The following is a 139,363-nucleotide window of genomic DNA, read 5'->3' as shown; positions in this document are numbered from 1 at the left end:
TCTGTGGAAAAGTGTGACATACCCACCTGAAAGTATGTGCCTGCAAACACCACTCTCCTTCCCAGATTGCTCAGATTATGTAAGAGCAAAACAAAAGCATTTTTTAGGATCAGGTGCTGACTTCAGTTCCACACACTTGTGATTTTTGTGTGAACAGAATTTCTGTCTGGAGCAGTTCCCCCAGGAGATTGTTCTGCAGCTCCTCTCAGCAGTCTGGAGCCTGCAGCAGAGGGGACACAGATCTCTTCAGCTCTCTCTTCAGGTGATCTGGGCTCTAGTGCCTATCTCAGCCCCATCAATCTGATACTGCATTTACTGAACCATCCAGAACTTGTCAGACAAAGCACTGTACAATTTCTGCTTCAGGGGAAGAAATGGTTCTGCGAGTAATGAAAACTTTCCCACTGCAAAGAGCGTAAGAGGCTTCAGAATTAAATTTCAGAATCAAAGATGCCAGAGAAGGCATTTTGTAGTTAGTAAATCACATTAGCATCTGATTCCTGATAGCACTTATATTATCCTCAGGAATGGGTTTAAATCAGTGGGGTAAATCCTTTCCACTCTTTTCTTAGGTCAGAGTTTGCTTTGTTCCTCATGTTTGTTCCTTACAGTGGCTGATGAGAACAGGGATGAATACTCAATTACCACTTTTGCATCCAGCTAAGAATGTTTCACCTCCACACCCTGTCCAGTGGCTCTTTGGAGCCACTGCCTCTGATTTCCTTAACAGAGTTACTTAAGTGCAGCTGCATAAATGCAGTTGTTACAGCTAAAAAACTTAGTTCAGTGAGCAACTGTTCTGGTATAGAGAATGCCTCCAACTGCATTGGGGCTGGTCTTTCTAGATGGTCTTAGTTGTGATGGTTTCCAGGGTCAGATTCCACCAGCCTCACCAAAGTAAGTCCTACTTGCATCCCAAGTCCACACAAGCATGGAAAAGAGCCCAATGTACAGCAGGGAAGGCCTCAGGCAATGTGAGACAGGTTTGGTGCACTGCCAAGGAGCTCACACACTTCACATCGTATGAAGGGTTATCCTTCTCGGCCCTGTGCTTTGAAATTGAGATTGAAGAACCAACAGAGGCAGACAGGAAGCTGGTTTTTGTGCTGATCCCTGTGGTTAGTACCAATTTGGCTCAGCTGCCCTGTGATCCTCCTTAAAGCCCAGATCAGCAGTGGTTAATAGTGCAAGAAGGGCAAACTCCTGTCTAATGCTCTGAGATCAGCTGGCACTTAAAATTGACCACACAGCTCTTAAAAAAAAAAAAAAAAAAGTTGATTTTTGAGTATTTGAAGCAAAGATAAATTTTAGTCTCAAACTTAAAATGGCACAGCCATCTAGGAAACCGATCAGTTTATTTTGTATAGTAGGACAGTGTTGCCTTGCTGTTGGTTTCATCTGGGAAAGCATTTTCTGTTTGCAGGGGTAGAAGGGAAGGTTTGGAGTCAAGTCTGGTGGTTCAGCTTGGATAAACAATTTCTAGGAATGTATTTTGGTAAATGAGGTGGTTCATCAGAGCCTGGGGTATTTCAACCCTGAGTTACTGGGTGAGGAAAAGAAATCTGTAACCTCTAAGTCATTTGTGTGATTCTTCTGTGGTGATAGAGAGTTTTCCTACTACATTGGGGAGGGTGGCTGAGTCAAAACCTGGGAAATGCTGTCTGGCTCTGCTTGGCAAGAAATCATGTGTATTAGGTGGACAATACAAGGTGCTGACCAGCAGCCTGAGTTCTTGATCCTACAAACCCACACAGAGATACTGCTCACAAAAGAGCCCTGCTGCCTTCTCCAGTATCCATATTTCTGTGTGAGGGGAGCATTTCACCAGTTTAAAAGCACAATTTTCATCACTGCCAAATATAAGTTCTGCATGTTGTAACTACACTGGGACAGCAGCTCTGCCCAGAGTACATGGTAAATTCCAGTGGTGTTGACAGCATCTCCCAATTCAGACTGTTGCACATTTGAATATCCTCAGTGACCTGAAGCTGTGTGTAGGAGTAACTCTTTGTTTCTTTCTAAATGTTGTCCTGATGCATGAGTCCATTTCTTGTATCTCTGACTCTCCAGAAGACCAAAGGGGTGATGAGTTTTGGACCACTGAGTTGCTTTAGCAATCCAAATAAAAACAAAGGTTGGGACCTCATTCGTATGAAGCGGATCCAGCCCTAGTTACCATGACACCATGACAATCAACTTGTTTACTGCTTCAAGGTACAGTCTAAACATTCTTGGCATGTCATTTGCATAGCAATATCCAGAATGCTTTGTGTCACTCTACTGTATTAGGGCTCTGCAAATGCATTGAAAGGTTTCTTTACATGTATGCTTAACTAAAGAGAAAGAAAGGAAGAGAAAGGAGAAGAGAGCTTCACTTTTGGTAGCATGTTTCATACAAAGTGTAATCTAAACTGTGTGCAAAATTAAACATAAGAGCTGGATACATGACCTCCATATGTTCTGGTGAAATAAAGAGGGGGGTAATTATTCAACAGAGGGTGGAAAACAACTGAGAATATCTGGGACTCATTTTGGCAGAGTATTTAAGCATTTGCTTAACTTTAAACAGGTGATTGACTGAAATTCAGGAAGGAAAAATATAAAGGCACGGAGAAGCGAGAAAAGTTAGATTAGTAGAAGAAGAGGGAATAACAAGAGGGAGCCAGTTTGGCTGTGTGAGCTGGCAGCACTGCAGAAGGGCCAGGATGGGTGTGCTGGCTGGGAATAGCTGGTGGGCTGGAAGGGTGCATGGAGAGCTGTGCCAGGACACCGTGTACACTGTACCACTGTGTGGCAGTGAGTGAGGCACCCAGGTATCAGCTGGCACAAACTGATGTGGTTCCTCTGCACTGAATGGAGCTCTGCTTGCTCACCACTGCTGACAACCTGAGTGCTGGCTTCAAAAGTTATGCAAGCAGGGCTGGGAGTGAAACAGAGCCCCAAAATGTCTCTGAAAGGATGGAGTCTGGGGAGAAGACAGAAACTGAGGCAAGAATTGTGATTGATGGTAGTGAATGGCCAAAAGCATGCAAAGCTAAAGCTGGAGTCAGACAGAGAGATGGGAATCTTACCAGTTAGTGCAGGCAGGAGTATGGGGGGGTAGTGGTGGGGAGGCTGAAGGCCTGGGAGGGGATGCAACAGCAGAACAGGCTTTTGATGTGCTGGTGCAGCTTCTATCTGGGTTATGACAGATTAAGTCAGCTCTGCAAGAGGCCAGGGTAGGACTCAGGTCACAGATGGCATCAGAACCATTTCACTGCAGTCACAGGCATCTAGGTAGGAGGCATGAGGTACAGCAGGTTTGACAATGGCAATAATCCAGCTGTCTTGTCTTCCCTCTGTGCCCATAGCACTTCTGGGCTCTGGACTGGACATACTCAAGAGAGCATCTTGATGGCCAGGAACTACGGACAGGAGTTTGCCACATAATCAGATTTCATTTATCTTCCCCCAAGGACAGTGTGGTGTCCTCCCAGTCCAGGCACTAAAGAGAACTCAGAGCTCACATGGTGCCATCAAAGATAAATATCTCTCGTGGATTCAGTGAATCGCCCAGAATCTGGTCAACTCAGAGATCAAAGCTGTTTTTTTCTAGAGGAAAGAATGAATGGAGAGGCATGTTAACATTTCTGTGTCTGCTATAATAAATGATCTGCAATCCTGTACACTGTTCATAGCTGAGACCATGGGAATAGACTCAGGAGACTACCCACATCAGCTGTGCTCAGCAGGATAGCCTTTACAGTCAGGCATCCCTGTGCTACCTACAGTAGAACCCCAGTGAAGAGACAGCTGTGGTCAGAAAGAGCCCTGGCTGGTGTGAAGGGCTGAATGAGACAACTCCCAGCTGTGTATTTGTGTCACTCCTCAGGTAACAGCCTCTGCCTGATTCAGTCCATGTATCTCCTTTGCACCACTTGGCTTGTAGAGGCCTTTCCTCCCCAGAGTTACTGCTCCCCAGTAACTTCCTCTGGGTTTATATCACACCAAGTACAAAATTGCTATCACTTTAAAGAAAACTTAAACAACATATGCACGTGTATTTCACCATTCTATGCTTAATGTTTTACTACATTATGCTTAATCCTTCTGCTCTGCCTTGCACACTACAAGCTACCAGAACTCCTGCATGTGTTGCAGGTCTATATGGATCATCTACTATTGTTTGGTTTTTAGCTGAGGCTTGACTGAGAAGGGGGCTCTTAAATAAAAAAGGTGTAATCCAAGGCACTGCAGACTTTTGTAGTGTGCCCTGGCCAGGATCAATCAAGTACAGGCAGTTATCCCTCCACATAGGATATTTAAATATTTGAAAATAAAATTAAATCCAAATGTATTTGCAGCCACAGCTACCACCTATTTTCTCCAACAATCTGGCTGTATCTGTCTTCTCTGCTTATGCTTTCAGGTGTAAATTCACTAGTCATTTGAGGTGCCTGGATGTATGTCTTGTGCAATTTCAGATGCACCAGGGTACCTGATATCTTCATCAGACTGGCACAAGGGACCTATCAGCTGCAGACCCCTCTGGAGCAGTGCCTGAAGCCAGTCCAGAGCAGATACTCCCACCCAAGATGTAACATATTAGTGCACACCTATGCTCAAGCATGGCAAGCACTGCCCATCCAGCAGCAAAGTGCATTAAATAATGTATTTGTAGTCTGTGACTGATGCTAATAGCTTTCACAGTTGGAAACCTGAGGAAAAGAATAGACACAGATCTGGCAGGAGTTACTATCTCCAAGGCTTCTTTTGGGTCCATCCTAACATTCTTTTGGTGTGTTTTCTCTTATTTGGCCTATATAGACTGGTAGCAAATATGTGATAAAAATGTACTCTTTTCTATTCTACTCTCTTCGTTCTTTTTTGGGAACAAGCCTAACAGAAAATGAAGGAAAGGGGAAATTAGAGAAGGTTGTAGCAGAATAAGAAAGGGGATATAGCAAACTTAAGAAGGAAGACTTTTTCCTGTTTCTGATAATTGCTACTCCTTTTTCTAGTTAGCTGGTTATTTGGTTTTATATATATATGCTAGAAATACATGGGTTATACTAAATAGAGTAGATAGAGTAGCTCCGTAGCAGTCAGCTGTCCAGCACCAAGCAGCCACTTCTGTAGAGCTACAGCCATATTAAACATCAGGCCCAGCCATTTGCTGCCATCATCAGTGACAGTATCCTAGGAGATGTCCTGATCTTTCATAATTGCATCCTGATAAATGAGTACTTTGTGTTCATAGCAAAAACACTTACAAAATTAATGTAATTGAGAGAGAGCTACTGTTGATGTACCTGTTTTCAAATCATTAGGAATATCATAAAAAACTATTTTATTTAGGATCTTTTTTAACACCCATCTGTATTTTAAAGTAATCACATTCAGAGACCAAATTATATTGTCATTAGAGAATCAAATTTCAGAGCTGCCCTCAGGAACCTAAGGATTAAAAATGAATCCTTGTTATCCCAGTAAATTAGTAGGTAAGATTCATTCTAAGCAAACAAGAGTGAAAGAAAAACACCAGATCAGATACCCACAATGTAATGTTATTCCAAAGCAGCAAGTCCAATTACCCCAAACACTATTCCAAATCCATGGGGCCAGCTCAGAGCTGGCACTGTGTAAATACATTAACTGCAGATAAACCGAATTATGGAATTCCTGAGTTAATAATACTAGTTTTGTGGTTAAGACAAACAACATTTAAAATTCCAATGCATGTTTTCAACTGTAAACCTATTTGATGCAGCCTTTATGCAGAACATAATGAGGCTGAGAGATAGAAATGAAAACCACATGAATGTAAAAAACAAATAATGCAAATTTATATTAAGCAGATGTAAGTACACAGGTAATTAATGTTGAAAACGTTCTTCATTCCAAACCTTTGGGTTTTTTTCCCAGGTATCCATACCATGAACATAGCATCATGTTCACATTTTGTGCATGTGAAAAGAGAGTGATTGCATATGTGATGGGATGGGGTGTAGGACACCAAAATTCAGCAACACCTGTGTGTGGAAAAGAGAGCCATCTTTTGTCCTCCTTCCCCTGCCAGGACAGCCACTTTTGCTCTGGGATACAGTTTTTACAGCCTTGATAGCATCCAAAGAGTCTCCTCTCTGCATGCTAGGGCAGAAGTAATTAATCTTCAAGACAGAAATATGATCAAAAAAGTATATGCTGGAAAATATTCAAACTCACTATGTGCATTTATAAATCTGCTTCTTGTTGGAATCAGAGGAGACTGGTCATTTTAGATGTTAAAATGCTTAAGTAACTTTCAAAAACCTGCTGCCAAAATGGCTAGAGATAGAAAGTTGAAAATTGGTATGTTATGACATTCGCTTTAGCAGAGGTGCCCACGCTCTTCCCACAGCAAAATGACTTTAATTTGCCCAACCTCAGAGTCCTTGAAAATGACACTCTGAGCATTTGCTGTAATGATTTCTCACTAAATTAGAAAAATGCCCAACTAAGGAGGGATTATCTCTGCATGTGGATGTGGCATAATGACTGTCAAGTGCACTGAGAGCCCCACTGGGCTTTGCAAGGTACACAGGGTCTGCATCAGAGGCCAGCGTGCATCAGAGAATATTAATACTGTCTTGTTGGGGCCATCCATTGTGATACTCCACTGCTGTTCAGACAAAATTATACCATATGAGGGAATTCTCTTTGCTACTTTACATATATGAGGTACATTTTAGAGCTGAGGATTAGTTCCAAATTGTCTGGCTGACAAACTCAGTCCATAAAGGATGCAGTCACGAGTGTGTCCACACTCTCTGTAATGTGTGCACTGACTGGGGCAGCATCACTACAGGATTGTTCCTTGCAGCCCACAGCTGCTGTGCCTGGGATGAGGATGATAGTGCACTTAATTCTGCATACCCATAAAGTTTACCAGCTGCTTGCTCGGATCCTACAAGCCTTGCTTCCTCAGGACAAAATGTGTTTGTCCACAAGGCAGTGTTTTTCTGCCAGGCATGCTGCTGACCAGGCTCCCCAGTGAGCAAGGAGCAAGGAGCAAGCTGTGCAGGCAGTGCCACTGCCTCATCATCCCTAGCTCAGTTGTGAGAAACTCTCCCTGTCTGCCTCTGCTCAGCCTCCAAACAGGAGTGTGAGGAGGCACATTTTGTACATCAGAGCTTGTGTCCTGGAGGAACAAAGACATGGTTGGAATGTGCTGGCAGACAGAGTACATCCTTGTCTTCAGTGCCACCACCACAATACCACTCCAGCAGCAGCACTCCAATGCTCAGTGCTGGTGTTCCTTGCATTTCCCTGCCAGCCAACTGGCTCATTCCCATGCTGCTGAACAGGCACAAGGAGCACACACACTCGCCTCTACGGGTGCCACCGACTTCAGTGCCAGTGCTCTGTAAGAGGATGCCAGACCCCTTGCTACACCTACATTAGGCTGTTTCTGCCTCCAGTTCCCAATGACTTGTCAAAACAAGCCTGGTAAATGTGAGCACAATGGGAGGTGAGTGCTGGAAAGTCTACAAGGCCCTGCTGTGCCAGTTAGGGTCCTCTGAGGGGTCTTTTCTGTTGAAACTGGTCCACTGGGGAAGGACTGGCACACAGGGTACATTATGGGGCCAAGCACCAGGCAAGACTGACTGACTCTTGTATTAAGGCCAGATTTTAGTCTCAAGCCTGCCAAATTCATCCTCAACAGTCAAGGGAAAAGGAGCCAGGAAGATGCTGCCCATGGGGTGCCCTAATTACTAGCTTGCCCTGCTGTCCCATCTAGCTGGGTGATGTGGGAAGCCAGCAGAGGAGACGTGAGAGGTCTAAGGGTCCCAGGAGTCAGTGGGTGAGGCAAGGCCACCAAGGACCTGAACATTTTGTCCATTTGCCTTCAATCTGGATAATGCTACCGAGTGTCACCAAATCCTTGCAGCTTCCAGACAGGGGAACACAAATGAGGCCAGTCACAGCAAGGGAGAGAGTACTGCCCTGTGCCTGTCCTGCGCTGTCATGTCTAATGGTCCCCCCACCTCACATCATCCTGAGTGTCCTGGGAGGTCCATAGTGTGCCATGGGCTGCAGGGTCACACTTGCCACTGACCCCTGGGGTGGAGCTGCAGGAACTGGTAGATCTCCCAGATCCACAGCTATACAAGGTGTCTTGGGAAGGCTGGAGGGTGACATATTTGTTTTATGGACAGGACTTGATGTTGTCCCAGCAGTGGCACTTATACCTGCTCTGCCTTTACCCTTGGTACCCAGGGATCTCAAACCCACATCTTCCCACACTGCATGTCTGTGGAGCAGCATTACCTTCTCCACGGGGATTTCCCATGAGGGACGACATCTCCCTGGCTCTTCCAGGTTTTGGATGTGGTCCGGGCAGTAGCCTAGGGCACCAAGCACATTCCCCGGATTGCAGGGCATGAAACCCGCCGTGCCAAGCGGCGCAGCTCTGCGTCCTGGCGGGGAGAGTCAGTCGAGGAACCGGCTGCCGGTGCAGGGACGGCCGCTGCACCCACTGAAGGTCGTGCCCGTGAGCCCGAACCGATCGGGACTCCCGGCGCAAGGGGCTTTTCCCGGCTGAGAGGGAGCTGCGGCCGAGCGCCGGGCTCTGGGGGTCCCGCACCCGAGGAGGTTGGTGCCAGTCTGGCCTCCCGCCACCGTTTGTGGCACCCCCGGGGCTGCGGGACCTCGCGGCTGCTTCCGACGGGGCTCCGTGCGAGCCGCCGGGACGCGCCACAGCGCGCAAAAAGCGGCGAAGCGCGGTAGGAGCGGGGCTGCAGGAGCCCGGTGCTCGTGATGGAGGGAGCCCAAACAGGGCCGGTCCCGGCCCCAGCCCCGGAGGGGTAGCGGGAGGCTGGGACAGTCCTTCCTGTCTTGGCGGGGACCGGGAGAGAGGAGCCGAGTCCCGCCGGCAGCCGGGTGTTTGTATTGACCTACAGCCGCAGGCGGCTTGCGGGATGGCAATGGGAGGTGTCCAGCCTAGCCTCTCCCCGATCTTTAGCTTCGCGGGGGAGGACCGAGAGAGCCCCCGGGACAGACCGTCGGGGTTCCCTGCACTTCAACTCGACATAGAGAAAAAAAGATTCCCCGACACCTGCGCTCGCCGGTGCCGAGCTGCGGCAGAGAGGATTGGAGAGCGGCGGTGCTCCCAGCGCACGCCCGAGAACGCCGAGTGGCTGCTTCGCTTTCTACGCGAAGAGAAGGGAATAAACCACCAACGAGATTTTATTGTAATCATAGTCATTATTATCATTGCCATCATCGTTTCTTTGCACATAAATAAATAAATAAATATCTCCCGCGGGGAGGGAGGGAGTGGGACGGAACGGTACAACCACGGTTGTGCGCCCGGCAGCGACGAAGTCAAAACAATTTTGTAAAGGAAAAAAAAAAAATTAAAAAAAAAATTAAAAAAAAAAAAAAAAAAAAAAAAAAAAAAAAACAGGGGAAAAAGAAAGGGAAAGATAATAACCTAAACAGCCTTCAACCCTCCCCGTCCGTCCGCTCGCTTTTGGGCACCTCCGAGTTACCAGAGGGAGCCCGGGGCAGCATCCCTCCAGGCGGGAGCAGCGCCCGTCGCCGCGCAGCATCCGCGCACTCCGCGCCCGTCTCGGTGCGCGGGGAATTCTGTGAGGAGCTTCCCGGGCTCGGGGCTGCGCCTGCGGGGATACAAGGGAGAGAGCACTACGGGGGGACGCTTGGGGTCCTAGGGAGGAGTTTATTTACAGCAGGGTGCCGGGACACCCTTCCCCATGGACCGGGGGTCTAGAAAGGCGAAAAAGTCCTTCGTAAATACACAAATTATACAAAACGGTATAAAATCCTTCGGCTGCATGTCAGCACCGGGGCAGGCAGGACTCCCTCCCCTGCTTTCGCCACAGTTCCTGCGGAGCCGGGGTGGGTGTGCGGCTGGTTAGGGGGTGACTGCGAGACCTCTGTCGTCCTTCCCCGAGGAGGACGGAGACATGCGCAAGTCCTCGTCGTCCTCCGAGCACTTAGTGGTGGAAAGGGACGAACATTTGCAGCTGTGGCCGCCCCCCCCGCCCCGGTGGGAGCTACTTTTGCCTTCTTTCTTGTGCTTGACCCGTCGGTTCTGGAACCAGATCTTCACCTGCTTCTCGGAGAGGTTCAGGTAGGTGGCGATCTCGATTCGCCGCAGTCGGGAGAGGTACATGTTGGAGGCGAACTCCCTCTCCAGCTCCAGGAGCTGCGTGCTGGTGAATGCGGTGCGCATCCGCTTGCTGCTGGGCAGCTGGCTGGACGTGCTGTCTGGGAACGGAGAGGAGAGCACCGTCAGCACCTGCCAGACCCTCCGCCGCCCGCCCCGCAGCGCCGGGCACTCGCCAGCCCCCGCTGAGCCCTCCTTGCCGCCCACCCTGCGGGGCCGCAGCTCTTCCTCGTCCCCGGGGGGCTGAGACTCAGCAAGCGGCTGCCAGGCTGGAGCCCGAGTCCACGGAGGTGCCTCTCCCCGTGAGCACAGCCTGGATCGAAGGCTCGGCGGGCAGCAGGGAGCCTTCCCCAGCCCACTACGGGCCACCGACAGGGAGAGGTGCCGGGACTCCCCGTCCAGCCTGCATGCGCTGGGCAGGCACCGCTCCCCAGGTGTCTGTGCTGGGTCCCCCGGGATCCCCATCCCCTCCGCGCAGCGCCCACCGCTGCCATGCCCGCATGCCCGCCCCGCTGCCCGCCCTGCCCGCCTTACCCACGGAGATGCAGTGGAACTGCCGGGGGTCCGGCAGAGGGTAGGCGCCCTGGTAGAGCGTCGGTGCGTGCCCGACGCTGACGGCGGAGACGGAGTGCTGCTGGCGGGCCAGGGGCGAGTGGCAGTACTGGGAGCCGAAGGGAGGGAAGGAAGCCTTGATGAGGGGGATCGCGGGCGGCGGCGGGTGCAGCTGGGAGGCGGTGACACAGAGCGGGCAGACGCAGAGCAGCCCTGCCTTGCGAGCGTGGCAGGCGCCGGCCGGCAGCGCGGGCAGCGGGTGCGAGGGGTGCACGGCGTAGGGGAAGAGCGGCGGCGGAGGGCTGCCCTCCCCCTTCTTCTCGCCCGCCTCCCGCAGCACCAGCGAGTCCACCAGGAAGGAGCGCGGCATCGCCCCGCGCAGCGCCCGCGCAGCGCCCGCGCAGCGCCGCTGGCCAGCCCGAGTGGTGCTGAACGGCGCCCGCCGCCCGCTTTAAATAGCGCCCGCGCCATGTGATGGCGGCGCCGGGCGCTCAATGGGCTTTCTGTGGCTCTTCTCTTGGCATTCACGCCGCACGCTCCCTCATTATTTCCCTTGTTAACTAAATGAACTGCATAATGTACTCTATTCTTGTCGACCCCACCCACGCCGTAGCAGGCGGCCTCTCCCCTCCTCTCCCTTTGGCGGGGTTATTTTCTCATTCTCTCGCGATTTAATATTCTTTTCTTTCTCTTTATCGCTCTCCTTCGCTTTCAGCCCAGCTTTCAGCCCGCTCCCACTTGTTTATTTTGCCGGCTGCATCCGCGGTATTCGCCGGCGCAGCTTCCCCTGCCAGCCCCCCGTGCCTTTCCCACCTGTGGCACCAGGTCGGCCCCCCGGTGCCGACGGCCTCTCTCTCTCCCCTCTCCTCCGGGATGTCTCGTCTCCACTGCCTCGCCCGCTGCCTTCCCCAGCCCCGCGTCTTTGTTCCCAGCCTGGGTCCGGGACCTGCCACATGCTGTCGCCGCCGTCGGGCGAAACCCTCGGCCGCAGATATGTGCCAGTCGGTGCTCCACGGGCAAGGACGTGCGCCTGGCCTCTGCGTGGGCGCCCGGGCACAGCCAAGGGGTGCGGAGAGCCACAAGCATCTCGGCTGCGCTGGTGCGGGTACAGAAAACCCGGCACGCCGATAGCGCTCCATGCCGGCGGCACCCGCGGAGGGAGAAGATGCGCTCGGCGCATTCCGCGTGTCTTTACACCTGGTCCCCGTGCCCGGTCCCAGCGGTAACACCTGCCACCGCACCTTGGCACCGTGGCACACAAGTGCGGTGGCCCTGGCCCCGGTCGCCACCAAACCGAGCTAGCCCGACCCCGCATCGCCGCGCACAAGCGCGCCGGAGAGTCCCCGCGGCTGCGGGAACGACAGGGAACGGGCTTATTTTTCCCGAGCGATGAGATTCAACTGAAACACTGCGGCGGTGTCTGGATGCGGTCGCACAGGGACCTGCCAAGTTCACGGCTGTCCCCAAAGCGAGCGCGCGTCCGTCGGTGCCAAGGCGCACCGGCGCTGCCCGCGCCGCGCTCCTCCGAGCTGCTCGGTTTACTCGGTGGATAAGAAATGCTAACAAATACCAAAAAAAATTATTTCGTGGGGATACTCACTCTACCCCGTTTCCCCCGTTCAATATATGGGTAATAAAAAGACAAACGCACCCGCCGATCTCTGTCATAACGTAGGGAGACTGCTCCCCACAGCAACCTCCCCTCCTGGAAACCAAACGGACTTTTTAAAAAGGGGGGTAAGAAAAGGGGGGAAAGGAATAAAAAGCATTGAAATGGGTGCACTCCGTGTCTCCGGGCTGCGCAGAGGTTATTTTGCCTGTGGCCAAATTTCTTACAGCAATCCACCGGAGTTTTACCGAGAGGCTACTAATGCCTGAGCCTAAAAATATACTGATGTGCACATATGAACGGCGAAAATCACAGAGCGAACAAAAACGAATGTTAATAAAAACTCAGTCCCACAATGATATAGAAAAGATTCCCAAGTGTCCTTTCCCTATAAGCCGGAATAGGGTTTGGATTTTTCTTTTTTATTTTGAAGGAAAAGGTATTTTAAAACATTTTCCGCCCGAGCCAGGTCCCGAGAAGGGGCATTTTTCCCTGCTGAGAAATGGTTCGCCACCGGGGGGTGGTGGATTCAGCCTTATTCCGAGGGATTCCCGCTGCCCAGGGGCTGAACCCCGGGGCTCCGAGCCGCAGGGAGGCAAAGGGTTAACAGCTTCTGAATGCACACCAAGCCCAAAGCTACTGGGAAAGAATATCCAAAAAAATAACCAGTTTTTTTTTCCAGCCGCTGGACCTTATTGAATGTCATTGAAGAAAGTTTTGAATGCCAGATAAAGAGAGGCGAATTAAAGTGTGTGACAGCAGAGGATAAGCAAACACAAAGAGAACTCTGTCACACTTTGGGCAAAATCCGTGGGCTTTTTACCAAGCCTCTTCGCTATGATTGAATTAAGTAATAGGAAAACATTTTCTTTCAGTTTAGAGCCATTAGACAAAAACTTCAAAGCGAATAACACTTTTTAATGTGCAGCTCAACAATGGAATCTGTTTTGTGCTGAAATGTTTAAATGGTTTGTTGTGCAACTGTGGGCTGAAATAACCTAGTCTGCAGCAAAATAGCATCCTTCAGGCCGTTTTATGAGGGCTAGAAACTAGCACAGACCTTTAATCCCAGCGCTTTAAATTAGCTCTCCTCCCCGTCTTTTTGCGTCCCCTTTTTCTGTTTTGGTTTTTGTTTTGTTTATTTAATAGAGGAAATTCTCCTCGTGTATTTGCTATCTCGAAGCGATCGCCGCTGAACGAAAAGGACTCCGAGAGAGGGGGAAAGAGATCCGCCGGCGGGGTGGGCGCTGCGGGCGGCTCGGGGGCGCGGGGGGAGCCTGTCGGGACAGGCTCCTGTCGGGACAGGGTCCCGGCGGCAGCGGGAAGTGCCCGCGCCCGGCTCCGCACGGAGAGAATCGCGGGGTGGTAGCTGCTGCCCTGCCCGAGCGGTCACAGCCCGGGGAAGGGGATGGGGAGAGGGAAGCAGCAGGGAGAGCATCAGCTGGGGAACCCCTAGTGAGGGGAACGCCAGGGACCGCTGAGGGGGATGAAGGGCAGAGAAAGCAGCGGCTCTGGCAGTGACTGAGCCGCCTCCCCCCCCTGCGGCTGGGTGACCTGCGACACGGCTGCTGCGAGGGGACAAGGTGTCACACTGCCGCTGCCTCGGCTGGAAGGAGCCCCCTCATCGTTTGGAGGGACGGCCGTCATCGCCTTTTGTGATGGGGCCGTCGCTCCCGGCGGTCTCGCCGTTTCTGCCCGAGGGTAGGAGGTGCCACGCACCATCAGTCCCTGAGGAAGGCACCGAGAGGTGCGCTAGTTCGGGAGCTGGGGGGAGCTGGGATGAAATCCCGCTGGAATGGGAAGGAACGGCTATTTCCAAGGAGACTATGTAGTCGGTAGCTCAGCAGTGCTGACGATTTATGAGTGACTGTAACATGCCCCAGCCTAGCCCGAGGAATTATTTTCTAATGGTAAATACCAAAATGTAAATCAAAGCCAGTACTGAGCCACAGGCACACACCATGTGAAGGATTGTCCAAAGAATGTGCTTACACTGGATAAACACAGCCAGGAGCAAGCCTGTGAGATGCCTGTGAATCCCTCCAATTAACTTGACCACTGAATGATCTGAGTTTGAGTGACCTGTACTAGTTTTTGGTTTACTTGGTTTATTTCTGGCCTCCAGTGATCCACAATACAAGGGATCCCAGAAACATAAGCTATGTTTATGTCTCATTTCAGTTTTTCCAAAACAAAGGCTTAACTACTGGAGGTTTTGTTGTATGTGGTTTTCTTCATCTCTTGTCTGTTCAATCAATTTTCAAATTTATAATTCTATAAATTTCGTAGCCTATCAGCAATGGTTTTAAAGGGGGCTTCAAAAAAAGAGAGACTATTTACCAGGACAAATATTGATAACACAAAGGGTAATGGTTTAAAATGGAAGTGGAGAGATTTAGATTATTTGTTAGGAAGAAATTCAGAGGGTAGAGAGGCATTGGAACAGGTTGTCCAGAGAAGCTGTGGATGGCCTGGAAGTGCTCAAAGCCAGGCTAGATGGGACCCTGAGAACCTGCACATGCTGAGGAGGGCTGGAATTAGATGATCTTTAGGGTCCCTTCAACCTGAAGTCATTCCATGTTCCTATGACCCAGCCCTGCCACATTTCCATGTGGTTTATCCAGTTTCATCTGTTTTCTATCACAAGCTATCCAGAAAATAGTTTCTCTTGCCAGTAAAACCTGTGCCACAGGACCAAATCAAAGCTGCTTGTTTCTGTGACCTTTATTTTCTCTTTCCACAGCAGATACCTGGGATGAGATTGGCCATTTAGATCTTCTTCAGTCCCATCAGTTCCTAACAGGGTTAGTTTATAAGGGAATCTGGTTCTCATCTTCTAAGAAGACAATTTGTTGCTCTGTTTTTCCTCCTTGATTTGATTTTTGACTGAGGAGGCTGTTTCAAAGAAGTAGCTGGACATAAACAATAAAAAAGTAACAAAAAAAGTGGGAATATGCAAAACCAAACAATTTAAAATAACCTTTTGCTTTTATGGTGAGACTGCATTTCAAATTGTTGGTGACCTTGTAGAACAAAAGTACTCAAAGGATGGAGAAGTGCTTGAGAGTAATGAAGACAAGGAATTGCAAAAGAGGAGTTGGATATTAGTTCTGCAGATGTTGTTAAAATACAAAATTATTAAAAATACCATCCTTCAACCTCAGAATCCACCCTATTTCCCAGCCCTTTTTTATTGCCATCTTCTCCTTTCTCCAAACTTCTCACCTTTACGTATTTCAAATCCTCTACAAACTGAAAGTTTTAGAGGTTGTCAGACTGCTCTTTGAGAACATCTAAGGGGAAATTCTGTCATTTTGTATGGTAAGAAACTATATTGTATCTGTTGTTTACATGATGCATATGAAGGGTTGTGAGTAAAGAGGGAGGTTTTCTTACCTGCCCAGGGTTTTCTGGCCACTGCTGGTGACATGGTGACAGAGCCTGAAAGTTGCAGAACTGGGTTCCTTTTTTGATGCTGATAAATACATGTTCCTCGAGAGTTTATCACACATGAGCATGAAATGATTATCTTAAATGTTTATTCAGCTAGTGTAAAGCAGACCTCACCAAGGTATGTTAATTCCTTTAAGTTGCCAGTCCTGGCAGTAGGCTGAGAAAAGGAACACTCTCAACTGACAAAATAATTTCCTTATTTTCATTGCATTTTTGAGGACTTTGAACACAGTATAGTATCCAGAACATATTAGGTTACATGTCTTTGTGTCTGCATATCTGGACATGAACTGATACATTTTATACACATATATATATATATATATATATATATATATATACATACATACATACATATCAAGTGTGTATGATGGGTGCTTACAGCCATACATAACCATACTGTAACAATTATATGAGAAATAATTTCCTGGAAACTGAACCATTTGTCAACCTCCTTATATTTGCATGCAAATCTCCCAGTTTACAGCAGATTATTTTTGAGAGACACATAACAATCACTGGCTAACAAAAATAATATCAGGGATATCCAAGCCAGCACATGACAAACATATGTGATGGCCCTGATTTTTTTTTTTTTTTTTTTTTTTTTGGTATTTCAAATGCAAGTAAAGCCTGTAAATTTCTTTTTCTGCTTGTTTGTTTTGGCAAGTATAGTGACCCAACACTTAACAAAGTTTGGATTTGTAGTTGTTATGGGCTGTTCTGGATTAGTAACAGGCCTGGGAAGCTTTCTACTCAAAATGGGAATGTCACAATTCTGACTTCACGCCCTTTTGCTGTTAGATCTTCGTCTTCTCTTTGGAGGGTGGTGTCAAAGACTCTTGTGTCCTAAGCCTCTGTGTACCTGGTGTGTAGAATCACAGCTGAGCAACTGCTGGGGATGTGCATGAGCAAACAGGCTCAAGGTTTCTCTTGAAGGAGCTCAATTTGTCTTTAGCCTCATGTGCCAGTCTCTCCCACCATGGGCTAAGGTGGTTCCTTCCATCGTGGTCCAGCAATACTGTCCACAACATCATCCCAAGCAGAGCAGTCTTATATTTTGGGAAGATAGCCCAAAGCTGGGCACTTTGATATGAAACAGATTATTCCAAAAGATGGGTCTTATGTCAGTGAAGTTCAATAGGAAGGCAGCAAGCTCCAAAACACAAGTTGGATTTTCCAGACTTGTGGAATCTCTCAGGCTTGTCAGACCCTTAAACTTCCACTCTTGCAGTTTGTGAGAAATACTTTAACATGAAATTATAAACTCATAGCTGTATAAATGCTGATCATCAGCCATTCAAAATATTCTTTCTCCCCTATAAGAAACAAAAGAACCTTGGCCAAATTTTATTCTTTATGTAGTTGTACTGTGGCTACGTAAACTCTCCCAGCGTGTCACCTGCCACTGCACCCAATTACAGACATGCAGGGAGTGCACTGCTTTAAGAGGAGGGAGTCTGCATAAGAGCTGCTCATTGTTGGCTGCCTTTGTAGTCAGTGGGAAGAAACATGTACCTGCACAGAAGGATTCATTTGACCTACTCCAGAAACCCTCGAAGTTAAAAAAAATAAAAATATCCCACCAGAAATACGTAGCAGTGCTATAAAGGATCCCTAAAGGCTGCCCCAAGTGCATGTGCCCAGGTGAAGCCCAGGGCTGCTGAGTCTCTGTGCTGCTCTGCCCCAGCTGTTGCCTTCTCTCATGGATGCAGGCTGAGACTCCTTGGAGCATGAACTCTCCAGAAGCTGTGGGGCTGCACAGCAGGAGCTGTGTGGAGCCCCTCTGCTCCCACTTTTGAATCACTGAATCTGACAATGAGTCATTGTTTTTCTGACACCTCTTGCAGCTTCTATAGGCGAGGTCAGAGCCTTTTAACTCTACTTCTGTCCCAGAGTATGGAAACTAATTAGAACCCTGTGTGGGTTTGGTGTTCCTGTCCCAGGAGACCAGACTGATCCATTAGATTTTAGGCAGCCATTCCCCTTTACTCTGCATCTCCTAACTTTTCCCTCCAGTTTTTCTGTTCACTCCTTCCTTGGATGCTGTCTTTACTTTTCCTTCTCTTCTTCAGAGTGTCTGTAATTTTTTCCATCACCATCTTCCCTTGTTGTCTCTCTTTTCTTCTCTTCAGCCAGATCAGTGTCTCAGTAAATGGAACAAGTCTTCTAACAGCTTTTTGTTCAGAAGTGTGAGAGAAAAAGTTTTGAGTCTGAATTCTTCCAGTTATCTCCTCCAAAAGATAAAACTAGAAGGGTTGATAGAGTCTTCTCCAAATTTTTCACATTGCCCAGATGCAGGGCTATGAAAAAAACCCCACAAAATCAAAAATCCAAACCAACAAAATCCCCTCACAGATGAGGAGACTCTGCTGTCTTGGTCTCAGGCACATAAAAAGAAGCAGTAGGTTAACCTCACCATAAAGAACAGGTGAGGGAAAAAGGAATGTGGCAATCAGGAAAAAGGAGGAGATAAATTCAGAAATTTCAGTAGATGTCAGGAGAATAATTGTTCTCAGTGGTGAATAAATATTTAGGTCAAATCTTCAGCACCAACTGAAAAAGCTCAGCAATTGCACAAATTGTCCATTCTCCTCAAGAGATTTTAACCAAACTTCCACTTGTTCTTGTGGGAGTCCAGGGTATCTCCCTGACTCCTTTGGGGATGCAGCTCGTTCTGCAGACCCCTGGTCACTGCAGTGTGGATCATCACAGGTTCTGTTGCATCTCTGTCACAGCTTGGAAATTCTGTTTGAGGGTTAAAGAATACTTTCAAGTGTGTTTGGATCATATTTCACCGGGTTATATGGGCTTGTTCAACCCAGGCAATGTGAGCAAAGCAGTACAAGTTCATTCCTTGTCACTTTAGTTGCCCCTTCAGTTGTGCTTGGAAGTGAGAAATGGGGGAAGTCATCTCTGCTGCAGCTCCCATGAGATGGGGGAAGGCAGCCAAGATGGGGAAGTGCACAAGGGGAACAGCTCTGCTGCCTCCAGTTCCAACAAATGGTTTTACTGTTTAAAATTATATGGTAAACATGAGGGAATAATGAAGAATTAAATAATATTTAAAATGTTGTGGTAAAAATGAGGGAATGATCAAGAGAAATTTTCCCTTAGTTGTGGGAAAAATGTCCCCAGCAGAGTCTCACAGAATAGCTCAGGAGAGAGAAGCACATATTTAATTAGAATTAAAAACTAAAGAAGGTCAACAACAAAAATACCCAGCCCATTCATTTAACATATTTTTAAAATTTAGAAAATGTTGCTGTTTATGATGCATACCCCATTTGCTTTTTATTTCTTGGATCAACATACCATACCTGCTCTGTCACTCTTCCCCTCTGTTGTTTCACATCCTCTCCTGGCCAGCTGGGCATGGTGGATGGCTCCTGACATTCAGCCACCTCTCAGCATCCTAACAGGACCAGTGCTGAGAGACTCTGGTCCCTCAGCACAGGCAAAAAACTGATACATCTGTGTTTCCTTGCCTCAAATTAAACCTTATTTCTTTAATATTTTTGCATCTTCAGGTTCCTGGTCAGATGTGTTTTGAAGTCAGTGGAAGAACTGCCCTTGCTTCCAATAGCTTTTGAATACCTATCACCTTGGAATACTTTCCAGGAGTTTGTTGTTGTCCCCTCTTCTAGGAATTTGCTTTGTGCTGCTCTTCACAGCAGTTGAGTAAAAACGTTCAGCAGTCTCTGATCCTCCTTCCATTTCGTGGTGTATCTTCACAGACCTCTATTTCCCATTCTGACATCAGGGAGCACAGCCCAGCCACTCTCTTCACACCCCAGAAGTGCCAACAGCAGCAGCAGAAGTGCTGAGCTGTGTTCAAACTTTAGGAAGCCTTCATGAGCAGATCCATCCTGTGTGATTAAACCCAAGGTAGGAGCTAACATCAGGCAATGCATCTTGCTTATTTTTGTGTTTATATTAGTGTTCCTACAAGGAGCAATATTTCAATTATCTTGAAACAACCCCCTGGCCATCTCCTCATATCACACTCAGGCTTGGTGGACTGAGTGGTTCAAGTACCTGTGAGTAGGGTGCAAAAGAACAAGAAGGGAAGCTTTTCCCAAGAGGGACATGAAATGGGTACAACCTGTAAACGTGGCCAGGAGAACCTGAACCAGCTACTGGGCTCCCAAGAAGCAGCAAAGCAGAGGCACAGTGGATACATTGGCTCCAAATCATGTTCAGAAGATGGCCCCTCATCTGAAAATGAATGTAGAAGAAGGTGTTGCAGACACTTCAGGCCACACACCTATTGTGCTGCATTGCTGCTGGGGTGGGTGCACCCATCCATGGGGACAATGACACTCCCTCTATAGCCACACCTTCCACCAGGCTGAGCCTGTGACTTTGTTTCTAAATTACTGAGTGGATGGAAAGCTGAGCTGCAATGGAAAAACAATACATCTAAAACCTAAATATTGTTTATTCTGCTCCTAATAACTATCTATGTTTTGACCACTTTGCTGAAAAAATAGCAAGGAGCTGGGTCTCTAAACCCTTCTTTCTCTCCTAGGACATCACTGACAGCCATGAATATGACTTGCACAATGCTCAAATCAGTCCTGGAACACAGCAAGCCACAATCAGTTGCCTGTCCCCATCTACCTGCACAGTTGTGTTTATCTCCCGGAAGGTCATTTTCATGAAGATTCACATTAAAAAAAGAGTGTGAAGCAGAGTACATGTAGCTCACAGCACTACTACATGCTTTGGCTTCTCCAGGAGGACAATTGCCCTGTAAAACGCAGAATTTCTGCCAGCACAGGAGGCTGATCCCAAAGAGAGAATAAGATGCCTGAGTCACATTTGTTAACACTTCATGTGTTAGAGAACTGTGTACCCAGAAGGAGAAAAGAACTAAAGAACAAGGGTGTTAGAGTCCAGAAACCACCACAGTCTCATTTTCACCCTCTGCAGTACAATATATCCACCTCACTGCACAGGCTTGATGAAAGCAGTGGTATTTTTAATCTTTGGTAGCACTAGGAGTAGGACAAAGCTCTGAATTTATAGGTTTTATATTGGCTGATATTTTACAGGTTTTTTATTAGTATCATTAGAATGGAATAAACTTGTGAGAGATAAGGACAGAAGTGCAATGCAAATGATTAATAAAATTAATAAAATGATAATTGTCTTTCTATGGCAGAAGATGAAAAACCAGACACAAACATATCCTTGAACTTCTTTTCTGCATATGTCTCAAAGGTTCCTTTGTCCACTTTCTAGATTGCTCATAGAAATGCCTTTCTCAAGCAGTGATTATTCATGGTTTCACAATGGACATGGAGGTCACTGTTGGAATCAAAAAATTAAAACTTCCAAATTTTTCTTTTGCCATTAACTTCTAATATGGAACAAAAAAAGTCTTTATTTCCTTCAATAATAGAAAAGGGTCAAAGGCTACACATTAAAATCCCCTCCATTAGGCACAGTCAATTGAATTTTGAAGTTGGGTGTTTTATTCTGGACTCTTGGTTGGGAACTAAATATAAGAAGAAGTCACATTTCCTGGAAAAAAAAAAAAAAAAAAGCCTGAGGACAAAGGGACCTGCTGATGAGTGTTCACACGACTCCAGGCTGTGGCAGCACTGCAGCCCAGGTTCTGACTCTCAGCTCTGAGGAGGCAGTGATGGATGATGGCCCAGTGTGAAGGCTGAGCAGTGATAAATGAGGCAGCCACGCTGAGCACACTCAGGGCAGCATGGTAGTTTTACAACACATCATAAAACAGCACTGGCTGCTGCTTTGATGGACAAAACTCATGGAGACTGGAGAGGAAATATCAGCTGTCTGTGACAAGCCAGTGGGAAGGTCTGGCTGGCAGCAGAATGCAAACAAGGGCACCTTTGCTGATGCTTCTGCTGGGAGAGCAAGAACAGCCATTCTGTAGGAAAAGACAGTTCATGCCTTTTCACTGTGGAGTGCCATCCATAGACAGGCTGTAGGTCAAGATTGCTGAGCAGCACAGGAGACAAAACCTCTGAGGTATTTTGAGTCTTGGTCTCAGGCACACAGGTATGGTGGGGCATTTGGGATCTTGCTCATGGATTTTGGAGAGAGACAGATGCCAAAACTTGGTGGTAAAATTTCAAAGAGGTCAACTGAGTGAGTTCATGATTTCATCAGTCCTTTGAGTGGCCTTTCCTCATTGAAGACAGATGACCTCAATCCTGGGAGAGAGGAGGATGGCCAGCTGATACATCTCCAGTCCTAGGGGACCTGTCTCTGTGACCTGCAGCTCTGCAAGAGCTCCAGCCAACCTCATTTCCCTAGGACCCCCTCCCAAAACTCAGCCACCAGTCAGAGTTACACTCTGCCCCTGAGCAGAGTTACCACACTGCAGTTTCACTACCCAAGGCTGAAAACTGTCCTGCACATGCCTGACTTTTCCAGACATGAGCGCCTGGTGTTAAGAGCATGTGTGACTCAGTCATGTCTGTGGACTCACTCTGATGCCTTGAGGAGGAGAAGCTGCTGGAGAATGGACTGGGCAAGGGTCAGGCAGGAGGGGATGGCTGGGAGGAGTGCACTGAGCCAGCTGTGTTGCCTTGGCAGGACTGGACATGTGGTGAAGATGTGAGGAGTGTTGGCCTGGCACAGGAGACAGCTTGGGAGTCTGGATCAGAGAGGGGGACTGTGAAGAAGCCTGTGACAGAAACATCACCACAGGTCTGTGAGAATGGCTGACAAGAGAGAGGCATGAAAAGAGAAAAAAATGGGGGGGGAAATGGCTGAAATAGGAATTGTGGTGCTAAGGACATAATGGAATGAGGATGGTCAGAAGGAGACAGATGAGAGCAGAAGACTATTAACATCTTACCACAGAACTTCTGCTCCTTCATTGTGCCTAGGAACACATAGATGGGTAAAGATGCCACAAGCTTTGAGCTTGGCTTGATACCCTGGGCTCTCCTGCACATCCTGCAGAGCATTCTCTGTGCAGAGCAAGGCAGAAAGAAGCACTTCAGACCCATGAACTGCTAAATTGCAATTCAGTGCAAATGCTGCCCTGCGGCTGCCAAAGCTGAATGTGGAGGAATAAGAAACCTGGATTCAGTCCCAGGCAGGGCATGTTTGGTCTGATGCAAACAAACATGTTTGTGTTGATGTGGACCTCAAGACACAGCAGGGAACAAAACCAGTCCCCAGACACGAGGACATTAGCCCACATGATTCAGACCAAGATGTAAGAAATGTCAGTGGGGTGTTTACAGTGGCAGCTTTGCAGGGCAATAGGACCTCAGCTACAGCTGCTGGCCACTGCCTGCACCCATCCTGCACCCATCCTGCACCCATCCTGTACAGCCTCTTGACCTGCTCCTCTGTTTAACTCTGCAGTGTCCCACAGCAAGCTGGGCATTTTTCCCCAGAATCCTCAAACATTGGCTTTGAGGTTTTCCTTTCTTTTTAACTTGTATTTGGAGAGGCATTATGGTCTTTTGTTGTATGATGCCTCTTGATCTGTGCTACTGCAGTGAAGTCTGGACCTGCAAACTCCTTTCTTTGTGTTCTGAAGAGTTAGTCCAATTTTCCTAACAAGACAGGTTCAGGATCCTGTTCAGGTTCAGAATAAGGATAGACATCACTTCTGACCCTCATCTCAAAGATAAGAATATAGACAGCTCCATTTCTCAGAGAATAATGTGTTTGTAATAATAAATCTCATCTTGTCTTCTTTGTTTCTGGTGTTTTCTACCCAATAGCAGCCACCTTTTCAAACTCTCCTCTGCAATTTGGACAACATGCAATATGGTGTTATGGCTGTTTCTTAGCCCAAGCTGAAAACTTCATATGACCCAGAACTGTACAATCAGGACTGAGAAAAAATAGAAATCAAGAGATATTCACTGTGTCTGCCAAACATGGTAAATTATAAAGCCCACTATTTTTTTACTGCTGCCCCAATTGCTGTGCTGATCTGGCAAAAAATAACCCAGGTGAGGACTTTCTGTTGCATTGCAGCCTCCCTACACTGGACTGTTTTCCTGACTCTGTGTCCCCAAGTCTTTCCCCTGCCTGCTCCTTTTCCTGTGGTCCCTCCTTCCTGTTACCTTGGGCACAAGATGTGTGTTTGTAACTACTCTGTTTTTCAGCTGCAGGAGAAGTCCAATCTCCAACTATCATTCAGACTGAATAAAGCTCACTTTTTTCTCCACTTCTCCCTGCTCTTGTCTAAAAAAAAAATAAAAGGAAAAAAAGGTTATATTTGGCTTTTGTTGCATAAACAAATGAATGACACATAAAAGAAAAAAAGCACAACTATCACTACTTTCACCTTCTCAAGTGAAGGAACCCCCAAATTCCTATATTCTATGGAATGTTAATTGAATATGGATGGAAACTACTGAAGACAATTTTCTATCATATAGACATTTTTGTCAAAACCAAAATGTGTCCAAGGCAAATAACAAGCAAGAAAGATTTTCATTTAGAACTTGCAGTTCTTTATCCTATTTTTATTATTCCTTAGTATGGAATAATGGATGTTGTAAAATATTCCATTTTGATAAGGTTAAAACATAATGATTTGACATTTTTATTCGTTATGATGTTACTGCAGCACATATGTTTTATCATTACCCAACATTTTATTAAAATGCTTTCTCTTTACTGGAGTTAAATGAATTGTTAAATGCAAAGGTGCTGAATTACCAAAGCAAAATCCTTTTGATGAAACTTTCCTAATAAAACACCAAAGTGTTTGAACTCATCTACTTTCACCAAGGTTGTGTGCACTGATGACACACTCACCAAGATTTTGGTTTTGATTTAATGATATTAATTCCTCATTGAATTTAATTGAAACAAGATGTGCATTTAAAGCAAACCAGGGTGTTCACGAGGCCTTTTCACTGGTTTGACTAAATGTGTTTAAACTCCTGATTTCAGAAGAGCCTTAGTTGTGTTCTGTCACTGAGGAGGCTGAGCTGATGTACAGAAAGGAGATGTTTCCAGGGTCTTGCAAGGCTGAAACATGAGTGGCTGAAACACATCATTCTGCCACTGCTCTGCCACATGTTCCTGTACTTGGCTTTCAAGTAGAAACCTGTATAGTAAAATCCTTGTTTATATGGTGCTGAACAAAGAGCCTGCTTGTACAGCACATCTGAGTGAGAATACTTTTGAGTGTTTTTCATCTATCCTGCAAACATTTACCTGGACTGACAGGACAGCCAAGCATTGAGGTGTTTGTTCAGTTGGTGTCTGCCACCTCACATGGAGTGGTGGAATAGGGGCAACAATCAACTAAGCCAGACTATCTAATAAAAGAATCAAAACTCTATGGAAAAATAATAGAACATTTCTGACTTCAGCAGGATTGTGAGAAAAGATCCAAAATGTTATTCTGATGTTCATAACAGTTTGTGGCTCAGTGGGAAGATAGCAATGTACTCTGAATTTTAAAAAGTTAATTATCCTGTCCAAGCATTGTGTGTTACTTTTGTAACTTTTGTTACTTTTGTACAAGTCTGACTGTATGAAGCAATGTGAACTCCTTAGGTGATGAGATGGAAAGTCTAGGCAGGAGCCATAGTAAATTACTGTTGAATTTCTTCTTCATGGAATAATCAGAGATCACCTTTCAATATTCTCTGCTCCATGTGGCTTTTGAATGGAGTAGAGATGATGCAAGATTTTTCCTTTTTTTCCTCACAGCCTGTGATGCCAGTCTGCCTTTTGCACTGACTTCACCTTTTAGCCCTGCACAGGTATATAAATCATTTGATGAGGCACTCACAGATCTGTAACCTCTTCTTCCAGCTCCATCCAAAGCATTGATGTCTGACTGACTCTCCTACATTTGCTCACCTGTATCTGCCTCGGTACAGAGGAAGCCAAAAAAGCTGGCTATCATAACAAAAAAAACATATCCCCTCCTTCCCAATTATAAAATATCTCATGAGACACTTGGCAGTTGTCTAGTGAAAATTCCACTGTTGGCTTTTCCCAATTCAGCTACCACAAGCAGAAATGATTAAAACTGTGGCTTTCCCTCTGGAGGTGCATTGGTGTCAGGGCTGGACTCTCCCTGATGCCTGTTCGTACTCTGGAGCTCTGTAAGAGAGCTTTTAGTCTTTACTCTGCCTTCCCTGTAGACTCAAACTGTGGGGAGAACATTGACATTTGGCCATTCCTTTCCAAAAACCTGTAGTAGCTTCTATTGCTTTCCATGCCTCCTGGAAACAGTTGATCTACCTTAGTTACAACCTGGGCCCCAGACTTTAGAGCAGAGAAGATGCTCTGCCCACCAGAGCTGTCCACCCTGGAGCTTTAGCAGCAGTGCCTGGGCTCTGTGACTGCTGTCCTTCAGCAGGGATGCTAGTTACAGCACTAAAGGGAAAGGTGAAAGGATCACAGTCATCACTATGCTCATTGCCACCAGGCTTTGGTTCCACTTTCTTTCATGCAGGGTTGTGACAAGACATGAAATACTGGGCAGATGGAAGGTGTATTTCTCTCCATTGTCCTGCTGTGACTCCCAGAGCACTCTAAATTGCTGAAGATGTTGCCTTCATGAATCTTACATTCTTCTCCTTGCTGATGGATGTGAGGATATGTATAATACTCCATTGTCTGCCATCCCAGATGATACAGGCACTTGCTCTCTACTGTACTTTGGCTGGTTTGTCTCTTCACATGTGAGTTTATTACACACTCTGTCACCACCAGGATGACACTTGTCTATACTTTCTAAATTTTAACTACAGAATTGTTAAAATGTTTGGGGCTCTTTTTTTTTTTTTTTTTTTTTTTTTTTTAATTGGAACTTGTGAATCTAGCATTTTTGGAGAAAGCTCAGATTGTTAAGGAATCAGCAGGACACATCACCAAGCTACAATAGGTTCACTTTCATGTGGATGCTGTAGCAGGCAAGCCTTCATGGAAAAACTCTGAATGTGAATTTAGCTAGTTTTGGATAAAGACGCCTTTCAGCGTCAATAAACACCATGAATGCAGCCACGGTAGAGTTACAACTTAATGAGATGAGGGGAAGTGCACAGGGTCAGGCCTCATCTCCCAGCCTCTGTCATGCTAATCAGCTGGGCAGCTTGCAGCTGAAAAACTGCTGGAATTTTTATTTGCATTTCATTTAGTTGGAAGGAAATTGACCCAGATGGTCCACAAAGGCAATAGAAGGCTGGCAAGCAGTCTAGTGCTGCACACTTTTCCGAGGGGCTGCACTTGTCCGCCCGTCCCTCTCGGAGCCCAAAACATAAAAGATTAAAACAGCGTAAGGGAATTGATTTCATGATTTTTAGATAATTTCCCTAAGATTTCAGAAAAGGCCTAAAACACCTAATTTAATCAGCCAGGAGCTCAATAGTAATTAAAGGGAAGAAAAGCTGAGATAATGAAAGAGGTGGTGGGGATTTTTGCTGTTGCTGGTGGGAACCTTTCTTAATTAGAAAAAGTCTAAAATCTAAATGATGTTAATGACGACAAGCATGAACATTTATTGCAAAGACACTGTATTCTTGGTCAGTTTCAATGATTGATTGCCAAATCTGATAAACTTCCTTAGAAGAAGCTAAAATAATTTGCTACGCGTTTGTCCAAGCTGAGTATTTCCATGCTCAAATGGAGCATGTTGGTGCTACTGTTATTTTATTCCTTTGGCCAAAGCTTAGATATTTGCACAACTGTTGCTTGATTCTACACCATCTGCTCATGGTTTCACCTATTTTGCCTTGAAAGCTTAGTTAAAACTCAGACAAAAATAAGGACACTTCAGATTCCACCTGTTTTTTCACTGAATTTTTGGAGATTACGTTTCAGAGCAAGTGCAGCAACCTCACAGACCTGGTGCCATATCAACTTAATTGGAAGACATAAAGCACAACAGTAATCACATCATATAAAGCATTTCCTAAGGGAAAACCTTCAGAGAGAAATTGTCATGACGTCCCAGGAGTGCATGAAGCTGGATCCCTTATCTTCTGGGGATCCTTTATCTTCTAGTGAAGGTACCACTGTACCAGAGAAGGTTCTGCCCTTTATCTTCCCCCTTCCCTGGAACAGGGGAGCAGACTGGTCTTGCATTTCTACCAGCATTACTCCAGGAGAAGCTTCTCTCTTTGTAGAAGGTTAGGTGGCCTCAGTGTGCAGAGTGCTGGCCCCTCTTGTCTGGATAGTTATTGATTATGAGTAAACAAGTCTTCCCAGAGCAAGTCCTGGGTACACCACCAAGGTGACCCAAACATACCACCTGGCTCCTGCTGAGACAGAGACCTGGTCTTTGTCTTCCAAGGAATCAGTGACAGCCACGAGTTGTCTCAAGGATTGTTCCTTCCCATCCTTGAGGCAGTCACACTTCAGCTATGATTTTATAAAGCTTGCACAAAGAACTTGCCCTCAGTCGTCTATGCAAAGCAGTTTGGGATAATTTCCATTTCCAGCACAATCAGCAGTCCTAACTGCTCCTAATGTCCCTGTTAATATTTCAGTAGCTAAGAAACAATGGAAGAATGATTGGAGGTCATCATCTCCTTTTCTTGATCCGGTAGTTATCCCTCTAGTAACCTAGGGTAATTTATAGGACAAATATTTATAAGAGAGGCAAGATTTACGTGGTTCTGAAGACCAAATAGCCAAGATGGAACACCTTGAAATCACACCTAAGAACCATAAGGAAGCATGCACAGCCACTGTCCACACTGAAGGTGGCTGAAAGAGTTTCAGACACTGCAACTCCTTAAATTATCTCTGAAGAGATCAGTACTTTCCATGTGGCTTCCAACACCCCAGCTTGCCCTCCACTGTAGAAGGGAAGGTTGCTGGCTTTTGGGAATGTCTCAGGGACTGAGCACACTGCATAGGGGTGGTGTTGACTTGCTTGGAAGAACTAGCTGGTTGACACTTTTATTTGCACACATCCTCCTATCCGCTTAGGATGCAGGAGGTAATAGGGACTTGGTGGAAAATGTGGAGGCCTGAAGTATTCAGATGATGTACATTAAACATGAAGCACATGAGAAGCTTCTTGAAAATGTTTAAAGCAGCTCTTCCCAATGAGGGCAGCAGTGGCTTCACGTCAGGGTGCTTCCCTGGAAGTAGCAGTGGGCTGAGTCACCAATGTCATGAAGTGAACCACTTAGGAAGACCAGGAGAGACATTCAACATCACTTGGACAAACTTAATCACAGATATGATTGCTTCTGTCTCTTTGGGAGCCTTCTCAGGGCAGATACAATTCAACTTTGCAACTGAATAGGGAGTCAGTGCTAGAACAGAATGGGGCAGGTGCTGGTGCACAAGCTACATTTTGACTGGTGCCTGAAATCCAGATGTAAAACCAAAATTGCCTTCTCTTCATATGGGCAAGGCAGAAGAAAAAAATTCTGAGGTAGAGGCAGAGCCTTTAAATTGTGACTGTACCACTGCTGACCCAGAGCTGTCTCATCTGCAGTGTGTGTGACATGCTCACCACCAAGCTGCCCATTTCATGTTCCAGTGCTGCATGAAACCAACTCTTGATGTCTGGGGTAGCTGTGGTGTGCCCATGGACTGAATTCATTGCACCACACATGAGGGCAGGGGCAGGCTGAGCCTCAGGAGTCACACTCATATGCCCTGAAGGATGCTTACAGAGAAGATGATGGACTGAGCTTGTTCTCTGTCCCACCTTGCTCAAGAAAGAGTTGCTCATGCTGAAAGAGTTTGGACGAGCACAGCAGAATTGGAAGCTAAAATATGATAGAGAAAAAAAAAAAAACCAACAAAAACAACCAAACCAAAAATCATCTATGAAAAACAGCAATTTCTTCAGAAATCATCCATTATGGTTAAAGAGACTTGCTATCACTTTGGCACATGTTTCAGCAGCTCTCCCTAAAAAGGGTTACCAGAAGAGAAGCCATAGCAGCTGGAGAAAATGGAAAGATTCATTTCAATTAAGCTAAAATAAAACTGAAAGCTGTCAGATAAACCAAACAAGTTCTGAGATTGATGAGCCCAGTTGTCTCTCACTGCATGACTCTGAATCCTGCTGGTTTCTATGTTTCAAGGCATTTCAGTATCCTTACCACATTTTCCTTAAAGACTGCAAAAGCAAATGTGTTGTTTATGCTGGAATCCTGAGAAAATAGGGAATGTTTACTCAAATGTCTTGCAGGGAGAGCTATGGGCTGAGCTGGACTCTGACTAACTCTCCCTCCCTGCTCAGCAGTGATTCATGCTGCACCAGGGCTCAGCCTGGGGCCTGCACACCTGTGAAGGTGCAGGCAAAATGGAGAGCCCAGTGAGGACAATAATAATGGCAGTAAGTCCAGAAAGGTGACAGACAATGGAAGAACTGGAGTTGCTCTTGTGTATGTCTGGGATTTTCTGATAATATTTTTCAAATATATCAAGACCTGCAGCAAAGGAGCAGAATGGTTTGTACTAAAAAAGTCCTTGAAAACCCTTCCAGCCTTATTTTTGTAACCTTTCAGAGTTTTTTGATGACTTCAGCTCTCTGGATATCTTTAGTTTTGCTCTGTAGAGTCACCTTATGTCACCTGTGTTGGGGTGTTTGCAAGGATTCATCCCTCTAAAAAATAGTGTCAAGCATGTGGGTACAACTCATCTAAATGCATTAGGTTTGCAAATTCTTGTCCCAAGTCTGAATTTGATTTTTTGAACCCAATAGAAAAGGTGTTATAGAATTGATAAAGGGAAATAATTTCAAAAAGGCAAAACGATTTTGACAGAAGAAAAATCACACTGCACAGCTCTGCAGTTTAACTTAATTCAACAGAAAGTTAATTCATTAGTAAAGTCACTCGAGCTTGACTAATAACAGTCTGAGCCAGGAAATGTAGTGATTTGAAGCTGCGTGCATAACTTGATGCATATGATGCCAGCTGCAGAAATTGCCATTTCAAACCTTGCTCTGGGTTGCCACAATGGGGACAAATAGCTCTCAGCTGCAGGTGAAGCCTACCAGACCTTTCTCCTCAATCTCTGTATAGTGCCAGTTCTTCTCTAAAAACAGCCATTAAATTATCGCCATTGTCTTGGGGGGATGGTGATTGATGCCTCTTCTTTTATGCTAACTCGGCTTGTCTCGCTGTAAGGCGCCTTGTCTTTGGCATGGGTGTTGGTGGCACATCATTAGGTTTGGTGTGCTCGCTCAGCTCGGCAAACAGGGCTGGGAGGAGGCGAGCAGAGCATTTAACACAACTCTCCTCAGCTCTCCAGGACAGGCTCCCACCTCCTGGGGCTCAGGCACAGCAGTTTGCCCGGAGAGCCTGGGAGGTTCTCGTGCTCTTGGCTCCTGCTCCGAGCTCTTGGCTCCTGCTTCCTCGGGTTATCTTAATTAAGCAAAGCAGCTAATAGTTAAAAAGGTTATTTATTGCAAAGCACGTCTTATTACAAAGCACATCAGTCTCAAATGGCAGGCAGACGAGCAATGGCAAAGCAGTGGCAATAAGAGAATGGCTAAAAGCCCTGGCCAAAGCCAATGGCTAAAAGCAACAACTCTCCCCAATACATACTCTTATATAGGATTTTTCCAACAAGCTAAGACACAAACTCGGACCACCACTCCTTAACCTATTAGAATTCTAGTTTCTTAGCACACCAGGTTACTATAGAACTACTCATACAATCTATCTTGTTCTATCTAAGAAATGCAAGCAATAATCTTACTATAGCTCTATTATGTCTGAGTCCTGTCTGCAACTGTAGGCCTGGAGCCTCTACTGAAGATATCAGTATGTTTCAACCTTCACTAGAACACTCACTGCTACTGTGGCATTTGAAACCTTTAAGTTTCTAAAAGCATTAGAACTCACCCTAAAACTCACTAACTTACTTCTATTTAAATATCTACTTTATGTGTGATAGGCTTAATACTTCAATCCATGCAAAGGCTTTAATTCAAGCCCTGCACCTTGATTCCTCCCTGAAGGATTCAGAGAATCCCCTAACTCACTGACTCCAACAAATGCCCTTCCAGCCCCGTTAATGTTGGTGGCAAGCCAAAATACTAGGGCTTTGTGCCCCTGTTGTGTCAATTAGTGTCACCCCAGCTGCTGCAGCTGGCCTGGGAGGATGCACACGGGAGAGTGGGGTCCCCCCATGGCAGCAGACACAAACCCAACCATTCCAGGTGTTCCCACTGGCATTCCAGGGCTGCTGCAGCCATGCTGAAAACATGAGCTCCTTCCATGTGTGCTGGTCTGCTGCATGGATGGCCTGGGCTTGTACACAGCTGGTGCTACTTGTGGAAGTACATATATACATACATACCTTCAGAGGAGAACCAAAAAGAGAAGGGACAACAAGGAGAAAGAGAAAGCTCTAAATGTCTATAAGGATAACAAGCCTGACCTGCAAGCCCCCAGCACACACAGAGATATTGGAGGCTATCCCTGTACAAAGGTAAGAGTGTTTGAAGTTACCTTCATTGTGTGAAAAATCTTTCTTTTAAGACTACAAATCTTGCAATAAAAGAGCCAGGTTTACATCTCTCTGGTCCCACGTGTAGCACCATCCTTCACCTCAGCGGTGCTGTGCTCCCTTTTCCTCCCTTGCAAGTTTTTTTGCAAATTTTGATTGCAAGTTCTTCAAGCAGGGAAAGTTTCTTGCAACATATGTGGATCAGCATAACATGCCTCTAGTGCTGACTGCAGTTTATCAGAATAAAATGAACCTTTACATGTTTTATTTTTTCCTTTCTGCTCCTCAAACAGCCATGGTTTGAATTAGCTGTCACCTTCACAGTTTGCAGGCTTCAGACTTCCAATTAAAGACAGCAAGTATTAAAATAAATAGAACACATCAAAATTGTTACTTAAATTGATAAAAAACCTCAGCCTATCAGTTACACATCCTACCTGGGGAGTGTGTGAGGTCTACCCATGTTCCTGCTCTTCACAGTTGCATGGCCTGAGCTCAGGGGTTGTTTCACAGGCTCATATCTTAAGCAGCCTGATCAGGAGGCAGCCTATGTGTGCTGCAGCCACCAGATCATCCAGCAGATATTGCATGGACAAAATCCTTCCCACTGTGAACCTTGTTTGAGCCAAAGACTACTACTGGAAAAATTACTATGATGTTCAGGATATAAAATTAACCTTTATATAGTGTGTAATGTAGTTTCCGTTTATTTTCTATTCCTTTTAATTTTCTTTTTAAGAAGAGGAGAGATTGAAAACCTCATTTCTCTCATGTGTTGACTATTGGGTGCAGCTCAGGTCTCTGCATCACAAGAAGGATGTAGTAAAGTCTGAAGACAGAAAAAAGCAATGAAAACGACTCTGGGATGAAGCAGCCAGTTTATATGGAGACATTAAAGAGGCTCCTTAGTTTAGAGGGGAGAGGGCTGAGGGGCTGTGCACAAAGTTCACTGAACCACAGAGGTGATTGGAAAGGCAAACTTGGGACTGCTGTTCAGTAAATCCATAATGCAAGTGCCAGAGGGAGCTCAGGAAACTTGGGGAGGTTGGTTTAAAACAGAGATCAGTGCATGGCTGGTAGCAAATATCTGGGAATTGCATCCATGGGAGGCTGCAAAGCTGAAGAGTATCAGCAGGTTCCCAACAGGATTAGACACATCTGTGAAGAGCAGGCTCTTCAGCTGGGATTCAGGATCTGTGCAGGTACCTCCCACTAACATCCCATCACCTCAGGGACTGGGGGCTTCCACAGCACGTGATAAAAATCCTGTGCTCTCCCTCAAGGCAGCTCCTACTGCCCACAACAGAGGAGGAGTAGATGGGTAGAGGATCTCTGCCCTGACCCACTGGGCTGTGTCTCATTCATCTTCTGCAGTTTTCTTCCCCAAAGGGCTCTTGCTCCCCTCAGAATCCAAAGAAAGCTCTCACTGCAAAGGGACCACCTTGGACTGGCAGGAAAGGGGAGCATGGCATGAACTAGAAGGTTCTCACATCTCTCAATGTGGTCCTGGAGTTACTTTAATTCTGCTCTGGTGGTCACAAACAATACTCCTTTAATAGAAACACTGTTTTAGAGTGACCCTTTTTACAGCCAACTCCAAACAGTGTTTTGCAAATGTTTTCCAAAATACAAAATAATCAGTCTTCTTTGGTGGCATTCAGCTCCTTCTTCATCTCATTCCTTTCCAGAGATGTGAGGGCAATATAGTTTGTTAGGATGTTCATGGACACAGAGTCTGGCAAACATGTTCCTCCATGAAGAGTCACAGTAGGAGGGATCATCTGGTAAATCTTCAAAGCTCCAGGAATTGCCCAATTGGACATTGGAAAATAGTGTCTCTAAGTTACCAGTCATGACCCAGTCACAAAACATAAAAAAAAATCTTGGAAATGTGCAAAGCAATAGACAAGGAATCTGCAGGCAATCCAGAGACTGCCCAGTGCTGAGCAGAACACTGGGGGAATAATTAAAGCAAACAAAATCCTTCTACAGATAATTTTGGAAACAAGAAAATGTCAAATAAACCAGCTCTGTTCAGGACTCCTGTTCTAGATTTTGGAATCTTGATTTTGTACAAAATCAGAATAATAGAAAATAATGGCTCAAAGGGATGTTTTAGATTTTGTTTGGTGGGTTTATTCCTTAAGTTTGCAATTGCTTCTTTGGAAAGAACATTATGCCTTTGGAAGATTTCTGGGAACTACAAAATTTAATCAAAAGTTATAGAAATCTTCCTTCATGCCTCAATTTTTCCAGTTAGACTTTCTGTAAGATGTTGTCCTGCCATTAGCCAACACCAAAGACTTTCCATGTATTGTTTCTGCTTCTTCCTTTAATCTTTGAGATAATGAGGTGCATAAAACCATAATTCTGTGAACCTAGAAATAGAAGCAGAGCCTACATTTTTACAGACCTACTGCTACATGATGGGGATTTAACCTGCTCCTGGACTTTCTTTTGAACACTTAAACTCATCAGCAATCCCCATATGAGCTGAGTGTTTACTGAGTTCATTCATTTTAGGGATTAGGCACCACCCCCCTCAGTCTTTAAGATCAGGGACCCTCTTGGTTAGGAGCCCTAATCCCCAGCCCATGGGGCTGGTCCCTGTCTGTGAGAGCCCTGGAAAATCAGGTTTCTCCACCAGGTTATCCTGGTTTACCTCGATTTGATTATGGGGACTCCTGCCTTGTCATCTCTGTTCCTCTGTTCTGCTTTGAGTTCCCAGGGATAAGCCTGCAGTCACATAACTAATACCTCTAGGCAGCTGAATCTCACTCCTAGTCATGAGAACAATTTGTTTCTGGAAGGTTATGCTGCCAAATACTTGGATCTTGCATGATAACTTTTATTGACATTGTAAAACTGCAGATCTTCTTAAGGCAAGTTGTTTTTGAAGATCTGTGTGGCCTGTCATTTGACTAAAGTTTACTCTCATGTTTGTAATTTATTTTTATTTCACTCCACTCTTGCCATTGTAAATAAGCCATGAACCTCTGCCAGGCAAGCAAGGTGACCAGTCCAATCCAGACTCACACAATGGCATCCCAGGGGAAGGACAGGGACCTTGTGTCTGCCCTCAACCCCATCCCCAGGGGCAGGACCTGCCCCTCTGGCCAGGCTGGACTGCCCCTGCTGCTTCACAGTCAGTCTGCCCCTTCTCAAACCCTCACCACCAGCTGGGTCAGCCACATGCAGAAACATCTCTGGGTCCTTCTGACTAGGGCTGAGTGAAACCCCCAGGTTTCCAGCTGTTTGATGCCTGAATCCATGTGGAGACTAAACTGAGACTTACACCTATGCTTGCTCTCTAAAGGCCTTAGGTTTTATGCTGTGTTTCCAGGCAGACTTAACACTTGTTTGATGTCAAAATTTGATCTCCAAACACAGAAGAAGGTTTATTTCCTGATACAGTAAAAGCTGCTCACTTCTTTTTCCCCAATAGTGCAGTTGACCCTGAGCATGGCAAGAGTCTGTGCAAAGCAACAAATCTCATCCCTGCCTGTCTGTGTGCTAAAGAGATTTAAATATTATTTATCTACCCGTGAACTTTGCTATGCCCTGTTGAAAGGATGACTTGGGGCAAGAAAAAATGGCCAGTGGGACTGTCTGCAAGCTTCAACTTTTTTTGTCCTCATTTAAGAGAGGGAAAGCTCTGATGAATTCCATCAAAGCTCTTGAAAAAACTGGACAAAACTGCCACTCCAGCTATAGCCCACACTTCAAATGGCCGTGAGATGGCCTTTTCTGTATGTTACATAGTTCAAGGAGGCAGTGAAGTGCTCAGTGGAAGATTTTGTATGGGAACCTTAACTTCCCATTCCATTTGACTTTTGGTCTTTAAAATACAGGTCAAATCAATGAATTTAATGAAGGCCGTGGAACACAAAGGCTTTGCCTTGCATTTTGACCTAGATAAAGGAGAGTCAGTCCAGGTCAAAAGGCTTTAGCAGCACTTTAAGTGGTTAGTACACAAATGTGACAGAGTGTTTAGACTCTTGGAGTCTTGCAAGACCCAGTGACAAGCCGTTAAAAGTATTTGAAATAGCTGCTTGAATGAACTTTGATAAGGTACTGCTATTGTCTTCCATTGTCTCTTTCTTTTCATACCAAAACACCCCCAAAAGAACAAGAGTCAATGAATGTATAATGCAGTCCCACTTTTACTGGATTTGGGGCTTCTTTTGGCCCTTTGGACTTTTTTTTGTGAACGGTTTATGCCATTTTCATTCATTTCCTCACATTAAGCCTTTCTCAGAAGCCAGTGATTAATGTGACTTGTCAGTAAGAGCTTTTAAAGTGCAATGATACTTTCAGAAGCTATAACATGTCACTCGAATCTAAGATTAAGAACAAATTAAGAATAAATTTACTCTCAGTGGACCTTCTTGAGAGATGGAGCTACAGCATGTGAAGGTGTTGGTGGCACTTTCCAGCTCCTACCTCACAGATCCAGACATCTGAAGCAAAGCTAGCTCAGAGCAGCCGACCTGCATGTTAAATTCTGGCTTCATACTTCTCCCCTCACTGGGATTAAACAACTTGGTGAGACCATCAGGTACTTAACACACATTCACACACTCTATGCAGGCATCTAAATTAGGTGTTTGAAATCAGCTTGTCGATAAAGGCAAGTTTTTATCATCAAAAATAAGTATATTTTAATGGTGGAAAGTGTACTGTCAGAAAGCACAGGATCTGCCAGATCTGCCAGAAAGCAAATCTCCATTTAAATATGTAATTATTCTTCATTACCAGAAAGCATTTGTCCAAGGAAAACTGGTAAAATGTGTAACAGTTCATTATGCAGGACCAAATTTGCCTAGAAAGACCAAAATCCTAGTTAATTTGTGCAAAGCAGAAAGGTTCAGTTTTGTTTTGCTTTTCAATTTTGTTGTAAAAAGTCTGCTTCTTGAAAGCTTTCCAGGCCAGAGATCAGGTTCCCCCTTTATAATGGGAGCTATTAATGCCTGAAATGGGCCACTCTAAAGAACCACATGTCCGTTTCACATGGTTTGATAGCTCCAAGATTTTGCTCACTGTGCTTTTGGGACTTTTCTCAGTATTCTCTATAGTGAGATTTTTATTGTATTTTACTCTTTTGTCTGGTTTTTGTGTTAGAAATTTTTCCCTTATTCATTGACCAGCAACTTTCTGTCACCCATCTTTGACTTTTCTTCTTACATCTGCATTAAAGCTGTCATTTACTTATGCTTTTTCCCCTCTCTCCATATTTGGCAGCAAAAGCCTTCATCAGCTTTTATCCCTTTTTGTTCACATTATGACATAACCTGCACAAAGTGGCACAGCTCCCCAATTCTTGTATATAAAATTTGCAACATTTTTTGAGACGGGTCAATGCCCATTTTTGGGATCCTTTTCTTTATCTGAGTACCGTGTTAAAACTTTTTGCAGATGTGAGCTATTCAGGAGCAGCCTGCGGCTGCATGCAGAGATGGGGAAAAGAAGAAAAGGCCTTCCTATTTTGTGATTGCCATAGTAACTCAAACATTGCCAGGGTGTTTGTCAGTTTGGTAGGGCACAGCCAGGGAATTTTATTTCCTGTGCAATCAAGCCCTCTACTGGAGATCATGGCTTGTATGACACAGGGTTACAGAGAGGACAGTGGGCTTGTTAGGCCTGGGATTAAGCATTTCACTTTAAAATAATACCCATTTGTATCCATTTTGTTCAACATAACAACAGCTGCTGGCCTTGGGATGACAGGCTTGCCTTTTTAACCAAAGTCTCATATGACATTTATGAATGAGACAGACTCCTTTCATTTTCACTTTGAATTCACACTGATTATTTTTGGGTTTTTGGTTTTTTCTCTTTTTAACCATGTGGTCATAGTCAACATCGTTCCTGCAATTACATTTGTGGTTTATGAGAGGGCAAAATCTAGCTTTATTCAGGGTGTCAAATTGTCACTTTCATTTGGGGTAAACAGGTTAAAAAAGAAAGAAGTGAAGAAAGCATTTTATGTCAGCATAGTGGAAGCTTTTTATTAAACCAATGATAGAGATGAAGAAGATTTTCTTCAGATCTGTACAGGAACCACAGACTTCAGGCAGAAAATGTTTCTGTCTCTTTTCTGGCTCAGCAGAAGGACTTGCTGCTCCAAGAATTTCCCACGTTTCCAGACTGTGACAGGCACCACTACTCCTTGCATACTGTGCCATGCATGTACCCACCCCTGCTTCCCTTTTTCCACAGCTGCTGCTATTCCAAAGCATCCCAGCTTTCACCTGACCATGGCTTAACTGAGAGGCTTCAACTCCACCGACCTCACCTCCCAGCCACCTTCTGCAATGGATTCCAGGACAGGAGACGGATGCACTGGTGCAGACATGGACAGGAAAACAGCAGCTTTTGGAGAGGCTCCTTCAGTGCCTTGATTTCAAAGGGAGCTCCATTTTCTGCTCCTTCATGGTCATGCTTTCTGCTGACCTCAGGGCTCTAGGGAAAGGACTGACCCACCTGAGAAATTCTGATGAAGCTGGGAGACACCCTTTGTCCCTCATTCTCCCAAAAAGGCTTGTTGTGTTGGTTTGCATTTGTAACACATAGCAAGTTAAAAAATGAGGACCTCATTGATCCTGGCAGCAAGTTTTCCACCCAGAGAAGGCAGAGGAGCTCTGCAGCTGAAGGTCTCGTGGTCTTTGGCCCCGGTGATCCTTCACACTGCTGTCAGGTCCACACAGGATAGTCCCATTTCAGGCAGCAATGGCACTCCTGCCTGGGGCAATGCAAAGGAGCAAGGAAAGGCTGAATCACGGTTGCCCTGAAGCCTTCAAGGAACTCAGGACAGGGACACAAGTTTTTTGTTTCCAGCAGCTCATCTCCTGACTTATCTGCTCCTGAAGGAGGGCTCTGAAAGACTCACAAAGTTATCTTGACACATCTCTCCAACCCAGGACCCTGCATTCACTGATGATTTAAATATCAGCCAAACTACTTGTAATCTGGCACACTAGGGAAGCTGCAAGGGAAGCCTCCCTTCTATAAAGCCAGAGGTGAAATTTGACTTTTCTTTTCCTTGACATATTCCCTAGACAATACAGTGATGTTTCTCCCCCACTGAAGCTATTTATGAGCTTCCCTGGCCCAGGACAGCAGCATGAACAGTTTGGTGCAGGTGACCTTCAGCAGCTGCCTGCAGAAACAGCAAGATGGGGTGGGAGAAGGGACAGTGCTCTTGGTGACACCAGTGAGCTCAGCATCAATCCTGCCTGAAGGAGAGAAGCTCCCTTACACTATATCAGATCATTAAAAAAGCTCTCACCCTCCTCCCTTCCGTCCCTCCCCTTTTCCCTCTCTCCCCCTCTCTCTCCCTCCCCCATAGTCAGGTTCAAATTTTTCATTCCTGAATCATAAGAGAGGTTACAAACTAGGTAAGCCCTCAAAGCTTCCTTCAGTGCTGGTGACTGAGGGAACAAAGAGGAAAACCACTGACGACATCAGAGGGGCTACAGTGTGATTTAGACAGATGAAGTACTTGCTTGAGCTGATGTAGAATGAAAAACAAAGAAAATAATGTACATTAAGATGATGGAGTGATCTTCTTAAGCCACTATTTTTCATGAACTACTGCTTTCAGACTGGTTTAATATTCAGCTATTCCCCTGAAGCAAACAGGATTGTAGCCCATTGCTACTTCTTTAGATATGCTTAAAAACCTGGATCCAGATCACACAGCCACAGTATCTTAGAAGCCTGAACATGCACATGACCCATTAACCCATGGAAGATACTCCTCAAGGCCAGTTTCCTCTGTATCACCCCGCTCCAGTTTCTGCACTGAGGTGGCAAAGCCCATGTGGGGGCTCCTGAGGAGGCTGCCCAACACGTGCCCCTCTCCTATGTGCTACCCAGCTGGTGGGTGGGCTGGTGGAGGTGCAGCCCATGACCTGCCCTCTTAGTGCCCAGGGCTGCACACACCAGTACTGTAGCCACTTGTAACTAATAACAGCACACACAATAAGGCGGGAACCTCTGGAAATACCACCTCTTTGACTGAGAGCAAGATCTGTCTATACTACAACCCCAATTCTGCCCCGAGACCAGTCCAGTGATCTAGAAAAGGCTCATAAGCATATATTCCTTCCCAGAGGAAGACTTCCTTCATTAACACAAAGCTGTCTACATTCTGTGCTCTTGTGGCCTCTATTCTGCTAATAAATCAAGCTTCCCATTTAATCTCTTTCTTCCTTCAAGCCAAAGAAACAATCCCATTGAGAAAGCCACCACTAGTAAAACAAACAAACAAACAAACAAACAAACAGCATAGTTGATGATCATAGTACTCTTCAAGTATTTTTCTATTTCCACTACCAGGAATTCTTCTTGTCCCATCAGAGTAGGTAAAAAGTGTTAGGGAGTTGATATGCTTTCACAGTGTCCCTTATCTAGGACAGTGAAATCAATCTCACTGTTACCAGTAAGCAGTTGAACCAGTAACAAATCATCAAGGTGATGCTTGGAGATTCTCATGACTCCTTGGAGATATTCGGAAGTCTTCTGGACATAGTCCTGGTCAATGAGCTTTAGGTGGCCCTGCTTGAGCAGGTGGTTTGGACCAGGTGACTCCCATAGATGCCTTCCAACTTCAGCTCCTCTGTGATGCTAGGTTGAATGCTGAGTGTTATAACAATGCTAAAAACTCTTTATGATATTGATAAACTAATGTAAACAGTCTTCAGAAAGGAAAGGTAGTAAAATTCATCAAAGGATATTGAACTGTAAGGACAAAAGAGACTACAAAACAGCTTAACTTCAAACTTGCACCAGCATAAATTCACAGTAACTCTTTGGTTTATGGATTTTCACAAATGTAGAAAAGAAATCCAGACCAAGTTGCATAGTTCTGAAATAAGTTGTCTTAAGGGGAAGTACAGAAATGCATGGAAAGCCGTTGACGTAGAAAACTTTGCTTAGAAGCTACTGGTGACCCCTGAAATAGAGAGATAATATGCCCTTTGTTTGAATCCCCAAATTAACTCCCCAAATTTATTCTCCCAAATATATTTACATAAAATACCTACTCAATTCCAGAACTAAATGACAGGAAAAACTTACTGAAATAACACAACACATGGTGTAATCTGGTTCTAGGGAGAGCACTGATGTGTCTCAGAGCTTGTTTGGAAGGTGTGCACTTCAGTACAGTTGTCACATTAAGGTTGTCATGTAACAGCTAGAATACACTTCTGAACAGGGAAAATCAGTAACTGCTATTGTAGCTCAGGTATTTTGAACTTAGCAGAGCTTAGAAGCTACTTCCATGTTTTTATCCTTTGCAGAGAGAAGCTTGCTGTGGGATTTGACTAAACCTCAGTACAGTTCTTCATTGTTATTGCTTCACCAGATACTTTGATGTGATATAAGCACAGTGAAAGCCAACCAAAACCTGCAGCCTACTCCTCCTCAGCAAGGTACATGGTGTACAGCTCTGTTGCTGCTGCTGATGGAAAAGGATGCACAGGACAGATGTCTGTTGGCACAGGAGAGAGGAAGAGAGCCTGTGCTAGCCATGGCACGGCTGTAGTTGGCTCTGGCCCTGGAAGGGTTAAATGCTTTGTGGTGAGGTAGGACAAACTTCACTTAAACTCAATTCTGTGGCCAGACCGATTGTTTTGACACCTGCACTATGTGAGGGATGGCATGGTCTCCTTTGTGGTGCATAATGACACATCTTCATTATTGTTCTAATACTCTGGAAAAAAAAAAAAAAATCCCTAATCTTTCTGTGGTGCCAGTGACTGTAACAATGCCGGGACGTTTTATTTTCCTCCTTGCTCTCTCTTTCCCTTAACCCGCTATTGTTGCCATAGCCACGATGGTGCAGTACTGCTGGTTCGGGGAAGTTTCTGTACTGTACCGCCCTGAGCTTATTGTTTAAATCTGTATTATTCAACTGTTCTGAAGATTTACATTTTTAATGGCTCATTTATGTAATCCCATAAATAAAGTAGCAGAAAAGCATCCCACACAAATGAGTGAATTGGGGTTTGAAAAAAGCTGCTGAAGCAGGTCACCCAGGGTCTCAGCTGCGGGGCCTTGATTGGTATCAGCGATATAACCACTGTGGCAATGGACTTAAGACCACCCAGTCAGCCCCAAAATGGTGCATTACCAGGGAATAGTGGAATAGTGCTATAGTTCAATCTCCCCTATTTAACAGGGAGCAGAGTTCTGCTGCAAAAACCATTTCAGCCTCAGACTCATTTACCTTATAGCTTTGACAGCTGCACCTCTCCCGCCTTAAAGTTTAGATGATTAGCTTTTCTCTCCTTGCAGCTGATGGTGATAGGGGTTTTTTTTCTTAGCCAGTATATTCCTGAAGGCTGATAAATTCCCTCTGAAGAGCCTGTGAATTCAAGCACCTGTCTGAAGAATTTGTTTTACAAACTGAGCGCTGAGATGGAGATACATTCTAACAAATCTAAGCTTCTGCCCTGTGCTCCCCTTGCTGGCTCCCTCCCCGCACACAAATCCTTCATCAACTGTAAACCCTCTGAGCAGGGCAAGTCTATTTTCTTAGTCGTGCAAATGAAAAGACGGGGAAGATACTTTATTTCCAGTCAGTCCTCATCCTTCAAAGTTGATTTTTGGTTGTTAACTCAGAGAACAACCTCAGGGCGCTGCACATTTGGGGTACTGTGCCTTAGGGCATCCACTGCAGCTCCCAAAGCATCCTGCTCTCCAGGACAGGTACCAGCAGCCAGCTGCATGGCTGACACCTCACACCCTTATGCTACTCAGCTGAGTCAGGAGGAGAAACCCACCTAATCCCAGGCTTGTGACCCTGGCACAGCTTTGGATGCACCAGCTTTGCCTGGGGTGCCCCGTTTAAGGTACTGCAGCCAGACAGATGTGAAGCAGCATTGCTGGGGCTGAAGGATGAACTGATGGAACTGCAGAGAGCTGGTCCTCAGCACATGCCCTCATCACTGGGACAGCCTGGGCTTCAGGGAGCTCAGTCACAGCACAACTGGGGAGCTGGGGCAGCGGGACAAGCCTGACAAATGGACATAGTACCGGCACTACTCCTCACTCCAGGAGCTCTTCTGGGGATCACAGCTGCACAGCACATTTGGAGGGCAGTTTGCTCTCCTATCTCTTATTCCAGGTGGACACCCCTGCAGCTGCAGCAGGGAAGTTTGGCAGAGGCTCGAGCTGAGACCCTGCCATGTTGAGCACCTACCCCTAGGGCCTGGCACTGGCCACCCCCAAATGGTGCTGACAGCTAACAGTGGGCACCATCCTTCCCCTGGCAGCCAGGCCGGTCCTCAGCACGCTGCTCCCACACATTCCCTCCTCCAGGAGAGCTGTGGGAGTGCACGGCTGTGAAGACAATGCCATCCATCCTCCCGGCTCTTCCCAAGGCGTTCAGGACAAGTGCCAGCCGAGGCACTGGCTGGAGGACAGACAAGCACCACACTGAGCTGCAGTGATGTGACCCTGCATCCAGCACCCCATCTGCAATACCTGGTCTGCTGTCACTGAGGCACACCAACGCTCCCCTCCACACACACAGGTATCTCAAATGCAAAGAACAAGGTGCTTCCCCTAATTCCAAAGCACAGCAGCTCTTCACAGAGGTGTAAGCCTGCAGGAAGCTCTGCTGGCAGATAAACTGCAGCGATCCACAGGCGAGGGCCAACAGACAATAGCCCTTCCTCAGTTTACCTGCTGGATCTTGTTCTGCCCGGCTGCATGGAGCAGAGTCAAAGGAAGCTGCTCGGAGGCAGGGAGCAGGCAGCAAAACAAAGGCAGGGAGAATACCAGCCAGCCCAAAGGAACAGTGGGGAAGCTGGTAATTGGGCCATGTGTGTTTGGCTTTCGCCAGGCTAGCAGGTTTGTTTTTCCCAGGCTGGAGCCTAGACTGAAAGAGACACGAAATTATTAAAGAACTCAACCTAGAAAGGAGAAAAATAAAAGGAAAAAATGTTAGCAGCAACAGCTGGAGGTGAATCTCAAGTAATGGGAGTGCGGTGGGGGCTCACTGTTCCTTTCCAAGGGCATAGATGCCTGGGAAATTATTTTCAATGGGCAAAGAAAAATGAAGTTTAGATAAAATTCATTCCAGTTGACTTTTACTGCTAGTTTAACTCACTTCTTAGCTGGGAGCTTACTGGGCAGGATGCAATAGGTCCTGCTACAGAAAGGTAGAGCTGTGCCTTCCTGGTCCCTTCCTTGTTGCAAGAAGCTTCCTGCAGAGATCCAAGTCTAAATGAGACCTGTTGAAGAGACAGATGCAGAGCCACCCCCAGGGAATTCCCCCACAGTGGGGCTGATCCTTCAGTCCTTTTGCTAGGCAGAGAAAGCAAGGAGCTGTACATACCTGCAGGCCTGTAGGGCTTCTGGCAGGCAGGGCGTGTGCAGGAGCTCAGAGCAGCACAACCTCCCTGATTCACAGCAGCTGAGGGGCAGCTGAGAACCAGCTACTCCCCTAGGAGCCTGTGCTTTCTCACAGAGATTTATTTAACTACACTGTCTCAGGTGCTTGGCAAGAAGGATGTCTTTCCAGTAGCTATGCCCCACACAGCATCTTGCTGCAGTCCTCAGGGAGCGGGGTGGAGAGCCAGAGCATGGGAAACTTCACCTGCCTCTCCTTGAGGCACCCCTCAACTTGGTAAATGGACACTAGGAGAGAAAGAAGGGGGTAACACTCAAAGTTTTCTAGCCAAAACATATTCTGCTCTCCAGAGACTTAGCAAGTGCGCTCTCTGCATGGAGGGGTTCAGAGAGGTACTGACCATGCAGCACTGCCTGCAGGAGCAAGGGTAGGTAGAGAAAACCGTATTTAAATATAACATACAGAATCAAGACAAGCTCATGTAGGACCTTGGTTTTCCTTCATGTGTTATACTCCTTTCTTAATATTATTATTATTTAACTTAAACAATAGTTCATTACCAGCAACTGTCAGTTGTTGCTGGTCCTGATGGATTAGTTGTTCGCTGGCATTTTTCTTTGAGAAATTTTAAATGATTAGCATTAGGCAAACTTTCATCCCTTGTGTGGTGCTTTAAAAGACACAGGCAATTCTTTTCCAGTAAGAGCTGGAGAGTTCAGAAGACAGAGTCTCAAGCAGAGCAGAATGCCCACTCAAGTTTTCCAAAACCAAACTTTGGTTGTAGTTGCACAATTGATATTGAGATGAGTGGTCATATTGCTGCTGTAGCACTTTCTGCAGGCAAAATTGTTAAGGCTTTCTTTTAATTGGAGCTACGTGCTCTTCAGCATTTACTCTTATTTCCTATTGACAGCCACTAAAACAAAGTGCATATTAATGCAGGCAGGAGTTTCATTCATAGATGGTGAGCTACAACAGGATTATTTGCAAGTGCAAAGATCACTCACATGAATAAAGATTTGGTAGATCAGTGACTCCACTGATAAAATGACTAAAATCCTTCTTCAAACACAATCCAGATATGTTTTCTTGCTACTTATCCAAGCAAGTCTGCTTTTGTGTTGTTCCAGCTTAATTAACTGAAAGCACATAATTATTAGTGAGAGCTTCGACAGGACAGGAAAGGAAACATGCTTCTTGGTGATCAACTTGCAGCCAAAACAAAAAAAACCCCAAACCAGTTCTGTGCAGGAAAAGCAACCCCCTCCTGCTACATTATTCCATTGATCTACAAACATTTACATCTCCTTTGTTAACTAGTTTTCTGTAGAAATTTCATGATCACTAAGGAACACTCTTTCAACTGCATCTCAAGAAACTTCTGGTTTAGAGTGATCCAGTCTAAAAAAGAGGGTGTGTTTTTGCCTTTAAGTCGTGTTATACGTGAAATCTGTCAGGCTTTTCTTGGACGTTCACGATTCATTGTAAATAATTCAAATTGGATTTACAAAAGAGAAGAGGCTGTACAATGAATGTAAGAACTGCATGTTACTGTCTCTCTGACAGTCAAAACTAACAAAAGCATTTCTTGAAGGCTACATAAAATGTTTTCTCCTCTTTCACATTGTTTTGTGATCTACATTCAGTACGAGATAGATGAAAATTAACATTTGGAGGATTTCTATCCAACATTAATAATAAAGTCTAATGAGCAAATTGTTCTGGCTATGGCAAGAGAATAGCCTCACCTGAATAAACTTTATCCACATAATGTGCACTGAAACTAAACACAGACAGCACTGGTAGCTCACAGATTAACAAAGAACACCTGTGACATACAGATGAAGCAACACTTAAGGTAAGGCGCATTCTCTTCCCATGGGAGTAACTAGGGAAGCTGACACCAAGAACATGCTATTTATTAATGTATTCATTTAAAGACAAGCACTTTTACAAGTAACAAGTGCACAGCAGTTAGTAACACATTTGGAAAAGTCATGTACAAGTCTAAATTTTCAGGGTAAAATCCTATCTTGAAGTTGCCTTATATACAAGCTGGTGTTGCACAATATGAGCAACTGCAGACAAAATAAAAAACTGGCTTTGTGCACCCAAGTTCTTTAATCACTGTGCTCCTCTCTAAGTTTACCCATTCTGTGATGCTATAAATAGCTGCCTTAGGAACAGTTAATAAGCAGCAGAGGATTTTGTTTTTGTTAAATACACATACAAAAGACAGCATTAGAAGATGGAATTAATCAGTGCATGACTAATAATACATGTGTATCCTGTAAGTCAGAAAAATGCGGAATTAAATCTGAACCTACCACCACCACCGATGAAAAGCTTTCTCCAGTTACCAGTGCAGGTTATGTCAGATCCTTTAGCTGAGCATTTCCACTACACAAGCACTATCAGCAATGCAGACTAATTTTGAGACCATGCTCTAATCAGTTTCCCTACCTGAAAGCCTGGCATAAATTAATATAGCATCAACAACAGCCCTTATCCCAAAGTGGTGTTTGAAGGCCTGAGAGTTGAAAGCTCTCAGGACAGCATATACCAGCACAAGCCAGACCAGCAAGAATTCACAAAAATTTGTTCTGTGGAACATCTCCAGTCCAAATCCAGACCAATGGTGAGATGAATTCTCTGCTCCAAAGTCCCATCCATCCAGCACTGTCACTGCAGCAGAACTCAGTCCATATTATAGCTGCTAAATAATCCAAAAAGGATTATTAAGAAGTGCACAACAGCAATCAGCAAAATAAGGACTGCAAACACCATCTGTTTTTTAAAACTGAAGACAGTCCTTATATTCTCCAAGTACTACTTTTTCATTGATCCCATTTAAATAGTTGTGAATTTTCTGAAAGGCTGAGAGTTGTATTTTAGTGCTGTAGGCCTTGCAGGGAAATAGAGGACCTGCGTATAACTCCTCGGGGGAAATGTCGGAGTATCCCACTTCTCTGGATATGCTGACCCTGGCAGTCTCCAGGGCGCTTAGCGCCAGTGTAACCACCTTCCCACTACTCAGCAGAGCCATCCCAGCCCACGCACCAAAATCCAGCCAAGCAGCACGGGCAGCAGCAGCAGCAGCTCTCCGGGGCAGGGCAGCGCACGGCGAGGCGCGCACACGCCCATAGGTGGCACTCTTGCTCTGACTCAGCACGGACGGGCCACGGAGCCCCGCTCCTCCTGTCCCTCGGAGAGGCACATCTCAGCTAAGAAACCCCTTAAAAGCAGCAATTCCACAGGGCACCTTCACGAACATTCTCCATTTTATTGTCAACACACTCAAAAACAAACCTATGTTGAAAACAATTATTTCTGAGAACAGTAAAATACAAAATATTTCACAAAGAAGTTTGTTAATGTAACACAAACAGAAGTGAGACATAGAAGATGCCAATGCGTATCATTTGTGCTCACAGTCACATGTTTAAGAACTGGACCACTATAGAATTGTAAAAAAACCTTGGAAAGTGAGCATTGGACAATTTAAGCATCTCCTCTGTATTTCTAGTATTACATATTAACTTGGAAACTTTTTAGCAGTAGAAAGAAAACATGAAAATTTTGTCTTCAGGGTATGTTTTGAAAGCACCGTGACAACAGACTGTTCCAACTACTTCCTTACAGAGGGGAGTCTAAACAGAGATAATTATTGCAGTTGCAGCTTTTTAGACATTATGTCTTTTGTTATCTATGATAGATTTGTGAATATACATTAACAAGCAAAAACAGTATTTCCCAGCAGTCCCTCCTGGGAAGCAAACCTAGCATTGCCCATTTTAAATTTGTTCTGTTTATATTAAAGAAAGTAATCTCTTATATTCTATACAAAATGCATATGCTTGGTCAGGCACTGACCAAGATCTAACCCACATAAGCAAAACTTCTTAATTGGTTAGCAGCAAAGAAGTTCTGCAAGCTCCACACAATAAATAGAATTCTGCTTAATTTAAATTTATTTCCAAAAGAGTGACATGACTAAATGATTTGTATTAGACAGTGACACACGTATCACGCTCCAACAACAAGACCCTAAGCTTAGTCAGAAGGGGAGAGAGGAATGGAGAAAAGGGAATGTCTGTTCTAAAACAACTGAAAGTTTTATGCTGTACTTTGCTTTTCTCTTAAAGGTCCCAAAGGAAAGTTTCTAAAGCTACTTCAAGGTTACTTCTCACACAGGCAACTTGGTTCAAAACTCAAGTTTGAACATCAACTCTTCTCAAAAAACTGTGACACCCCGCTTTCCTACACTTAATGACATTCCTGACTTGTAACAACACATACTTGTCGCTCTCCTCATCGCTTGCTTGATCGCTTTTCATGTTTATCCTTTGTGTGGTGGCTCCTGCTTTGGTGCCTTGGAGGAGAGTAGCTGACTCTCCTTCTGGACTGAAAGCTGGGTGTATATGGGTGAATTCTGCGCTTCTTTGGTTTTTCTTCTTTCCTGCTTTTGTTTGGCTCAGACTCCTTATCATCTTCCTTTTGCTCACGCTCTTGGTCTTGTTCTTTTTGAGATGGCAACGTGTTTTTGATGGTGTTAATAAGGAATCTTTTATTTGTACCAGCGAGAGGACATTTCAACCTGTAAAGACATTTAAAAGAGATCAAAAGAGAAGGTAAAAATATCCCAAAACAAGATTTTAACTTCAGTGATTTTAAGACAGGTTTGTGATTTTGGCTTTCCTTGCATGCCACCTAGTGTAAACTCTCAGTACAGAAAAGTAAGTTCCAGATCATCTCCACTCCCTTTCTGTCTTACTCTTGATGTGAAGAAAATTATTTTACTTCAACACAGTGAAATTCACATGTAGTGTGTGTAGTGGGAAGCAAAGGATGACAATATATTTTAAGGCTGATGGTGCCTAACTTAGGCATTCAGAAATCAAACCTTTAGTACCATATCCTAAGTCAAATCAGAATGGCTTACAGACATCATGTTCTAAAGTCAGCATTATCTAGTGAACTGCAATATTTGAAAGTAAGATACATGTGCATGAAGAACCCAAATAGCTGTAGCATAAACATACATGAGACATGTCACTTTAAACTTATACTTAGCAACAACCAAAGTATTTTATTTCTTTTTCTTAAACAGTTAAGGTACTTATCCAACAATTTTCCATTTTTTTTTACTTTCTTCTCTCGCAGCTTAACACTTCTGCACATAATTTATCAGCTACTTTTAGGAAACAAGTATTCTAAATTTAATTTATCTTGCTGGTATCAGCTGTTCTCTATTTATTCCCAACACATCACCTTTTAAAGAATGGAACAAGAAAAAACAAGTTTAAATATGTTCCTACAGAAAGCAGAAATCACTCTGAAAACTTTGTATATAGTCAGAGTCACTGGTATTTGTCTTCACGTTTTTGAGAGAAGTTATGGGATTGCTTTTAAAAAATCAGAGCTGTTAGACATCACAGCCACTTACTGAATCAACCAGTCATGGAATCCTAACACCACAATGCTAAGATTATCTCTTCTACTTGAGTATTTTGTGTAAGTGTAGAAATGATACCCTAACTACTCAAAAACCTTTGACACCTCTAAACCATCAGAGCTATCAGAACAACAAGCAAACTACAATAAAAATAATGTATGATTCTTTAGCATACTTCATCACTTAACTGGACATGAAGTTTACCATGGTGTATTGCTTCAGGTCTGCCTACTACGCATTGCTGATAATCATCCTAAATCCTTCAATTTAGGGTCTGATCCTGCAGTGCTTAGGAGAGCAATTTTAGAAGTATACAGCCATGCTATTTAATTTCCACAAGGTATTTTCTGATACACTTCTACTGCATAGAATTTTAGAATTTTCTAAACTTCCTTCATATAAATCTACACTATTTTTCTCAAATCCTGGTTAAAAAAATAGGATCTTTAATCTAGTATAATTCTTCTGTAAACAGAGGAGCTATCCATTAATTGTATGACTGAGTAAAAATATGAGGCTTATAAATATCAGGAGAACAGGGTTTCTACTTCAAGCTACATCACTGATGAACATGGTGCTGAACGAGTCATGGCACAGGTTACACTCAAGACATAACAGAAACCAGACAACATTAAAGTCCTTTGTATGTCTTATGAGTGCATTATTTTACCTCAACATTTCCTACCACTGAGGGTGGCCTTCTTTAGGCTGCATCCAGGCAAAATCTATTTCACATTTGTTCTTCCTCTTGCTTTTTCTTAAGAGCTAATGCACAGATATACAATGCTGGAATGAGACAGTCAATCTGCCCTAAATAAATACGTCTGGCTGAAGCATTTATTTCTTTTTGACACTATGAGTGCTGCCTGAGATATACTAAGAATGAAAACTAATGAGAAATGCTGGACATCAGAGTCAGCTAAGAGATGCCATTAGTTTACCATCATACTGTGATTAAAGTGAACCACCAGGCTTTCATGGAGCAGCAGTAAGTCATGGCACTGAAGAAAAACATTAGTTCTTAGTTTTACTAACTTCAGACTTCAACAAAGCAAATCCTGCCTTTAAATCTTAAAGCAAACAAGATGTATGGCATGTGCTACATTACATGCACACATAGGGCACATTTTTACATATAGCCAGGTATGTATGGAACTGTGAAGATTAAAAGTGAACTGTATGAATCCACTGATACCTTCGAGAGCATCTCTAAAGGTGAGGAAATTATCTAAAGACCAGCCTTGGGTTTGCTATAGGGTCTGATCCTGCAGTGCTCAATCCACAAACAGGTTTGCCCTCAGGGGAGTTCTGAAGGTCTGGGAGGCAATCTTAGCCTGAGCAAGATGGAACACAATACTGCTGTGACCAGCAAATAGTGCCACTGAACTTATTTCAGAAGCTTTGCTTTAAAACAAACCAACCAACCAACCAACCAGCAAAGACCAGACAAGTTAAAAGAACATTAAAGTTCAGAATTGAAATGTGCCCCAAGCAGGGCTGCAGGCATGTGTGAGGCAAGCACACAAACTTCAGTGCTAGAGCCATCCTGTCTACCAGACTCCAGCTCTGCAGCAGAGTATTCACCCATTGTAAGGTTCACTTTTTGCTCTGTGTGCTCCAAAAGCTAGACCAAGCTATTCTCACTGACAGAATCTTGCTTCCCTCCACAAACAAATCTCACAGCCCCCAAAATCTCTCCACAATAACCAAGACAATCCAACACACTGCATTTTGACAATGACATTGCCTTTTGAGAAAAAAGAAATTAAATCCATCATTGTGAACATAAGTCAAATATTAACCCTATTTTTGACCTTTAAGTAAACTTCTGCGCAGTAACACAGAATTTCCAACCAGTACCTGTCATCCAGTGCAGCAGTGCAGTTCAGTACAGAAATGTAGTATTCAAGTTCTTAACAGTAAAAAAATGCAGACACCATTTAAGACATGAGCACAGTGCCATGTGCCAGTCTTGTCTCTGTTGAGTAACTGGACACACCAAAGAGGATTGGCACAGTCAGCCTTATCAGACAGAGTAAAGCCCATCTTTCCAAGAAAAAAGTTTCACTATGGATGAACTGACAAGTATATTTCTACTATTCCCAAACTGCCACAAAAAATATCATATTTCAATAGAAGGGTGACCAAAGGAAGCGGGGGGATTTAGCTTTAGCTCATGTTATCAGCATCTTTGAAGATCAGACCTATACACTGGAAAAAAAGCATCTAGAACTTTTTTCACACAGTAACTTCTGTGGCATTTTAACTGCCTTTCTTAGTTAAAGTAGAACAACTGCTTAAAATGGGACTTCACTGCTACAAAGAAGCTTATGAATTATGTACATAGAACCTAGAGAAACACTTCAGGGAAGCTGAACTTTTGGCTTTATTTTAACTAGACACAGTGGAAACTCCCAAACATCCTATTTCATCTGTGTCCAATAGCCTCTGATGAAACAAATTTATCTAACCATTTCCAATGTTCTTGCACTATTTCCCACAATTTCTCATTCTGGATCCAACTGATCCTTCATATGTTAGCTTCCAGACAGCCACTCTGATGTCTTTTCTCATCTCAGAAGTGCAGCATCACAGCATCATCACTAGGATTGAGCCACAGTCTGCTCTGTTCTGATTAACATTTCCAGGATTAAGACACCTTCAGAAGAGTGTTCTTCCTTACCTTTCTCTCACACATTTCCTTATCTGTGATTAGCTGTACTAATGCTTGAGCCAGATACATTAGCAGTAGGGTCTATATCATCAGGATTATCATAAGGATGCAGGAGACCCCCCCAACAAGAATCACCATGGCCATGGAGTACATACAAAAGAACACTGCAGGAACTAGAAATACTGCATTGCTAAATGAAATCTACAAATAAGAATATCCAGCAGCTCTTGGATTCATTTACCATGGACTACATACTGCCTATCTGAGCAGTCCTGAGAGTATGGAGGCCAGTAGAGCTGATACTCTTCACCAACAAAGAGATCATGCAGGCTCTGGAAATACTGACAGCTGCTCCATGTCCAGAGAGCCTCAGATAATTTCCCTTCCTGCACAAACTCTTGGCCAATATCACTGCCAACCTCCCTGCTGGTTACTTGTCCCAAACAGGGACAAGCCTTTCTTCCACTAACCTCTAAGGTTGCACCTGTCCGTGTCATCCACTGAAACTTGTAAGACAACGTAAAACCAGCAAAACATCCCCAAACTGGAAGAAATACTAACAGACACTGTCCTGGATTTCAAAGCTCAGTCTTTGTATGAGAGACTGGGCTGCAGGTTGATTGCTTTATACATTTTTCCTGTACCTGTCAGCTAAGCTGGCTTGGATACTTGTGTTTTAGGCTCCAGCAACAGCAGACTACCCATCTGAAATGATGAGACAGTAAAAGGTGAGGCAAGGGTGCTTGGGGAACTTTTTCAAACTTGAACTCTGGAGAACTAATCACTCTGGAGAGTAACAGAGCAATGGCTTGAACCTGAAAGCAGTCCCAAAACAGTGTTGAGAAGCTTTCTGGCTAAGGTTTTGCTGCCATCAACATCCACCAGGAGACACTACTTCTTTTGTAATGGTATGCACAATACAGTCACCCCACCCAGGAATGCCACTTCTCCATACACCTCCCTTTGATCAACTTCTGTCAAATGCCACTGACTCCAGAAATGTATTTCCCAGTATTCAACAGATGCTGGAGAGCAACATAAACTGGAATCAGTGAAGTATGAGCAGTAGTAGCCTCTGCTTCTCCTTACCCAAAGACAGATGGCAGAACAAATCTTTTCTTCATAGGCTGAGCTGCTGCAACTTTCCAGTGCCAATGCAGGACTGTTGGCCTTACACTAGATGTCTCCAGGGTTTGTGCATCTCTTCTCCAGGACTCCTCTGACAAAGGGCTGAGGAATCCCAGAAGTCCTCATGAAACATACCTGTAAGCATTTTGAGTTTGGCAAGGAATGTTGGTTCTGCGTTTTACCTGTTAACACTGTGCTTTTAGATGAGTTGGTGATAACCTTGTCACCAGTTATGATTTCCTTGATCTGGTCTACTAATACACATTTTCATTAACTAACTTTTCTGCTCATTTCATTTGCTATCCACAGAGCTCTGAGCAGAAATTACCTTCTTCTCAGTAGTTTACTGCATGCAAGGTTTCATGTCAGTAGTCCTGGATGTAACCTCTGAAGCCCTTCAGAATCAGTTACACTTGACAGCATTTTGATGGAGTGTGATACTCAACTGAACATAGTTAAGTTTAATTCCAAATATCTTACCCATTTTATCCCCCATGTCTTTATGCAATACCTAGCTGTTGTGCCAGTTCAGAAGCACCAGAACAGCATAACAGGGCACAAATATTAAAGAGGAGACAGCAGTGGCAGCTTGGAACTGGAAGTAAAGACTTACTGGGAGTTTACCTTTGAGGGGCTTTATACTTTCCTAACAGCCACACACTAGCCTATGCCAAACCCTACAGCAGTAGATTTGTCACAAATGGGATTACTAGCAGGCTCTCTAAGGATAAATTCAGTGCAATAAAAATCCCTGGAGATGCACTACGTACAAAGAAATCACCTCTAACAGCATGATACCCTGAGGTGCAGAAGTACCACCTTGAAGAAGGTACTACTGAGCATATTCAGAAACAAAAATATTCACCAAAGCACTTCCTAGGCACTGAGTATGGGCCACTGATGGGCACACGGCACTGCAGAGATGGATCCTTTGTTTGACCCAGTACAGCTGTTCATATGTACCTCTGCAGTCTAAAGCACTTCAACAGCCTGAGTTCAGGATATCACCATGCCAATCCACATGTCAACAGCCTTCCTCTGCCTGAAGGCTTCTTGACAGTCCTTTCCTCCTACAACTTTAACAGAACCCTGGCCTAGCCAGACACACTAATCTGCAACTTCTCTGAAGAACAGGTCACCCTTGCCTATCCCATTCCCTGGCAGGCCTTGGGCATCAGCCTTTAGCAAACTGCATCCTAAGATGATCACCACAACCAGCTGAACAGGACCACTACCCTCCTACAAACAAGGAATAAGAAGGAGCTACATTCAGGAGCAGATGCCCATACACTCTCCTGGCAGATATTCCAGACTGGACAAGTGGCAGCAAAATTGTACACCTGGTTATCTCCCTGCAGAAATCTTTCATTTCCATATCTGGAATCAACTTGCAAATTCACAGTAACTGGATGCATACACCACTTCATGGTGCTAATTGTGTGCACTGGGTTACCTGGCCACATGGCTAGGCTGACAGGGTCAAAGCACAGTAGATCAGCACAGCTAGAGCCACTCTGGGGGATTAAACCAATTAAGCTATTTTAACAGAAAGGGTATTAACTGCATCCCTAGAAGAAACACTGAGTAAAGCATATGGAAAATCCCAAAACTGTTGGAAAACATAAAGGAGTACCTTTTTTTTTCAGCAAGACACTATTTTAATCTCTTCAGAGCTACTAAAACAAACAGACAACTGAGTTGAGAACTTCATGAACAGTGCAGCCTTATCTCTTACAACAGCTGATGGAGGAAGCCAAGCCTTATCTACAAGTGTGTTGAGTGCAGTCAACTGTTGCACTACTTGTGTGAACATCCCTAGATCTAACAGATTATTATCAAAATCATATACATTATTTTATGATGAATGACTCTCTTCACCATGTTATTACTTCTCTAATTACAATTACATGCATTACTTTCTATGACAATCTAGCTATAAAATCTGGAATACTGCATTGAAGAATTAATGTTGTATTTAATTTAAGATGTAAATACTGTGATTTTTTTTTCCCAGTTGCTATACAAACTAGCCTGAGTTTTAGGGGATTTTTAAAATTAAAAAGTAACCCACTTCCAAAAACTGGATTATACTTTTGAGTGCACCGAGTTCATTTTTGGCTACAATTTGCACATGAATTGTCTGCTAAAGGACAATTTGTTGTTTCATTAATATAAGGCTTTAAGTTTCTTTGTCAGGTTATGAATTCTTTTCACTTAAAACACACTCTAACCCAATAACATGAATCCAGTATGTAAGTACATGCACAGTGAGACAACCAGCATTTTAAAGACTCATTCCAACCCAAACTTTGCAATTCCATCTATTATAAGAACATATCCCCAATTTTCCAACTGCTTTGTCTTCAACACATTCAGACAAGCAATTTCATGCAGACAGAATTTACCTGAACTTCTTTCTTATTTAAACTGGGATTTTTGCCCAAAATTAAAATGTGGATGAAGACAAATTATTTAAACATGAAACACATAAAAAGGTAGAGATTTCTGTCACACATTAAAGGTAAGATTTATTTTGGCATTGGCATTCATTTCCTCTTGGCACAACTTACCAACCCATAGCTCCCATTGTTTCAGCTCTGGTTCTCCCACGTTTTGCCTCTTTAAGTAACTCTTCCACCGCCTTCCTAAATAAGAGAAAAAGAAAACAATCACCCTTTGTGGAACACAAGAACTTGCCACTTTATGCACTTAGGCAAATAAAACAGATAGCTTTATTTACTGCAGTGAATTAAGCAATAAAGAAGCTACCAAAATCACCTTGACTTCAAGATCATTCAAGTTCCTATGCACCAGGACTAAGAGAAACATTCTGAAATATTTAAACCAACTAAAGTTGTTGCAAATACAAAAGCTGTAACACTGAATGAAGTACAGGGCTTGGGGCACTTCAAATCCTTTTTCAGCATACTTCTGCCTGTGAGGACATTGTGTATCTCATCATACCACAAGAACTTCTGGAAAAGAAGTATCTCCCAGGTAAGGCATCATCTGTGGGAGATATCTTCTCCAAGGTGCCAAGTACAGCATCAGCAACCTCACCAGCTACTGCTGCCTTCCCAGGTAAGAGACTTGATGGATGTGGGATGGCTACTTGCAAAAACACCAAAAAAAGGGTGCAAAACACAGGCTGCAGCACTGGAATGTGAGAGATGTTGCACAAACAAGTCTTTGTGACATTACAGCAAAATCTGATTTTTCTCCAGACCCAGAATTTGCTGCCTGAGCATCCTGAGCTAAGTTATAGCGACGATGGCAGGAACACATGGATTTTATAGAAGTTTGCCCTAAGCCTTCAAACCACAATGTCAGACAAAGGTGAGGAAAGAGGGGAAGAAAGTGTCTGACTTTTAATTACCAGTTACAAAACTTGGTGATTCTCTTTTTAAGAAACCTGACTAAAAGATTAAAAGCCTGTCATTATTATTGTACTATAAAATCCATCACAATTTATACTTGAAATAAGAAACCAAAGAATCTGAGCTACAAAGCACTAATAAAACACACACATAGGTATTTTAAACAGCTATGATTCAGTTTTAGGGAAAACATCATAATAAATTAATATGATGACACCAATTCTATTAATTTAGGTAGGAATTACAAGCCTTTAAGTATTTGAAACTTTTTTTTCTTACATCAAAGCTCAGACTGACTTGGCATCCCCCTTAACAGCCTTCATTATCAAACGTTGTTTCCTAATTCTGCTCTTTGAATATTGCCCTTATTCACTGCACCTTTACAAAGCCCTTTCAGCTTCCACAGACAAATGAAATGCAATGCCCAGATCCTCCCTGAAATAATGTTTCCACTCACTGAACTTATATCCGCTACACAAGTAAGCCAAAAGCTATGCAAACAAGTTTTAAAATTTGCTTTTAGAGGCCTCGTGGGACTCCACATTCCTTGCTCTCTTCATTTTTACAGCTTGGTTACAATACAAACAGTTCTGTGGCTGCCAGCTTCAATTCTAAGGGCAGCAGCATGAGCAGAGGGAATGCAGCATGCAACTTTCACATGAGAACTATCCAAACACTGGGGGACTGATAGGAGGGAAAATTAGGGACAGGGGCACATTTACAAACTCTGTCATCATTTTGACATCTTTTAAAGCAAGCACTTAAAACTTGCTGTGGCAATTATTTTTGGGCAATCGAGCTGCAGAATTACAGTAACAAAAAGGTACAAGCAGTGATATTTTTATCTTCAAGAGTATGGTACAAGACCTGTTTTCATTTCTGAAGGATTAGACTTTTTCCTCTCTATATATTCCAAGGTTACAGGCAAAGCTCCCATTGCATGTATCTTAATAACCAGTATCACAAATGCATGCATCAAAAGAATAGAATAATGTTAAAGGCTCCTAGTCAGGCACAATGAGAAGTATTTTCTATTCCTCACTCAGGGGAAGAGCTTAATCATTTTTTCCCAAAAGGTCAATGGACAGACTGAAAAAAAGAATAATTGGTAATAAAGAGGTATGTCCGATAGTTACAGGCAATGAGAACACCGTGTTATTACAGAGGCCACCCATGGTCTGTGATTACAGTTGACTGTCGGGAGAAGATGTATGACACTGGATCTGACAGCCGAGAGGCCAGGCAGTCACAGCTCCATGTCCAGCTCCAACCAGCAGCAAGGCTGAAAATCAGCTCCCAGGAGGCAGATACACACACCAGGCACTTACACTGCTGGCCACATCCATCACACAGGCAGACATACAGTGTGCTCACATCGACAGCTTCATCCTGCTCTTCTCTCCAGCCAGGTGTGGGAGCCCCCAGAACTTCAGCCCAACCACACTGCCTGTGCAGACCATCACACAGGGCTGACGGGGACACCCTGGTCCCCCAATATCCAACCCCACTTCAGTCTTGCCTGTAGAAACACACAGGCACACATATACATCTTATCCCTGACCCTACAGTCTCTCCAACAGCTGGTCAGGATTTCCTGGTGGCCCCAACAGCTTAGCTCCTCCTGGCTCTTGGAGACACAAGATCACACTCAGCTCTCTCCTTATTCACCCACTTACCAGCTACTCCAGCTTGATCTTCACCAGCAGCCACATGATCACTCACACACCCATACCTGCTCCAGTATTACAACACAGATAAACATGTGGTCCCCAATACAATATCAGGGGCTAACATTCGATTTTACTCACTCCATGAAATGTCCTCAGTTGCCAGCACCCAGGCCTCCAGCCCAGGGTCCAAGCCCAACTGCTGGCATCCAAACCTTCACATTCCAGTTGCTGGCACCATGGATACATGGTCCTCCAACCCACAGTCTGACTGTAGCTGCTAGCACTGAGATGTACACCCTCTCCCCTCAGAATCCTTCACTCAAGACAGAGTTAGAAAGGAATTTAACAGGAAGACAGGACAGACTGTGATGATTAGAGCAGGGCACAGCCAGACAAGAGTATCAACCAGCAGCCTATACACACACATGACCAGACCTTTTTATCCTCTCCTTCATTTTCCCACTCTCACTTGTCCCCAAATCACTTGAACTTCCTGTCTTCCCTGTCTTTGGTTTCTGCCCTGCACATCCCATAATAAGCCATGAGTGAACCAACACTGGTAGCCAGGCTGACCACCAAGCCACAGGCGAAATGCAGAGCATGGATTTCTTTCCTTACCTTGCTAACAATTGTGGCTGTGCAGCAGGGACACTCAGGGACACAGGCTCCATTAGGCTCAGTACATCTGAGTGGCCAGGGCAGCCCCCTGCTCACCCCAGTTTATCAAAGGGCCTTGCACACGTGCAGTTCATCACCTTGCTGTACTTTATATCATATCTGGGCTTTTGATCTCTCTCTCTCTCTCAGCAGGAGGCTCAAGCCTGTCTGTGAAAATGCCTCTTAAGTCTTTGATAACATTTATGTCATCTCTACAGCTCTGTCAAACCAGACAGAGTATAAGCAGCAGCAGGCATAATATGCAAAGTCTTCCCACACTGATATTCTTAGTATTCCCAGTTGCAACATCACTCGAGCAAAACTACTCCCCTCTTGCCAAATCTTCCATTTTTGACCCTTTCCTCCCAACATGTCTTATGTGATCACAAAATGCTTTTCTTTGGCATCTAACAACCCCATGCAGAAACGCCCTTGAGTCCCAAAGATGCCCCAGCACTGACTCATCTTGATGGGCATCATGCCTGGATGCCCAGGCTGTCTCTTGGGATGAGCTCTGTATGTGTCCTCATGTTCCTTTGGGCTCACGGAGATGGAACTCTGATGGGCTGGTCATTCTTGGCAAGGGCCTGGGAGAAGCCAGGACTGGGTGATGTTTGGGCTCCCCCATCTGCCATGGTCTCTCCGTAGTTCTCACTGAAAGCTTTTGGTACGTAACCTAAAAAATGCTGCCATCTCCAACCCACGCCATCACCTCATTATACTCTTATGAAAATGTACCTACTGGAATTGCTTCACAGCACACAGCCAGCTACAGAAGGGCACAGATCTGGAGTAGGAGGGCAGTGCTCATATCCAACATCTCCCAGTCAGAGAAGGGACTTTAATGAACACATCTTCATCAGCACATTAACAACTGTTTGCAGTCTATTCCACTACTATTAAAGCTCAAAGACTAAGCTTCTCCTCTACTGCAATTGACGAAAGCCACACTTAAATCTATTTCCTGAGGCACTCCAGGTCCTGACAGAAAGCTGCAAGCTCAGGAAAAACAATTATCAATTTCAAAAATCAATTTTCTCAAAGCAGTTTTATGCTAACTATACAACTTATTTTTAACTGTGCATGGGACTAGAAATAGAAGACAATGTTGGTATTCCAAATATAGCTGAATAATGAAGATCAAGACCTTCAGTCAAACAAGTGACTGAAGACACTGACAGTGTTATTTAAAATTAAAGCTCATGAGGTGATCCTATCTGCTCACCCTCACTAAGAAAGCTGATGAAAATGAAAGTCAGGAATAAAACCTAGGCCATGACTACAAGAGCAAGAATGTAAAGAAGCACAATATGCCACAAGCTTCCTGACATTTGTTCAAAGGCTAAGACATTCCACATTGGGAATGTGAATGCTCTCATTCTTTGCTGAACAGGTTTTGTACTTATTTAAGTATTCTATTTGTCAGTCTTATAAGTGCTATTTGCAGTACATTTCTGTGCTGATATTCTCACCAGCCTGAGTAGCGAACATATCACTCCATTTCAAACACCAATTTTAGCTTGCAGGCCACTTTTTTTTTTTTTTTTTTTGGCAGGAGTATGAAATACTGAATCCTGACACTTGACTTTAACTGTTAAAGTCAATAGTAAGAACCATCAGTTTTCTCCAAGGCACAAAGCTTTCTTATTAAAAAGTGTAGTTGGGCTGCCTGTGCAGCAAAAATATTAGATTATTGATTCTCAACTCAACTACAGGTCTCTTGTTACAGAATTATAGCAGTCTTTGTGATTCAGAGCAGCATTTCCTTAGGAAACTCTTAAACCCAAATAAATTAAAAGCTTGGAAGGCACTTCTAATAAAGTATGATATCTAAGGTTGTGAAATATTTGTAGCTATTGAAAGACAGAATGGATTATGGAAGGATTTGGACACACAGTATAACAAAGCTACTTTCTCTGTATTAGAACAGAAATAATGCATCTTCTGTGCTTCAAACACACAAAACCACAGTGACAATACTTTAAGAAGCAGAGGGGGAAGAAATCTTTAATTTTTTTTTAAGACAGGAATGAAAATAGTGACCTACATAATATCTCAATGTATATTTAGTTGAAATAAACTAGGAAAAGCACTTACAGTTGCTTGCAGAGGAAACAAACTGAACAACTCCTACTAGCTGATTTGCAACTTTTTCTACCTCCTTCTTGGGTCATAACTTCACAATACCATTAATTACATGTTAACATAATTTAGAATTTTCTTAAGAATCACATGGGACCTCAAGGCTCAGGGTCTTCACTGATGTACCAGCAAGTTCACAGGGGAAAATCTCAGTTCATACTTCCATCAAAGGTATTGAGTGAGATGGAGCTGAGGGCGTAGTTCAGTAGAATGTAGCAAATATTATTGTTTTACGCATCCATGGTATTTACAGCTTTTAGAGTTTTAAAATCCACAGAATGCAATAGTCACACAGGAACTTATAAGTTAGTACTCAGCTTTCTAGAAAAACTTCACATTAAAGTGAGGAAAACATCAAAAGCAAGATCAAGTGAGAATCAGACATGTTAAAACTGAAAAATAATATCAGGAAATATGGCAGTAAGGATAAAATAAAAGAAGCTAGATGAAGAGACTCTCTTTAGATAGTAACAAAAAAATAGGGCAACTGACTTAACAGATCACTTTTTGGAATACTGGGACATAAAATTCATTGCTGACCTGAAAAAGCATACACAAAAACATAGCATTCTTTTTTCCCTCATGGTAAATTAAATAAAAGCTTTATGTACAAAAACCTTAAGTTTTTACTTAAGACTCGTGCATTGCAAGACTGGCCTGAATTCAGAGACAGACTACTCAAAACATTCCACATAAATCCATTTTTAAACACTAAACCTCCACCCAAAGTAGTTAACGCTGTGGCTACAGAACAGAAATGCTATTATTTGTATGTTAAAGCCATATTATAAAACTCTTAAAATTATAAGCCTAAACTACTGTTGCTACACTATACACAGGAGAATATGATCAGTAAGTTATTGAATATGAATCTAAGGCTTAATGCCTGTAACCCAAAGCATAAAGAAAAGTCTGTATTAGACTGGAAGGACTCTGTACTGAAGATTGTACAGGGAAGCATTGTTTAGAGTGAGTAATACCAAATTAAACCCTCTAAATGCACACAGTACAAGCTGAATTCAGGGTGCTACTACCCAAATGAACATTAAGAAAACTGAAGTTTTGAAAAACTAATGATAGGTGGATCTAAGGCAGAAAGAGCTAATCCTCCAGTGCAATATATTGTAGTTATAACGTGTTTGGGACTGACTAAACACACACTGAGGTGAGTAGGTGGATTGGTGACACCAGACAGCTAAACCCTACCATGTACCCTTGGATAAGCAACACTGAACTTCATCCTCATTATCCACCATGCTGCCACACAACAGGAATAGCAAATCCCAACGTGGACTGAACCTTTGAGGAAAGGAAAAACTTTGAACATAGCTCCTGGAAAGAAGAGCATCAGTCAGGAGGTCAGCTCTATCTGACTACAGTCTGCTATATAGTTCAGCTATGCCCTGAACTGCCTAGAGAACTCCAGGTCCCCAGCATGGCAACAGCAACCAGAAGTCATCATGGAAGGATAGCAGCATAGTTTCAGCCTGCCATGAATGAAAAAGGTTCAAGTTTGGAATAGCACTAGTAAAAATAACATTCATGCATAGACAGAAAGAAGCTTTAATTATTAAACTGATGATCTGAGAGCAGAAGTAGCTTAGCAAGAATTAAAAGCCTCTTAGAAAGCATTATGCTCTCTAGCCCTTCCACTGTCTCAGTGCCACTGCTTTTGGCACATTTCAAATACCTGCCATATATAAACAGAAAAGTTATTTTCTATAAGCACTCCTGGGTATTGTTTCTGAAAAGTTAAAGGAGGAGAACATGGTTCTGGTCATCACTTCACTGTAACAGTTGTTTTAAACACCATAAGGAAAGTGAACAACCCAGAAACAAGCTCACAAAAAAAAAAAAAATTCCAATTACATAAACAGGACTGTTTTGCAAAACATTTGTGATATAAACACAATTTAAGAAAACTAAAGTAATAGAGGCCTACTTTGAGTGTCCAAATACGGAAATCAATGTTTTATTCCTCAGTGTTTGTTTGGGAGCACTGCAAGCTCTAAGTGTGCAGCAAGACGAATCCACTAGTACCAACAAAAGGTCAAGTACAAACAATTTTATTTTTTGACAAAATAACTGCCAAGCATTTTGTATTTCTTTGATAACTGGTCAATGGGCATATATCCAGCATTGAAAATTGAAATTCCTACCAACATAAGGTGTTTCGGGATTTTTAAAATTTATTTTACCAAGTACACAACTCATCAAATCACAACTGATGAGGAGTGAACAACCCGAGACCTTCTAGTCTGTTTCTAAGGGCCATCAGCACGCAGCCGAAGCTCAGTGCGGAAGACAGGGCAGAAGCAGCTCCAGGCCGCTCCCCTCGGGGCGCACCCCGGGCGGGGGTCAGGGGACAGCGGGCAGAGCCCGGCGGAGCTGGGCCCGTTCCGCACCGCGGGGCGCTCGGGCCGGGAGAAGCCGCCCCACGGCCGCCGGCCCCAGCCCGGCGCTGCCCGGGCCTGGCGGCGCTGCCGGGCCCCGAGCGGCGCAGCAGCCCCGCACAGGCCGCTGGCTCTCGGGGCCGCTCCCCGCGCTGCCGCTCGCCCCTCACCTCTCCAGCTCCGGGTCCTCCTCCATGGCTCCCCGCCGTCCCCCGCTGAGGCTCCTCAGGCGCAGGCCGGCGCCATCACCCGCGGTCGGCCGGGCGGGGCGGGGCAGCGGGGCGGGCGGAGGGGACGGCGAGGACCCCGGCGGGAGGAGCCGGGGCGGTGCGAGCCGGGCCCGCCACACCCCGCGGGCACCTGCGGCACCGGTGGTCGCGCCCCCCGCCCAAAGGAGAGCGGGGGCGGTGGGCTCCCTGTACGGCAGGGCCTCCGTGCACCTCTGGCAGGGCGGGGGGAGCAGGCGGGCCGGTGACTGAGTGTGGGGAGGGCGGGACGGCCGCTGGGGCTCTTAGACACGGAGCCGCGCAGGGTTTGCTCCTCGGGCACGGCCGCGGGGCTCGGGCAGGCGGGGACAGGTCCGCGGGCAGCCCCGGGCGGGCAGCGCCCCACCCGGCCCCTCCTCCGCGCCGGCCCCGCCCGCGCTCCCCAGCGCTCCGGGCTCCGCACCGCCGATCAGGCGAGCGGCGGGGACACCCCGGCCCGGGGCTCCGCCGCGTCCCGCCCCGGCCCCGCTGCCATAGGCTGCGGCTCGCCCGGCCCCGCGCCCAGGGCCGCCGCCGGAGTGGCGGAGCGCCGCTGTCACTTGGGCCGCGCCGCTGCCCGCGGCGGGGGGCGGAGGCGGGAGCACCGGCCCGGCCCGGCCCGGCGAGACACGTTCTCCAAGTGCTGCTGCCCGGAGTTTGCTTCCCGTGAGGCGGGGCGGGCGCAGCCGGCGCGGCTGAGGAGGAGAGCTCGGCGCGGTGAGTAACTTCTGTGCCCCGCGCGGTGCGGGCGGCTCAGCCCCGCTCAGCCTCCCTCAGCGGCAGCGGCGCCGGGGGTCCCCGCGGGGGCCGGGCTGAGCCGCTCTGCGCTGGCAACAAGTACGGGAGAGAGGCCGGGCCCCGGAGCTGCCGTGCGGGGCTGAGGTGGGAGCTGGGGAGCAGCGTCCCCGCCCTGGAGCCCCGGCTCGGCGGCGGCTGTCCCCGCGGCGCGTCTCTGCGAGCCTGAGCTGCGGGCTCGGGTGCTGGAGACCCGCTGGAAAGCGCCTGGTTTTGGGTCCCCCGATACACCTATGCTGCTCTCGTGTGGCTCCATGAAAGAAGCTCCTTCCCGGGAAGGAGTCAGATTACTGCGTGCGGGGGAGGCAGGGGAACAGCTGCGAGCGAGCCCCTGCTGCAGGAGCGGGTTTCAGGTTGTGTGTTTTACAGCTGCGCCAGCGGAACTCGGGGCTGCCTGCGAAATGCCGCTGGAGTCCGGGTGCTTGGCAGCTATTTCCAGACGTTCGCTCTAGCCCTCGGAGCTCTGCCCCGCACTCCCTGGTTCCCCCCCTCATTTGTTAGCTCTTAGCACTGAAAATGTGGTTAGAAAACTTTTCGTCTTTTGTACTTTTAACAAGGCGTACTTTAAAATTATCATTGCTCTCGATGGAATCGTAGTACTTGGTCAACGAACTGAGAAAACTGCTCCTGGAGCTCGGGTAGCGATGAATCTGGTAGTCCCCAGTGACTTTTCTTACCGTGTTCATAATGCATGGAGCTGATTGTTTACTTCTCTAGAAATCCATTAAGTATTTCTGAGCTTCCTTTAATTCCTGCTTTAATTACACCATGTTAGGGGTTTGGTTTTTGTCTGTGTGCAAAATAAAAAATGTCTGTGAGGGATTAGCTTTGGACTACATTTGATAGTCTCTGGAAATAAATTTCCAATCAGGAATACTTTCGAACTTGTGTTCAAAATAGGAACTGGTCTCAGCTGCATCTCATTAAATAAACACTTTGAATTACTGATTTTATTTTTTTATTCCTCTTCCCACTTCTGGCTTTGTAATGCTTTATTCTAAGCTGCAATCCAGCAGCAGATCAAGGAGGCTTAGGAAGAAGCATCAGATGGTTTTGGTTAGTGTCCCTACCACTTGGAAAATAAACATGTTTGTACCATATGCTGCCCCGACTTATTAAAACAAAATTGAAACAAATTATATCAGTGTACTTGCTAGAACCATAAGACTTAATAGGAGTTCTTTATAATTACTTTTTTTTTTTTTTCCAATTATCAGATCACTGAGTAAGGAATCCTCTCTCCTGAACAAAGTACAATATAAAATTTTTAACTCTGGAGTCAGCAGGCTGCAAATAACACTATTGTACCCAAGTAGATATTTTTTAAAATAATAAAAAAGGTTATAATATTATGTTTTAAAGTGCTTGTACTGCTGCAGTTCTAAAATCTATGGATATTTTTAAAAGCTCATAATTTTGCCATGAGTTTTCAGTACTGAATTTTTAACTGTACTCACCCCTAACTTTGCTTGGTGACTTCAGCAAGAGAGAGCCCAGGGCCTTGAGCTCAAGTCTGAGATTTGCAAACGTGGTATCTTTTCCCACCTGACTTTTCTGTTACCAAAACAACAAAAACATGTGACAGTTAAGGGGCAGAAATTTGCAAAAGGAATATAAACCGGTGATTGTGTGCAAAAGTACTGTTCTCCTGAGACAGGTTAAAAAATAAGTTTACTAAAACCTGTCCTGCCAAAAATGGTGGCTTTGATATTGCAACATTTGGCATTTGTTTGTTGTGCACTCTCATGGAAGCACTGATCACCTGAGTGAAAGTTTCTTTTTTTGTAAGCCTTTGCCCACACTGAGCAGTCTCAATCTTGGTGTATATTTATGGGCCTGTGTTACTAAAAAACAGAGGTCTGTTAGCTACTAGTTAAAACCGTATACTTGAAAATATGCCAAAATATCCCCTTCTTCTTTCATCTCACTTTTCTATGCTTCTAAAAAATGTTAACATATTAGAAAGCAACTAGGAAGAAGTTATACCAACAATATCAAAGTGAAGTGTGGAAATATATGATATGTTCTAGACATTAAATTAATATAAATTATTGCCTTGCATCAGCAAGAGATACAGGATATTAAGAGCTGTAACTAATAAGAAAACTACATTCATTTGGTGTTAAAATGCTCCCTGGTGTAAAAGGCACCAGAGGAAGCTGGTTGCCTGTTTGATATGGCAGTGGCTTGTCTCTGATTTGAAAATTCTTTGTAGATTTGGTTTGCAGAAGCATTTTTAATGTGATACTGCTGAATTACATGCTATTTAATTGCTTTATTAGATCAGTGGAGTTTGTCCTTTAGAAACTGTAGTGCCTTTTGAAGATGAAAATGCTTTTAAATATTAGTATTAAGTTATATAATTGATAGGCCAAGGTTTCTATGGAACAATAATGTTGTGGAGTGTGCTTTTGTGATTTTTTTGGTCCTAATTCTGTAGATGTTTGTGCTTGCATATGCCTAGTTCTAAACATTCAAGTATTCTTTTGGAATTAGAGGATCTGTTCTTAGGCTTAATGATAAGCCTGCATGTAAATGTTTTTGGGCTCAGGATTAATGTTCACAAAATTCAGGGGCAGAACTTGTCGTGTGTTTTCATGCTGACTGCTCTGTATTCTGCATGAGATAGTGTAGGTGGCTGGTGGGTCTGTGCCTCGACACGTGTGGAGGTGCCCCCAGCCCCACTGCTGTGTTACAGGGGATATCCGTGCTGTACCCAAGCTGACTTCATCCTTGTAATGTGCTCTGCAATACTACAGGCATGTCTTTGATTTCTGAAGCACTTTGGTGGTACCAGAGATGTCAGTCCTTTATGTTCTCATAGATGCTTATTTCAGCTGATGTCAGTTTAGCAAGTAATTTGCAGGCTGGAATAGCAGCAGAATATTTTACAGTCTCTCCTGCTGAGCTCTGTGTTAGGTGGTGAACGCAAAAGCCAAAGTATGCAGCTGTTTGATATAAAGTTAAATAACTTGTGAACATACAGGATTTCAAATGGCTTTCCATTTTTTTCCATTTGAATAGTGGGAACTATTTTTGACGTGGAAACTTGGGTTAACATAGCTCAATATTTGCAGTCTCATTTTTTCTTCAAGTTAGCAAGTTGATATTGCTCTGGAGTTTTGGCATGTTGTTAAGAATGTCTAGAATTTTCTCACTGTCATCACAATAAACCAGACTAAATTGGGTAGGAGAGTAATTATTAGATTATGAGTCAGATCAATGTTATATGGAAGGTAATTTTTACCCTGGAAGAGTTGGTTCACTTTGGGGTGGAGTGATAGATGATGTACTTTGCCAGGCTGTTTTTCCTTCATTCCACAGAGAGGAATCATTGAGTCATCACAGAATGGTTTGGGTAGAAAGGGACCTTACAGATCAAGTTTCAGTCCCCCTGAGAAGGGACACCTGCCACTAGACCACGTTGGTCAAAGCCTCATTTTGGGGGAGGTGATCTTTGAATATTAACCAGTTTTTTTGAGCTCCTTTTCCCTCAAGGACATTATCCCATGATGCTTAACCAAGCAGATCCCTGAAGAGGCCAATCTGCTCTCCTGAAGGCCAGGGTACTGAGCCTGCTGTGCTTCCTGCTGGCTGCCCTAAGATCCTCAACCTCCACTGTTCCAAGATCACTGCAGCCAAGGCTCTCTCCTAGCTTCTTATTCCATACCAGATCCTCTTTGTTGGTGAGAACAAGGTTGAGCATAGCACCTCTTTTTGTTGGCTCTTCTGTCACTTGGAAGTGTTTTTGTATTTCATTGGAGAGATTTGACACACTTAACCACTGTTTGATGGGCTGTACAGAATTTTTCAGAAGAACTCTTGTTTGTAGAACAAAAAGCAATTTGCTCAAGTAGTATATCCAATATATGAACTAATCCAGTTTTAAAATGTTGTAAATGGTAGTCATAAGTAGTTCTAGATAATGAAACAGAAGGAGCTATGACTTATTTATCCTTTTTCTAGCAATAAAGCACAGTGAAAAGGTGGTCCATGTTGAAGGAGAACCCATATGCGCCTGGGCAAAGGGAGGCACCCAGTAGTTGCAGAAAGGCAAACCAGGACTTTTGGATTGTGTTTCCTGGAATGGTGTAGTGCTGTCAGATATTATTCTGCACAGTGGGGAAAAATGCTTCCTGCTTCTGCTTTGTACATTCCTTGCAGTGGGAGTGATTTTGAAGTGTGATACAGGCCATGTTCCCCATCCCCTGAGATCACACTACCATTTCATGTTCCCATGACCTTCTACAAAGAGGTTGCTCAAGCCCAGTGGAAGATGTCAGGATGCCTGTGGTGTGCATTCTCAGGGCTGGCTCATTAGAAGACAACTGGGAGTACAGTTTATTATTGGGTTCAAGTTAGTGTTCTTAAATGCAGATATTTTTATTAACTCTTGCAGTTGTACTCATTGCGTAGATTTTTGTTACGTTCTTCTCATGCAATTTTTGCTTGAATCTGAGCTCTCTGTCACAGACAGCCCTCTCTTACTGCAGCGTCATTGTCAAAAACCGTGGCCTCAAAAGACCAAAGAATATTTGTGATGGAGGATTTTAAGCTCTTACCTTCCTGTGGCTTTCTTTCTTCTTCAGATTGGTGCTAATCCTTGTTTCAGAGTTCATAGATAGAAAGAAGAAAGATGGTGCAGCTGAGGTTTTTTGGCACAACATAAGAAAATTTAAATTCAACCAAAGCTGATGGAGACTGACTTGTGTACTGAAACCAGTTTGTGGGAAGCAATTTTCTGTGGTTGCTGTCTTGTGCTTGGATAAGCTGTTGTGTTCTGCCACAGAAATGTTATGTTTGCTTTGAAAGGACCAACCCAGGAGGCTTTTATTATGATGCAAAGTAATGTTTCAGAATCCAGGTGCCCTGATTTTTCTGGCCATCGAGTTTTGGTTGACATTCCTGGACAAGGTCTTAATTAAAAAAAAAAAAAAAACAACAAAAAAAGCTTAGCTGGTATCAGTGAGCCACCTTTGTTGGTGCATTTTACTTTGTCATGAAGTGAAAGTGCTTTTGTCTCCATACCTCATACTCCCCAGATGAAATGAGCTATATTGTAGTGGCAGTAGAGTCCCTGGTGGAGGTTTCTGTGGCTATGGCCATGTCATCCAAATAGTTCCTCTAATTGACCAGCAAAACCAAAACACTGAGAAGAAGTCCCATAACCCCTACAAGGCACTTAAGCTAACCACGTTCTGCCTTCAGCACAACTGGTTCGTCCACTGCCATCAGTATCAGTCTGTGCACAGCAGCACGTTTGAAGTCCATCCTACAGCCAAGTAGCCTCCATCTAGAGCAAGTCACATTTCAAGGAGGATGCTGAAGACATGAATGTCTGGATGTGCCTCATGGATAGTGCACTGAATATCTGTGATAGATTAAATACTTAAGTGTGCGTCTTATTAAGTTGCCTCTATGTGTTTGGAGGTTAAAAGTTACAGAAAAAATCCAAACCAGTTACAGCTATTGCCACTTCATGAAGAGAAGGATTCCTTATTGTTACTTCCAAGTTTATGCCTTTGTTTACCAGTGGCTCATCCCTCTTTGTCTTCTTGCTTCTTCTTACTGGATCTATTACCCTGCCCCATGTAATTTTTCTCTTTTTTTTTTTTTTTTTCATTGCTTTTTTAAATTGAGTTGTTTAACACTTGTTTATAACCAGAATGAATTAACCATAAGTGAAAGTTGATTGATGCATCATCACAAGACCACATAGATCCTGATGTGTTGTGTAAGTGTTCTGATCATGTTGAAGAGTTTGCCATAAACCCTGTCCTGATCAAACAGCTCTAAGTACCCTTGGCACAATGTGTGTGCACCACAGATTTCAGCCAAACCCACACTGTGCCCTGGGGGCTGCCCCAACTCTGCATTGAAATAACTTGTTTTTTAAGCTTCTCAAAAAACATTTTCAGTCAAGCTTCTTCCGGAGCAGGTTGATGAGGGTTTCCTTCTGTCTGGCCTCTTTTTCCTGTTTTTATGTCTTTTGTTCTAGAGCAGTTTTCTCAGCCTTTTATTGTTATTGTTATTGACAGAAACTAATGAAGGCTCACCCAATGAATTAGTAAAATAGTTCATTCCTGCCTTTATGTTAATTAAAAATTAGTACCAATCAATTCCTGGACTGTTTTTACAATTAGTCCATTGCTAAACTGTCATTTCTGCTTCAAATGAAGCTTGAAGGTTTAAAATTCATAGGATTTCTAGCCTAGTATTAAACCAGTATTGAATTCCTTTCAGATTTTAGGTTTGCTTCTTAACTATTTTAGATGTTAAAGGTAAAGCTAGACTCAGATTCAGACTGGATAAGGCTAAAAATACAGAGAAGTTTGTGTACTTTTGTATCTGAAATGCATTTCATTCAAATATCTTAAAACTGTGTAAGTTAGGTCTGTACGTACACATTAGAAAGCTTTGTAAGAATTCAGTGACAACTGCCAAATGTTTCTTTTTTTGAAATCAGCAATAAAAAAGGCATCTTTCTACTTTGTCTGGCAAAGTAACTACTCTTCATTCCTGTTCACACCTGGAGGGTGGCTCAGCATGTCTGCTCAGCACTGATACTTTTATATTTTGTAGCTGGAAGGGATACAAGCTGAATTGGGCTTCACCACATGAACAGCAGCATATATACCTGTCGTGGTGTATTTATACAGTGTTGGAATGATCCTGCATAAATAATCTTTAAGGATTTAGTTGTGAGGAGAGGTTTATTCCCACTTTGAAATCCATTTTGACTGTAGCTGCTGACTTTCTATTGAATGTGGCTCTCCTGCTTTTTTTGCAGGCAAAATAACTTTGCGGTGAAGCAAAAGTGAAGGTGATTCAGTGGTGGTAAAAAGGAGAATCAGCAGCACAGCTTGTCTGGGCATTTGACCTGAACTGTCTTGCCATGTAAGCAGAAAAAGAGAATCTGTGGGAAAAGTAACACTAAAGTGAGTGGTAACACAAGATTTTGGGTTACTGGAGTGTGAAATGAAAACTGTTAACAGCCTTTTCTTCAGCAGTAAGGGATGTGTGCCATTGACCAGAGAAACGCTGTAGAAGTGTAATGCTTCCCTAACACACATTTTGAAAAGTTTAGAAAGCTGTGAAGCCAAGAAAAGTGTTGTTGTGTTACAAAATCGAAGATGCTTGGAACTTTTGGGTGTAACTTGACTTGTTGCCTTCTACAAACAATCAGATGTGAGTTTTACAACAGGTGAATAAGCCTTTAAGTAAACCTTAAATTCAGTGAAGGCAACTTATTTCATGCAGTAAAGTCAACTTGTGCCAAGTTTTTTATTTTTACCTCAAACTGTCAAAGAGGAGAGAGTTATGTTTTAGCTAATACTGACTTTGAGGTTAAAGAAGATGGTTTGTTCTATAGTGTTCCTATAGGTGAGTCTGTCTATACCTGAAAACCTGCTAAGCAGGCTGATATGCAGGAGAGAAGGAGCTTCACTACAATGCATCCATGTGCATTAGGAGAAATTGCTATCCTGTGTATATCATTTTTCAGGTGATGTATCACATCGAGTCCTATTCTGCCATCCCTGTAGCTTGACTTGTACAATTGAATCCACAGGGGTAACTCCATAGGGAGCTTTATGGGATGAGAGTCCCATTGCCTGCTTCTGCTCCCAAGGAAGTCACTGAATTCAGCACAGTTATGATGATATGGTTAAAACAAAGCGTCCCTGGTGGGCTTTCTTTGCTAAGGCTCAATAGCTGCTGGTGCAGATCTGGTTAACATTCTGCTTGTCATTGAACTTTATGTGTGCATGTATATATTAAATTAATCTCTGTATATAAAGAAGTAAAAGAGCATAAAAAGAGAAAAAACAAACACTGTACTTTTTCTTTTCTTCTTTTCAGATCTTAGAAATCCAGATTTAGCTCTAAGTATTTTTATGGAAGAATGGAGCAGAAATACAGAAGTGAAAGACATTATAGAAATCTGATCCAGGATGTTTTTACCAATTTAATTATTGTTCAGTTCTGTAGTTTTTACTTTTCAGTTGTGAAGTAAATAGTGTTCTGACATTGTCAGCAATTACAGCAATGAGTAGTTTCAATCAAGATGTTTAAATAGAAAAGCAGTACTGTTAATTGTCAACACTGATTATAGAAAATGTCATGAACAGTTTATGGGTTTCACTGTGGGGATTTTCACGTAAGTTGCCACACCGAAACTTCAGAACACAGTAAATGGGTAATGGAAAAATAGTAATCTTTGTAAGATAAAAGGAGTTATTTTCTTAATTTTCCAGCTGATGAGTAAACGTGAAAGGAAAGACATTAAATTGCTTTTGCTGTCACGATACATTTTTCTTAGTCCACAGGTTGTTCTGCCCTTATTTTAACTTAGCTTTCTGACATAAAATTATCCTGCTTCTCAAACTTGAAATAAATTGGAAGCAATTAATAAATGGAATAATCAAGCAGTCGTTTAATCAGAATTAAAACCATAGGTAAATATATTTAAGTATTCATCTATAAAATTGCATTTAAGTATAGTGATAAGTCTTTATTAGAAAAAAGTGCTCTGATTTAACATGAATTGACAAGGATTAGGATTTAATAATAAATTAATTACTGTTTCCTGTTTGAGGGGGAGGATATTTTCCCCAAAGATTTTGCTCTTAATACTACCATCTTTTTTTCCCAGATGTTCTCAAATACATTCTGCATTGTTTTAAAACAACTCTAATCTTTAATACGATTATCTGTAAATTTCCTTTGTTTACTGAGGGATTTTTTCAGATTATCAAATCATTTTTTATACAAATCCTCCTTTCCTTGGTGAGTACCGTAACTCTGTTGCACGCCCAAGGCAGTGCCCCAAATGAAAGCAACTGACATCAATTATTGATGATTACTCTGCCCACTGGGAAGTGAAATCGAGTCTCCAGTGTCGATTCAAGATTTGTTTCAAACATAGGGTAATGAGAGCAGGTGCAGGGAGACACTGGAGCATGTGCATTGATTTGCAGTGTAAGCATAGGCAGGTGACTTACAAGTACATGGGGTTGAGAAGAGAAAATGGTTACAGCCAGAGTTGTCGTTGCTTCTGAAGAACTTGGGTGGTGTGTTTTCCTGCTCCCAGCATGTCAAAATGAGAGGAGCTTTTTTTTCTCATCATGGTGGTAATGTGTCATTGCACTGGGGCATGTGATAGCACTTAACAGGAGGGGAGAGCCCCTCTGTCCCAGTTCTTCATCCCACCTAAATATGGCCTGATTTGATTTGCTCTGATTTGATCAGGCTTCACGAACTGAAACTGTACTCCTTATTTCTCATACACCAGTAACTGTCTTTCAGTGGGGTTTCTTAAGTGTGAAATCAAGCAACCTAACAGTGGAAGTATGCTTAAGCATCCCTTATGCCACTCCCTTTTGTGTCTGTCCTTTTTGTGGGCTTGGGTTGTGGGGGAAAAAACTTCAGAACAGAAGCCAGCAACTGGGTTGCAGCATAATTTCAGGAAAAATGAGGGAAAATTGAAAGGCAGTGGATAAGCTAAAACATGGCATTTCATAGTTTTGTAAATTAGCTCCATGTAATTGTAGGCATCACTACATGTAGTTTTTGACATTGTCTTTTCAATGCAACAGTTGCAGCAACTACATTATTAATAAAATCCTTATTGCTTATGAGATTTAGAAGGAGTTGGCAAATACTGCCTGAGCTACAAGACAGCTTAGAGACAGCCAAAAACTTTATTATCCTTTAGGGGAAAATAAGTCTGCTTGATTTTTTTTTTTTTTTTTTTTTCTGGAGGACAAAGTAGTGAGTGAGGATTTGGATCCAGCCTGATTTTCCTTATTGAAACTTGTTTCCAAATGCTGGCGGCCCCTTTGGGTCTGCCTGCCTGTGTTTCCCTGTAGAGCATTCACTCTTGTGAGTTGTTTTGGTAAGCTGTTTTCAGGCTTTCAGAGCAACAGACAAAAGGGAAATGCACATTGTTTTCAAAACCCAGTGTGGAATTCCTTGGGACAGAGGAAGCTGTGCAAAAACCTAAGCATTTTTCATGTTTGAGGTTGTCAGAATCTCTTGTAGGGAAAAGGATAGGATATGAATACAAAAGTCTGATGTTTCCCCATCAGGACTGCCCCTCCATTCTCTGGATTCAGGAGTTCGAATGCCAAATGTTCTGCAGTAGTAAGAAGTAAGCGAAAGAGGATGCATCTTCGAAGGACAAAGCAGTGCAGTGAGAGCTTCCCTTGTTGATAAAAGCCTGAGTAAGCAGGTGGGGCTGGCAGTGTGCCCTGAAGGTTAATGCAGTCGGTCACCAAGCTGGAGGGGAAGGTGAAGCCCTCCCTTCTGCCCAGCTCCTCAAGAAAGGTTCTCTGAGCAGACTTCTGGCTGCTGCCTCGCATTTCACCTTGGGTGCTGGGAAAAAGAAATGGTAGCTAGGACCGAGACAATGCAAGGCTAAAGAAAGCCAACCAAAAAAATCAATTTATGTAGTATTGACAGCATTTAGAACCATGTTGGTTTCTTTCTTTGGTGAGATCCAAGCAGCAGCAGGGCCAGTGTTCCCTTTCTTCTGCAGCTGAGCTGCCCTAGTAGGCTCAGAGGCTGCTGCCTGCCCACCCAACCACCCCAGCTGCCTGCTGTGCTGCCTGGGGTTTTATGGTGCCTCTGAGGCTATTCCTGGATGACAAGTCTGTATTAGAGAAATACTGACAAATTTTTTTTAGTGCTAATGCGGGAGTGGTCTAGCTGAGCACAGACAGTGGTATTGTTAATTTTCCAGGCTGTTGGTATCTTACTCTCATCTGTCCCTAGACATCCTCACCATTTTATGTTTTCTCTCTAATGGCATGAGCCAGGATGTCATAATATTCAAAATCAAATGTACCAGAAAATATAATAAATTAGAGTTGGGCTAGCAGAGTAATTGAAGAATAAACTGAATTTAAACCGAACAGGATTGTGTTATGAACTGATTGCTATTCACAAAATGCACCAGAGGAGTGTGACTTCATGTAGATTTACTATTGATGGCAGCATTTCCTAGATGGCTATTGGCAATAAAGAAACTAAAACAGTGTGAACTTTTGGGTTAGTACCAGAACATAATAATGCAGTAAAGGAAAAATACCGTTCTTGTTACACTGCAAAGTGATTCTGGAAGAAAAATTTTCTTGTGTTTTATTTATTTATTTAAGATGTTTACATGTATGTAGAAATCCTTGAGTTTATAAAAAGGGCTTGGCATGGAAAGAACTAAATTTTTCCTCAACTCTTAATTCTTCTGTAAGAAACTACTTAGGAAATGTAGCATTAGTGTGGGTTCCCCTCAATTCAGAAAACTGAGTTTAAGGACATTTGATGTTCTTAAGGAATTTTAAAGTTGTTTGCCCAGACAGTTTTACAGCAGATAGTCTGTGTATTTTTCTTTGAGTAGAATTTTTTGGTTTTTAATTCATTAAAGCCAGGCAACGTATGTACATAAGACATTTTAAAAATAACCCTCCAGCTATGATGCTAGTAGAGATAGGGAGATGGCAAAAGATCTGGATTTGTGAGCTACAAGTTACCTGAGCTGAGCCCTATGTTCTTCTGTTCTCTTGAAATGTGAAATGAGATAGAGCTAGTGAAAGGCACCCTGAAGGTTGCTCATACAACAGAAGCCATGGGAAAGCCTGTGGGAATGGAAGCAGTCAGCAGCAGGTACTTGCTAAAAGACAGCAAGTGTTGTCTGAGCTGCTGGGTTGAGGAATCTGCGTGGGCCCTACGAGAGAGGACCCTGTGCTGAGCAGGCCTGTTGGTGAGGTTGTCAAACTGCTGGTGTGCAGAGAAACTGAAAAACCACTTTATTTTCTATTTATTCTAATTTTGAGAATGCAAAAGAAATTTTGTAAGGATGAGATTTTGGGGGCGACAATCCAAGCTCAAGGCAAAACTGCTGCTTTCAAAATTACGTGCTGTGGCAGAATACCAGCAGATGGAAGAAGGGCTGTTCAGTGGTAGAAATCAAACAAGCCTTTGGTGGCAGTGGGGACTGACAGGAAAATAACTATATTACTGCACCAAAATAATTCATTTTGTAATAGAAATTTGTTTAATTGAACTCTTTTAAGTTTAAAGGTTTAAGTTGTATTTAAACATTAAATGGTATTGTTTATTTTCATTATTCTTGTAAAATTTAAATAAGGTTCTCTACCAGGAATAGTAATGAAATCCGTTTGATTTTTAAACTAATACTACAGAATGGGGAAAAATAAGCAGCTCTTGTGAGTTAAATACTCGAATATATACAGTAAGGTTTAGCATTATTAAACTAATACAAAATGCTGTTAAATCCCTTGATTTAAATTACTTCACTGTGCCATGACCTGATGGAATTAGGAATTAATCTAGAAGATGCAATTAATAGACTACTTATATCCCTCATGTAATACTTTAAATGAATTATTTTTGTGTGTATTTTGATCACTTAATAACTTAACTCCTTACATCCATCCCACATCCTGTAGAAATAGGCTGAGGGATCACCCCAGAAGGGTGAAGAACCAGCTGCTGCCCGTCCTTCTGGGCTGACTGGGGAGATAGTGAGGGCCAGTTTCATAAACAAGCTGCAGACCACCTTGGCTCTCTTCAAACTTGTGTAGGAGAGAATTTGGGAGAATGCTGTTATAAAGGAAAAAATAATCTTCCTAACAGTAGGGGGGAAATAGGCAGCATTTAACCCACTTAAAAAGAAACAGGCCATAGAGGAATTCCTACAGGAAGATTTTGAGGAAGGTAGCCTTCAAAATCTGGTATTTCTGCTTGCTGCAATGGGAAGTTCTGATACTTTGTGAAAAATTAAGAGCTCTTCCGTGCTAGTGAGGACTCATTGTTTCCTTCCATCTGTCCTGCATCCCAGATGACTTTTGGTGAGTTACAAAACAATGCTTATCTTCGAGAGCTTTTCCCAGTGGAGCACAGCACTTGCAACAAGTATTGTATTATAAAGATTTTTTTCTAACTATGGTCAGTATCTTTCCTAATGCTTCTTGCCTCATTAACTTAGCACGTGGAATCTGTGTATTATGGGTGGACTCTTATTGCAGATAAGACCACTGGAGAAACTTTGAGTGCAGTTGTTGGGGGGAAATACGATGGGTAAATGGAGTTCTTTCAGAGACATATGGAGTATGATTTTTTCTTTCAAAATGCATTTTTGGCATGGAAGGAGGTAACTATTTCTGATAAAGTTCATTTCAGTAGTAAGCATTTGAAACTACTCAGTTTGAGCAGTCCAGATTGTTTTGGAAGCTGCAGACAGTTGAACGATGTATTTGAATCTAAGCAGTATATTTTCTATAACATTTGGGAATGGAAAATCTAAACCATTTTCACAGGGTGAATGCATCCTGGAAACGTGCAGCAGTTATTATGATTAACTACTGGAAAACACTGCTGTGCTCAATCCTGTAGTAATGTGCCCAAAAGTCCTTTGAGGACCAAAGGGAGTAGTAACAAGGAACCCAAAGGTGCTGTTGCTGGGGTGTGGGGCACAGGCCAGTACCTGGGACCTGCCAGTTTCTGATGTGAATGCTTTCAGTTAACGTGTGAAAGCTGGAAACACTTTGGAAAGAGAATAGTTTAGAAAAAAATATTAGAGGATGCTTTATGGTATTTATTCAAGAACTCTTCTTTCCAGATTTGATTGGTAAGTAAACCATAGTGCATTAATGTAATGGGAGCTTTCATCATTTTAAAAAGATGTTTACATATCTGATGGCATAAGTGATGGGCAGCAAACCCAGCTAGGTATGCCTGGTAGTGGTTTGCTACAGACTGAGTAAATATCATAAACACCTAATGATGGGAAACCCTCAGGAACAGTCAACATGACCAGCTAGTACCACTAGGTAGAGATTTCGCTCTTGGATCCAGAATTGCAGAAATGTGTATTTAATGTGTACATGTGAACTAATCGCTTCAGATATTCCATTGTGCGGTGATGTTGTTGGGGTCAACATTTAATGCTGCAATTTCTGTTGAGGAATGCTTTTCCTATATTGAGTGGGCAGGGAGACAGTGCTACGTAAAGCCATTTTTGTCATTGCATGGTGGCTGATTAAGGAGGGGACGGGTGGGATGAGAGATCTGAGATGGATGTACAAGGCAGCCACATCCATCCTTGTACACCCTGCTGCTGTGTGGTGTTGGACTGCTGAGGATGATTGTATGGTATGTCATTGAATCCTGGAAGGAAAGCCTTTTAAAAATCTGGCAAGTCAGCTTTTCCATGGAGACCTTTATGCCTGAGGAATCTCTTCAGTATGTTATTTTAAATTACGTATGCCCCAAAGCAAGTATAAATCATAAAACCAGAAAATACCAGAGTGGAAGGGTCCTCAAGGATCATTTGCTCCAGCCTTTCCTGACAAAAGCACAGCCTAGACAAGATGGTGCAGCACCCTCTCCAGATGAATCTTGAAAGTGTCCAGCATTTGGGAATCCATCATTTCCCTGGGGACATTATTCCAATGGCTGATTGTTCTCCTTGTGAAAAACGTTCCTTTTGTATCCAATCAGAATCTTCACAGAGGTAACTTCTTGTACCCATTACCCCTCATATTTTCCATATGTCTGCTTGTAAAATAGGAGTCTCCAGCTTCTTTGCAGCCACCCTCTGAATACTGGAACATTTTGATAAAGTCTCCCCTAAGCCTTTCCTCAAGGCTGAGCAAACCCAGTTCTCTCAGCCTCTCCTCATATGGCAGACTTTCCAGTCCTTTGATCATCTTTCCCCTCTCTGGGCTTTCTCCAGTTTCTCCACATCTCTTTTGAAAGCTTCTAATGTGTCCATTAGATAGGGAGATGAACAGCTCATAAATTCAGATATTGTTCTGTTTCATGTTCAGTCAAATAGACTTTGATGGTTATAATGTAGCAGCACAAAGGCATTTTTGAGTTTTGTGAATGCAAAAAGGAATATTAATTCCAGCTTTATCCCTGAAAGGTTCGATGAAAAAAACAGGGAAGAGCCTTTCACATTCTGCTATGTTCTTTTCCTGCCTTGGTGAGAGCTGCATCTCTTTGGCCTTTACAAAGGATGTAGTAGCTGAAAGGGAGCTTTCTTCATGTGGAAGAAAAGGAAGAAAGTGAGAAAATTCGTTTAGAAGATCATCAGCAGAAATATTTCATGGAGCTTACAGAGGATCCCTTTGTACGAAAATGGAAGAGCTATAGGTACGAACTAAGTCCCTAAATGAGCCAATAGTTTGTTTGAAGTGGCATACCCGTAAAATTGGGCTTTTTTTCCCTTTCAGCTCTTCCACACTTCTGAAGAGGCCATGGCAAAAGCCCATCAGAAAAGTTCATAAAGGTTAAAATTTTATGATTGTCAGTGACTTAGAGATTATTGGGTAAAGGCATTAAATAAGTGGAGTATACAGTGACTGTATCATGGGCAGTATGTTTTCTGTTATACCTTACAAAGTTAAAATGTCATGAGTTGAAAATATGTTTCCTCATATTTATGCACAACATAGGCCAGCACAATTGCTCAGCTAAATAAACAGGACATTTTCAATTATAAGGTGCCATTACCTTTGTGTGTTCTTGTCATTTATGAAATCAGTGGGTGGTTAATTAAATTGCTCCTTTGGACTCTCCTGAAGGCTGTGTATTAATTATATTTTAGTGGTGGTGTGCACATTTCTCAACTTTTTAATGAGGGTGAAAGTTGTTTACCTCTTCCTTTGTAAATGCCTTTTTTTTTTTAGGTTAGTATAATATGGAGTTTTGTGGTAGATTTTTCTTTCTTTCTTTCCCGTAAATCTCATTATTCAGCTACTCTTTGTAATCATATGTCATGTCTTAAGTTTAAATGAAATTTTAAAAAGTTAAATTTCATGTTGCAAAGTACTACTAAAGCTGCAGAGCCTGTGTGTTAAACTCCACGTTGTGGAGGGAACAGGTTCAACACTCGGGAGAAGGGGCTTTCTTCATCCACTCGGGTCTTTTGAATGCACAGCTTCTGAAGGCAGTTCTGGGGCTCACACCCAGCATTCTTGCTCAGCCCGTTGGCCGAGCAGGCAGATTTCAGCTGTCCTCCTCTGCTTTGCTCTAGAAGGAGCAGCGCTGATGCTTGCAGCTCAGAGGGAGGCTTGTGGCAGCAGGGCTGGGTTGTGGAGCACTTTTGTGTGTCAGGGTAAGGTCTGTGCTTACACCCCCTTCCTTTGCCATGTGGTGTTTCACCACGCCGTTCCATACAGCTGAGATCCTCATGGTAAAATCACGCTCTCTTAGCACATGCCATTTCCAGCTATGACTTTATTTTAATTAATGACGTGTGTGCTGAAGGAAGCCCGCGTAGGTGTAGTACTGGTGTGCTCACAGAGGAATACAGTAGCTGGGGTTGGTTCTTCAGCTGAAATGGGGCATTACAAGTAGATGTAAAAACCCAAAGAAAACACTGCTAGCCTAGCATAAATATCATTGACATTGTCATTTTAATGCTGTTGGAAATGTCTCTAGCAGAGGTCAAAAGTTTTCTTAGTGCTATGTCTTTGAAATACCATAACAGGTTTTATCTCATGGGAAGGAGCAGAATGGGCCTCGCTTCTGACTGGAGAATTTATTTAACTGGTCTGATAGTCTCACCAGGGGTGATGTCTCATCTAGGCCATGCAACTCTTCTGTGAACCAGAATGACATCAGTCCTCTTCATTATGCTGTTTATCCAAGCCTGTTTGTTTAAAGCCATACCAAGCCAAGAAGAGACAGGAAAAACAGTTTTGCTGCTTTTTCACAGGGATGATTTACTTTGCAGTCATGTTTTCTGAAATGGAGAGTATTATAAAGGCCACCCTGAAGTCTTCTGAAGCATCCACTGAGACCTCAAACTGAACCTTTTGCTGCTGGAGAACACTCTTGTACTACTCATTTATCATGGTGTTTGTAGATTTGGGGGATTTTTTTTTTCATCCACTTCATGGAACTAAGTGAAGGAAGAGAGTGGTTATGAAGGATGTGGTGGTTATCACATTTAGCTGGTCAGCGACTCTCCTCTATGCAATTTGTGTTATGTCCAGTATAAGGGAAAAATAATACTCAATTATTCAATTCACAAGTGTAATTACTAGACTTTATATAAGCTCCTGTGGAAGATAGATGTTTGTAATTCGTGAGTCTGCAAATAAGCTCGATTTTTATAGTATTCAAAAAGCCAGAAATAGTTAATTTGAAAGAAAATCATAGTAATTTTTAATCTACAAAAGTAAAGCAATTTCAGGATGTAAAGTGGGATTTCTGCATTGAATACACCTCTAGTATTGAGATACTGAATTATAAAACTATACAGAAATTGACACTTTTTCAGAAATTATGTGCAGTTATGTGAACAGTTTCAATATTTCGCTTTAATTTTCCTCTTTTAAAAAGCAGAATTTTCTTAAATGGAGGAGTAGAAGAAAGAAAAAGAATGTTACATAATCCACTTCGTTGTTTTTCTTGCAAGCATTGTGTTGCTTTACATAGTATTTATAGCATATAGCACGTCAGGGACCCAACATGTCCCGTCTGTGTTGTAAAGCCACCATAGGCATGGAGTTCCTGTAAGGATTCCTGCACAGGTCATCCCCGCACACTATGGGATGTGCTTATAAAACTGTGTGCTATGTGGAGTAGCAATGTGTCATTATGCATTCATGAGAAATTGCTGGCGACATTTTAGCCCGCAGTTAATTTTAATGTTAAGTTTAGGTTTTGAAAAGAACACGGTGTAAGAAAGTGCCTGCAGATCTTTTACACCGGCTCCTGCTCTGGTTAGTATTTGCTGAGCCACTGCTGTTAAGGCTTCACGCGTATTCGTGTGAGGTTAGGTGATTAATTTGCTGCTTTAAGGAAATCAAACCCTGAGAGCTGCTTAGTGGCTTTAGGAGGAACTGGTCCTGTTTTGATTACCCATTGGTGGATGCCAGCATGCCGACAGCGTTTTTCCTTGGAGTTCCCTGTTGTCATGTGATATCCCCTCCTCAGGAGACCAGCAGTATATTCTTCTTTTCCTCTTGGGCAGGTGTTCTGTGTTGCCTCCTCACCTCCGCTGGGATGGAAGGCTGAGAAATGTAGACTAGAAAGGTGATGAAGGAAGGAGGCTGTCATGCTCTGTGTTGCGGGTTTTGTAACAGATCCTGGTTCTGCCAAGGAATAGTACCAGGGTGTTTCCAGGGCTCTGCTTGGCATTTTAAGGATGCTCCTCTTCAGAGGCTGGGTACCAAGTCCTTAACTGCAGGTTAGACCCTGTGATGAGAATAAAAAACAAGCTTTTGATTCAGCTTATTTCAAATGCATAGGCTATTCAGACATGAAGTGTAAAGTGAGTCTCTTTTAATGGCTGGTTCATGCTTTTTGTTTATTTTTTAAAAATTAATTTGTCCTAAGCATTTTGCTAAATTATATGATTATCTGGTATGTTTTTTTTTTTTTTTTTTTTTTTTTTTTTTAACAGGCTGATGCTTTTGCAAAATGTTGTGGTCAGGAATCTAGATTTCACTTGACTAAATACAAAGGCTCTTTCTGATTATTTGTATGTATGTATGTGAATTTTTAAAGATTAAAAAAATGTTAGCTTTACGCAGTTGTAAATGTCAATTTTAAAAACACATTTCAATAATTATGTGAGATAATCTTACCGAGTATCTTTGTAATCAGAAAGTGAAAAGTGAAATAAAATGAAGCATTTATGCAGATACAAGCAGAGAGGTCTGTGTACCTTCTGCCTGAAATTAAACGTCCTCCTTTCTCAAGGCTATTTGTATTATTTATAATTGCATGAGATGTGTATCGAAAGGGTGGCTGGGAAATAAGCTCTTAAACGTGAAAGCTCTTTGGTCTCCTAGGATACGTATGTAGTAATAGTTGTAGTTATCCGTAAGGTTTTCCATTGGGCATCCTAGAAACCCTGTAAATTTGCAGGTAGCCTTTATTAACTGCTTTGCAAAAAAAAGGTTGCTCATTTTGCCAGGTGCTGTGCAGCGCATGCAAACTTTAAGTAACACAAGTCCTTTGATTAAGACTTTTTAAAAAATCAGGAAGGGATGATGTGTTCTGAAAAACAGAGTGATCTTCAGTTTCTCATTCAGGCATTTGTTCCTTCTATTTTCACTAAATCTGTTTGTCTTCAGGATTTGTTGATATATAAGAATTTCGGAAAAACTGCTCTTAATGTTTCCAAGTGGAAACGTTTGTCTGAAAGGATAATTCGCATTTTGCTGTTTTTCTAGGATTTGAGGAAGGAAAAGAAGAGGAAAATGGGGGAGCAAGGGCTGTCAGGAGTTGTTTATTTTAATTGAAGAGAGGATCAGTGGTTTTGTTGGTGTGTACCAAGCATACTGTGTATCAATATTAAGCCTAATTATTTGGGATAAGATTTTATAGCAACTTTGTTACACACTTTGGCCCTGAGTTTTCCACTAACTAGGAATCTCTAAGTCAAAGCTCCCCCTTGGTTGCATTTGCCAGTTTGAAGGGAGTCAGGAGGTTAGTGCAAAACTGGGGTCTCCAGCCAGCCAGAGCCTCAGCAAATATGCTGCTCTTCAAATCCATCATATAGAAAAAAACCACACCTTTTATTATATATGAGAAAGCTGGAGTGATTTATTTTCACATACTCAGTAGAAGCAAAAAGAGTCTTTGTAAACCCTTTCTGTTTTATAGCCCATTTAGTAATAAGGACTAGCTAAAGCAACACAGCATGCTTTAACAGCAAAGTATCATTATAGAATTTAACTTTATTGAAACTTAATATTCAGTTAAACTGGTCTGTATGGACAAGCAGTAAATCCAAGTTCATACATTTCTAGTCCTGAAGTTTACAAAGGGAAATGTATGCAAATTACTCCCTTTAGCCGAAGTGTGGTATATCATTGCATACCTTTCCAGTGTAACTTCTTGATTCCATGAGTAGTTTTATCTTTTCCATCTTGACATTCTTTTCATTACTCTGTCCTCCTTATATCTTTCATTTTACAGTGTCAAGTTGCCTGGCATATTATCTATTGTTTCTGTGTTCTCATCCTGTATGACTGATATTAAGATGCAGTGTTGCTTGTAGTCGAGCCTCCTGCTTTTAAAGCAAGTTGGCTCCTTTGAATGAAGCTCTCATCATCTCCTTGCCTGGACTTCTGGTTTTCAGACTGCACACAGAAAGGACAGGATAAACACTTTTAATTACCCTGTTTGCCTTCCTCTTGGTTCATTAAATTGAAATTATTAGCTTTTTAACTCTGAAAATCAGTGAAAATCAAGGCTATTGTCTTATTGCAGTCTAAAACAGCTCTTCACTAAAGTGTGAAAAGTTGGGTTCTGTGCAAAAAGAATGTCTGAGTCTAGGTGGAAACTAGTTACTACAGAGCAGACTATTGTTTGGGGATTTTTTGTGTGGTTCCCTCACACTTCCCTGTATTAGAAGCTTGATGCAGAAGGAACCCTTCTCAGGATAGTGTGCACTTGTTTTCTGGGTATTCCTTAGCTTTTTTAGTGACTGCCAAATGAAGATGACTTGTGGCATTGTCGGTTTGACCAACTAGACCCCGTTCCTCTGAGTCACTGCACTACCCTGAACTTGATGGTAAGTTTGAATTACTTCTTTAAAAATCTGCATTTTACAAACAGGCAGTTTGCAGGTGAGCTTCTGAGTAAATCCTTGAATGCCTGTTGATGTTGATAGGAGCAAAAAAAGCTTGGAAGACTGTTGTTTCCAAATAATCCGTTGCATGCTAGGTCTATTGCATGAGGATGTCCTGGCCTTATGAACACAGCAGCTACTGCTGCTGCCTCCGTGCCAAGGCTAGGCAGTCTCTACAGCCCCTCTGGTCCTTGTGTTGCATTTCTGGCATCCCACAGTCTTTGTGCACAGCATTGCTCCCTTTGAGGAAAAGAAATACATCCCATGGGAATGTGCATCCTTACCTTGGAGAAACCATAATGCTTTGTGCTCATTTGCACAACTGCCAACGGAGCAGGAGTGTTGTCTGGGGTGGTTTCTGGCTCTAGGACAATGTAGCAATTAAAAAAAAAAAAAAAGTTTATAAAGTTTAAAAAAATGTTTTGTGTAAGTATCTGGCATAAAACATGTGAAAGTGTTTAGTATGAGTTGGGAGTTTAAAAAAAGTATGGAAATTAAAGGTGGGTTTAATTTTTTATGTCTGTGAACCTAGCCTAACTTGTTGAGAAGTGCTTGGTTTGGGAAAATGAAAATTGTGGTTAGGGAGTGCAAAGAAGATGGATACTCCAGAGGGTGAGTCGTCTGCCTTTTAAAGACCTTTTTCTAAAAGCACTGCTAATGAAGTAAAATCCTTCAAAGCAAGACTGGTATTTTAAAAGCTAGCTCTTAAGGGTTGAATACATAGAATAAATGAGGAAGCGAAAATTGTATCATCCCCCACAGATGCAAAATTTCAGCCTGCTGAGAAGAGATTGGACAGGGAGGAGGAGGAGGAGAAGGTTGGCTCCTTCCCGATGTAGCATGTTTTTGTCAGCCTCTGTTGCTGCAACCATTTTGACCATGGATACAGAAAAGTGGTGCCTGAAGTTAGGAACCTGAACTGATAGGACTCTTTAGCACACTGCTCCTTTACCACCGTCTTCCCAAAATATGGTGAATTGGAATTCCTTGCTGATGTGAGTAGTACCTTGTATATATTTTGCAAATCCATTGTTAACTATTTTAAGTAGTGAAATGCATTTTTCTGAAATGCATTTTTCTTTCAAATTTCATGCGTTTGGTTTTTTTAACAACTTGGGTTTTGTTTGCTAGATGAGTATAGCAGTTGGAGTCCTGATGCCTCCTCACCCTAGGACTAGCCTCCCCACCTGAGCTTTTCCCATTTGCCTGTAGCCTTCTGTGAGGACTTAACTTTATTTTGTTGAGCAGTTTTATTCTTGTTTATTTCTTGATTTATAGTTCTATTAATGTATCTCTTCTGTCTAATTTCTGCATGTGGCTGCCAGTTTGATGTTTTACATGGATGCTGCCAGTTAACTGTTTTTAGTGGATTTTTTTTTTCTTTAGTTTTAATTTTTGCTGCTCACTTAAAAGGTAATGATTCTAAATTTTTACCTTTTTTTTAGGAATATTACCTTTTCTTAAAAAGAATGAGACTGTTGAGAAAAGCAGACAGAAATACAGTAACAGCAGTTCAGCTTTCCCTCTTCCACATTATTCGTTCTGCAAGGGGGAGTTAGGAGATTAGATTGCTGCTTAATATTTAGCCCCTGTCACTCATGTGAGAATACATAGCAGGGCCTGCTGGCCTGCTGTGTGTGTGTGTGCTACTATGCAGCTTTGTTAACATTTCTCACTTGAATCTTAAAGAACCGTTTTCCAGCACTGAAGTAGTTTCTTTCTGGGGGCACTAACAGGATGCAGAGGACACGCTAAAGCAGCCAGACTTTGCACCTCAGGCAGGTAAAAAGCTGCACCATAGAAGCTTCCCTATGTAATAGCTACTGAAATTATATTTTTTAACATACATGTGCCTGTGTGTGTGTATATATATAAAATGTGCAATCAGCCAAGCTAATAGGGAATGTAAAATAAACAGCTGGCAAACATGGTTAGGGAATAGAGAAGTCTTTTTGGAAAAAAAGTCTGGTTTCTTTTCGTTTGACAAGTGTTATCTCTTTCTTGGTGGCTGAAGTGGAGAATATATGATTCCCTACAGAAGGACTAAAAACAAATGCAATCTTTGCTTTGTGTCTGTCAGATACATATAACCAGACTGGATTTTACATAGTCAACTCAATGTCCATTTCCTTTTCTGGATCCTGTCTGGAGGCCTCAGATCAAGCACTAGTCTACTGTGTATGTAAAGATCTGTTTACATACAAAGTATTTAAATGGGTTTTATTTAAGATAATATTTGTATATTTAAAGACTACAACTTCTAGATCTAATGTGTTCTTGTTATGTAAATTTTGCTGATGTGTGGAGCCATTTGTTTTCATTATGTGTACAGAGTACATCTGATGCAGTAAGACAGGTAGCCTAAGTGGAAGGTCTCAGTGTAAAGGTTTTAATTTCTGAAAAGCATCCTACAAAATTATATGAGGGTATTGTGCACAAGTCATGTTCTGCCCTTTTTGTGTGCTCAAAGCTGAGTCAGCCAGCTGGTTCTGAAAAGAACCTTTTTACATGTATCAGAAGGGAAGTTCCTCCTGGAAATTAACTGGAAATTAAGTTATGTACAGCAGCAAAGTGAAATGTCTTCAGCAGATTTAATAGGGAGAGGCACAGTCATCACCCTAAAGTGTTAAGAATCAAAGAATTTGCCTTTATTGTGGAGTTAATTCAAGTGATGGCTAGTGCATGGCATCCTAATGTAGTTCCCAGGCATGACTAGAGACTGCTCAGGCATGGCAGTGCTTTTGAAATGAGTCACCTGCTTGCCAAGTAGTGGCCAGAGCCAGCCCAGCTTTCTGTGATCCCTGGTTGTGCTGGGCTGCAGACCAAGTGGGGCAGTTGTGGTGGTGAGTTGGTCACTCTGCATGTAATAGCCTTGCTCATGGATAAGTCATGATTTGGCCTGCATGTAGGTAGCCTGAGTTAAATACTCTTGAGTATGGGCTCAAGAAGGCTCTTATTTTCCTCTTTTCTTTGAGAGTTCTGATGTGGTGATACTTGTTTAATTTCATTAGAGAGAAAATAAGCAGTCTCTAGGCAGGGCAGACCGGTTTAGGGGGTTGCCCTAGCTCACCAAGTGATGTTCCTTAGCTGCTGGGGTTTGGCAGGTTGAGGCTGAAAACTGAAACTGCAAGCTTCAGACCAAATCTAGACCATTCTCTGAGCCCCTTCTGTTTGTACTTTCAAGTTTCTTCCTCTGGCCATGAGTTGTCATGGGTTCCTTGTAGGGCATTGGCAGTCACTACTGCAGAGGACTCTCCCTCCTTTCCTGTAGGACGACAGTGTGTGGCTTATCTGTGGCTTTATCTGAGCTATCTCTCAACCATGTCCTCTTGGCTGTCTTGCACAGATCTTAGAAATGCTTGTTTTCAAATAGATTGGAGGTTTATGTTAGCTTAGGAGGTGGCTTCATTTTTTTCATGCTACGTCTAAGCTAAAAAACTGCTTAGTAACAGCATAGTTTACCTTTGAAAATAGCTTTCACCATCACTCAAGTTGTGATTGATGGGGGAAACCAGCTGTAACAAGTAATGCAAGGTGGCATACGCCTGAAGGAAGAGATGGGATGGTGTTTTTCCATGAAAATAGTTAAGTCCTACAATTTAACTATTCAGAAAGTTCTTTTATCCTTTCCACCCCTCCACCCCCAGCTTCTGTCATCAAAGCCATTTCGTGATTAATCCCAGTGCTGTCTCCCTGAATTTCCTCCATGCACACCCGTAGGGATGAGGGCTGGTTATGAAGAAGTGCAGAAAAAGAGAACATAGCTCTCAGTTTCCTTTATTTTCTTTGAACCAGTACTGCTCCTTAAAATTTGAATTAATCAAATCAAATTCTCTCTGTACACATCCAGGAATGAGCTACGTTTAATCTAGTTTAAGTGTATTCTGTTCATCCACAAAAGTCCCTGTTTCAGGGCAAAGTGCGTAGGGGAGGGCTTTCCAGAAGGTTTAGCATCTTGATGGACAGCTTTCTGCTGCCTTCATCTCTCCCAGCAGAAAGGGTGGCACATATGGCAAGGGCTGGTGGACAGATTGCACGGCAGAAAATATCCATGGCGGATAAGCAAATGTTTTACTCTGTCTTGCTCTTCTCCTCTGCTCCATCAGTGAGAAGAAAGCCTCACTAATTGTTTCCTTCTCATGGGTTTTTGACTGTTGGGGTACTTTTTTCACTTCCACTGGATATAAAAGCCCACCTGCTACAGCAGCAGTAATTAAATACTACTTTCCTTACTCTTTTTGTGCAAGGAAGGAAATTTGTCATTGGATCTCCTGGCAGGTAAGTCTGCATTTCTTCACTTCTATTTAATTATGTTTCTTTCTATTTACTTTTTCACTGCTGCAAAAATCCAGGAATGAGTTTAGGAACTTGGAGGTTTCTTGCAGATTTTTTTAATACTTAGGCCTAAAAGTTGCAAACCTGCTCAATTGTTGAGAGTCCTGGGAGCATCTTGAACTCCTCAGGTGCTTGTCTTGTGTTTGGGGGTTCCTGCCATGGAGTGATTTCTGACACAGAGCCCCCAGAAACAGGTACTTCACCTTCCACTTAACAGAAAAATTAATGTGCCTACAGAAAGTAGATCTCGCAAATTGTAGAGGCAGCTCCCACCTCTTATGAAATATGATAGCAGAGAAAGGCAAATACTTGAGTAACACTTTGATAGGGTGGGCAGCAGTGCCTGCAGAAGAGAGGGTACGAGTTCAAGTTCTTCTGTGGGGTTTGTGCTTCCTCCAGACCAGGACATCTGACTGGCCATCCAAACCTGGGTTGCTCTAATTTAGCTTGGTTTGAGTGTCCTATTTCCTCCTCTTTCAGCATTACTCTTGTTCAGTAGGACTATGCAAAATTTAATCTGGAGATGTGTAGCTGTATCTTTCTTAAAGATTCATACTTGCCTTCGTTTCTTCTATTCTGAGATGATTTATCGGATGTAGCTCTATATTTGCTATAAAGAATGGATATTTCATTGCAGGCACCTCCGTACAGTCACGGTCCTTATCTTTCCTGTTTCATTCGAGACCAATTTGACTAAAGTAAAGCTATTTTAATCTCCTGGTCCCAAAATAGAAGCCATTCCATTTGTGCCATAGAAGATGGCTGCAGCAGGATCTTTTCCTGTTTGAGCAAAACCTTCTGCCCACTTGTTTTATCTCTAGGCACCGAGTCCTTCTTTCCTCCTGTCACCCCCTGATGCTGAGCATCCCTGGCTTTGAGGTGTTGGTTTTGGGAGGTGGGCGTTGTCCGTCATCTCTCCTAAGGATGGTCATTGTAGTCCTTCCCCTCGGTTTCCCTATTCCAGATATCTCTTTGCTCTCTGAAGTGCCGATTGCTCAGATCCCCTCGACCTCTGCAGGCAGCTGTGGGGCAGAGAGGGGAGCACAGGCAGTGCTCCTGTGGTCCCCCTGCCTCTCTGCCCCTGTGCAGCAGGGACCCTTAACGTTGTGCTGGTAATTAAAGCCCATAGCCCCCAGTTGCCACGGAAACGCAGCACTACACAAATACAAAACACAATTTACGGTCCTGTTATTTTTCCCAAATGTTCCTTATTTGTCAGATTTAAGCAGGGTTTCATGTTGCATTCTTGAAAAATGCTGGACTGTGAAAATACCCAGCAAGGGAGTGCGTGTGCACTTTTTTTTTTGAGGAATTGCATATAAAAACCTTCACCCCTGGGGCGGGGAGCAAAAACTGCCGCCTGTGACCTGTTGCCTTTGCTGTGATGATGCCACATCAACACCTGGTGAAGGGCTGACTCTTTGTTTGTGAGAGCATTCCTTTGATGGAACAAAAAGTCTAGCACAGATGCAAAAAATAATCTCTAGAGAGGTGGTTTTAGTACAAGCCCAGTGTTGCCTGGTTGTGGTTCAGCAGAACAAAGTCACCATTCAGGCACAATATTATTTAGTTTGAATATAAAAATTCCAGTCATTCTGCTGAACAACTTAAAAACATGGAAAAGGTTGCTCATCAGCACAAAAAAATAGGTGTATTGGGTAATTGGCATGCAGTGACAGTGGAGCTGCAGCTTTAGCAGAAAGTGTCCCAGGTTAATTGCTGTGCCCTGTCCATATCTTGTAGATTTTTGACTTGGAGCTGCCAGGTGCTGTGTTTTGACAAAACTTTCATTTGTTTGCATTTTCAGAAAAGAAGGAATCTAACAGGATTATTGCCTCATAAACTTGAACAAGGATTGAATCTGTGTTTGGTGTTTCAAGGCAGTACAGCCCTTGGATATCAGTATAATTAACAAGGATATTATAAAGTCAATACATGTTGCTACTGCTGCTTCACTTGTTTGCTATATGGCTTTAATATTAAAGCAGAAATTGTATCTAATGAGCTAGGTCATGCTTATTGGGAGATGGGAAATAACACTTCCCCTATGGCAATGTTTGCTAGCTATTTATTCTCATTATGGTTTTTACTAATTTCTTCTGTCTTTTATTCTCTCACTTAAGCTAGGGTCTGCTTTGAGAACAGTTAAAAGTCATCAGCCTGATGCTGTAATTCCTGTGAAGAATACTCAGAACCAAGAACTAATGTTTAATTAATGTTATGATGTGGTTTTAAGCAATGGGTTTAACCACTGTCTAGTTTTTCTTTCCTGGGGCTTATGTCAATCCACTCCTGACTGCTCAGAGATCCTGTTCACAGCCATGGCATTTGAATAAAGCAGGGGAATTTGGGAATTATGAGACCCTTCCTAGCTAGCTTAGGCAGTCAGGGACTATTGTCCATGGAGAACAGATTGTGGAAATCTTGTGACATTTTAAAATTAAGCCAATCTTTCCTGAAATCCAGGGTGATGACTGTGCTGTTGTTTAGAGTTATTGATTGGTGTGTATTATGTATTGCTCTGCAAGGTCAAATCTGCCTTGCCAGGACAGGACTGCCTGAGTTTTGGGTCACGTGAAACCTTCACCATAGCTGTTATAATTTTTTCCATATGCTCCCTTGCTACACTGGAGAGGGATAAGGAAGGGTGTTCCTGTGATGCCAGGAGGCAGCAAAATTTTGAGATCTCATCTCTGGGATGAAGAGAAGGAGCAACCAATACCCAGTGGCCTTTAATTGAAGGGAAAATACAAGTGGACAGTTTTTCACCTGCTGCTAGTTTAAACTACACAGAAGAAATTTATCATTGATTAGTGGTTAGATAGATCTCCATGCAAACACATCCCTCTGGTTAGAGAGTTTTTAGGTGCAGAACTGAGATTTGCATCCCAGCCATTTGGGATAAAGTGGAGTCCTCCAAAGGAATAATGCTATCATTCATCTCAGGGTGTTCTTTTGACATGTGCTTTTGGTTGAGAAAATTCCATAGACAGTTGTAAACAAAGTAGAAAATTCGGGTATATTAAAGGTCATTTTAAAAGAGATTAGTTGGTAAGATGGATATTTTGTATAGTTGTTTACTTTGGGGGTATACTTTTTTTTTTTTTTTTTTTTTTTTTTGTAAAATTTTGAACAGTCAGTTAATGGGCTGTAAATCTTTAGGATTTTAATAAGATAATTTAGAAATAGATTGCTTAAATCTCTGAGAGCATTAATTGTAAAATACATGTTTCCATTCACTTCAAACTGGAAATAGTGTTACTTATTTGTGACTTATGTAAAGACAAGTGCAGGTAAAAGGTTAACTTACTGCTACCAGTAAAAAAGTTCCAGTTTGCCTGTGGTTTGTTTGTTTATGTTTTTGTTTTTCTTTTTTTTTTTTAAATAGTGCCCATTCAGACAGAAGAAATAAATATTGTGAAATCTGATGTAGGTATAAAGCCTGACATCTAATGCTTTTGTAAAAGTGGTTTGAGCTTCTCCAGAGAATGTTCTTTGAATCAATAAATCAGGACTAGAAGAGACCTAAAGATATGGCTGTCTTTTTCGGTCTAAAATTGCTCTTGTGCACACTCCACTTAAAAAACCAAAATAAAAATTTGCACAGTTGGATGTCCAGTCTTGCCCAGTTCTCAAGTGGATTGTAATTTAAAACTGAAAGCACTATTTGACTGCTTTAATGAGGTCCTGGGAAAATTATTTTCTAGGCAATTACATGACCTGAATAACAGGCCTGGCTGGTTCTTTTACCCACTTCATATTTTTTATAATTCTGGTTATTTTTCCTGTTTGCAGCTTTCCTGGGCTGTTATCATCCTGTGGAGCTGGTGATCTGCCGTGATAAGAGATACAGAAAATAATGTAAGGGATGCAGAAAGAGGGTTGAAGTAGGGTATTAAAAATGGCAGTGCTCTGGTATTGTGGATTTCAGGGATATAGTACTTTATATCAGGGAAATTTAGACCTGACCTGTCATCCCAGCTGTTGCTCAGAACACAGACTCTGTGTTTGTCAACTTTTTGTAAATAAGTTGATATTTTGCACTGGGAACAAACAGTAAAATGTCTTAAGAATAATAATTAGGCAGCCACAGTATATGATCAGTAAAATTCCTGGCGATTTTTTCGTCATGGAATGTGCTTGCCCCAAGTATAGCACAGCAGTGTGAAAGTAAAGAAATCTTCATTTTTTAAAATTTTCTTTTTTCGAGGTGGTTCTGTTTTAGTTTTTTATTTATGTATTTATTTTTGTTGGTTTATGATTTTTTTTTTTTATTTTTTTTTGTGGTGGCAGTGAGATTTTTTTTTCCTTATGAATCTTATGATAGTGTAATCCACTATTTCTTTCTTCCACAGCTCTGCTGGCAGAGAGGTGGTGGAAGGGTGGTCACATCAGCTGCAGAAGAGGTGGTGGGCTTAGTTTACATGGCATTTATTGATGGTTTAAGTTACCAGGGCAGTGGCAGCACCGAGGCAGTGTCAGCCACCACCAGGAGCAGCCTCTCTCTGGCCTGGGGTAGCGCCTCTGCAGCAAAGCACAGCCCAGGGCACCTGTCCCTGCACCAGCAGCATTCAGACACTGGGATGGGTCGGCCATAGGAACAGGTGTGTCTGCTCACCTTCTGCAGTGGTAGGCAGTGAAGTGACTGCCTGTGTCAAGCTCTTGGGATTACACTAAATAGAGCCTTTCTCTGGGTATACCTGTCCTAATAGAGGAGGCTTGTCATTATAATTTTTTACGTGGGAGTGAATGCCTAATTGCTCAATAACTTCTTTGGTTTTACATTTTGTTCAAAATTTAAAGGAACTTGTTAAAATTTTTAACACAAAAAAGGATTTAATTACAACCTCCTAAAAGAAAAATGCAGATATCTTTGACTGTAGCCAGTTATAGAGGTCAAAGTATATCGTGGGTTTATTTACTGTATGGCACTGACTCGTGGTCTCTCACAGACTGCCATGTGAGTTATATGGACTTCAAAGGATAAAAATGCTAGAAGCCTTCAAGGAGGTGAATTTGGGATGGTCACACACAGGAGTCCTGACTGGATCTCCTTTACAGTAGTGTACAGAATGGTGTTGGGTTTTTCCATAGTCTCACTGATGGTCTTCATCTTGCTCATGGTGGGAAGTGGAGGGACAAGTACCAATATCCACACTCCTTGTGACCAGTGACAGGACTCAAGGAAACAGCATGAAGCTGAGGCAAGGGAGGTTTAGGTTGGGTATCAGGAAGAAGTTTCTCACCCAGAGGATGGCTGAGCACTAGAATGGTATCCTCAGGAAAGGGGTCCCAGCACCAGCCCGACAGAGTTCAAGAAGTGTTTGGACAATGCTCTCAGGCACATGGTGTGATTCTTGGGGTGTCCTGTGAAGGGCCAGGAGTTGGACTTGATAATCCTGATGGATGCCTTACAACTCAGAGTATTTTATGATTCTGCATATCAGGACTTGGTCCTTTCTTGGGTTTTTGGTTGCTTGGAGAAAGAGGAAGAGTCCTGGTTGTAGTCAGTAGTTGGAATAGGGCTACAATTTGAGCACACACTCGTACAGTAGTTTTTGCTGCCTGTTCTGTGTCACTTTGCTCTGCAGGGCCTGTTGGTGTTGCACATACCTCCAGTACAATACAACTTGTGCTATTTATTCCTCCCCTGGTGCCTTGACTGACAAAATAATTTGATAAGGCACAAATCAGTGCTGTGTTTTTCTAGAATATTTATCTGGTTTATTTTGTATTACATAAAGACCAGCCATTAGATGGGTCGCATCCCTTCTGTTTTAATCCAGCAGCCTGAATGCAGAGCGAGAGAGCTGTGGTTTGAGCACGAGGGCTCCATGCGCTGCTCTCCTTATCTGATCTCCAATCTTTGAGCTCTTACATAATATGTTTAAGACTGTTTTTTTGACTAATCTCTTTTGGGGTCTCATTTTGCATTCTTAGTCTCCAGTAACAAAGAACTGGTATGCTCTTCCCTTGTGAAATCCTTTCCAGAAGGTGCACATTATCTACTACGAGACAGGGCAATGATGAGCATCAATTTCCATGGCAGAATGGAAGCCTGGATTACAAATTACTATTTAATCCTTTTTGCGTCAAAGGATATAATAATCCTTGTAAAATGTGCTCTAAGTCTCGTGCTTGGCTGTGTGAGGTTATGGGGCGAAAATCAAAATAGGGAATCTTGTAAAAAGTAAGACATGGGGAAATGGATGTGTTTCACATGAATTTCAGAATGTTTGTGTTGGTATGTGTAGAACTGCATTTCAGCAGTCAGAAATAAAGATGATGGGCTGATACCTAAACTACTAGTTTTCATTTCTCTGTATCTTTTCTATTGCTTTGCTAGAAAACAGTCTCTGAGTGTTGCTTGCTAAATTGCAGTAAATAATTTAGGTACAAAGTAAACATTGCTCTAATTTGATTTTTTTTTTCTCCACCCACAAGTGAGAATGTTTACCAAAACTAACAAATACAGAGGTACCTTAAGACTATGAGAAAATTTGTTTTATTTTCTCAATCGTCATGCTATGTGTGTCAATCAGTGTGATTCTGTAAGGGAGGAAAAGGTAAATAAGGTTGGGAGGGATAAGGATTTAGTGTTTGAAATTGCAGACTGGCTGCACAACTTCCTGCCCAAGCAGCTATTTTAAGAGGAGCAAAGGTTAATAATATAAAAAGTTTAGAAAATAAATCCCGTAGTGACAGACCTCGAGTCCTTTCTTGCCACACTGAGTGTGCTGTAACTTCATTAGGTAGAAAGCAAAACAAGTAAGTTGCTTGAAACCAGTAGTTTCATATGATTGGTTTATTCCATGTTTTTATTACTGGGCTCTGTACTCAATCAGATGGGGCATACTGGATAGAATCTGTCCTTCTTACTGTGTAGCAATGCACAGAGAAAACCTAGAAGTAAGTGATGATATATCTGCAATATTACTAATGGAATGAACCAGGGTAAGCCGTTTGCTGCTATTTTCAATGCAGTGTATTTAGAACTTTACTAATAACCTAATATTCTGTATAGTCTAAATCCTAAAACCAGAGTAGGACCAGATTAAAATTGTTATCTCATATTAAAGAACACATTTAATTATTTGATCATATAACCATCATTCCACAATAGGGTATTTTTGTGCCAGATACTAATTGCATGCTTCTAGTGTGACAATGCATAATGTGGTGTCCTTGCTGTCACAAAATGGTCATCTTGCAGTTGAAGACTGCACTGCACCAGCCATAAATTGTTTGTGTTGTAAAAGGATTCATATTTGTAGAATTTTTTCTGTTGTTCTTTTCTATGACAAACTTACAGAAAACAGAAGGAATATTCCCCTGGTCTATCTTGCTGTTGTATTTTGGTAAACCCAGCATTCAAATGTTTTGAAGGGAACTTCCATATTTCCTGCAAAATGAATAATTTCTATTTCTTTATGTGTTGCAGAAAATGACTGAAGAGCATATATAAGTCACCCTGGAAGAAGTTGTTCTGTTGTGAGCTTTTCGTGAGCATCTGCATCCTATGAGAAGGATCTGTCAGCCTTCTTAGCTGTAAAATGGGGACTACAGGTGATGACATGGCTGCAGTGGAGCAGAATGCCTCCTTGAACCCTCTGTGCTTTGAGTGTGGCCAGCAGCACTGGACAAGGGAGAACCATCTCTACAACTACCAGAACGAAGTGGATGATGACTTGGTCTGCCACATTTGCCTTCAGCCCTTGTTGCAGCCGTTGGACACTCCCTGTGGACACACTTTCTGCTACAAGTGCCTAAGGAACTTTCTGCAGGAGAAGGATTTCTGCCCACTAGATCGAAAAAGACTCCATTTTAAACTCTGCAAAAAATCCAGCATCCTTGTTCATAAACTGTTAGACAAGCTCACTGTTTTGTGCCCCTTCTCTTCCGTGTGTCAGGAAGTGATGCAGCGATGTGACCTGGCAGCACATCTTAAAAACAGGTGAGTGCTGCATGTGCTTGCATTGCATTTTCCCTAAGGCTTGTTTGTGGCCAGTTTGTGTAGCAGTAGAAATTGTGGGCAGGAGAGGGGGAGAGAGTTGGTAGTGGCTTTTAAATTCACAGTAGAAGACTCTAGGAAATGGTCAGTTTGTAACTGTGCAGAGGCAATGCACTGGATTACCCTTTTTTTGTGTATCACACCAGAAAATAGTGAAGACTGCTTGGTGATAGCCATAGGGAGAATGACATGGATCATTAGAGATCTGAAGAAAACGATTTATCACAAAAATAAAATACAGTGGTATTTGATTACTGTAGGGGAAGAGAGGCTGAGGGAGTGGGAAGATTAGAGATGTGCAAACTGTCTCCAGAGAGGAGAGAACTAGTGTAGTAGGAACAAAGAAGATCAAGTTCAGATTTTAGGGGAAAAAGCTTTTTAATGGTCAGGCACTGGCATGGACTGGTTAGGCAGTAGTTGTCCATTCCCCATTTTTAGAAGTGTTATGAACATGTTAAACAAACTTTCATCAGGAGTAGTTACATCAGAATTGATCCTGCTTTGAGGTAGGCAGATGGACATGGTATCTCTCAGGACTGGTGGACCTTCTCTGCCTGCCCTCATTCAGTCCAGGGACACTGGTGACCATCTGGACAGAAAGGTTAATTTGGGAAGTGCATGGACCTACTCCATGGACTTCTTTCCAAGTCTATGTCTCTGTCCAGTTGGAGACTGTCTTGGTGAAGAGTGATGTTGCAGAGGAGATTGGGAGCATGTGCCTGCAGGCAAGTGCTCTGCAAAGGGAAAAGGACAGACACCACCTGCCTTGGAAATTGTTTGTTCACATTCATATTTCCAGTGTGCCCTCTTCCTTTTTCCTCACATCCCGAAGGCTTCTGGGGATTCAGAGGTCAGGAGGATCCTGGGCATGCAGAACATGCAGCAGCCCTGTGGACTGTGGTGAGCGTGGAGGTGCTTGGGTATTTTTTGTTACTGTAGTTTGGTGTCCATGCCAGGGAGGTACAGGGACTAATTAGGAGCCTTTCTCGCTAGTTTTTTATCTTCTTTGTTTTTTTAATTCTCCACATGGCTTCCATGTTAGCTTAAGCACTTGCTTATTTACTTGTGGCAAGTAGTTTCTGATCTGTATGATGACTTGGGTATGGTGAGGAGACCTAACTGTTTTATGATTTATAATCCTGGTATTTAATTGATTCGGTTTTAATGAAAGGCAAAATGCTAGCAGGACTACTGCTAAGTATTTGATTCATCTCTGCTTTCCCACTGTCATATCCCTCACTTCTTCAGTCCTTTTTCCTTGGTTGACATTGTTTTGAATGATATTAGGGCTGTTTACAAGAGGGTCATGTAATCTATTTGTACATAGAGCACTGTGTATGAACTCTTTAAGTATACATGAAATATCCATTTACTTAATGCACAGGGTTGCTGTGGAATCCAAGTGAGCTGAGTCACAGGCTTTTCGTGTATGTCGGCTGGAAAAAAGCTTTCAGTTGCAGAAAGCTGCTCATTTTCAATTCCTTCTGTTGTCTTGGTTATCTTGGCTGATACACGTTTTGAGTATATGGTGATTTACAGTTTTCAATTAAGTTTATTTGCAAACATCTGAGCACCTATAAGTTATCATTGCTGACATAAATGATGGCAGCAACTGAATATGGATTAGTGAATCCAGTAAACTTCTACTACTGATCATTACATTTAGAAAAGTAATACAAAATTCAGTATTATTGTAATTGTCAGCATTGATTAATATAAACCAACAAGTCTCAACAAGCCTTTACATGAGCTGCTTTGTGTTTCTAAAGAAGGCAGTATGGTTGGTTAATTTTCACTGTCTAAAACCCTTCACACTGGGGTTTTTCCAGTTTTTTTTTTTTTTTAATTGGCTTCATTTGAGCATAAAAACTGGAAGAAAATGTCATTGTATCCACCAGGTGCCTCAGAGTGTAAGGAACATTACTGCAAGATTCTCCCACAAGGAGATGAGAGGCATCAGACAAAAATCTAATTACTTCACAGTCACTAATTGCACTCCATGATACTTCATTGCACAAAGAAAATATTCCTGATTTCTCAGACTCTTGAGTTTCATTACATTCACTTGCAAACTTGGTTTTTAAAGTTAAACAGAGTGATGTAATACGATTTAAAGGGAAGAACCACATGAGTCATGCTCTACTGTTTTTCAGTCTCTTGGTATAGAAAATTTGTTAGAGTCTAGTAAAGTAAGTGTCAGTTTCATTCCCTGGAGTTGTTTAAGGAAGGACTGGATGTGGCACTCAATGCTATGGTCTAGTTACGTGGTGAGGCTTGATCATGGATTGGACTCTATGGTCTCAAAGGTTTTTTCCAACCTAGTTGTTGCTGCAATTTCTAAATATCAAAGGTAAATCTATGAGAAGAAAATCTGACAAAAAGTCAATGAGATTTTCTTTGTATGATTTTAATTGAGTTAATTCTAACAGGTTATTCAGAAGTGAAAGAAGTCTATTGTACAAAATATATTGTGAAATTCTTACAACTTTATAATGTGTTTATTGCTTTTGGGTTGGGCTTTAGCTTTTGTCTCCTGGATTTCCGTATGGTAGCTTAGGTTACCATTTTAGATGGAGACATTTTTCCAACTGGGTAACACTGCAGATGGTTTTATAGTCAAATTAACTTTGAACTTTATATAGTATTGCATTTCTTGGAATTAAAGAAACAATTGAGCTATTCACTGTGTGTCCCTCAGCATGCCTAATATATGGGTCTAGAGTAACAAAATCCATGGGAAGACAAATTTTAAAGGTACAGAATTTTATCATTCAAAATCCTGGCAATCCCACTTATTTTGGTGTTTATGGCAGTGCTGGTGAGCCCTGTTCTTCCCACACTCTCCCATGTTAGCTGCAGGTACTGTCCCTGCCTGGCACTTTGGAGCACCAGTAGTGAAGAGGATCTATGGGATTTAACATTCTTCTGTGTAAGTGGATAGGCAACAGATTCACAGTTTTTACATGCCCTATGGACTCTACCCATAGCTGAAAAGGTAAACAATCCCTCTTGTGGTTGTTCTCTGCTCTGAAGCCACTTCACTCCTTCTAAGCTTCTCACATTGTTGAGTAGGAGAGAGAACTATGCAACAAAACCTCTTATTTTATTTTTCCTTAGTCTTCTCTGATTCCCAAACCTAGATAACTCCTGGTGCCTTATTTTCCTCACTTTCTTTTTTCCCTTCGTTTTTTTTTTTTTATTTTTTTTTTTTCCAAAAGAGTTACTAAGACCCAGACATTTAACTTTCCAAAGCAGCACCAGGTTTTACTTTGAATTGCAGCTGTAAATCATGCCAAAATTACTGCTTAAGGTCACTTTGCTGGCAAGGTTTTATGAGCAATAGCAAAGGCACTTGGGTTGCTTCTTTGCAGTCTTTGCTTAAGTACAGCTCCTGCTTGGAAAATGATTTAGTGCAACTGGTTTGAGGTTATTTAGTGTGTTTGCTTTTATCAAATCACTAGACTGGGCAGAAGCTGATGGCGTAGGTTACAATGAATTCTTTCTTTTCAGTAGTCAGTGAGCAAATGTGTTTTTCAAGCTCCTGCTGTTATTCTGCAGAAATACCCTGCAAACTACATCTTAATTTTGTATGAAAGCTCTTTTTATCAGCAAAGAGGGATTGCTGCTGGTGTTCCAAGAAGTCAGCTTTTAAATGAGAAATCCAGCAGACTTGGCTGTAAAAAAAAATACAACAAAAACCCACCAAACAAGAAGACCCATTTTTCTTCTCTGTCTGATATGAATTAAGAGCAATTGAAGGTAAAAGCTATACTCTGTCACCATCCAGACCTCAGCAGAAGCGGGTGCTGAATAAGAAGTTGAATATAAGCAGAAGCTAATTTTGCATCCCTAGAATAACTGCCCTTCAATCTTCCTATTAAGTAACATTACTCAGTTGGTTTAGCTAGGTAGTTTTAGTATCATAGAATAGTTTGAGTTGGAATCTTACTCTTGAGCATCTTGATTCATGAAAGAAATTAAAGAATTTCTAAGAATTTTTGAAACAATTCTGCCTTTGTTCTTGCTCGTAGACAAGATATTGTGGTTTTTTAGGTAGGTATGAAATACCATTTCTCTAAGTTTGAATTCAACCCTTATTTATACAATTTGTTTTACGAGAATGTTTTTATGAGTAAAAGAATCCAATCTTCAAAGCTTGTTTGGATTACAAGGTGCCCATCTGTGTACAAAACTTGTTACAGGGTTTAGTCCAAAATGCTCTTTATCCCAGATATTTGGTATTAGTGAAAGTGTGCACCTCTAGAGATTTATTGGTCCTTAACTGTTACAACTGCTGCATGCTTTTGCTGTTTGTGAATAATACATTCTTCCTGCCAACAAAAATCTTTTTATGTTGCAAGTGGAAAGAAAAAAATATCCGTATAGATGTGCTTGAATATCAATACAGGGCTTTGCTGCTTGGTAGGTGGCATGCTGTGTTTAAAGACCTAGGAACTGGCATCCCATGAATTAATATCTCTGTTAGGCTGCTACTTTCCTGGCAATGCAGTTGCACTGTACTAGACTGAAATTTAGAGTCTATTACAATTACTGGTTAATTTGGGGAAGAATCTGGGGGGTTTTGCCCTTTTTTGCCTCACACAGTAAGGCACAAAAAGGATTCCACTGAACTGAGTAGGTGTGCTCACAAGGCTGTTTACATTTCTTGGTACTAGCTTTTGAAATTATAATTAAACATCATTGGCCAAAATAAACCTCAAATCTATTTATATTTTGTATGATGACTTTCATCAGCTGCCAGGTAATGATGGGAGAATGTGCTCTGTGAAGGAGGGTGGAGGAGGACCTGACTGTGGTTTAGAAGGCTTTGACAGAAATAGGACACTTCCAGGGATGAGTTTCGTGCTGTCCTGATTTGACACAGCTTAAAAAAACCCCAAAACTCTAAGGTGTGCTTTGCCACCTCAAGCAGGTCCTTTGGGCTCCTCAGGCCTTTTGAGATGGCTGAGTCAGAGTCAACAGCAGTGCAGTGGTTTGTAGGAGGTATCTAAGGAAGCGTCTGGCTCACGGCTGTAGTCCAGGAAGGCTGGACTCTGCTGTCATACTCAGAGGGATTGAAGGGTGGTTCTCTGACAGTGTTGGTTTTGAACTGTTTGTTTACCTCTTTGCTGAGAAATCACCCCTTCTAAAGCACAGCCATTCAGGGACAGAAAGGACACACAGCTTGGGCTGGTTTTGTCCTAAATTCTTGTGAATCAGTGTAGGAGAGCATGTCTGTCTGAGCTCCCAGCAGACAAAAGGTTTTCTCTGCAAGAGCATTTACCTCTTGCTGTGTTGCTGCAGAAGTGAGTGATGTTGGAGATTGTTCCTTTTTTTTTTTTTTTTTTTTACTTTTTTTTTTTTTTTTTTGCTTGTTGTTGCCAGCATTAAGATTTGAGGAAGCATGAGGCTAACCCATCAAGGTAAAATATGTTAGAAATACTAAGGAAAATAATAGCATCTTTCCTCCTCTTGTTCTCTTGGGACTGTTGTTTTGAGGTTGTGAAATAGTCAATGGTAGAAATTTCCTCCTGATTTTCACCTGTAATTGTGTGTCTCTGGCCACCAGACAGATATATTGGCCAATTAGTCCTGCTTTACCAGTGGTTTTCTGTAGTAAATAGTGTCTGGGCAAAGCCAAGAAATAGGGTTGTGTCCCATCATTAAAATAAGGGAAATGTTTTCACAGAGCAAAACCTTTGAAATAATTTTCATCTTTCCTGCTTACACTTGCTTAACTTTGAAGCACAAAATGACCAGCAGTTGCTTTGGGAAAAGCCCCAAGGAATTATTTCTGAAATGCATCGTGACATAATACGAACTGTCTCTAGTGTATGTTTTTATGCATATTTCAGTTGGGTTATCTTTGTCTACTCTTCTAAACATGGAGAACACAAACCTCTGGGGAGGCCTTATAGCACCTTTCAGTATCTAAAAGGAGTATAAGAGAGCTGGAGAGGTATTTTTTTGTAAGGGCATGTAGTGATAGGTTAAGGGGAATGGCTTTAAACTGAAAAATGGTAGATTTAGGTTAAATAATAGGATGAAAATCTCTACCATGAGGGTGGTGAGAAACTGGAAGAAGTTTCCTAGAAAAGCTGCAGATGCCTCATTACTGAAAGTGTTCAAGGCCAGGCAGGATGGGGCCCTGAGCAACCTGGTCTAGTAGATGTTCCCTGTCCGTGGCAGCGGGGATTTAAACTAGATGATCTCTAAGATCCCTTCCAACCACAACCACTCTACCATTCTATGTATATCATTAAAAAAAAAAACAAAACCCTTGAAAATACCTATCTATATATCTAATGTTATGTATGTATATTAGCAGGTTATCTTCAAAATCCATGCTGAAACAGTCTAACCATATAATTACCAAATCCCTTTTACAGAATGTCAGAACAGAACTGTGATTCTCAAAACATTCTGCTTTAATAAGTTAGGATGTCATTAGGCTTCTGCTGTTTTTTACTCTGTTAACACATTTCTTCTTTTGCAAGAATAAGTAATTTCTTCTTTTGTTATAACAATCTGCTAGGTTCCAAACACTGAATCCTTTCAGGAATGTGGCTACTTTTTTTCCTGACATTGCTACAGTGTGAGTGTTTTTAGGTGGTCAGCAGCTTCAGAAGCAGGAAGTTTAAGGACATCAAATACTGTAAGAAGTGATTTATCAGACACTGGCAAAACTGTCACAGAGCAGATGTGAGATTGATATCCACATCTAATTATGTGCACGTAAGTGCAAGACAATTCGATAAATGAAAGCTTTACATAAACTTGCAATATTTTGGCCCTTTTTTGTAATAAGGTATTGTAGGCTTTTAAACATAAGCAAAAAAAATACTGCATTAAGAGTAATTGAAACTTACAAAACTGAGTTTGTAGTGAAAAGCATCAAATGCTGAGGGAGCATTGTTGCATAAGGGAAACAAAAATTTCACCTGCTATGTGAAGTCAGAAAGAAAAAACAGGAGACAGGAGGGAGATGAGAGCACCTTCTATTGGGCCAAGAGCTGTTACTTTTGCTGAACCTCTTATACAGATTCCTAGAGAGTTTTCTTTCAGTATTTTAGCACTTAGATCGCAGTATAGGTACTATTTTAATCTCTTTCCTCCTTTGAATGAGCCCAGGAAAATATGATGCTTAATCTTTCCAGCAGGTTATCTTCCAGAAACTGAAATGTACAGAATCCATGTTCTAGTGGAAGGTGACCCTATCCATGGCTGAGGGGTTGGAACTAGATGATCTTTTGGGCCCTTTACAATCCCAAACCCTTCTGTGATAAAATAATAAGTCCATGTTCAGAAGGTGTTACAGCACATTGAGCTCATGGCCAAAAAACTGCCTAGTAGAAGTTTTGTGAAGAAAGCAGTATTGGGGTTTTGTCCACTAAAAGATATTTTGGCCTTAAAATTCAGTACGTTTACTATGTTTTTTATGCTGCATTTAAAGCTGTGGCTTTGAAGAAGACTGATTTAACTTGATGAAATACTTGGGTTTTGTGCTACAAGCAGGGCTGCAGGCTTGAAGCATGATGTCAGTGTTGTCTTTCCAGGTGTCCTGGGGCTTCTCATCGGAGAGTTGCTCTGGAGAGGAGGAAAACGAGCAAGCTGCAAGCCGAAGCAGAGGGCGAGAGTGGTGTGGGCGGGCCGGAGCAGCCCAGCAGTCTGTCTCCAGACCCTGAGCAGGGACTAGTGCCAGCTGAGCCGAGCTTTACCTCACCCGCCCTGCCCGCATGGATGGACGAGCCCGGCATCGACAATCCGCCTTTCGAGGAGAGCACAGTAACAGACAGTATGTCATCACTCATCTTCTCCAGTATCTTCTATCAGATGTGGAAACATTTGTGCTGTCAGAGCTTTTGTCTCTTACCAACTGTGAATGTGCCTCTTCATCTTTGGCTCTTTTCTTTTGCAATTTCTGGAGAAATATTAGTGGGTTTTGGTTATGTGCAAGTTTACAACTGAGAAAGTCACAGAAAGGAAAGAAATACGTCAGAGTGTGTGCTGGCTAGTGTGGTGCTGTGTCATTATTTATTGTGTCACAGTACAGTAGTTCATGTTCATCTCTTAGTGGGACTGGCCTCACCAGTGAGATGGAAGGAGTGTAGCTTCTATAAAATTACAAAAGTTGTTTTCTAAGATGAAATTTGTTTTTCCCTCTTCACCCTTTCCCCCCAACTGGATCAGCAGCCTTCTCACACACGGAGTGCTGTCCTGCTCGAGCAAAAAGGCAGCTGAGTTACCCCTGCACCCATCTGCACCGAATGAGCAGTAACACCTTTAGCATCTGGGATTTTAGAGAGGAAGTGCTGAGCCTTACCGCAGAGGAAGGTGGTCCTGTCCCCTTTCTTCTTCTCCATTTTTGCCATCCTTTAGAATTCTCCTTTTTCCTCCTTAGTTGTCTCCATGTTTGCTAAAGAAATGGACTCCTTCAGTTTACCCAGTAACCCAATAGCAGCCCCTCATGCAATTGCAAGACAAAGAGGTTATTGTGGGGTAACCCCTAAAATAGATTTTTATTGTCATCATGAAATGCAAATCCCCAGGTGACCCAATGAAGCATATGAAATTTATTATAAAGGATGGGATCCAAAGGGTTCAGAATATCCTGTTCGAATCCAAATGACCCCATTTCAGCAAGCATGGATGCTACTAAGTCATTAGTTCCTTTCTAACAACCTAGGGCTTTCAACAAGTAGTGGAACTGATCCGTTTGCACTGGTTTAGTTTTTTGTTAAACTGCTACTTTGTGGTCTGTCTACATTATCTTTTTGTGATTTATTTTATTGGAAGTGAATGAGGTGGAAAAGATATTAATTGTCTTTCTTTTTAAAAACAATTGGCAGCAAATCAACAGCCACCTACCTTGCCTGAAGGAGAGATCACTACTATTGAAATTCATCGGTCCAATCCTTATATTGAATTAGGAATTAGCATAGTGGGTGGCAATGAAACACCTTTGATCAACATTGTCATTCAAGAGGTTTATCGAGATGGGATCATTGCCAGAGATGGAAGACTTCTTGCTGGAGACCAAATACTTCAAGTATGGAATCTAATTACATATTCTGCTTGCTTTCTATTCACTCCTTGCAGAATTGTTGTTAAAATGAGATGGAAGATTTTTCTTGTCAGACTGTGTTGTGTCAATGTTAGCATTGTAATTATCAGTTGGAAAGCAAATTAATATTCAGAGCAGAGCCTGTTGTTCTAGCACTTTTGGCTATCATGCTTTGTTGTTTGTCGGACCAGTCCTTGGAATTATCTTCCCTCCCTAGCATCTGTTGTCAACTTTTAAAATACAAGTTTATTTTTCTGTTTTTAAATGCTGTGGGACTTGGTCCTTATTTCAACTTTATGCATGCATTCCAAAGAAGCCCAAGGTTATTTCTGGCTGGCAAGTTGGCGTAACTTGTCCTATGTAAAAAGCAATTTGTGGATTGTAAGGCTGGCTTCATCTAAACTGTTATTTTAATCTGGCTTCACTCTTGCCTTCCAAAAGCTGAGGCAGTTGACCAGCATCTTTCAGTATGTATAAAAGACTCAGTGATAGGCTTCAATGGAAGGATTTAAAGCAAGGTGCTCAAAGTATTTAAAGAAAAAAAAAATAAACAAAATGTAAGTTGGTTTTGATAGAGTGTGTATTTTTGTTTTGGTTTTAAGTAATTTGCCACAGGCAGCAGAAAAAGACCAAATTCTATGAATTTAGAAGTTTTAGTTTTTATATTATGGGAAGGGGTTGTTTATACTACATTTAAGAATGGCAGTAACTGAGTGCTACATAAATAGAACAGTCATCCAGCTTCTATTTTTAATCCTTCCACCTGAAACAAATTCAATTCAAAGTTACTTCAGTAAGAATGTTTGCTTTTGATCTGGCAGCCTTAGATCAGTCCAAATCTAGTTGCAAGCCTTCTTCATTTTACTGTTTTGAAATCAAGCTGATGGAAGTAGCTTAAATACTGTAGTTACCCTTGGAATAGAATTAGCTTGCACTTCAGAAAATAAAGTCCCTTTTGAGAAATGTGCCTTTTTCTGCTCTTGGAGTGTAAGCATAGTGGCTGGCCAAGAAAACAACCCAAGAGGTTTCCAAGATGTTGCCTTTTCAACAAGTAATTGCAGACACTGATTGAATGCTGCCTCATTTATTTTTATACTAAGGGCTCTACTTGTTTGACAGAATAGGGAGCTTGAGTTCCAGTGAAGCTTTGGAAATTCCTGCTGTTTGGGCAGCTGTCAGTTACAGTTTCCAAAGCCATAAATGGCAGTGAATTGACTGTAAATAGGAATTTACTAGCTGCAGTGAGTTCTCTATCAACAGCCTGGCAGTGGGGCTGTCAGATACTAAGTGGGTGTCCATTAAAGTCCTTCCCTCATGCCAAGGGAGAGGTACAGAGGGTAAAATCTAAATTTTTGGGGGAGATAGAATATCTTTATTTCTTTGAATTTACCTGTGCAGGTGCTGAGCTGTTATATTAAAATGATCAGGTTCAATCTCTGCCATCTGTAATTAGGTGCACTTAGGTGCAGCTCAGCGTGTACACTTGGGTTGGATATTTCTGAAAATGTCTTCCAGGGCTTTTATGAGCTGTAAAGGTCTAAAAGAAAGAGCCAGCAAGGACTGAGAGATGAAACTCAGCATTTTCTTGCCCAGTCAAACAAGAAGTATTATGCTTTTAAGAGCTTTGGGAACACCATTTAGTAACAGCTACATAAAAGCTTGTGTTGTCTGCAAGGTACAGATAGGTGCCTAACATTTTCAAAGTGCTCTACAAATTGTCTCTTTTTTGTGCTGGACTGTGACTGTAATTCATGTGAAGCATGTCCTAATGAGAATTTCTTAGCCCAAGAAGTGCTAAGGCTGTTTTATTCTGAAATTTTAAACTGCCTTATAGAAAGAAGAATTACATTCTATTGCATATATTCTTCTGTGCCCTTTGAGTACTCTCATATTTTATGTATTTACTTTAGCTAGCTACAGTTAAAAATAAAAATGGATTTAATTTAAAGGCTCTGATGGATGGGCCTTAGTGGCTTTTGCAGGATACAGCTCTAAATGTTCTTCCTAGCTGTGCCTCTTTTTCTTCTGCCCAAGGTTACAACTTGTCTTGGGGCAGTAGCAGAGCAGGACACCACTGTGGCTCTGTCTGAGCTTTCAGTGCTGCCAGCAGCAGTGGCTTTGTGCTGGGTTTTGGGCTGGAGGTGTTTCAGGGAGGGTGCAGTCCTCCTTCACCATCAGAAACCACCACAGCCAAATTGTTCAGCACAGATTTCTGGGAGCCCCTCAGCTCAGATGTGTGATGTAAACGTGGCAGCTGTTGTGCATAGATTACTTGGTATATTTTTATACTTTTAATATTGCTGTTAGATGGCGAGAAGCTGCATGTTTGGTTTTACTTACTTAGCTTGCAATAGGGAGTATTAAAAGGCTTAGGTAAGGCACATCAATTGGTATAAATCATTTGGTGTTAGTTTCTATCTGCGGAAATCGTGGGGCAGGAGTTCCTCCACCAAGGCTAAGGATGAAATTCTAATGTTAACTTTGAATCCTTTCTTACAAAATAAGGCACACACAGCTTTTGTCCTGAATTTTTGTCATATTCCTCTTTTCTGCCAAATCTCATTGTACTGTCAGTTCTTATTTTTACAAGAAACGACTGAAGTTACTGTTCTTTGGATCAGTGGGCCGTATAACAAACACAATTCTTAGTTCTAGGTAGAGAAAGTTTAACCTGTTTTTCATTTACAAGCGAATTTTGGGTGATACAGGTCATAAGTCTGAAACTCTGGCCTGGTTGAAATCTGTGGAAAATTAACTTCATGCTAAGACTTGAGAATTAGTACAACTGCCTTTTTTTTTTACTATCTTAATGAACCAACTCCATTATTCTTGACTTCAATTTTTAAAAAATATTTTTAAAATATTAAAAATATTTTTTCATAATGAAAGTACTGCATATTGTAAGACACAAACTTGCTTCAGATATTTGGATGCGTTCTTTTTATAGCTATTATTTTGCAGTTTTAAGTGATTCTGTGCTTGACGCTGAGAGCACATACCATGTTCTCCTGGAGAGCAAACAACATGAAGATTTAAGGAAGACATATATAGGAGATCAAGAAAACAAAAACCTTTGCCTATGATGGCAGACGGTGTTGACTTTTGGGGACATGTTGTCACTTTTGTAAGAAAAGGCCTGAAATAGTGCTAGGAGAAGCTTAGATTGGATATTAGGAAAAATGTCTTCCCCTAAAGGGTTGTCAAGCACTGGGACAGGCTGCCCAGGGAAGTGGTGGAGTCACCATCCCTGGAGGTATTTAAAAGACATGTAGATGTAGAACTTGGAGACATGGTTTAGTGGTGGAATTAGCAGTGCTGGGGGGTAACACTTTGATTTGATGGCGTTGAGGATCTTTTCCAACATAAAAGTAAGTTTATAGATTGAACATCCAGTGTGAGTTTGCAAGAAAGAATGGAATGACAGGAGGGGAAGCATAGTAAGGTCAGACATGCAGCCTGCTCCAAGGCTGGTTTTGCAGCGGGTGAACTTACTTTGGAAAGGACTTAACCGAACACCTGACGGCAGGTTGTGCCTTTCGTTGCTGTTGTTGTGCAGGTGAACAGCTTCGACATCAGCAACGTGTCGCACAACCACGCGCGCGCCGTGCTGTCGCAGCCGTGCTCGGTGCTGCACCTGACGGTGCTGCGGGAGCGGCGCTTCGGCGGCCGCACGCACGGCCACGGGGACGCGCCGGGCCCCGGCCGCGACGACAGCTTCCAGGTGACCCTGCACAAGCGCGACTCCAGCGAGCAGCTCGGCATCAAGCTGGTGCGCAGGACGGACGAGCCGGGCGTCTTCATCCTCGACCTCCTGGAAGGGGGCTTGGCTGCCCAGGACGGCCGGCTCTGCAGCAACGACCGCGTGCTGGCCATCAACGGGCACGACCTGAAGCACGGCACGCCGGAGCTTGCTGCTCAGGTTATACAGGTGATTGGCCTTCCCTGCCTGAGCCCTAGCTCGCTTTATTGCTACAGCCTGCTCCCAGACAGAGCAGCTTCTGTGAGGCCAAAGAGCCTGTGTCAATGTAATCTACAGTGATTTATGTTCTGAAAGTAATAGGTGCTTTGGCACCTACCAGATGAACTTCACTTCCTCAGAAGTGAAAAATGCATTCGTCTTCACTGGAATGCAGCCTGAAGGTTAGAAGACAGCTCATGTGAGCAAGGAGAGTAGCCTGTTGTAGCCTATTGTTTAGCAGGGAAGAAGAAAAAAAATAGGATTATTGTCATTCTATTTATGTATGTATTGTATTTTAATCTCTCAGTAAGCTCTATAGAAGTGGGCTTTTTTGTTGATTTGCCTGTGCATGGAATTGAGTTAAAACAGGAAAGTAATTTGTTAGATGTTAGCCAACAGGTAGCAGCTGAGAAGTCAAATAGAGGTTTTCCATGAGTTATGAATGGTACAACTGATTTTCTGAGTGTTCAGAGAGGGGCTGTTTCCAATTTCTGATTATGTTCTGGACACAAACATTACGTGAAGCTTTTTGCAGTGTGATATATGACCCTTCTGTGTCCCTACAGAAAAACCTTTACTCCATGCCTTTCTCCCAGTCCGTAAGGAAACAGATGTAGCACTTTGCTACTTCCTGCCAATGGGATGTTCGTTAAAATGGCTCTGTTTTTAGGAAAGTTGGAATATACCAGTAGTATGTTCCTGCAGTCCAGTGCAGTCATCTTTGCTTAAAGCACCCCACAAAGAACTCCGATACAAATGAGTAGTAAATACATGTTTCAGGAAATAATTTCAAGAGTTTTTCTTGCAGGGAAATGAAAATAACAATAATCTTGGGAATTGTAATTTCCCAATTCCCTTGGGAATTTTAATTCCCAGTTTTTGTATACAGTGATTAGAATTTAGCATTGGGTAACTCTTGAGGTGTGGCTTTGCAGCAATAAAAAGAATTGATGTTTTATTAGCATCTGATAACTGGGTCTCCTAGTATTCCCCAAAATCAAGAATAAGGTGGTATGCTTGTGTGTAACATCTTTCTTGCAAGTGCCTTTGGGAAGTGCCAGAGGTATTCAGAGCTTTTGATCAAAAGATGTAGATCTTGGAGCTATCACATAGATATTTCTTCCATTTATTGTTATGTGTTCCTGGAGTTCACAGCAGCTGCAAATGGAATGGGGTGAATTTTAATGTTTGAAGTTTTGTAACACAAAGTGAGAAATGGTCCTTTTGACAAAAGGACTTTTAGCTGATGTAAAGGTAACACCAGAGCTGAAGGAAGAATGTTAATTTCCCCTGTATTCGGGGGGTATTGTTAAAAGAAGCAAGTAAAGGAGTGTGCACTCTAAAAAGGAACTGGAAAGCAAGGTCTTCTGTTGTCTTGTTTCACATTCTGTCGTATGTTTTCCTCCCTTTCTAATAATCAATATCCTGTCAAACTTGATGATGTTTGGTGACCTAATGTATTAAACAGGCGAGCGGGGAGAGAGTGAACTTGATCATCTCTAGACCCCTGAAGTCACAGACAGTCAGCATTATCCGTGACACCGCGACTCACAACAGCAGCTCACACCAACACCAGTCCCAGCAGCTGTTTCACAGCAGACCTAACTCACATAAGGTTGGTGCTTCTCCTTCTGAAAAGTAAAAATACTGGTTTACTTATGTGGTGGTATGTGTAGCAAGGTGAAGCTAGAAGAAAGGATTATGTATTTTTAAAAATCTAATTAATGAAAACATGGTGGTGACTCCCAAATACTCAAGTCCTGCATCATGTCTGGAGTTGGAGCAAAAGATACACAACAGGTTTTCTGTATGTTTTTGGATTTGCTGACTACATTTCTGTGAGCTCATCCAGCTGTAGTTGTTAGACCTTGTCTAGGACAGTGGCTGGTACTCCTGCATGGAAGGGCTGTTATTCAAGATTGTTACGGTTTTTCTTGCTGCTGTGCTGGATGTGTGGTGCCCACCATCCAGCATATAAAGAGCATGTTGGAGGGATGTGTCATCTCCTTCATGAGTCAACAATCCTGGCTGCAAGACTGCTGGGTACTGCAGGATCTCAAGCAGGGAGAGAAAGGCAAAATGAAGAGATTTTCATGAAGCTAGTATCAAATTATTTAGAAGACATGCAAAAATAGAGCCTGTGTTTGAGATGTTATTGTAATTAGAAAAGTACAACTTCTCACTCTTAAGATGTCGACTTTGTGAAATAATTATGTTGACCATATCAACAAATCCACTTTTCCACCTGCCCACTCTACTTGCTTTACTATTTAGCATCATATACTTCTGGTGGGATAACTTACATGCATTGATAGTATTTTCTTTTAAAAGTGAGGATCATTTCAGAAAAGAGCAAATGAGGCTCTAGGAAGGTTGTTTTCCTCCTGATGGACAAAAGTGAGGCTCCTGAATATCATGGCTGTGGGTACAGGCCACAGCACTGAGTCATACCCACACAATTAGTTTGTTGATATCAGAGCTTGAAGCAAGTTTGCATGTGCCAGGATGAGCTGTGCTCTTACCACAGTTCCAAAGTTGATCCAAAGTTGGATGAGTGGATTTCCCTCACTGATCAATGCTATCTGTGGGCTCATTAAAAATTGGAAGTCCTGTGTAACAGCAAGTGGACGTTTCTCATGTTTTGTATCAATTATCTTGCTCTCATTAACCTGTAGTTGGCTTTGAGGCCTTGTTGCTTAAAGTATGTTTATATGATTGTGTGGCAGCAGCCAGTCATGAGGGCTGAAGCCTTAGAAATGAACTGTCTGTATAAGTTGAGGTGAATCTACATATAGCTTCTTCCATGATTAATGTGTATGTGGGGAGCAGATCCAGTCAGAAAGAGCAACATGGCATTGGAGGTCAAAGAAGACAATGTTGTCATTTTTCAGGAGAAGGTGGGAGAGTTATATACATATATACACTTTGAAGAATATCTCAGATTACTTCTTTCATTATTTTGGATTCCTTGCAAGTATTCTGTCAATTTAAGATGCTGTCACAGGTGTATGTGCAGTGGTTTGAATCTTTTACTTAATAGCCCGAGGGAAAGGCTTTGGCAAATAAAATTTACTTTGATTTAGATTTAGATCTCTTTTTATGGGGCAGAGCTAAATACAAGCTGAACATCATCATTCAGTTGTTGGAAAATTTAATATAGGATCTCTTCTTGTTTCAAGCTTGAGTCTTCATTATAATCATTAGGGAGGCTGCCCAAGGTACCCATTACAAGCCATTAGCATCAATTGGCCTTAGTTTGTGCTCTGGAAGGTACTACATACCAGCTGAAAAAGAGAACAGGATGCATAAGGGCTTTAAAGGGTCTCTTACTCTCATCATGAAAACACCTTTTCATTTCTTAGGAGCTTCTTTGTAGTTCTGGGGCATGTTCTACTGACAAACAAAGTAATACTGATGTTCACCAGCATCAAAAGATTTGTATCTGGCTTGTCTCCAGACATTTTGACCAGTCCTAAAATTTAGCCTCTTCCCGTGTAGTATATTAAGAAAAACTAGAGTCAAAATGGACCTTTATAATCTTTCTATGTTTAAGTATCTGCATTAATGGAGCTTTTGTTGGTGATTTGGGTTTTTTTTTGGAGGGGGGCGAATCTGACTGAGAAGAAATCCAGCCAAAGCTGGTTTCTACTGTTTAGTCCTTTTAAACTGTTCCATTAAAGTGCCAAAATGTGGTTTTGGGGTGTATTTAGTTGTTTTGTTCTGGTTTTCGGTTTTGGTTTGCTTGGTTTTTTTCCTCAGTTTTAACAATGCTATTTATCCTTATTAAACAGGATCTCTCCCAGTGTGTTACATGCCAAGAAAAGCACATTACTGTGAAAAAAGAGCCCCATGAATCTCTGGGAATGACAGTGGCAGGAGGCAGAGGCAGCAAAAGTGGCGAGCTGCCCATCTTTGTGACAAGCGTGCAGCCTCACGGGTGTTTGGCAAGAGACGGCAGGATTAAACGAGGTGGGGCTTGGCTTCCCTGGTGGCACGGCTGCCTCTGGTTGCTTTTTGATCACTACATTCTCTGGAGTCAAGTGGTGTCAAAAAGTCTTGTCACACATGTAGGAAAATAGTTATGGATGCTTTTCTTCATGATTCAGTAATGGAAATACAGTATTTAGTATTGCACTTTCACCTTCTGTGGGAAGGGGATGTTTACAGCATGATAGCAGGGGAAGTGGATAAGATCAGGAAATGTTATGGTTAAATTCTTTACAGCTGATGATAATCCCCTGAGCTGAGGGTATACTGTGATGCAGATACATCCTGTTTTTGCATTACATTTAATGGATTGTACCACATCTCTGTCCAAGGAATCTCTGCTCCCTGGTATAATATCTGAACAGCAAAAAAGCTCTGATGACAGGCCACAGCTCACCCACACAAAATTTGCCCCAAAAACTACGTCAGTGTTAATCCTGGTTCCCAAAAGCTTTCTTATCCTCTGGGACAGCATGAGTTTGCTGGTTTTCAGGGGTGCTGCAACACCTGTCCCTGTTCCTTGGCTTTATAAAAGGGAATGAGGAGGTGGAGGTTAGGCTCAGCATTGGTGAAGGCAGTCCTGCGTAATTGATAGCAAAGCATTTGATGATTAGAACATATTATGTCATATGTGAATCAGAGACTGCCTGTGGGATCTCTGCAATTCACAGTTCACAGAATTACAGAATGTTTCAGGAAAGAAATTTAGGAAAGAAACTTCACAGATTGTACATTTAGAAGAACAGTGTGGGAGCATCCTTCTATGCTTCTGAGAAAGGGAGATTTACACCCACACACCAGCAGGTACACTTTCTTTTTCTGTACTACTATGAAAAACACACTTGATAGAAGAATCACTATTGTTCTTTCATTGTGTAACAGTAAAGTAGCCACAGAAGCTACTGGGAGGAAAAACCTTTTAAAAGCTGAGTCTCATTCCAAATGGGACCCAGGTGTTTGAACTTTTGATCTGGTTTTTCTGGCTTTCATTGGGGAGACATTGTGTGAAAAAGTAGTCTGCCACTGGATAGTTAATAACATTCTTGTTTTCATCCTGATGCTTTTAAAAAACATAAAACTAAAATTGTGGAAATCTTTTTCTGGCTTTGACTTTTTGTAGGGATGTTCCATGTATTCCTTTGAATTAACTGAGTTTTGTACCAAAGCTTCCAGTAGTTTTTGAATTCCATTTTCTTCTCCCAAGTCACAAGTTCTTAAAACCAGATTAATGAAAGCACTCTGTGGAACCTCACCTGTCTACAATAATTGGTTACCTTGGGGTGCCTGCATTGTTCCTGCTGTCATTCTTCCTTCACTTTTAAAGTTAGGGTGAACCCAAGGTCCACACCTGGAAACAGTTGTGTCATGGCATCTGCAGTAGCAGTTGCAGTCAAACTGATGAGGTACTTAAGTAATTTCTATTTCAGATTTTCAGAGCAGTATACATAGGAGTTACAGTATGTGTTATGTGAAAATAAATTACACTGATCCAACTTGATGCAAGCTCAATACATTGAAGTTTCAAACTGACAATGTAAAGGCTTCAGAGCTATTAGTCTGTTAGTTCAGACTGTCTCAGGTCTAGAGACTCCAGTAGGGAATGGAGCCCTGGCGTGGGAGGTGCTGTGGGTGGGCAGGACTGTCAGACTGATGTGCTCTCCCTCCTGCCTTTGAACAGGTGATGTGCTGCTGAACATCAACGGCATTGATCTGACCAACCTGAGTCACAGCGAGGCCGTGGCCATGCTGAAGGCTAGTGCTGCCTCTTCAGTAGTTGCCCTGAAAGCCCTGGAAGTCCAGATTGTAGAAGAACAGCCCCAGGCTAATGAAGAACAATTGAGTACCATCAGTGAAAATGAATACGATGCCAGCTGGTCACCATCGTGGGTCATGTGGCTGGGACTGCCAAGGTATGGAATTAATTGGCTAAGTACTTACTTAAGTGTTTTAAGCTAAGTCTTGCAAGAGACACATAAAGAAGCAGAGACCTGCTTAGTTGCAGCACATTTGCCCTTATTTCTGCCTGACTATCTTGGCTGTATTCAGTTGGCAGTATGTTTAGGAAGTGGGCTGTGAACAGGAGCAATGTTTCCTTAGGAAACTTGAAGATGAATAGAGTGGATTTTTCCCCTCACAAACCATAGTAACTACCCATGTGGAATCTTCTGTTAAGACACAATTCATCTTTTTTATTGTTTTATTGTAATGTAACTTTCTATAGAATATCTAAAACCTGGGCAATTATTAATAAAACCACAAAGTATATATCCATCTGTCTCTTTGCTAATCTGCTACCTGAGTATGTGAGGCCAAATACTTAATTTCAGAATATTGCATCAGATTTTGGCCATTCTGACAGAGTCTTGGCATGTCCTGTGCCAAGACTGTAGCCATGTAACTATAGGCTCACACTGGTTTTTTTTCAAGAATCCACTACCGTCTCTGCCAAACACCAAATCTTAGAGGTTTGCAGCAATCTCCCTCCCCTTAACTACTCTGCAGTCCGCTGGACATCATTTGTACTCTCTTGAGGCTGCAGCTATAATCTCATTCTGGTATCATATGTTATCAAGAAGAGCTCCTACTGCAGCTAGTAGAGTTGTTAACTTCAGTCAGGGCATGCAGGTTAATTCCTTTCCCTCTGATGGATTTACCAGGTCTGTACTTAAGTGTAAAACCACAACATGAACCAGACAGACTGGAAGCAGAATACAGCTGAAGATAGCACAACCATGTATTGGCCTTCCAGAGGTTTCACCTTTTCTGAGTTTAACTGTCAATTAATTTATCCTCTATTAAAGTGTTAATGAGTAATCTCAATAAATGTCTCTTTTTTGGTAAATAGCTACAGATGCCCATGTATGGCTCTATGCTATGCATTGTGCTTTAAAGCAGTGTCAAACAACAGTAAAGAACTTAGTATCTTTACTGAAAAGTTAATTTCTATGTCTGTTTGTTTTTTAAATTACAGTCATTGCCAACTTCACTGGCAAGACTTAATTTTCACTAGGGCTGATAATATATAGCAGTACAGTTAGTAAAGTGTGATCTGAATTATTTACATTCTGTGTAACAAAATGGTTAGTCATTTATATTTTCATTACTGATAATAAATCAGTACAGAGGTGATGAAGATTGTGCATGGATTTTTAATTTTTACATTAAGCAGAAAAAGCTTAAACTGTCTGGGGGTGGAAGACAAATGCTCTGCATTTTTGACTTGCAAACTGAACACATCAGGTATTGATTTTCCACCCACATTGTTGCCACCTGTGAAATCCCTAAAATGCAGTTCTCTTACTGTCAGTTTGAAAAGTTAACTGTATTTAAGTAATTTTTCTATCACTGTGTTGCTTCTTTTAAACACTTTTCTGTCTCAAGATTGTGGGATTTTTTGGTAATTGGTTTGAATATTACAAAATTACTCTGGGAACAGAGGTCTAATCACCATCCCTCCCCTTCTGTTCCACACTTAGCCCAGTGGTAACGATGAGATAGCAGATGTTGTGCCTGCTGTAGAACCATAGATGGCTTTTTCTCTTGTTATCCTGTGCTTCCATTCCACAGCTGCCTGCATAGCTGCCATGACGTGGTGCTGCGGAGGAGCAATTTAGGGAGCTGGGGCTTCAGCATCGTCGGTGGCTACGAGGAGAACCACACAAACCAGCCTTTCTTCATTAAAACAATTGTTCTGGGAACTCCTGCCTACTTTGATGGAAGATTAAAGTAAGCCAGAGTAACAGTGGGAGAAATAATAATAGTAATAGTATGAACAGCAACCATAATGAACCACTTTTAAATAGTTATGTGCAACTAATTGCTTAAGGAAATACACTGTAGAATCTTGTGCTGCTGGATCATGCAGCCCTGTGGTGCTTTGCCTCCCTGATGAGTGGGATGCAGGGAAGTAACAGGGTGTTTGTGCTGGGGAAGGGGCATCTCAGAGGTGATGGCATTTCCTGTGCACTTCCTCAGCTGTGCTGCTGATGTCACCTCCTGTCTCCCTGTTGAACTCCACTTTAGGCAAGAGACAATGTGCACTGTATATGTGCAAAACCAGCTAATTTTTGTCTTCCTATAGAACAGGTAAAAGTTAGAACTTCTGCAAAGTGGCCAAAACTGCTTTATGCTTTCACATAGCCTTCTAAAGCCACTGCTGGAAACTGATACTGAAGATGGGTGCTGCTGCTTTAATAGAAGGGCAGGAAAATAGATGATAAAGATGTCTAAAAAGATGTGTAAGGGACCAAGTCCCCATGGCATTACCCTGCCGTTAGTTGGCAGGAAAGTCATTGATAAATGAAGCAACTTCAGCAGAAGTCCCTGAGATGGTGGAGCTGGAGCACTTGTCCCACAAGAAGGCTTCAGGGACAGCCAGCAGCCCCTTCCAGTACTTACCTGGAGATTATCAAGGAGACAGAGGCCAGGCTTTTCAGTGGTGCAGTGGATGAGTGACAACAGGAACAAATTGAACAAAAGAGCTTGAGGCTGGTTATGAGAAACTATTTCCCCATAAGGGTGGTCAGGTAGTGGCATAAATTGCATGGTCTCTGCCCTTGGAGGTTTCTGAGACTACTGGGTAAAGCCCTGAGAGTCCTGGTCAGAGCTTACAACTGACCTTGCTTGCAGTAAAGGTTGGGCTATAGACCTCCTGAGGTCTCTTCTGACCTTAAATATTATATCATTTTACTTACACATTACATTTGGATGCAGCCCCCAGGTTTAGTATCCAGATACACATCTTAGCCTCAGTAGGATTAGTTCAGAACTAGGACGTAAAATTCCCGTTAAGGGTTCTCTTGTTCATAAACTTGATTTTTTGTGAAGGTGGCAGTCAAAAATACACAACTTGAAGTTTTGTGGCATTACATTATTTTTACATGCAGATTTTCTTACAAAGTGACTTAAGAAAATAATGTACTTATGCCTAGAGCCTTGACAGTAATTGATTTTTCAGTTCAGTGACTAAATAAATGAAAAAATAACTTGGCTGAACACAAAATTACTTTTTTTTTTTTTTCCAACTGTGGAAAAGCTTGGATTAAATTAAAGATCTCAATTCAACTCAAATAATTTCAGATTAGGAATTTAATAACTTGAAGTCTTCACACAAACAGAAATTTAAGCATCATTCCTAAGAAGAGTGGAAGAATCATCATGGTCACATTTAACCTCTTGTAATCTATGGAAAATATGCTCTTGTGTGATAATGTGATATGGTACTCTCTTTTCAAATGTACTGTTCCACTGAAAATATGGACTTAAAAATGGGCCATCAACAAGAGAGAGCCCCTTAGAACTTGCATCTTGAGTTATTGTGTGCCAGGTCTTTTCTAAAGCTGTTCTGTTTTGTTTAAATTATCTAAATATTAGGCTGGAGAGGAAGAGGGAGTAAGTCACTTCACAGTTCAATAGTTTAGAACAGTTTTCTGCTTACATGATCTGTCTGGAGTGATCTTATAGAAGGCAAAATGACTTCCTCAGAAAGGCTGTGGGAGTGAGATGTCATTCAGTGAACTGTAGCACTTGGGTTTGGGTGATGGGGTTCCTTGGTTCAGGCAGAGAAGGACTTTTGAGTGCACATTTGAACGGTGTCGGTAACTCTGCTTCCTCTTCCTCTGCTCAGGGAAAAGACATGGGAAAGCTCAGGAGAGCATCTCTTTTCCACCCATTTTGGTGCCTTCAATACTTGAGTGGATGAGTTTCAGAAAAAGTCCTGTTTGATCTCCAGGTCACATTTGACCACTCTGGGGAATGTCACACACTCAAGTTGCAAAACAGAGGTGTCTAGAGAAGAAACATGCTCAATACAGAAAGAAATTAGATGCATTTTTGAAGTCTCTTGAAGTTTTAAAAACCAGAACTTAACCCTTCAAGGTGAATTTTCTCAGGGCCAGTAAATGGCACTCTCACAAATTTGTTACCCATTTCAAAATGCAGAGATGCTGCAATTGAACCATCTGCTGAGGGAGATTTCAAGCCAAATGGTTATATTTGACAAAATCATAAGCCACTGAAAAAAAGGTTCTTAGTTGGAATGTGGTTGGTTGGTAACCATAAGTATCTTTACTTACACCTCCTACAGTGAAGGCATGTTTGGTGTAAATGTGTTATAATCCACACAAACAAACAGTGCTTCTGTCATGCACATGCTATCTCATCTTCTCTTGACTCCATTAGGTCTTTCCAAATGTCTTTTCTCATGTTTCTGTACAGGTCAGCTCTTAATGCAGAATTGTCTTGGTATTAGAATCGAAATAGAGTGATTTGGGAATTTCCCAGATGAGTTTTAGATTAATCCTAGAATAGTTGGAAGGCACCTTTTAGAAGTTCCTCTAGTCCAACACTCCTGCAATGAGCAGGGGCATCTTTCAGTAGTAGGACAGACTTCAAATTGAACTGCTTTGGGAATTTTAGTTGCATTTTCCACCCTGATGCAAACCTACCACCCCAGCAGTGAAGTGCTGTTTGTTGGTGTGTGCCAATTACTACAGAGCAGGACTCACAATGTGTTCTCTTTTCTTCTTGTGTTTCTTAGGTGTGGTGATATGATTGTTGCTGTAAACGGACTGTCCACGGTTGGAATGAGTCATTCTGCACTCGTTCCCATGCTGAAGGAGCAGAGGAACAAAGTGACTTTGACTGTGATTTGCTGGCCTGGAAGCCTCATATAGAGTTGTGAATCACTTGTGTTCAAGCAGCATCTTTTTCTAGATAGCTGGCACAAAAATCTCCTCTATCTTTTTTTTTCCCTATTGATACAGCTGGTTAAAAGCAGGGCCAAAACTGCTGTATTTTCCTTTTTTAGAGGCCTCTCAGACTACTCTACCTGTTTTGCCATCCTGAAATAGCTATTTTTGTTTGCTATGTCTGTTGCTGACACAAATGCAAATGTATTAGATCTCACAGAGAAGCCCCCACTCAAATATGGCTGTCATTGAGCTTTTCCCATCAGGCTTGTAGGGTCAGCATAAGAACTTAGTGGTTCTTTGGGTTTCTCTGCAAAGTCCTCAAGTTGTATTGTGGTACATAAATGTAACATTCATTGCCCACTCTTCCAGCAAAGAGAACGTGTGTCAGTACCAGAATGACACATCTGTCTGCTGCTCTGAACCAAAACCTGTTTCCAAAGGTTACATCTCTTCATTTCCTAAACTTTTCCATTTTTGATTCCATATTTCGGGCTGGTTCAATTATTCCATCTTACTCATCAGAAGTTACTTAGTCCCCCAGATTTTTTTTGCAGGGCATCAGTGTTCATAGAAAAGTAGGACAAAAGCCTGATATTACTAGAATTTTTATAAAGTGCAATAATTGGACTCTTTGTTAGGAAACTTTAATATATTACAGAGTTTGTACCCTATAATGACAAGAAATACAGGAGTAATTCCCATTGCAATGCTGGCAAGGATTCATGTGCCCAAGGTCTCCTTTGAGTGAATGGCTTGCTGTATTAGACTTTACTTTACAAATGAATGTTTTGCTATGTCAGAGAATTTTGATGAACATTTTTATGAAGATCATTTTTACTGTTTCTAATGTAGTTGTCAGCTCTCTTTATTCAAGTGTTTAAACAATACTTTGACTTGTACTTTCTAAATGAGAAAATTATTTCCAGGGAAAAAAGCAAGCTTTTAAGAAACCATATGTTATGGTTTACAGGTGAGCAGGCTAGAAGGAAAGCTCTTTGATTACAAGTCCAACTGCATAGTAAGCTGCAAAGTTCACTGTTACTGTCACTTCCTGACAAATGTGCAAATGCCTTGATATCAAATGCTGAAAAGATCTCTTTTGCATTTCAGGATATTTTTTTCCTTTAGAGAGCACCTGCTATTAAGTTGTCAGTAATACTGTTTGTCTTGGATTGTATTTAATATTTTTACAAACCAACCTGTAACTTCTAGACTTTGCCTTTTCATGGTATTTGCAGGCTAAGCACCCACTTGTTTAAGAAAGGAGGGATGGAGCACAGAAAGAAATGTGCTGACCTGGAGCTAACCCTGTGTGTTGTCAGTCTTCTCAATATTTGAAAAGAGCTTCATTTATAACCCAGGTTCCCTACCTGAACTGATTTTATGAATGACCTCAGTATTGTATTATTAATTACCAGAGAATGTATTTGAGAGTCACAGCATATTTCAATTGTGAAGCATGAACTTTATTTTCAAATTTAGCTGGTATAATATTGGGGCATATTATCGCATGTCATTAATTCCAGTAGCTTTGTTTTCAAAAGAAATAAAGTTACTCTTTTGCAAATAAAAGAAAAAAAAAAAAAAGAAAAAAAGAAAAGAAAACTAAAAAAAAGTTAAAAATCTCATATGAATGGTTCTGTTCCTCTCTGTAATGTATACTATTGGTTTAATTTCATAATATTAAAATACAAAAGAATGTCCTCTCCAGTATATTACTGTAGTGAGAATCCTTGTTTCTGAAGCAAACACCAAATTTATTTGATACTCTTAACTGATTTAAGAACCAGTTTGCTCCCATCCCCAGATGGTGTTTAACTGTATACTTTGCCCTTAATGCAGATTTTTTTGTGAAGTATATCTTAGTGTGTAGGCTTTAGGGAAGTTTTTGACATATGTACTAGATTTAGTGTTTTTTATTTTAAAAATTACACTTTTCATTCAAAATCCTGCAAAAAATATTTTTAGGTTTTTTTTCCTTTTATATGTTAATTGTAATAAAAGCATGGGTTAGCTTAAACTGTGCAGTTTTGTTTCTGTGTGCTGTAGCTTTTGATCAGAATATCTAAGCGATAAAACTTTTCTGAATAAATTCGCTACCCGGATCATTTTTCCCCTTTCTCTTGTAGCAGCATAGTTGGGTTTGGTTTTCTGTGCCTTCTGTTTTAAATTATTTCAAGATTATTTTTTTCCAAATATTGCTATCTAATTGTATGGTATTAATGAAGGATGAATGAAAATAAAAGTTCATTCTACACATTGTAATAACTCAAAAGTATTGTCTCACTCTTTGCAAAAGATACGGGGAGTTTGGTGCTAACTTGGTTTAAAGATAAATTTTTTTTCTCCTGTGATTTATCATAAATTACAGTTAGTGAAGGAGGGTATGCTCATCCCAGGGTGACATACCAGCTGTTTAACCATTAGCCCCAGCACTGAGAAGTGTTTCTAAAGTGGAGGTAAGATCTGTGCTTTATGGTACTTGCCACAAGTAGAGTTTCCTCTTTGCCCCTCCGTGCCAGCTGGTACTGATCAGCTGGAGGATGTTTTCACAGCAGAGCCTTGATGCAAGGAGACAGTCTTGCTGGAAACATCAGTTTTACAGCTGAAACTTGAGCCTCCTGGTTATCAGTTCCCATCTCCATCTCCTGAAGGCAAGGATGCTCTATCCTTAGATGTCTGCAATGCTAGAATGAGTCTAAAAGCAATTTCTCAGTGATTTGCAGTAAAGCTGCCCAGACTGTATTGGTGCTCCTTGCAGTAATTATGAATAGTTGAAAATTCCTTTAAAAGAGAACCATGCCTATGTACAGAAATGTAGCAGAAACCTGCCATGTCTGCCAGCAGGCTATGAGGTCTTGTATTTCCTGTAAGGTAAGAGCCAGAGTTTTGGTTTACAGACAGATGAATGAGTTCATTGCTGCAGGGGGAGGTGCACAGAGCTTTGTGTGAGGTGATGGGCTTGGTCACCTGTTTGCTGGAGCTTTATGGGAGGAACACCTTTATGGGAGGAACACCTTTTCCAAACAACCCTGGGGATTTCCAGTTAAGAATGTAAAATAGTTTATTCTGCAGCACAGCATGCCAATAAAGTGAAATCCAGAAAGCTTGTTTGCCAGGCTAAACTTCCTCTTTACAGTCATGAACAACTGAGGGAAAAATCAATGTCACAGAAGAATTAAAAATACATATTAAGAATCTATTTCCAAGTTCTGTAATAGGTCTGGGGTGGGTATGATGAATATGTAAGCCTGATTCTCAGAATGTGACCCAGACAACATCAGAAGCAAGGCAAGTTACCTTTTTTAAGTAACTTGACCATTTACTTCTGAGGCGATTTTAATGGATCATAGACACTTATTAACAAACTAAGGTAGAAGATCCTGAAGACTTTAAAAGTAGGTGTGTGCCAGGCAGGACAGCAGTGATGGCAAACACTGAGTTAAGGCAATACATGCCACATGGCCTAAGAAAAAAGGTGATGTAATGCCAAGGAAGGTCAGTGAACATCCTCATCCCAGTTGTCTCAGACAACTTTAGGTGAGCTTACTTACCTAAAAAGTGGTTCTTTGTAGACAGGTAGAGAAGGGAGAGACCTTGTCACACGTGAAATTAATGTCTTGCTAGTGAAGAACTATTCTTAAATTACTTGTTGCTCAGAGGATGAGAGGGTTTTAGACTATACATCTGGGACAATGCAAATAACTTTATGTGGATAAGGGAGCTTACTCTTAACTAAATGTTGATGTTGTCCTTCTGTTTGTTGCCATACCACACATGGATGAGTCTCCTGAATATCAGCAGAGCAGTATGGATACAACACCCATGTCAATGATGCATTGTAGCAGATACAGTGGTGATGAAATCCCCTCTGTAGAGTCGTGCAGAAAACTCAAAAATCAAATTGGCCCAAGAGTCTGGTTACAGGCAGCCTGCTCAGCATCAGCTGTGGCATCCACTGGGCCTGAAGCTGATTAGAAGGAGAAGGAATGTGTTTGGGTTTGGGTGTGGTTTTTGTTGTTGAGCTTTGCTGGTAAAGGCTGGCTGGGGGAGTCTGTGGGTTGCAAGCACAGCCAAACAAACAGCGTGCTCCTCAGTGGGGAAAGCCAAGTTTGCACAAGGAGGGATGTGGGCCAAGTGCTCCCATCTCAGGCTGGGGAGGAACTGGGCATGAAATAGAAGGGCAGAGCCTGTTCTGTGACTCTGAAGGGCAAATACCACATCCAGGAGGGGCTACCCCTCTTTGCTGTCCTTCTCAAGTAGTAGCCTCGACTTCCCTCCCAGACCTTTCCTACCCTGGCTTAGCCACAGCAACCAGGTCTACAGACCATGGCTCAGGTTTAGAGAGAAGAGGGGATAGTTTTGAGGCCTCTTTGCATCACAGCAGCCTGCTGTGGTGGTGAACATCAGCTTCACCTACATGGGAGCTTGTGGTCCCAGTGGTGACACAGTTTTGGGGGGTCTTAGAGGAAGGTGGTCTCCAGAACAACCACCCCCCACTTTTAAGATGCAGGTGCAGGGGTTGATACAAACACATCAGGAACACTCTCTAACTCGAGTTTTGGAGCTATGCTCACTAGTGCTATGGATCCATAGCACACAGAATAACCTCTGCTGTATAGGGGGTTATTCTGCCAACTCTTTTTAACCCCAAAGTTTTATCATGTACTCACAGTGATGCAAAACCACCAGGCAGCAACACCCAAAACGTCTTTTTTCTGCCCATGAACAGGCAGCTATTGAGCCTTGAGCAGCCTTAGGGCAAGCCTGGGCATCTGATTCCACAGCCCTTTCTCAGTGAACAGCTCCACTAAAGCCAAACAAGCCGGGTTTGCAGTTTGTAGGGTAAGGAATTAAGTACACAGTGAAGGAAAGCATTTGGTATTTTGTTTGATCTGGGACAAACCAAAGTGCTGGTTGCTTTGCCCCCAGGTTTTGATATAAAGTGATTGTGGAAAGCTACAGAAGAGAAGCCTTTTAATCAGATTAGAATAGATAAAGAGTATAACCCCTTGGTTATACAATTGAGCTTTCTAATCATATTAAACTTTAATACCAGCATCACTGCCATATTGGAACAACAATAGCAAAAAGCTGTAAGCATAAAATATTACAGATCCTTAAACATATTACAAAATGTCATCCACTAAAGTTAAAAAATGTTATCGTGTTTGGGGAAATGTGCCAGCTGAAAAAAAAAGCAACACCAGTGAGGCTGAAGTCCTGTGTACATGTGCAGATTAAATGCAGCACAGCAGAGGCAAGGCTTGACCTTTTTGTTTCTTACATTTTTATTAATTAAATTGCTTCCCAAGCAGCTACTTCTGCCATGGCTATTACCCACCTTAGCCCTCATCTACCAAGGTGCTAAGTACACTTAACTCTTTTTGCAATCAGTTAAAGTGTCCCTTGTTGTAGGATGCAGCGAGAGGTGGCTCCTCTTTAATGGTGAAACCCCTGGAAAGAAACATCTTCAGCTCTCTTGCCCCTCCACTGCTGCAGCCAGTGCTCAGCATCCAGGAGTGCTTAAAGCCAGAGAGGACTGAAGCCAAGAGCCAAAGGAAAGGGATGTTAATGCATTTCAAATGCCTGATTTAAGTGGGTTGATTTTCTGGCATCTCTGTGTTCCTACAGATCTGAATTCCCTCTGTGAGTACAAAGGGCCTGTTGGAGTCAGTGGTGTTGCCCCGAACCTCTGCCCGTGGCTGTGAGTCCTGCCAGGACGCCTTGGGGCTGCAGCCGCCTTGAACCGTAGCAGACAATTGTGGCTGTGCCTCCTTGAGCAAAACAGCCAAGCAATAATTCAAAACTGAAGGTTTTCCTTTCTTCTTCCCTCCAGCTAGAGTTGCCTCTTTCCCCAGACATGCCAGAGGTGCTGTGTGGTTTGTTTTGATTGAGCAGAGTCAGGGTACCAAAGACCTCAAATTTCAGCCAGGCAGTCCCTTCTGGCTGTGGTGTGAGGTGGCTGGCAGCTTGGCACGGGGTGATGGCTGAGAGGGCAGTCAGGACAGGCCACCATGCCACTGCAGCCCTCATCCCATCCTCTGGAGCTGGTCAGGGATCCTGGGTCAGCTGTTCAGACACAGCAGTTTCTTTCTGTGGAAGCCACACCACCATCTGTGGTTTTCACCCTGGGGTGAAATTTTATTCAGCTGAATATTTTGCACCTCACAGAGTCTTTCTCATCCTTAAAGTAAATAGCATTTACCTTCAGATATTTCTTCCCAAACTTTCCACCGCTTTTTTCCAGCCCCTTTGCATATTTCCTGACCACTGTCCCTCTGCAGTCCCTACAACTGCTGCTTCCCTGCAACTTCCTTTGGCTGCTTCTCTACCACTGTCTCAAGTGCTGTTTTTTCCAAGGCATCTTCCAGCCCACCCATGCCTCCTCCAGGCTCCCACGGTTATCGGTGCATCATCCTCTGACATGTGCTGGGGGCTCAGGGTGGCACCAGAACTGCTGGATTTTCTGCTCCCCACTGGGGAAGACTGGGACCCATCAGGGCTGGTTCTTGGAGGGGTCCCCCACCCCTGGTGCCCACCCCAGCGCCCCACACAGCGCTGGCCCCAGCTTGGAGGGTGGGGCCCTCTCTCTAACAGCCTGGCAAGTTTGGCTCTTTGTGTTTCTTTGTCACTGGCGCCCCGGTAATTATGCACCTTCTGAAGATACCCATGTAATCATACCCTTCTAAAAATGCCTCGGATTAAAAGCTTTTCCTGGGTCTTTAGGTGATGGGCCAGCAATTACAGAAAATGAACTGCATTTTAGCTTTCCATTGAAATTAATAACAGTGGTTCTCCAGTTGACTCTGTGAGTAGTTAATGGAACAAACTACATGCTCCACTACAGTGAAGGTTTTAAAGCTATTTGAGAGAGATTCTGTGTTTCAAATAGGAAAATAATTCACACAATGCAAAATAATTTTGTGTTTGCATCTTTGAGGAATAATGGCTCTGTGTAGCTTCGAGATAAAACTATTTATCAATAATTGTTTCAATGTGCTCTTCCATTCTTTACTGCACTGGAAAAGAATGACCTGCAGGGAAGTCTGGAAAAACAAGTCAAGGAATTAATGATGCAGGAAGGAGCTCCATGGGGAGGTTTTACCCCCAGATTTGTGTGAGTTCTTACAGGGTGGAACAACAAATATTCTGAGACTTGTTGAATTTCAGTTACTCCATCTCCAACTCAGCTCAGTTAAACTCAGCCTCTGAGAATGGGCGAATTTTGGAGTGCTGCTGGTGGGTTGCAGCCCATATCAGGGAGAGAGGAGCCAGCCCCTCTCCTGGTTAACCTGCCCCATAGGAGGCAGGTTCTTCAGCATCTTCTGCTGCATCAGCTTCCTTTCATAGATTCCTGCAGAGTAGAGGTGCATTAGTGCATCATTCTCCAGGGGAGTGGAAAAGCAAGTGGTCCCTCTGTCCCCAGTGCCTTTTTCCTATGAACTGGGTGGAGGATGGACCAGGATCCAGCTCTGCACCTCTCAGGTGAAACCAGTTAGGCATTGCTCCTCTGCCCTGAGGATACTGGAGATTCAGACCATTCCTCCCATGGGGCAGATGTACTGCAGAACCACCCTATCTTCACAGACACTATTTCAGTGTCCCCAGGTTTATCTCCCATACACTGAACACATTTGCACCGAGATACTGCAGTACAAAAGGCACTGAGTGCCACAAGCAGCTCCCTGGGATTGACACCAGGGCTGGTTCCCTGATCCTGCTTCCTTTAGCAAGGCAAGAAGAGCCCTGAGCATTCCCACCTCCTGCCCAAGCAGGAGGCTGGTCCTTGCTCCCACATGCTGTATCCTGCCAGGAGCTGCTCATCTGCCAGTAGTGCCAGTTTTACTGCCTTTTCCCTGGATGATGGCACCATCTATATAAGTTTTACTGCCTTCTCTGACACCAAAAATAGTTGTGTTTTCAGGGCAAGTCTCTCAGCTGTCCAAAACAACCTGAACTACCTCTAAAGAAACTTTTGCATGAAGTTCCTTGAATGAAACATTCACTTTTTTTTTCTCTCTCTCTCCAAAAGTATCTGCCAGAAATCCAGGGAGAAAATTAATCACAGAAGAATCATTTTCATCAGCTGAGTCTCCTGGGATTCACACAATCACAGGAAAATATTCCCTCCTATCAGTGGCCATGTATGCAAACCTGTAATTCACCTGCCTCCTCAGGTACCCCAGGGAAGGGTGAGAGGCACCAATTTCCAGCAACAACCCAAAACCTCTGGCCTGGGCCCAGAACCTCTTGTAACAGCAGTTCTTGCACAAGAGCAGGTTTTGGCAATGTCTGGCTTCCCAGCCAGGCTGGATGTGATCAAGAATGAGGGTGTGTAATCAACCAAAACCTCAGGACATAAGGCTGTAGGTAGTTTCCCAGGATGTTTATAGATAATATATTTTCATGGCCTATATGCTACTTATTACCCATATATTATAGTTACCCATACAACTAGCTAAAACTACCTATATGATATAGGTTACAAATTGTGGATAATTACCTAAAGGTTTGCAGCTTTTGGGTGGCCCAGTGGGCAAGACTGAACTTTTCTCATTTGTTCTCCTTCCAGACTTGCAGCTCCTCAAGGCACAGCTCTGTTTCCTTACACAGCTGTAAATCAGCCTAAGCTAGGCTAAAAAAAAGCCACCCACACTCAGCTTTCCTTTTTTTTCCTTCTCTCCTAATTCACCCTCACTATTTGTAGAGCCCACCTTCTCCAAAGGAGAAAGACCTGGGAAGGTCTGTCCCCACCACCCTGGACCAGAGCTGCTGCTGTGAGTGCAGCCAGGACAGGTGGCTCAACCCCAGCACAGGCTTGAAGGCATCCAGCAGCAATGCTTCTGCCTGCACTTACTTGATTTTATGTCTGTGTCTCATTATTGTTGTTGGCAAGGAAGGCACAGGGAGGGGTTTTTCATCAGGAGTGGAGTCAATCATGAAGCACCACAGAAAGATCTTTTGGCAGCTGCTGCTGCAATTCTGTCTTCCATGAGGCAGAGGAAATCTTGCCTAATCTAATGAAGTCTGAAGTGTTTGCTTTTAGAAAATCCTTTCTTTTTTTGCTATGATTGGTTAATTCTGTCAGCAAATAGATCAAGTACACCCATGTCTTTGTGTGTGTTATGGTCTCATGTGCCACACAGCCACACTGCACCTGGATTATCAACAGGAGGTCTCTGTCATGACTGTGCCTGAATCCTGAAGCCACAGCTCCTCAGCTGTTGCTGGTGGTCATGGCTTGGGCACTCAAATGCCTTTTCTTGGAGATGCAATTACACAAAAAGCTCCTTACCTATACAAACTCCTCTGTGCAGAGCTCCAGAGCAAATGAACCTTTACACACGTGTGCTAAAGTCCTGGAAGAGGAGGTTTCAGTGGCAATGTGCCAGTCCCCTGCTCAGAGCCACTCTGATTTCTGGCCTCACAATCACGACTCTGCCCAGTGCTGGTGGCCCTGTGGTGGCCATTGGCTGCCCCAGGCTGGCAGGATTTTCCTGGGCACAGCTCCTTCCCAGGGACTCCAGGTACTCAGAGTGAATGAGAGGTGGGGCTCAGGCTCATCCTTCGGTTGTTGTGTTCCAAATGAGCAGCAGAAGGACACCTGCCTTGTTTCAGGGTAAGTGCCTTGTCAGCCCTACCCTTCACATCCTGCTTTGCTCTCCCCCTGTCTCCTATTTGCAGAAGATGCTCACCTGGGCTTAAAAGTGTTTGATTACCAATCTTATGGGTTCTGATGCTGGGAATGGGAAACCTGTCTACTTCAACTCGGGGTGAGCACAGAGATGCATCTTTGTGATGCAAATTTCCCCTTTGTTTAGCGTTATTTTTCATTGTGGAACAGATAAAAGCTAAGCAGGGAGCAAGGAGCAAACCTGGCATGTTGTGACAGGCACTTGCAAACAACAGACAAAATGTGCCAGTTCCAGCTTCAGCCAGGTGTGTCTGACTGCCACTCCGTGAGTCTTTGGAAGATTTGAGTAGCAGATATTTTAATTATAAATGCTCATCCAAGTCAATACATTTCTCAGTACAGAAGCAGTGAGAGACAAAAAAAAAAAGATTTTCTTAAAATTCAGCATGCACAGCAACATCCACAAAATTTAAAAACAAGATAAGCACATCTTAAAAAAATACAAATTAAAACTCATATATACAAACCAGGAAGAGCAAAATACACCTCTAAGGAGACTGCAGGTAAGCTTCAGCCCAAACTTGGAAAACACATAAGCCTTGGAAGTCTGGAAAAATTTGCCATTGTGTAATTATGCTGCACTCTGATACCCAGAATTAAAACACAGCTGTGAAATCTTTGGGCTACCCAGGATCTTTGTGAGGGAGAATTTCAGCAGATGAACATCTCCCCCACCCACAGTCTGGGGGTGAGGCACAAGGACAGAGATGCTTTGCCCAGGCACAGGTACCTGTCAGGTTGATACCCGATGTTTATACCAAGGAGCTTGGGCTCCCTTTCTCCTTTATGGACAGAAACTGGCACTTTTGGTGCTGTTCATCTCATCCTCCAGAGGTCCTTTCCCACCTCAAACCTTCTGTGATCCAACGAAATAAAATAATTTCATTATTAAAAATAATACAGAAATTTAGAATGTTCTCAATCAAGCTCTTCCTGAAAGACAACTGAGGTTTTCAAAGACACTTCCTTCACTCAGGAGCACTTTTTGTTTGAAATTCCATGAAAATACACTTTTGTGGAAGCCTGCCAAGACCCATAGCTCATCGAGCACTTTCCAGCAGAAAGGATCATCCTCCTCCCACCTGGCTGGACAGGGGGTCAGCCCCAGGGCACCATCCTCTCCCAGAGCACTCCCTCCCCTCCTGGCCATGGCCAGGGTGCCAAGCATCCCTCCATGGTCACCCCACAGCCTCAGGTCTCACTCCTCCTGCTCAGATTTCCACACTCACTACAGACACACCAGTGAGATATGGACAGCAAAACCTCATCCCTTCCTCTCCTTCCCCTCTGCACCTGGAGGGCAAGAGGATACTGATGTTGGTGAAAAAGAAAGAAAATATGATGGTGATGAAAAAGAAAGAAAAGGAGCAGGAGGAAAAATTATTCTGCCCCGATGGAAAGCTCTCCTGTTTGTTCAGATCATTACCATATCAGCAAACCCGCATAAAAGTACCATTAATTTTAATACTTTCCCAAGACTAATTAGGTTTAAATTGGGTAGAAAATATTGTGCAAATAACTAGCCATGCATAAAATCCTCGGTGAAGTTTAATCAGGAGGAGCAGAAAACAGGGAAAATAGTTTTTATTAATGCATTTACACCATCTTAGAATTTCCCTGAATTGTGTTTTACCTTGGCTATAAAAATGAAAACATTTAAATTTCTTTAAAATTACATTTGACTTAATTACAGCCAATCCCTAATACCAGCAAACAACCCATTTTGCCTACTTTTCAGCATAAATAGCCACCAGCCTCATCATTTCATAAAGAGTTGTTTTCTTACATGATGTTCTCTATGTGCAGAATGTTAATAGCTACTATAGCTGAATATGAATAGGCTTTGTAGCTCCACTTGAAATATAGAAAAATGGCCCAGACATTAAAAAAGATAAAAGGGAAAAGGGCAGTAATGAATTTAGAGGAAAATGAACATTAATGGTACTAGCATTACCTCATGTTCCACATAACAAATTATTGGAAATCTGTCAAGCACACCAAATTATCTACTCATCTGCTGTTGTGGGGCCCTTTGGAGCCATCCAAAACCAGCAAAAGCAAGACAATTTAAGCTAATTTTACTATTTATAACAATAGAACAGACCATTAAGATAAATTAATGTCATTATCAAGTTTCTATGAAAATGACAAATACCGCTATTTCAAGCAGCTTTAGAAGCTGTTGACTATAATGAAATCTGCTGTACAGGTACTAAAAAGAAACACTCCAAGTAATTATTTTCTAGTAGCTTGTTTGTTTCCTTCACATTCATTTACTTTCACCACAATTAGTTCTGTACACAATATATGGTAACTAAACAGTCAACACTACGCAGCATTAGGACTAATTAGACAATTATGATGCAGTTTTCAGCCTTTTAGGTCCTAAAGAGAGCCAGGAGTAAACATTTTAGAGGCAAAAACAGCAGCACCACATGGATTTTTGGGTTTGGAGTTTGAAGGAATACAAAGCAATGTGAGAAATAAAGCCAGGTAAAATGCTTTACACAGAGCAGCCTGAATCGAGATGGGTTTTGGATGATCTAATTGCTCCAAGCATGAGGCTGGACATGGCCAACAGAGACCAGCCAGGGTGAGGATGTTGGAGCAGGCTGTGGAGCCTGGGGTGGGAGCAATGCCAGACCAGTGCTGGATCAAGGATCAAGGATCAAGGATCCAGGCTGCCAGCTGACCAACAGCCAGTGGGACACCAGTTGTGGATGGTGGGTGGAAAAAATGCATGTCCTGGGAAGATTTACATGTATTCTTCCAAAACTCCCTCACTGTTGTAACTGCAGGTGTTCCACATGTACTGCCCAATCCCTTCAAACCTTTGGCACCACTGTGCTGGACAGAGAATTCTGCAAAAATTTTCTGTATTTTCTTGACTTTCTGCTTCAGAGGATAAAGAAGACAGAAGCTCATGGTGCCTCCTTCTCTACACTCAGGGTTTCCTGGACAAGCCTAGGGAGGATCCACATGTACTGCAAACACAGCACAGATGTCACTTGGTACGTGAGCACATTCCAGCCAAAGGATCCATGCTCAGCTGCATTTTCCAAGCACATGGAGGTAGCCATGGAGTGCTAGGTGGGAATGTCACACTTTCCCTGGCCAGCCTTGAGTCTTTTGCCCCACCCCACTCACTCACACAGAGGCAAAAACAGGATGAGGAAGCTTAGCATCCCTCTTTGAACACCTTTTCACTTTCCCCATTTCTGTAGCTGCCAAGCTTTTATCTGCTCTGTGCCACTTCATGCCAGAGACATAATGTGCATATTTGCACATAATTTTCAGGGAACCATCTCCAACTTTGAAGCCCCTGTATGGCTGGGCTGTGGGGCCAGACTGAGGTGCAGGGATTGTTTCCCTGGTGTGATGCCTGGGGAACAAAGCTCTGCCTTCATCCCTACTTGGGGACAAGCAAGTTGGGCCAGGATTGTCCTTCAAACACAGCAACCAGCTGCTGACAAGAAGACCCTTCCTTTCTCTTTTTCCTCCTGGCTGTTCCCTGTCCTGCATCTGGCAACACCACCATGGCACCAAGATATCTTAGTTTGGGTGCTTATCAGTTCTGTGCTAATGATTATGAAAGGTAATTAGTCTATAAAAGCATTATCACAACATTCATTGTTATTTATGACATTTTATTAGTACTATTATTAGTCAGGAATTTAATGAAGCAGAGGCTTTATTTTTCCATAATTAGACGTTTATGAGAGAATATCAAATCTGACAGTCCATTTAGAAATTTATTACAGGATAAAGAGATTCTAGCTGAAAGCCTACTTTGGTTTATATGACCAGTTTTGCACTGGATTTAACAGAAGCTGCATCTATCTGCAAATTTGACTCAATGTCAATGGACTATGCATCATCCATCAATTTAGGGAAGGCTGAACCACCCACCCTGCCAAAAGCTGCTTCTGAAGGCTGGAGATGCTGGGGTTGTGTGGGCATGCAGGAGCAAAGGTCATGGGAGCTCCTGCAACAGGATAAAAAACAGGTGCTGTTTTTTACAGTAACTGCCTCAGTGAGTGCTGAAAAAAAGTGCTCAAAACCTTCCTAAAGCTCTCCCAGGAGCAGCTGGAGCCCGGCAGCCATCACACAGCAGGGGCTCAGTGAGCTCAGTCAGAGGGATGCCTGAGCCCTTGGGACCTGCACTTTGGTTTCTGTCTCCTTACAGTCTTTGGCCCTCGTGCTTTGTCCTGCATTTTGCATTTCCTGGGCAGAAACTTGCATTGCTCCACCTCAGAAAGATGCTAAAAGGAATTAAAATTTGGCACCTGAAAGGGAGGGTGACCTGGCTACCTCATCCACTTCTCACCTCTGCAATTCTGGAAGCTGTTCAATATTTAAATAGTTACAGTAAAAAAAAAATCAAACAAAACCCTAAACATTTCAAGACTTGGAGAAAACACTACAGTGAAAAACCTGAAGTGCTTGTAAAGGATAGTGAGAGCTGACCTTGCTACAATTTGTATGAATTTTTGTTCAGGGAGAAAATAAGGGTTGTGAAGGAACAGAGAGAGGAGAAAGTCATAGCAAAAACTGAGGAATGAAGCTGCAGCCTCACAAATTCAGCCTGGAAGTGGAGTGCAGACCTCCACCAGCCAGGGTGCTCAACCATTAACTCTCAGTGCCAAAGGCAATAGCCCTTGCCAGCTCAAGGCTGGATGCCTGCATTCCCACACATGTGACTGGGCTCCAGACAGAGGTGAGAATGAAATATAATAGCCTGTGATAGACAGGCAGGCTGCACAAGGGATTTGAGGTTCACTTCTGCCCTTGAACACTGCGGGGTTGTGAGAGAGATCTGTGTTTGTGAGCAGCATGAAGAGCTGGGTCAGCAAGGAGCTCACCTGGGCACTCCCTGTCATGGAAATACCACAGCAGTCACACATTGCTGATTTTTCCAGAATTCTAGCTCTGCAAATAAAACACACCCTGGGAAGTTTCTGAGAAAGCAGGAGTCTATTTTTTTCTTTTTTTTTTTTTTTTTTTTTTTTTTTTGTTGTTGTTGTTGTTGTTGTTGTGGTTTTTTTTTTTGTTTGTTTTTTGTTTGTTTTTTGTTTTTTGTTTTGTTTTGTTGTTTTTTTTTTGTTTGTTTTGTTCTTGTTTTTTGTTTTGTTTTGTTTTGTTTTGTGTGGTCCTCTGCAAGCACAGGATTGTGGTGGAGGATTTACCACAGGAGATGATGCACCCTTAAATACCAACTCTCCTTGTTCCTCTCCACACAGATGAAAGCCACACACGCCTTTGGCTCCGATGGGGCAGCTGGAGGTCAGCTCAGCCCTGGCAGCAGAGCAGAGCAGAGCAGAGCAGAGCAGAGCAGAGCAGCAGCCAGGAAAGTGTCAGATGCCCGCCCGGCGCCCAGCCCCACGTCTCGCACCTCGGCTGCGCTGCCAGGCGCCTGGGGCTGCTCTCTCCTCATGCAGGCTGCTCGGCATCTTCTTTGTGCGAGAGTAATAAAAATTAACACAGCAACAGGCCCAAGTAGGGATGAATATTCTTCTCCCGATCCTTCATCCTGCCCCGTGCACAAACTGCTTTTGTCTGTGTGTGTGTTAAGGAAAGGGATGCAGAGAGACAATGGGAAAAGCTGCAGAAGCACTGGTGAGGATAGACAGAACAGAGCTTTTCCCCATTCTCCTTGCTTTAGCAGGAGATGCAGGACACCATAACTGGCTTTTCCCTCCTGTCCCTGCCTTTGCTTGTGCAAAATCCAGAAAGTCCCAGTCCATGGCAAGTCCCTCTGCCATGACATATAGTACAGAAAATTATCAGCAGATTTCCTGTCCATCAAGCTGATGCTTTGCAACAGATCCAGCCTGAATAACCCAGAAAACCATGTGCTCACTGGTTTATGTTGTCTGGACTTTTCTGAGTTTGCTTTTAGGCTTTCCTACATCCCAGAAGCACAACCTGGATAGTGACAAAGAAATCTCCTTCTCCCACTACCACAAGTATTTTTTCTTTCCCCCTGCCTATAGCTGATGCAAGCATGCCAAGATCAAGGGAATGAGATGGTGCTCAAAGTCTGCAGGCAGCCTGGCACAAGCCACTCCAAGGCATGGGCTAGCAGGGTAATTTAAGCAGCAGTGAAGAAAAATCCAAAGTCATCAATGTGCACCTTGTTGAAAATGGAAGTTTGTGAGCACAGAGACAATACAGAAGTGTACTAGCAAACCAAAGAGCATCAAACTGATCCTATTACATAGTCACAGTGAGGTGAGCTTCACCAGAGTTCTCTATTTTAAGAAACAGATGGGTTTTCAAGGACTTTTCCATTCAAAGAGCGCAGGCAGCAGGAACCTGGTGCAGAGCTGACAACCAGCTCGCTGCAGTGCTCAGCAACCTGCAGACATGATGCTAATAGCTGCTTATTACATCTTTCTCCAGGCTGGATGCAGACACTCAGCCTTTTTTGCAGGAAAATGATCCACAGTACAGGGTGTGCCAGGCTGTACTAAAGGAAAAGCTATAGTCTCCCTAATTGTCTTTAAGCATCTCTCATTCTTCCAGGAGAAATTAACTATCATCCCATTCTGAAGATGGACAAAAGTGTGTTCCCTTCCATAAAACCAACAAAAGATCACAACTACTGAACACAGTTGCCCTCCAGATGAATGGATCACTTGGCAGTAATTGCTGTCCCCACCAATGGAGCTTTTTTAATCCCAGCAATGTTTCCTGCTCCCACCAGAGAAGCCTCCTGAGAAGGCTGCAGAGCTGGGTCTGGAGGCTGCAGCTCACATTTGCTGCCCCTGTGAGCAGGTGACCTTGGAGAGGCTTTGCCATGGAGTGTATTTCATGCCCAGTGGATGACACTGGATTGCCTTTTCCTTCACACCCCTGTGTGCAGGCAGTGCCAGGCTGTCCCAGCCTCTCTGGTGCCCTCTTACCATCAGGAGCTTTTGTGCCTTTGATGCCAAGCCATGCCTGGGCTGTCCCAGCACCTCACCCACATTAGATACCACTGGGCTCTGCTGGCCTCAAAGCTGGGAATGCTCTCAGAAGGATCCTGTGTGTTCTTGGCCTGAGAAGGATTTGGGGGACAATGCCATGTGTGTGATTTATAGCCAGCTTGGAACAAACTACTTTAAACTGAGAAATTAATTGGTCCAGGAGAGTTTCGGAGCAGTGCTGGGTGACATGGGGATTATATGACTTGCTTCAGCAAGTTAAGGAAAGGAACTGGCACAAAAGCTGTCTAGGGAAGCAGATTTCTGATGCACCTGCCTTGGGGAGATGAGCAGCTCCTGCCATGCCCGAGGGACCCTGACCTGCTCCAGGGCTGCAGGAGGGACCTGCCACCCCTACCCCTGCAGAGCCCTGCTGGCAAACAGGGTGCAGACACCATGCCAAGACACAGGGCTCAGGGGCACCCACAGGCTGTCAGCTTCCACAGCTTATCCATGTGTGTGCCTGAGCTCATGGGGAGGGCTGGAGCACCACTTACTCTGCCCACAGTCAGGAGAGGCACACACACACATAGAAAGCTGACATGGAAACCTGCTAAGCAGCCTTGTCTTGTGTCTCCTGTCCTGGAAATGGCTTCCAGCTGGAGAGCAGAGGGAAAGGCACTCACATCAGTGTGCCCCTGTGGTATTTGAATTGAGCACTTTATCAGACAGCAGCTGTGGGACACAAGAACATGTGCACAAAGACTCTCAGGCATCAGGAGCAGACACTATGGATCCTCTGCCTGTGTGTTTGGGCTCCAGTAGGGATGGGGCACACAGACACCCTGCAGGTATCACAAGTCCGAATATTCCTGATACCAGCACTGCCTGGGGGATTCTGGTGTCTCCATGTGAGACATAGTAGGACTTTGGAAATGTGGGAAGCACAGAATATGATTCCTGGGCTGTACACATTTCAAATGTATTTGTATTGTGTGCATTTCTAATTGCCACTAACAAGACAGTCAA

General features: G+C 42.8%; 3 protein-coding genes across 3 annotated transcripts; 1 reads left to right on the top strand and 2 right to left on the bottom strand.

Moving 5' to 3' along the window:
- Window positions 1-9,895: 9,895 nt before the first annotated feature.
- GSX1 (GS homeobox 1) lies at window positions 9,896-11,072 on the bottom strand. Its single transcript, XM_056498409.1, has 2 exons — window positions 10,685-11,072; window positions 9,896-10,251 (listed from the first exon to the last, which is right to left on the bottom strand). The coding sequence occupies exons 1-2, from the start codon at window positions 11,070-11,072 to the stop codon at window positions 9,896-9,898; spliced, it is 744 nt and encodes a 247-aa protein (XP_056354384.1).
- Window positions 11,073-47,795: 36,723 nt separating this feature from the next.
- Window positions 47,796-64,333, bottom strand: POLR1D (RNA polymerase I and III subunit D). The gene is made up of 3 exons (XM_056485151.1): window positions 64,199-64,333; window positions 56,360-56,434; window positions 47,796-49,129 (listed from the first exon to the last, which is right to left on the bottom strand). Exons 1-3 carry the CDS (start codon window positions 64,222-64,224, stop codon window positions 48,844-48,846), a joined length of 387 nt encoding a protein of 128 aa, XP_056341126.1. The 5' UTR covers window positions 64,225-64,333; the 3' UTR covers window positions 47,796-48,843.
- Window positions 64,334-64,806: 473 nt separating this feature from the next.
- LNX2 (ligand of numb-protein X 2) lies at window positions 64,807-123,989 on the top strand. Its single transcript, XM_056485140.1, has 10 exons — window positions 64,807-64,990; window positions 97,462-97,974; window positions 105,588-105,826; window positions 106,881-107,080; window positions 110,652-111,023; window positions 112,522-112,668; window positions 114,845-115,022; window positions 116,719-116,950; window positions 118,608-118,766; window positions 121,579-123,989. Exons 2-10 carry the CDS (start codon window positions 97,574-97,576, stop codon window positions 121,712-121,714), a joined length of 2,064 nt encoding a protein of 687 aa, XP_056341115.1. The 5' UTR covers window positions 64,807-64,990; window positions 97,462-97,573; the 3' UTR covers window positions 121,715-123,989.
- The last annotated feature ends 15,374 nt before the right edge of the window (window positions 123,990-139,363 follow it).

Source organism: Oenanthe melanoleuca, chromosome 1 (assembly GCF_029582105.1).
Source record: "Oenanthe melanoleuca isolate GR-GAL-2019-014 chromosome 1, OMel1.0, whole genome shotgun sequence".
Classification (NCBI taxonomy): domain Eukaryota; kingdom Metazoa; phylum Chordata; class Aves; order Passeriformes; family Muscicapidae; genus Oenanthe; species Oenanthe melanoleuca.
The sequence above is the reverse complement of the archived record's forward strand: the minus strand, read 5'-3'. Positions and strand labels throughout refer to the sequence as shown.

Bases quoted from the DNA above. Each gene is read 5' to 3' on its own strand.
- GSX1 (XM_056498409.1), bottom strand. From the start codon at position 11,072: ATGCCGCGCTCCTTCCTGGTGGACTCGCTGGTGCTGCGGGAGGCGGGC. The intron at 10,252-10,684 runs GTAAGGCGGGCA...CTCCGTTCCCAG, and splicing joins GTTCCACTGCATCTCCGTGG to ACAGCACGTCCAGCCAGCTG.
- POLR1D (XM_056485151.1), bottom strand. From the start codon at position 64,224: ATGGAGGAGGACCCGGAGCTGGAGAG. The intron at 56,435-64,198 runs GTGAGGGGCGAG...TCTCTTATTTAG, and splicing joins GAGGACCCGGAGCTGGAGAG to GAAGGCGGTGGAAGAGTTAC. The intron at 49,130-56,359 runs GTAAGTTGTGCC...ATGTCTTTACAG, and splicing joins ACAATGGGAGCTATGGGTTG to GTTGAAATGTCCTCTCGCTG.
- LNX2 (XM_056485140.1), top strand. From the start codon at position 97,574: ATGGGGACTACAGGTGATGACATGGCTGCAGTGGAGCAGAATGCCTCC. The intron at 112,669-114,844 runs GTTGGTGCTTCT...CTTATTAAACAG, and splicing joins GCAGACCTAACTCACATAAG to GATCTCTCCCAGTGTGTTAC. The intron at 115,023-116,718 runs GTGGGGCTTGGC...GCCTTTGAACAG, and splicing joins AGACGGCAGGATTAAACGAG to GTGATGTGCTGCTGAACATC.